General features: G+C 52.7%; 4 protein-coding genes and 1 pseudogene across 6 annotated transcripts in view; 4 read left to right on the top strand and 1 right to left on the bottom strand.

Moving 5' to 3' along the window:
• PADI3 (peptidyl arginine deiminase 3) overlaps positions 1-30,618 on the top strand; it is a 30,852-nt gene extending 234 nt beyond the window's left edge. The window contains exons 2-16 of the mRNA XM_035019666.1: positions 7,924-8,104; positions 10,438-10,510; positions 11,682-11,743; positions 12,716-12,833; positions 13,605-13,730; positions 15,873-16,051; positions 16,247-16,350; positions 16,455-16,566; positions 18,229-18,336; positions 19,517-19,668; positions 21,051-21,195; positions 21,305-21,407; positions 23,945-24,024; positions 26,536-26,661; positions 28,152-30,618. Coding sequence (XP_034875557.1) covers positions 7,924-8,104; positions 10,438-10,510; positions 11,682-11,743; positions 12,716-12,833; positions 13,605-13,730; positions 15,873-16,051; positions 16,247-16,350; positions 16,455-16,566; positions 18,229-18,336; positions 19,517-19,668; positions 21,051-21,195; positions 21,305-21,407; positions 23,945-24,024; positions 26,536-26,661; positions 28,152-28,385 — 1,903 coding nt within the window. The 3' untranslated portion in view covers positions 28,386-30,618. The remainder of the gene's footprint in view (positions 1-7,923; positions 8,105-10,437; positions 10,511-11,681; positions 11,744-12,715; positions 12,834-13,604; positions 13,731-15,872; positions 16,052-16,246; positions 16,351-16,454; positions 16,567-18,228; positions 18,337-19,516; positions 19,669-21,050; positions 21,196-21,304; positions 21,408-23,944; positions 24,025-26,535; positions 26,662-28,151) is intronic.
• Positions 30,619-46,106: 15,488 nt separating this feature from the next.
• Positions 46,107-47,196, top strand: LOC118019951 (annotated as a pseudogene).
• Positions 47,197-53,124: 5,928 nt separating this feature from the next.
• PADI4 (peptidyl arginine deiminase 4) lies at positions 53,125-94,017 on the top strand. Of its 3 annotated transcripts, none has more exons than XM_035019664.1 (16): positions 53,125-53,285; positions 71,358-71,538; positions 73,693-73,759; positions 75,287-75,354; positions 76,753-76,870; positions 78,346-78,468; positions 79,875-80,053; positions 80,199-80,302; positions 81,232-81,343; positions 82,540-82,647; positions 88,209-88,354; positions 89,421-89,562; positions 89,787-89,889; positions 90,748-90,815; positions 91,456-91,596; positions 93,521-94,017. In XM_035019664.1, exons 1-16 carry the CDS (start codon positions 53,194-53,196, stop codon positions 93,752-93,754), a joined length of 1,986 nt encoding a protein of 661 aa, XP_034875555.1. In that variant the 5' UTR covers positions 53,125-53,193; the 3' UTR covers positions 93,755-94,017. The 3 variants fall into 3 exon arrangements, with proteins under 3 accessions (XP_034875555.1, XP_034875554.1, XP_034875556.1); XM_035019663.1 differs by having other exon boundaries at positions 88,209-88,363; XM_035019665.1 differs by lacking the exons at positions 73,693-73,759; positions 75,287-75,354 and having other exon boundaries at positions 88,209-88,363.
• Positions 94,018-99,757: 5,740 nt separating this feature from the next.
• PADI6 (peptidyl arginine deiminase 6) lies at positions 99,758-118,455 on the top strand. The gene is made up of 16 exons (XM_035019661.1): positions 99,758-99,867; positions 100,641-100,824; positions 102,545-102,617; positions 105,025-105,092; positions 105,545-105,656; positions 106,442-106,567; positions 109,496-109,674; positions 109,928-110,031; positions 112,245-112,356; positions 113,590-113,697; positions 113,908-114,062; positions 114,604-114,760; positions 114,867-114,990; positions 116,083-116,153; positions 117,008-117,169; positions 117,992-118,455. Exons 1-16 carry the CDS (start codon positions 99,776-99,778, stop codon positions 118,235-118,237), a joined length of 2,073 nt encoding a protein of 690 aa, XP_034875552.1. The 5' UTR covers positions 99,758-99,775; the 3' UTR covers positions 118,238-118,455.
• A 1,215-nt stretch (positions 118,456-119,670) lies between these two features.
• On the bottom strand, positions 119,671-138,521 carry RCC2 (regulator of chromosome condensation 2). The gene is made up of 12 exons (XM_035019019.1): positions 138,459-138,521; positions 138,247-138,340; positions 134,772-134,915; positions 131,968-132,099; positions 131,474-131,562; positions 130,107-130,221; positions 127,981-128,147; positions 125,743-125,923; positions 125,387-125,492; positions 124,441-124,513; positions 122,785-122,862; positions 119,671-122,072 (listed from the first exon to the last, which is right to left on the bottom strand). The coding sequence occupies exons 1-12, from the start codon at positions 138,519-138,521 to the stop codon at positions 121,968-121,970; spliced, it is 1,347 nt and encodes a 448-aa protein (XP_034874910.1). The 3' UTR covers positions 119,671-121,967.
• Positions 138,522-139,693: the final 1,172 nt, after the last annotated feature.

The following is a 139,693-nucleotide window of genomic DNA, read 5'->3' as shown; positions in this document are numbered from 1 at the left end:
CTCTGGTCCAGGGCCTTCGAGGGTGCTGGTGTCATGGGGGCTTGGGCACACTGGAGGACCCTGCAGGCTGGGTACACAAGAATAGAAAGAGGTGTGTACCCCCAGCCCTGGTCCCCAGCTTATGAACTCTGCGAAGAGCATCAATCATTTCTTTAGAAATCATTTATGTTTATGTAGCACTTCCTATGTGCCAGACACTGTTCTAAGAACAGCGTGGCAAGCTTCTTGAATTTAATCCTTGAACTTTAACGCTCCAATTTAACCTTCACAACAACCTATGAGCTAAGTTTGTTGTCAGCTTCATCTCATTTGATGGATGAGGAAACTGGCACAGAGAGGGCAAGCCATTTGCTCAGGTCACACAGTAACTAAGTGTCAATGCCAGGATTCAAACCCATTCATGGTCAAGGGTCTTTTTTTGTTTTTTTTTTAAAGATTTTTTATTTATTTATTTGACAGAGAGACACAGTGAGAGAGGAAACACAAGCAGGGGGAGTGGGAGAGGGAGAAGCAGGCTTCCCGTGGAGCAGGGATCCCGATGTGGGGCTCGATCCCCGGATCCTGGGATCATGACCTGAGCTGAAGGCAGACGCTTAACGACTGAGCCACCCAGGCGCCCCATGGTCAAGGGTCTTATGCTTTTAGTTGTCTGCCCCTTAAAGAGGAAGGATTCGGTTTCCTCCCGCCATTCAGAGCCCACGTGATATGGCCCTATTGTGTGCCATGACCATATCCTTAAAGCCAGTGGCTGGAGGTAAGGCCCCACCTTCTCTCTCTCTCCCAGGAAGAAAAGGAGAGTTTAGGCAGGGTTTTAGGAACTGGGCTCTGGGAACCACTGGGGAGCTGGCTAATTAGCTTTTTGGGGAGTCTCCAGGGGACCCAGCTCCAAGGCTGAGCTGAGGATACAGGTAGTCAGGGGACAGGGACAAGAGAAGGCAGAACTGTGTCACCATTCCCTCGTCACCCTCGTCACTGGTCTCCCACCCTCTCCTCAGACCGGGTTTCAAAACCTCAGCACTACTGATGATAATTCCCCGTTGCGGAGGTTGTGCACTGCGAGATGCTGAGCAGAGCCTTGGCTTCTACTCACCAGATGCCTGTGGCACACACCCACTTGTGACAGCCAAAAATGTCTCCAGACATTGCCAAACGTGCCCTGTGGGGGGAAAAAATCAATCCCAGTTGAGGACCAGTATCCCAGACTAAGACTTTAAAAACTGGAGTGAACTTAGTCGGAAGCAGAGATGGGGTTGGTCCCAGAGCATTAGATAAGAAGAGGTGAGGGGCTGGTCATGGGAGGGAACCAAGTCTGGAGCAGGCCTAGCCCAGCTAGGCACTGGTAGCTAAAGCCTGGTTGACGGTGGGTGGGCAGTGAGAAGTAGGAAGGAGATTTGGAGGAGGGGGCACGGAGGCTGTGCCAGGAGGAGTGACAAGGGAGGAAGGTGTCCATGCTGCCTGGCGCCACCCCCTCCTTCAGTGCTGTGTGCCCATGGCCGTGACTCACCTGCGTCAGCTGCCTCATGCCCGTCGGGCAGATGTGCTTCCAGTTTGACCTGCCCCAGGAAACTCAGGGCCGGGTCCTCCCCTGCAGAGCTTCCTTAGAGGATGGAGGACAAGCTGGGGCCACCAGAGGCAAAGGCAGCAGTGTCTTGGGGTTATGTGAATGGATGTGCCATGTTGGGGTTCGCAGAGGAGGCTGTTGGGGGGACAGGCACAGGGTGCAGAGCAGAGCCTCAGGCACCCTCAAATGAAGGATTCTTGGGCCTCTATGACCGGACCACCTTGGGGAAGGGGGGGGCTGCTAGTTCATCCGTTCACACGTTCATCAAGTATTTCTTTGGGGTCTAGTGTGGACTGGGCATGGGGACACAATGGTGAACAGGGACGCCTGGTCCCCACTCTCTGAGAATCCTGTCCCTTCAGAGTTCTATCAGAGGCTGGACTACCTCACCTTTTGTGGAAGGATTCCTGTCTTGCGAGGGGAAAGGGACCGGGTTAGCTCTATGGTCCCTTCCAGCTTGGAGATGTCGTGACTCCGCAATCCTAGGTGCTCACGCTGTGGGCCAACAAGGGAAAGGAGAATGAATGTGTTGGCTCAGTCCTGGCGCCGTGACTTAGCTGCCGTCAGACTTCGGGAAAGTCATTTAACTTCTTGAAGTCTGTTCCTTCACCTGTAGGATGGACACAGCCCTATCAGCAATGATACTTAGAGACTGCTCCATAGCAGGTGCCGCCCGAAACCTTGATGTTTAGTAACTAATTCTCACAATTCTATGATGGGGGGGGGAACTATCATCATCCCCATTTATAGATGAGAAAACGGAGGAACAGAGAGGTTGAGTAGCTTGCCCCATGTCACACAGCCCATGAGGAGCGGCGGAGCCAAGCTGCAACCCAAACACTTTGACCTTCACTTCAGGGGACCCTGAGGAGGATTGAATGAGATTGTGTGTGTGTAGAGCACATAGGCCATACCTGGCATGTGGCGGACATTCCATCATGGTAACTGCCACCACCACCACCACCACCACCATCATCATCATCATCATCATCATTTTAAGGCTCTGTCCTGGCCCTTTGGACAGCCTCAAGTGTCCCCAAACCTGCCATCCACAAGATGGGCACAACCTCTGAACCCCACTGGGAGAAGGAGGCGATGAGAACAGAGAAATTAACATAAGCTGAGCAGTCGGGACAGGTTTTCTGGGGGAAGGACACCAACCAGACCACTGGGGCACTGTCTGTGGCGATGGACTAAACCCTGTCTTCTTGCCTTCCGTTGAGTTGGAGACAGCCCTGACTTGGTAAGGGGGCTTTGCTTTCCTGAGCAGGGGTTTGTAGGGGGAAAGGGTAGGAAGGGAGACACATGGGTGTGCTGAGCCACACCCTAGGGATGGATGCGCAGCCAGGGTTGAAAACCACTGCCCTAGTTGGACAGGCCAACAACTCCTGTCACCTCTTGCTCAGTGGCGGCAGGTCAATGGAGTGAAAAGGCAGAGGGCACCTGGGGGCTAGGATCCCTGAGTTTTAGTCCTAGCTCTGCCGTCCTTTTCTATCTCGTCTTGAGCCATTTTCTGCTCCTTCCTGGGCCTCAGTTTCCCCTCATGTGGCCTGAAGAGGCTGGCATAGACCAGCGGGTTGCAGGGCTCTCTGCCTGCCTCCACCAGCTTGTGCCATGTATGTTGACCTGCCTGGGCAGACAGGGCCCTGGGAGGCTGATGCATCGTCAACTCTCCTAATGATCTGGGCTTTAGGAAAAGGGTTCATGGGGCCACCGTTTCTCAGGGGCAGAAAGAATGTGAGACTGAGGAGGGACAGTGATCTTCTGAGCCTGGTGATGGTGAGGCCAGAGGACTTGGGATCTGGGGACCTCGATGGACAGGGAGGGGCAGCCGGTACTGCCACCCAGAGCCTGAGCTGTCTGGGCCTTGGTCTGCTCTGTCCTCGTGGGCCACGTGGGTGGGGACCATGGTGGTCATCTTGTCAACCTGTCTGTTTTCAGCCACAAAGGGCTTTCCCATCAGTTTTTCGGCTCTGGAATGTCTGGTTTCGTTTTCCCAGAGGCCAAGGCCCTGAGCCCATGAAAGGAGAGGATGGGTTTGGGTTTGCAGGGGAGCAGGGGACAGAGCCGGCTCTGAGTCCCAGCTCTGTCACTGGCCAGCTGTGTGACTCTGGGCAAATCACCTGTCATCTCTGGGCCTGCTCCCTCATCTGTACAGCAGAGATAACAGGACCGACACTGTGTAGCTGTGGGGATACTTTGTCACCATTGTCACTGTCATCATCCTCACCATTGAAGGGGTGACACAGAGCATAAAGGAAGACCTGACTTGTGTTGATTCCTAGGAGAGGCTTGGCTCACCCTGAGTCCTTCCCACGCTGCCTGGGGAGACAGCCCACCCTTAGCCATGGCTCTCAGACGTCACTGGGCATCAGTGTGGCTTGAAGGACAGGTTCCGGGGACCCTGCCGGCAGCACAGCTCGATCTGGACTCTGCATTTTCAATCAGCAGGTCTGAGGTTGGCCACCGTGAGGGCGCCTACCTGTCCTGGTTTGCCCAAGACCTGCTGGGTTTTTAGCACTGGAAGTCCTATACCCCAGGACACACCCCGTCTCCGGCAAAACAGAACTGTTGGTCACCGTAGCATGCTTTACGCCCCTTCATCATCTAGGCTGGTAGGGCCTCCAGAGCAGCTGGGCCCCCAGGCTGGCCAGAGCTGCTCAGTGTGGAGAAGGGCCTCGGACTGTCCCATGCATGGACAGCCTCAGTGGGGGAAAGCCCAAAGTCCCCAGGGCTGGGGCATGGTCTAGAGCAGCATGCTGGCAGCTCAGAGTGGCCTGGCTGGAGGAAACTTTGAACTCTGAGCCTCTGGCTTCTTCCCCTGCTCTCCACAGGATGGGAAATCCAGACCCTCCTGTACCTGATGCAGGCTCTTCTCCCAGCAGCCACCTTTTGATCTTCCTCACAGCTTCCCTGATGGGGCATGAGCACTGGACCGGGAGTCTGGAGCCCTACCTTCTAGTCCCTTCTCTTCTGGGCCTCAGTTTCCCTGGAGTGAAGTGAGGCATGGGTTCAGGTGCCTCTAACTTTCACTCATCTGCAACGTTTACACACACTGTCTCCTTTAATCTTCTCCACTTTATAAGCAGAGACACAGAGGCAGAGGGAGGCCAAGTGTCTCTCTCAAGGTCACACACCTAGTGGGTGGTAGGGCTGGGATTTGAACCCAGCCTGCCGGGGCCCAGCACCCACAGGCTTAACCCCCTCACCTCAGCTCCAAGGTGTTGCCCCTCCTGATTAAGAACCTTCGCTGGCTCCCCATCACAGCCTGAGTTTACCCTTGACCTCCTAAGGCTCCCCTATGAAAATGCCTTCCCCTCGGACGTGTCTCCTTGTCCTTGGTTCCCCTGCCTCCCTCCAGGAAGCTGCCCCCAGCCCCCTCAGCCCATCCTCTCAACCTGCCCCCGTCTGCCCATTTCCTGCTTCCTAATTTACTTGAAGAACCCCCTTCCCCCATCTTGGTTGGGTGGTTTTCCAAGCCTTTCCCATTATTACATCTGAGCCTTACAATTGCCCATGAGGTTGACCAGGTGAGTGTCATCATTCCACTTTGTAGGGAGGCTAGGTGATTTATTCACTGTCACCTGTCTAATGTGCGACCCAACCCAGTCTAGAACCTGACTCTTGACTCTGGTCCTGGCACCACTGAGATCTTGGCTTCTTCCCCCCGGGCCTGAAGGGATCTTCATCAGAGATCCCTGGCGCCCCAAACAGGGAGATGCAAGGGAACTGGGCTGAGATACCCCAAACGCAGGGGCTGGGGCTGGGGCTGGGGAGCTGGGTGGGGTTCCATACCGGGAGGACCATCAAGTTGCTCACCTCCAGCTCGTGGGCACCCGGGATCCAAGCAGCAACTTGGGGTTGGGGGGAGTTTCATGAGAAGTTTATAAACTTCCTGGGGAGCTGGAGGCCAGATAACTCAGGGAGTGGGGCTGAGGGTGCTCCCTGGGGTGGAGGGGGGCTCTTCATACCCAGTCGATTTCCATGTGTCTTTCTGGCTCTCCATCTCTCTGGGTTTTTCTATATCTCTTTGTCTCTCTCTGTCTCTTTCTTTTTTTTTTAAAGATTTTACTTATTTATTTGACAGAGAGCGATACAGCAAGCGAGGGAACACAAGCGGGGGGAGAGGGAGAGGGAGAAGCAGGCCTCCCGCCGAGCAGGGAGCCCGATGCGGGGCTCGATCCCAGGACCCTGGGATCATGACCTGAGCCGAAGGCAGACGCTTAACGACTGAGCCACCCAGGCGCCCCATGTCTCTGTCTTTCTCTGTCACTGGGCCCGCATACCTCTCTGTCCAGGTTCTTTATGTCCCATGATGGGCTGGCCCACACACCCAGAGCACAACAGGACAGAGGGCACCACCAGCCCTGGAAATTACAGGTTTTGGGAATAGGGTTGCCAGATAAAATCCAGGATGCCTAGTTAAATTTGAAATCCAGATAAACAATTAATATATATATATATATATATTTTTAGTGTAAGCATGTCCCAAATATCACATGGGACATCCTTAGACTAAAATAATTATTTGTTGTTTATCTGAAGTCCGAGTCCAACTAGGTGTTCTCTATTTTTGTTTGCTAAATCTAGCAGCCCTGCTTGGGAGGAGAAGCAGGTGGGTGGCCCATCCCTGCTGGTGAGGACGCCTGGGAGGGCCACGCCCAGGACTGGGACCCGCCTAATGATGTGGCGCTTGGGTTTGGCTTATTTCTTTATTTATAAAAAAAAAGCCACTTTGAGAAGTATCAGAACCCTGCCGGTGGAGGAGTGAAGAGGGTATATTGAAGGAGGTCTGCTCTCCTCCAAGTGGAGCAGGGAAAGGAAAAGGGCTGGGAGTCGAATTGCCTGCTGTGCAACCTTGGGGAAGTCTCTTGCCCATCCTGAGCCTCTGTTTCCCCATGTGTAAGTGGGAGTAATAATCCCCTCCTCCCAGGGCCACAGGGAGGATGAAATGAATGCTGGTTGGAAGGGCTTAGCCAGGCCTGCCCTGGTGAGCGTGCAGGGGATGGGGACCTGGGGGGCTCTGATTATTGTGATTACTCTTGGGGAGGTGGTAGGTGAGAATATGGACTCAGGAACCAGAAGGCCTGGGTTGGGATCCCAGTCCTGCCACTTACTAGCTCCGTGACCTTGGACAGTTTAATTAATCTCAGTTTCCCCATCTGTAAAAAGGGAGACAATGTAGTCTGCGTCTCCTAGGTTTATTGAGAGGGTTACATGATGTAATAGGACCTAAGAACTGCACACAGGACTGGCATATAGCAAAAGCTCGACAAATGTCAGCTCCTGTTATCCCCCAGGCACACGTGTGTGCTGCTTCCTCCAGGAAGCCTTCTGGTCCCTCTGGCTCACAGTGGCTTCTCCCTACATGGGATTCCACTGACCACTGACTTCCTGACCGTAAGTCCCATCGGGCTGCCCTGGGCAGGGCTGTTTTTAACTCCCTGGTGGGATGGAAGGTTCTGGGGCAGTGGAGAGAGCAGTGGGGTGTATCTGCCTCAGTCTGGCAATGCTTCTGGGCACAGTGGGCACCCTGGGCACCCCACAGACAATCAGAGGTGTGAACAGACTGACTTCAAACATGACTCCCAGACTAACCGGAGGGGATGGGGAAACGCAGTCCCAGGGCTGAATGACATAGGCTTTTTCACCGTCTAAATAATGCACGGTTGTTTGACTGAATCTGGCCCAGTTTCCCAGGTGACACTGCAGTGCCACAGAGAAGCATGGGCTCTGTGTCACATGCCGTGTGACCTCGGGCTTGATACTTGATCTCTCTGAGCCTCAGTTTCTCACCTTTGCGATGGAGATGATACATACCACTTGCTTTGCAGACTGATAAGAATAAAAGGAGCTGGGAAATACAAGGCGCCTGGCACATAGTAGGCCCTCCACAATATTTACTACCCCTCCCTAGGGAAGACCCCAAGAACATCTCGCCCGCTAAAGAAGGATGCCCTGGGACTTTGAGGGGAGACTGCTCTTCTTAAAGCCACGCTCAGAACTGCAGTGGGGTCCATTTGCAGGCTGATGTCCACTGAGCTCCTTGTGCCCAGCTCGGCACCGGGGGGTTATAAAGCACTCAACTGGGTCCTAACTTGCAAAGAGCTTGCAGTTTTGTGGGGAGTTAAAATAACTCAAAAGGGAAGTGTTAATAAACACAGAACCTTGGAATGTGAGACTGTGTATGCATTTGGGTAGGGTCCAGGCTTCACTCCCAGGAGCTTGCTGTTGGGGATCTGAGAGGCTTGGGGTGGTCAGGGAAGGCTTCCTGGAGGAAGCAAGAGTTTGAGCCAAAGCTCAAGCATCTGAACAAGTATTGCCCCCCTCTAGCACTTCCCATGGCTTCTTGTCCTTCCCAGATCGGTACCTGAGGGCACAGAGATGTTCGAGGTCTATGGGACCCCTGGCGTGGACATCTACATCTCTCCTAGTGTGGAGAGGGGCCGGGAGCGCGCGGACACCAGGCGGTGGCACTTTGATACGGGGTTGGAGATCATCGTGGTCATGAACTCTCCCAGCAACGACCTCAATGACAGTCATGTGAGCAGGTCCCCTGGTCTGGGCGGGGCGGGGGGGGGGGGGCTTGTGGGGCAGTGATCTAACTCCACAAGGTCCGGCACCCTCTATTTACCCAGATGGCAGGGTAGCATGTTGGGTAAGTACCCGCTCCCGGAACCGGCCAGCCCTGCAACTTACAGACATAAACTGTGTGTCTGCTGGCAAATCACATCAGCCCTCTGGGCCTCGGTTTCCCCATCTGTAAAATGCGGGTGATCACAGCACCTTTCCTCTTGGTGTTGGTGTGGGGTGGAACATGAGCCAACATTTGCTGCTTTTCTTGTTTCCCAAGACCCCAGTGAAGGGAGGTGTCCCCACTTTTCTGCAGGCTGAGGGTTGATTAAGTGATCTCTGCCACTCCGAATGGACAGAAAGCAGAGATGGGGGGATGCCAGTGCCTGGGAGACCCCCTTGTACTGGGTGCCTCACCTCCTAATCCACTCTCTCCCTGACCCCCTTCCCTTCTCAGAGGCACGTAACTCCCCCTCCTCACCTCTCTGCTCATTCAGCCACCAAGGGTGAGTTTAACAAGCCCCAGCTGTAGGCAGGGTTCTGACCTTAGAGCAAGGGGGCATTACAAGAGGGCGAAATGGGGTGGCCCTGGAGCTTGGCCCAGGTGATGCCCCCTTAAAGGGGTGAGGGGAAGCAGGCCTTGTCGTATGGGCAGGTTCCCGCTTCATGCCAGGAGCAGTGTTGTAGGAAACTGACCTTTTAAGGACCACCGATCATACGCCACGCCCTGGGCAGCCATGACCTCATACAGCCCTCGCAACAGCTCAGAGAGGCGGGGTCTGATCCCCATTCCATAGGTGGGGCCACCAAGGTTCAGAGTAACTGTGTCCAGGCCACAGAGCCAATGAGTTAGAGAGCTAGAATTCTACACAGACCGGGCTGACACCTGGGCGGCAGTTTCCCTTCATCACCCCCTCGTCTTTTCCCATCCGTGTGTCTGAGATGAGCCCCTCCACTGAGCTCTGTGACGCAGGTGGACAGGTAAATGAACTCATTTTACAGAGAAGGAAACTGAGAACGAGAAGGGGGGTGGCTTACCCGAAGTCACCCCATCTAGTGAGTAGCAGAGTCGGTAAGGTTCAGGACAGAGTCCCCGGGACAGGGCAAGAGGACCAGCCAGCGAGTAAGGGACCCCTCCTGGGTGCCCTGCCAAGTCAGGGCTGTGTGGATGCCAAAGACCAGAGGGATTGAGGAGGGTCGGGGTGTCTGCCCTTCCCCCACCTTTGGCCTAGATCCGGGTAACTGTATGCCTGAGGCCAGCATCATTGCTCAGGCTTGACAGTTGGGTGTCAGTGATTGCAGGATATAGGGGCTCCCAGCACTGAGGAGTGAATGGCCTCTATAAGATCCTGAGCCTTCTGGCAGAGCTGAGGGACCCCCATCAAGAGGGAACATGTAAGGGGAGGGCCGTGGGCCAAAGGGGCTTTGATCCATGGGCCTTGAACTGTATTCTCATCAGTCACAGTCAGCCCAGCCTTTAACAGCTACTGGGGCTTGCTGTAGCCAAGGACAGCGCTGAGCATGTCACCCGCCTTCCTTCTTTGATGGTCACAGCCTACAATCAACCCTTTGGGGTAGGGACTATTATTATCCCTCTATAGCAGGGGATATTGAGGCCCGGAGAGGACAAGTGACTCTTCCCAGGATAGTCACAAGTGGTAGATCCGGAACAGGACCCCAGAGCAGCACCAGCTCTGCCCTCTGTTAGCAATAGCCAGCGTGTCTGGGGCCCTGCCCATGGGGTCAGTCTTGTACATGCATTGTTTCTAAGCAGCACTAAAATCCTCTGTGGGCCATAGGGTTTTGTATGTTTTCTGTTCTGCAGATGAGGAAACCAGATCAGGTCAGAAAGGTGAGGGACCTTGGCCAAGGTCACAGAACCCAGAGGTGCTGGCCTCAAGTCCAGGCCTGGCTGAATCCCACAGATAAGAGAAGGTCCCTAAACCCTGCCCCGTCAAGTGGCAAAGCTCTGTGGCCAAGAGACCTTTTTTAACAAGTGGCAAAGCAGAGATCCAAAGGGGAGCAGGGGTTTGTCCAAATCACATGGTAATCATTGGCAGCCCTGGGACCCAAGTCTCTAGGGAATCCCTCACAAATTGTTCCCATTTTACAGATGGGCCAAGCAGGGCATGGAAAAATAAATGGCACAGAGACTAATGGAGGAGCTGGGTTGGTAAACTCAATTGCAGTGAACAGAGATTCCTGAGACCCTTTCTCTTTCCTGCCAGATCCCCCAAGACCTGTCCTTTGGGGTGGGGGCTGTTGGCTTCAGCTGGCTTGACTCTGGCCCCATTTCTCTACAGGTGCAGATTTCCTACCACTCCAGCCATGAGCCCCTGCCCCTGGCCTATGCGGTGCTCTACCTCACCTGTGTTGGTAAGTTGGGGGTCATGCTAGGGCTTGGGCCAAGGGTGGGGGGTGGTTGGGAATGACAAGGAACAAGAGTCTTTTTATAAACATCAATTCATTTTATTTTAAAAATTAAAATAAGCGTACATTTAAAAAATTCAAGTGGTATAAAGGAGTATATATATTGAAAAGTAAACCTCCCTTTCTCCCAACCGAAGACTTCCAGTTCCCCAAGCCTAGCATTCTTCTAGAGATCTACTATGCTTGTGCAGGTGGACACAGGAATACCTGTATACTCCCCTTTTGTAAGCGAAAGGGAGACATACTCTAGGCCTGGAACTGGACCTTGCTTTTTCCACCTTAAGTTTTTTGTGCCAATTGTCCACAAATTGTATATAAATTCCATGCACTATAACTCAGATTGATTAGTACATTAAAGGAAAAGGTAGATAACATGAATTAACAGATGGGGAATTTCAACAGAGAGCTGAAAACTATAAGGTGTCAAATGGAAATGCTAGAACTAAAAATCATGGTAACAGGTAAAAAAAAAATGTTCTTAGTGGGTTGTCTTGGTAGACTTGACACAGCTAGAGAGAGGATCAGTGAACTTGAAGATAGGGCAATGATAAATTCAACTGTATTAAATTTTAGAACTTTTATACAACAGAGGACAAGTAAAAGGTCAAACTATGGGGCCGCCTGGCTGGCTCAGTCCACAGAGCAAATGAATCTTGATCTCAGGGTCATGAGTTCAAGCCCCACATTGGGCACAGAGCTTACTTTAAACAAAAAGGGAAGAAAAAGTCAAAATATGAACTGGGAGAAGAAATTTGCAATGTATATGGCTGACTCGGTACATAAAGGTTATGGAGAACTCCAATCAATAGGAAAAAAAGACAAACTAACGGAAATAGGCAAAAAATATGAACAAGCAATTCACAGAAGAGAAAGCCCCAGTGATCAGAACCTAAATGGAAAGATGCTTAACTCAGCATTGCCAAGGATGTGGAACTGGGGAGCTCCTTGATGGTGGGTGGGAGTTTGCATGGGTACAAACACCTGCAGAGCACTTAGCAAGAAAGTTGAAGATGCTCTGTCTGTAGAAGGCATTGTTAGAGGCAAAATGTACATTGTTGGACTTGTGCTGGACTCCTGGGAACCCCATAATGACTTACTCTCTATCCTCCCCTTGCAGACATTGCTCTGGATTGTGACCTGAACTGTGAGGGCAGGCAGAATAGCAGCTTTGTGGACAAGGTAGGGCGATTCAACCTGGGCCCAGAAAGGGGCATGGAGTTTGGAGTTGACCTAGGCTGGGTTAAGAGGGGCAAAGACATTACAGGAATGCCCCTGCCTCCTAGCTGCTGCTGAGGTCAGGAGAGCCAAATGGGAGCCCGGCATGGCTGGGGATCTTCTTTCACCAGGAGAAAAATTATTACCAAGAATTATCAAATATATACATCCCCAGGCCTGGGCTAGGCCTTGCTTTGTGGGGAAAAGTCCTTCTGGAATTTCAGTCTAGGTCAGGGGTCAGGAAACTTTTTCTGTAAAAGTGAGATAGTAAATATTTTAGGCATTGCAAAGTGTTTCTGTTGCAACTATTCAATTCTGCCATTGTAGTGTGAAAGAGCTATGGTCAATACAATGGATGTGACTATTCCAATAAAACTTTATTTACAAAAACAGGCAGTGGGCCAGAAGTGGCCCCTGGCCCTGGTGTGCCAACCTTCTGATCTAGGTGAAAGGGGAACTCTACCAAGTATGAGACTTTTAAAGAACTTTGGGCTGAACTGTGGTGGCACTGAACGCATTGGGAGTTCAGAGCAGAAGGTCAAGATGGGCTGCATGAGCAAGGAAGACTTCCTTTGAAGTCCACTTGAGCTAGGTTCTAAAGCAATGCAAGAGGGAAGGCATTCCAGGTGGAGGGAAGAGTGGGAGACAAGGCCTGGAGCTGGGAATGGATCTATAATCAGGAAGTTGCCCATTGAGAAATAGGACATTGGCTGGAGACTCATTGCAGTTGGCCATGAGAGACCTCGGTGTAGTTTCGACTTGCTGGTGTGGGCAATCGGGAGCCACTGCAGTATCTGGTGCAGGAAGTGCTTCCGTGAGAGTGGACTTGTCCTCACAGGGAGGGCGAAGAGGAAGAGACGGGGTCAGGAGGCTGGCCTGGGGGGGGGCACAGGACGGGTCCGAGCCCCATCACCAGCTATGCTTTGCCATTGGCAGCGGGATTGGGTCTGGGGGCCTGGCGGGTATGGAGCCATCCTGCTGGTGAACTGCGATAGGGATGATCTGAACTGCAATGACCAGGACAACCGTGACCGGCATGTGCACTGCCTGCAAGGTGAGGGGGTGCCCAGGGTCACCACTCAGCCACCCTGCAGGTAGCATTGAAGGGAGCATCGGGGGCCAAAGTTCCAGCTCCTGGACACACTTTGATGTTGCTCAAAACCTGCCTCAGGCTGGCAGCTAACCCCTCCCAGCCTGTCTGTGGAAGATCCAAAGCTTCCTATCTGCACCCCAGATCCAGCCTCCCACCAGGCACCCGTGACTCATTTCAGGACGCCCCATGTTCTAAGTCAGTCCCACACTGCATGCAACAGCCCCGTGAGGGAGGCCGCAGTAATATCCCGGGGTGCGGGCCGGGGGCTTTATGCGTGGGTGGGCACAGCTGCTCCGAAAGGGGGCACATCTGTCCCTCGTTTCAGATTGGGGAGCGCTGAGGCTCAGGGAGGGAGGGGCCTGCCCGATGTCAACAGAGAGTGACGCTTGCCCTGAGAGCAGACTCTCCCCAGCACGCCGCCCGGGCGGCCCCACACTTCTCACCTGTCCCCAGGCACGGGGCTGGCTGCTCTGTATTTCCCATTGCTCTGGGCAGGTGAGGGAGTGGAGGCGGGAGAGGGTATGACGTATTCACATGGCACACGCTTACGGACGTCCTTATGCTTTGCTCTTGACGGTTTCCAGTGTTTTCACAGGGTGGGCAGAGCTGGGGCTCAGAGACCCGGGTCTTGGCGCCCTCTGCCCTTGGAGAGGGGGGTGGTGTGGTGGGCAGGAGGAGAAGACGCGGAGTGTCGCGGGCCCCCTGAGCTGCCACCCCTGCCTGGCTCCACAGACCTGGAAGACATGTCTGTCATGGTCCTGAAGACCCAAGGCCCCGCCGCCCTCTTTGATGACCACAAACTTATCCTCCACACTTCCAGCTATGACGCCAAGTGGGCACGGGTCTTCCACGCCTGTGGTGAGTTCATGCTCATCCCCTCCCCCTGCTCCCACTGCTGGGAGGCCTCAGTTTCCCCATCTTGGGCCGGAGGGCAGGCTCTGCTCTGGCTTCCAGCCTGCCTGGAGGGTCAGAGGAAGCAGGGTCAGCTGGGGGAACTCTGAAACAGGCGGGCTGGCATCCCCGCACAGCCATGACCCAAGGCTGTTTGATTGGATGAATTAAAATATATCTAGGGGCGCCTGGGTGGCTCCGTCAGTTAAGCGGCTGCCTTCAGCTCAGGTCGTTTTCTCAGGGTCCTGGAATTGATCTCCGTGTCAGGCTCCCTGCTCAGCGGGGAGTCTGCTTCTTCCTCTCCCTCTACCCCTCCCCCTGCTCGTGCTCTCTCTCTCTCAAATAAATAAAATCTTTAAACAATATATTTAAAAATATATTTTAAGAATGTTCAGAAATTCTTATTATCAAAACTTTCAAACACACACAAAAGTAGAGAGAATAGTGACAAACCCCTGTATGCCAGGCACTCAGATTCAACAATGACCACTGTTTTGCTTCTCTTGCTTCATCTGTTGTTTGTTCAAGTATTGTAAAACCACTCCCAGACATGGGGCTTAGTGCCCCTGCAGAATTCAGCGTGCATCACCCCCCAAAACCACGGACTATTGCTCCACAGAACCATAGTATGAGCAAGGACATAAAATCCCCTTTTTTTTTTCAAGATGTTATTTATTTATTTGACAGAGGGAGACACAGCGAGAGAGGGAACACAAGCAGGGGGAGTGGGAGAGGGAGAAGCAGGCTTCCCACCCAGCAGGGAGCCCAATATGGGGCTCGATCCCAGGACCCCAGAATCGTGACCTGAGCAGATGCTTAACAGACTGAGCCACCCAGGCGCCCCTAACATAAAATCCCTTTTAAAGATACAAATGGGGCGCCTGGGTGGCTCAGTTGGTTAAGCGACTGCCTTCGGCTCAGGTCATGATCCTGGAGTCCCTGGATCGAGTCCCGCATCGGGCTCCCCGCTCGGCGGGGAGCCTGCTTCTGCCTCTGACCCTCCCCCCTCTCATGTGCTCTCTCTCTCTCATTCTCTCTGTCTCAAATAAATAAATAAAAAAAATCTTAAAGATACAAATGCACATAAGTGATAAAATGCTCATTTTAAAAAAGCTCAAACAAGGGGCATCTGGGTGGCACAGTGGATTGGGCATCTGACTCTTGGTTTCAGCTCAGGTCGTGATCTCAGGGTCCTGAGATCGAGCCCCACATTGGGCTCCACGCTCAGCAGGGAGTTTGCTTGGGATTCTCTCTCTCCCTCTGCTCTCTGCCCCACCCCCACTCACACGTGCCCTCTCTCTAAAATAAATCTTTTAAAAACATTAAAAAAAAAAAAAGATCAAACAACATAGAAGTATATAAGGTAAAAAATGAGAGTTCCCCCTCCCTACCCCTAAACCTGACTCTTTAAAATGAGTTCACTGTTAACGATTTGCTACGGGTCCTTCCCGACTTTTCTCTGGATGCATTAAATGTGCATGCACGTGTGTGTGCACATATCCTGCTTTCCAAACACTTTCTTCTGTTGAATGATACCTGACATTCCTTCCTGTATTTATGCAGCTCTGCCTCATTCTCTTCCACCGCGGTGTGGTATCCCAAAGCACGGGTGTGCTGTAACTTATCCACTCCCCTGAGCATGCAGCTGTTTGCAGTGCTCTGGTCTGATCACAGTATAGCTTCCTTGAGGGCAGGGGCATTACTCACGGCTGCATCCTGAGCCTAGAACCAGGCCTCCCAGGTGCAGAGCAGGTGCTCAGTAAATACTTGTTCAATGAATGAACAGCCAGTGAACACCCTCGTACGTGTATTCGCAGCAAAGACATCTAGAAGCGGGATTGCTCATTAGGAGTAGACCTTACTTTGTGAGATGCTGCCGAGTTGTCCCCAGCAGGTCTGAACAGCCATCTTAGAAAGGAAGGGCCTTTCCCCTGGCCTTGCCCACACTGGGCATCAAGCATCTTCTCTCCTTCGCTGGTGGGAGGGCAGAGGCTAGGGCTGCCTGTCTGTCTTGAGGGGTTTCGGTGAGGTTGGCCCAGCTCCTCCTGCACCCTCATGCTCTGCGGGCCCACTTGGGGGTCACAGCCGTCCCGTCCCATCCCCTCCCAGGTCCTGAAGACTCATGCAAGTCCTACAGGCACGTGCTGGGCCAGGACAAGGTGTCCTACGAGGTGCCCCGCTTCCATGGGGACGAGGAACGCTTCTTTGTGGAGGGTCTCTCGTTCCCTGATGCCAGCTTCACGGGGCTCGTCTCCTTCCATGTCACCCTGCTGGACGACTCCAACGAGGTGAGGGGTGGCCGGGGCAAAGAGGGTAAGAGAGGGCTCCCTCCCTGGGAGAGAGGGGCACCACCAGCGTGGAGGACCCCAGACCTTTCGACCACCCCGCTGCTGCCCTTCTAGAAACGAGATGTCAGCGGGCTCAGCCGGGCCTCTGGACTCCAAGGCCAGTGCTCTTGTCCTTCTGCCCATCTTCCCCTGTAGGATTTCTCTGAGTCCCCAATCTTCACCGACACCGTGGTGTTTCGTGTGGCACCCTGGATTATGACGCCCAGCACCCTACCGCCCCTGGAGGTATACGTGTGCCGGTGAGTGTGGGAGGGGGGGCATGGGTGTCCTTCAGACCCTGGTGGCCCCTCTGGTCTCCACACCTGGCTCTGTTCTGAGCCACACTCCCTGGGCTTGTCCACAGTGTGAGGAACAACACATATTTTGTGGATGCCGTGGCGGAGCTGGCCACGAAGGCCGGCTGCAAGCTGACCATCTGCCCGCAGAATGAGAACCGCAATGACCGCTGGATCCAGGTACCATGGCCGCTGGGCAGCATCCAGCCAGGACGGCATCTTGGAGGGAGAGGCTGGTCCATCCTGACCCAGGGCAGGGAGGGGAGGTTGCTGTGAATATCTAGAAGGACCTGGGGGCTGTGACTGTCCTTCCCAGCACACTCTTTTTTCTCAGTCTAGACCTAGAGCTCCCTCCCTCTCTCCAGAACTTTCTAGAGACACAGGCACACACTGACACTGGATTTAACCCACATTCACCCACCTGGGCTAGGCATGGGGCTGGCCCCGAAGGGAATGGCCGAGGTATGGGACACACTCTGCCCTCAGCAGCCTGGCCCTGTGGTTCCCCACGGAAGGCAACTTTGTCCTCCAAGGGACATTTGGCAGTATCTGGAGAAAGGTTTGGCTGTCACCCCGAGGCTGGTGGTGCTACTGGCTTCTAGTGGGGATGCTGCTAAGCGTCCTATAATGAATGCACAGGGTGGCCCCACAGCAAAGAATTAGCTGGCCCCAAGTGTCATGTGTGCCAAGGCTGAGAAACACCGGTGTGGTGAATTATTGCAACAGCCCCCCTCACCCCGCTCCTGCAGTTGAAGATGTAGTAGGGCTACCAGCAACGTGCCAGCAGGGTTTGGAGGAGGGTGGCATCGCCTCTGTCTGGGGGATGAATAAAGACCTCCAGGAGGAAGGGCATCGGGGCAGGACCAAGTAGGCGATGTGCTCGCAGGGGGCCCATGCCCAGGGCCACAGAGATGATAAGGGCCATGCTGGGGCTCAGTGGATGGTGGGCCTCACAGAGGACCAGCATGTGCAAAGGCCCTGAGAGGGGAGGCATGAGAAAGCTCGCCTTGGGCTCTTGTTGGCCACGGCCAAGGTTCCGTGAAGGAGCTGAAGTGGGAGACCGTGCATGCCAAGCTGAGAAGCTTTCATGGCTGGCGGTTCATCCGATGAAGCAGATGTTCGGGGCAGGACCCTGGAGCAAGATGGGCTGGGTGAGGATCCTGGCGGTGCCACTGACTAGCTCTGTGTCCTTGGACGAACAATTAGACCTCTCTGTTTCTCACTTTCCTCATCTGTAACGTAGGTAATCATAGTGCCTCTGCATGACTGTGTGTGTGTGATGAGGGTTCATGGAGTTACTATTTATAAAGGGCTGAGAGCAGGGCCAGGCACATAACAGTGAGCTTCTCATTGGGTATAGAGTTCATCGGTGCTGGGCACTCTTTGCCTCCAGGACCAGAGGGATCAGGATTGAGCTGGGCTAAATGTTGAGAGATCTGAGGAGGCAAACCTATACCTCCTTTGGTCACCTCAGCCCTGTCCATGACCACATGTGGAGGCCAGAGGTGCTGGCTAATGTCCAGTGACTTGTTTGTCCAACTCAGGCCACCCTGTGCCCCTCTCTGTGGCCACTTTGCCCTGATCTGGCATGGGGACCCACCCAGGGTCACGTCCATGTTCTCGTTCATTCCCCACCTGTCTTGCTGTGTGACCTTAGGCAAGAGCGCCCCCTCTCTGAGCCTCCAGCCCCTCCTCCAGCCAGCAAGCATCATGAACCCCTGCCTTCTTCACCCCAAAGGGCAAAGCAGGCCTGAGACAAAGAACCCCCAAGAACAGTCTTGCCCAAAGCGCTCAGTGACAAACAAGTGTTGATTTTCCACAGGCTGTCTCTCTCATTCGCAGGACGAGATGGAGCTGGGCTATGTTCAGGCCCCACACAAGACCTTCCCGGTGGTCTTTGACTCCCCCCGGAATGGGGAACTGCAGGATTTCCCTTACAAAAGAATCCTGGTGAGTGGTCCGGGCCACAGGCTGCAGCCTGACTCTGAGGGCCAAGGAACGTTTCCTGAAGCCCCACCAGGGTGTAGAGTCTAGGGCGCAGCACGGGGACCATGTTCTAGGGACAGGAGTGACCAGATAGAACATGGGAGATGCCTAGTTACATTTGAATTTCAGATCGGCAATGAGGAACTGTTTGGTATAAGTATGTTCCAAGCCTTGCACGGGACACAGTTATACTAAAAATATATTTGTGGTTTATCTGAAATTCAAAGTTAACTATGCATCCTGTATTTTTATTTTCTAAATTTGGCAGCCCTAGGTAAGGGTGATTTTGGGGGCGGGGCAGTGCCGCTGTTAAGAACACAGGCTTTGGAATCAGAACCACCCGGCTGTTATTCAGATGCTGTGTGACCTGGCCTGAGTCACCTGCCCTCTCTGAGCCTCAGTTTCTTCATCAGCAAAAATGATATCATAGCCCTGGCCTCACAAGTGTTTGTGAGGCTTCTCTGTACTGGGCAGAGGGAGCCCACAGCACTGTTAGCTGAGGTTAATATTGGTAATAAGGAATACTGTGAAGATGGTGGTTGGGGACCTCCTAGAAGAGAGAGGGGAGACTCCCTTGGTACTGTAGAGACCGTGAGGCCCTTCCAACCACCGCCCCCCGCCCCCCACCAGAGGTGGTAGGAGCTCTCACCTGGGCCTCAATGTTGATTGAGTTCCTTTTAAGAGATGGCCCTGGGGAGCTCTCCCCTTTTTCAGGGTGGAAAGACTGAGGCTCCATCCTCAGTCCCTTGGTCCCCAGGAACAGGCTACTCTAGAACAGCCAGATACTTGCCCTTGGGCTGCACTTGGCAGGAAGGCTGTTCGGAGGGTAAGGGGTGGGGGCCATAGCCTCGGGCTCCATGTCTAATGGGGAGTATAGGCAACCAGGGCCCTTTCCACTGTCTCCCTGTGACCATGGAGCTCTAATGTGGCAGCAGGGCCAGAGTGCCTGTGTATTTCCCTACTTTGGCCTCTATGCATGCGTGAAATATTGAATAGGTCATATCCCTGTCTTTGACTCAGTATTTCCATCTGAAGAATGGGCAGCCACTCCTGCCCCATCCTTAAGGAACTCAGAGCCCAGCAAGTTGGTTCAAGTTCTTTCTGGTGACCCCCACCCCTAGCCTGACTCAGTTTCCCTTGCCAGGGTCCAGATTTCGGCTATGTGACTCGGGAACCACAAGACAGCTCTGTGAGTGGCCTGGACTCCTTTGGGAACCTGGAGGTCAGCCCCCCAGTGGTGGCCAATGGGAAAGAGTACCCCTTGGGGAGGATCCTCATCGGGGGCAACCTGCCTGGGTGAGAAAGGAGCAGGGAGAGGTGTTCCTGGGGTGGAAGGTGGTGATGGTGGCTGGGGTGGTGGTGGTGAGGGACAATTCCACTCCTGGGAGAGAACCAGTGAGGAGTGATAAATTCCTAGTTCTAGATGGGGTGAGGGGAGGCAGTGCGCTGATCACCAGACACTGTCCATGCTTACCTTGATGAGTTTGAGAAGGCCAAAGTCAGCAGAGACCTAAGAGATCAATCATTCAGTCCCGCCTTTCCATTTCACAAGTGAGCCCAGAGAGGGTGAGTGACCTGGTACAGGTCACACAGAATGCAAAATCGTGACTAAGGTCTTCTGATTCCAAAAAGAAATGATATTGCTAATAACATACTATTAATTAATAGTTCTAGAGGAAAAAGCTTCAAGTCTCAACAGCCCTAGAGCAATTACATTTCAAGAGCTTGTTCTTACTATGATGTAAATGACTACTATGAAATGTTTTCTTGACAACAGGAGAAGGAAGGTATAGGACATGAAAAATGAGATGTCATAACACACACACACGCACACACACGCACGCACACACACACAATAACAGATTATTTGTTCAACATGTGACACGAGATACTGATGCAAAAGAAAAGGAATTATATAGTTATGGTTTTATGCTGTGGAATAGACCAAGACTTTGAGCCAACCAAATTCAACAAAGCAGTTAGGACAGACTTGCAGTCAAAAAACAGGTGAATCAAGGGGCTTTGGAGGGAGCTAACTGCCCTCAACACGCGATCCCACAGAAAGAGGAAGTTCAAGGCGCCTGGGTGGCTCAGTCAGTTAAGCGTCTGACTCTTGATCTCAGCTCAGGTCTTGATCCCAGGGTCCCAAGTTCAAGCCCTACGTTGGGCTCCATGCTGGGTATGGATCCTACTTAAAGAAAGAGGAAGTTTGGGTCACGCCATTAGATACTATGCAGAAGGCCAAAGAAGAATGGGGCTTGAGTTCATGAGCATAAAATGCTGGGGCTGTGCGGCCCCTTGGGGGTGATCTTGTCCACCTCTCTCCCCACTGATGTACAGAAGGTGAGGCCACAGGAAGAGAGACACAAGTTAAACTCCAAGAAGAGCCGCCTGGCCCCAGGGATGGAATAGGGTGGTGAATCAGTCTCTTGGAGAATGTGAGGATGGGTCCGAGGGCAGCTCTGAGCATTTGCCTGGATGGCAAGACCTGGGGGTCACTGACCAGGTGGGATTGAGCTGTCCTGCATCTGCTCAAGAGCTCAGCGTGAGCAGAATTTAAAAGACACAGTGCATGTTTTTTTGTTGTTTAAAAAAATCAGATACTGCAGAAATCTTGAACTCTTGTTATTCCATTTCTGCATGGACTTTTTTAAGCTAAGAAATTCTTTTAACCCCAGGTCCAGCGGCCGCCGGGTCACCCAGGTGGTGCGGGACTTCCTCTATGCGCAGAGGGTGCAGCCCCCCGTGGAGCTCTTTGTGGACTGGCTGGCCGTGGGCCACGTGGATGAGTTTCTGAGCTTCGTCCCTGCCCCCGATGGGAAGGTAAGGACAGCGGTGACATGCCTGTCCCCGGGGTCTGGGTCAGAGGATGAGCTCCAGGGGGGCCGTGCTGGGGCCAGGGAGCTCAGGCGGGTCTGCCCTCTCCACACAGGGCTTCCGGATGCTCCTGGCCAGCCCTAGCGCCTGCTTCAAGCTCTTCCAGGCAAAGCAGAAGTGGGGCCATGGCAGTGCCCTCCTGTTCAAAGGGGTTGTTGGTGGGTACCCCCGCTGTGTCCCTCACCCCAGCTTTCCTGCCCCCTCCCCTAAAGCAGGATGCATGATGGCTTGAGAGAGGGATCATGAAGTCTATATAGCAGGGTGGTCCCCCCAAACTCAAGAGCCTCACTGCCGCTGCACGCCTTGCCCCACCAGCCCCCACTGCCCACCAGTGGCTGGGGCAGAGACGTGGCGAGCTGCATGGGCCCGTGACCAGTATCCTCAGACAGGGCCCTCACCTCAGGAAGTTTAATGCTCTGCTATCACCGTCTTGAAATTCTTAACCATTTGTGCTTCGTGAGTGAATCCTCTTGCTGCCTCCCGGGGATGAGATCCCCTGTACACCCCTCATTCCCTGGGGCCTCAGCCATGGGCAGTGGGGGCTGGCGGGGCCTCCTTTCTCTGCCCCCCCCCAGGCAGTGATTGTGGCAGCAGGAGCCTGGACGTGGGGAGGCCTGTGTACCTCTCAGCATCTCGGGGGGGGGCACCTGGCATTAACTGTCCTTGTCCTGGACTGGCGGTGGGCGGCTCACAAGGGGTGAGCCTCTCGCCCACCCCCGATCCAAGCAGCTAGCACCCCGCTGTGTGGAGGCCGCAGTACCCGGAGGAGTCGGCCTGTTTGCCATGGGCTCGGGATGGCGGGCCTGGGGGAAGGGGAGACGTCTGGCTCGACGTGGGTCCCGCGGCTCGTGGGCTGGGACGCCTGGCAGCCGGTGGGCTGTGCGCACGCGTCAAGTTTCAGCTGGGGCTCCCAGCGCTGCGGGGGTCTGTGCTCACTATGCCGGTGTCCCATGACCGAGGGAGCATGACATCAAATAGCAAGTAAAAAACCAACAGGACAGGGCAAACAGGACAGGGCAGGAGAGAGACCATGGAGGAAAGAACAAACCTTACATTTTAGTACCTTTAGTGATACTTTTTGTTTCCCGCTCTTTGAACAAAGAGTCCCACATTCTCATTTTGCTTGGAAGGTATTCTGAGAGCCATTGTGCCTGGAGCTGGGGGGGGCGGTGCGGGGCAAGCTTGCTGGAATGGCTCCCTTCCCGTCCCCACCAAGACTGTGAATCCGAGAGGTCTGGTCCTCTCTGACAGGGACCCTGGTGCTCTCAGGCCAAAAACCTTTGGCTGCTGGGATCGCAGCTTTTCTTGGCCTCACGGGAGGTAAATAATGTCCTGGACCAAACCTCCAAGGGAAAAGCTTCTGCAGAACTCAGAAGTTCTGAAGTAGAACTTTGCAGTCCCTTTCTCCCCATTTACGATCCTCACCCCCTTCCTGGCACCACCCTGGAGCCCCAGCTGTAAGGTGTAAGAAATACAGTCTTCCCAACCCCCTTGCTCCCGTAAGGACTGTGGCTAAACGCCCTCTGGGTCCAGAGCAAACCTGAAAAAGCCTCAAATACAGATGTTATGTACCAGGTGGAAGGAAAGCCATTGTCACCTTTCCTGGAAGGACCACACTGACAGTGAATAAGACCCAGGAACAGGCTGAGTGGGTTTTCTCGCCGCCCAGCTGGGAAGGAGAATGTGGGAATCACAGCTGTCAGGCCACAAGCAGCCACGTGTGTGGGGAGGCCAGCATATCTCACTAGTGACACGGTGTGCCAGGCCCCACTTACTCTCCTCTTCCCTACGTACCCAAGAACACGGGGAAGTCGGGCGAGTCACTGGCCCAGAGGGCTCAGCAAGAACACGATGGAGCTGGAACTAGACCCCAGCTGGCTGACCCCAGCTGGGGCGGAGGGGATGACGAGCCTGCAGATGGGCACGTGAGTCCAGGGAGCCCTGTCTTACCCCTTGGTCAATGTTTGCAGCCCTTTGTGAACACTGGGCTTGGGTTTGAATCACAAGCCCCCTGTTTCCCAGCTGTAAGGTCCTAGGTGAATCTTTTTGCCTCCCTGAGCCTGAATGTGCCCGTCCGTAAAATAGGGTGAGAATGCACACCTTGTGGGGTTATAGGGAGGTTAAATGAGGTGTTGAATGGGGAGAACCGAACTCAGGGCCTGCCCCTGGCAAGAGCTCGCCGGCAGCTGTGAGGACTATGAGCCTAACCTCCCTTTCCCGGTCCAGCCCATCGGAAACAGGCCTCCAGGGAGCCCCTTGGCCATGCAGTCCCCTCGTGGAGGGCAGGGACAGGATCCAGTGGTGTCCATCAGGGCTGATGGACGGGTGGGTGACCCAGCCCCATTACCACCGCTAGCTGGAAAGAAGAGGGATCAGCAGCCAGTGTCCTAGAAGGGGCAGATGCTTCCAGTGAAAAGCATCACCCCACTTCCAATGCACTCAAATAGAGGTCTAAGGTGTGTGGTGCTCAGCCACCCGTCCGTCCCTCCCCTCCCACCCCCAGGCTTGCGCCATGGCCAGGCCGAGCTCTGCTGGGTGGTGCCTACGCCATGTCTAGAAAGGCCAGAGAGCTACTGACTCACAAGACCAGTAGCTGTGAACTTGACCTCTGCCTGGCTGCCTCCCAGAGCCGGTGGTGACCCTCACCTCTGGTGTCGTTCCTGCCCCTCCTCTAACGTCTCTCTCTCCCTCACAGGGGATAAGCCAGTCAACACTGTCTCCATCAACCAGGTCCTCTCCAACGTAAACCTCATCAGTTACAATAAGTTCGTGCAGGTACAGGCCATGGGCTGTGAGGGGAAGGTGGGCATGGCTGGGGACGGCGATGGGGACGGAGTCTGAGGCTCGGGGTCCGTGAAAGCCCAGGCTGGAACTGGCCCAGACAGAGAGGCTCCAACCCCTCCTCTGATCCAGGAGAAATGAGGGGTAAGCCGTGTGCGTGTGAGGAGGACACACATCCAGGCAGAGGGAAGAGCACAGACGATGGCCCTGAGGTAGAATGAAGGGGCATGGGATATTTGAGGACGAGCCAGGGGGTTCTGGGGAGGTGAGGGGAGGCTGGGCCATCAAGTGATGGAGGGCATTGCAAGGACTTTGACACTGGAGGCCACTAGGGGAGGTGGGCAGAGGGGGGACCCGATCTGATTTATTCTCTGAAAGGATCGCTCTGCGGCTGTGTTGAGAATATATCAATATTTCATAGCAGGGGGTGGGGGTAGTGACATTAGGCCCCGGCAAGAAACACGTGGGACCTCAAGCTGGATAACTGGAATAGTTTAATCGAGGGAATATTTACAAAGGCGCAGGCAGGATCTGAGGAAATCAACAGGGGGCTGTGCAGTAAGGTTAGGGAGAGGGGAGTCGTTACCACCCCTAGACCTGACATGTTACTGGAGGGGACATGTTACTGGAACCTGGACAGGTCACCATGGAAAGAGGGCTTGGAGACAGGAGCTGTGACCTTCCTGGCCAGCCCACAGTAACTTGGCAGTGAAGGAGCTATAGGAATAAATACCCAAACTGCACTCTGCTACCCCCCCCACCTCCTGGCAGTGCCCCATTGGCTGCACCTGGCCAGAAGTCAGTGGGCACAGGAGCCCCCGATTCCCAAGGACCAGGCTCCCAAGGCACAGAGCAGAGGAGGAGGTATACGGAGGGTCCAGAAGGGCAAACAGAATACCCAGCATGCTGTCATCTAAGAAGTAAATGCCAAGACAGAGTTAAACATGAAGGGATCCTATTAGGGACAGTGCCTGGGAACCAAGGACAAGGAGACACGTCCGAGGGGAAGGCATTTTCACAGGGGAGCCTTAGGAGGTCAAGAGTAAACTCAGGCTGTGATGGGGAGCCAGCGAAGGTTCTTGATCAGGAGGGGCAACACCTTGGAGCTGAGGTGAGGGGATTAAGCCTGTGGGTGCTGGGCCCCGGCAGGCTGGGTTCAAATCCCAGCCCTACCACCCACTAGGTGTGTGACCTTGAGAGAGACACTTGGCCTCCCTCTGCCTCTGTGTCTCCGTCTATAAAGTGGAGAACATTAAAGGAGTCAGTGTGTGTAAATGCTCCAGACGAGTGAAAGTTAGAGGCACCTGAACCCATGCCTCACTTCACTCCAGGGAAACTGAGGTCCAGAAGAGAAGGGACTAGAAGGTAGGGCTCCAGACTCCCAGTCCAGTGCTCACACCCCATCAGGGAAGCTGTGAGGAAGAGGAAGGGAGCTGGAGGAAACTGGGAGAGCGGACCCTCAGTGGGCGAGAGGGAAGGAAGGCTGAGGGAAGCATCCCATACCACCATGCAGTCTCAGACAGGTTCAGCAAGGCTGTGGGAGATTCCGCAAGCCAAAGATGGCCATAGGTCTGCCTTAGTATCCTTGTTGCACTCACCGTTGGCTCTTAGCAATTGGTGGGAGGTGTGGCCCTGGGATTTCAGAACCAGAGCCAGGCAGCAAGGCCCTTGGTCGAGTCTATCCCCATAGCTGGAGGTCCGCGAGGAATGTGATGCTGGCTGCCACAGGGCATGGAAGCAGAAGAAGCAAGGAGACTGGTTAGGAAGTTGTCAACCAGGCTGGGGCGTGGGTGGGCAGGGGATGGTTGTCCACCAGGTGGGAGCAGTGGAGGTGGTGGGAAGAAATTCAGACTGGGGATATGTTTTAGAGGTAGAGCCCACGGCACTTGCTGAAGATGGGTGTGAAGTGAGAGGGAAGGAGGCAGGGGCCCCACAGCAAGGCTTTAGGCTCGAGCAGCTAGCTGCGTTCATAGAGCTGAAGGACCCTGGCGGGGCGGGGAGGGGGGGCGCGTGTAGAAACGAAGAGTTTGTCTTTGGACATGTTATATCTGATGTGCCAATTAGCCATCCAGGTGAAGAGGCAAAGTGGTGGTTGTATGTGCAAATCTGAGATCAGGAAAGAGGGTGGGTCTACAAAGCAGTTGGGAAATAGAAATGTGGGAGTTGTCTGTGTGTAGATGGTGTTTTAAACCATGAGACTGAAGGAGAGCCCCCTAAGGCGTGAAGGATGTGAAGAAGGGAAGAGGGCGAAAGATGGAACATTCTGGAACACTCACAAAAACAGAATGTTGTGGAACACTCTGGAACTAGCCCAGTTAGTGGTATAGGACTGTGAGAGGTGGGACCCAGAACAGGTGTGTTTTGACAAAGGGACACAGAGGTAAGGTTTGTGTGGAGAGTTGGCCCATGGGCAGTTGGGCAGCCTGTCTCCTTAACTAGACATGACCTCCTGGATCCCCCCAAAATCCACCGGAAAGGTCTCTCCAACTCAACCCACCCCCCTAGAGCTGCATCGACTGGAACCGGGAGGTGCTGAAGCGGGAGCTGGGCTTGACTGAGCAGGACATCATCGACATCCCCCAGCTCTTCAAGACTGAGAGGAGAAAGGCGGTGGCCTTCTTCCCTGACTTGGTGAGGCCACCTTTCGTGACTTAAATCTGTTTCATCAAATTAGGCTCCAAGCTTTTGCTCCCTAGCAGGGCAAGACGTTTGGTCACTGCCATGTTTGGGATTGTGGTGGCTGGTGGGGGTGGCAGAGAGAATCAGGGGTCCCATGATGGCCAGCAGATGGGCTTCTAGTTGGCTGACTGTCCTGGTCACTACAGAAGGCTCATTGGCCAAGTCCCTTACTCAAGGGCCATCAGGGAAGGGCCCTTCCCTTCCCCCAGGGACCCACTTGATATTTGTGGAGTGAAGCAATGACCACATAAGGTCATGTGTGCATAGCACGCAGTATCAGCTGGGAGCTCAGACACCCCTTGTGCTCCCTCTGTCCCAGCTCATAGCTGTTCACCCATCCCCCATATATTCAGGGTACACTGTCAGAGAAACGATTAAGGCTGCTCCCTGCTTTCAAGGAGTTTCCACTCTAATCTAGTGGGAGGGAAACTCTCTTCACCTCCCTTAGGGTGTGTCCCACTCAAGGGTCTCTTTCGTATAATAAAGTCATGTGCTAGTTGAGAGGTGGGACAAAGCACTTCCAGCCTGAGAGGTAGGCCTGGAGATCCACGAAGGCTTCGTGGAAGAGGTGGCCTTTGGTTGAGGCCTGAGGGCTTTGCCTCCGGAACATCTGGACTGCTGGGGCCCCATCTCATGGGTTCTGATTCAGCAGGTGGTGCAGAGGCTGCTCTCGGAGGACTACACTTTGAGTAGCACTACTGTAGATGACCCAACTCTCCTCCCCACCCTTCCCCTCCTCCAGCCCTTCTTCACCTCCACCCCGCAGAGGAACTCAACTCGCCCCTCATCAGAGCCTTACAGGGGGCCTGTCCACACCCACCATTGCTTCATCCCCCCATTTCCCATCCCCTGTCTGGCTAACCTTTTGTCCTCCTTGATTTCCCCATTTGCAAAACTCGATTTCCTTCCTGCATTTTAAGGCGGATCTGCAGTTATGTAAGTGCCTCCAGTGTTTGCAGAAAACAGGGCCACCCCAGCCGGCTTTAGCCCGAGCAGGAGGTTTAATGCAGCATAGCCCCCCACACATACAGACACAGGCAGAGATCCACTGGACCGGCCCACTCTGTCAACTTCCAATACCGCAGGGAGAGAGAATCTGCTTGGTCCAGCTTGGGTCAGATGTCTGCGCTGGTCCAATCAACTACAGCCTAGGAAGTTGGGATTCTGCCGCACAAACATGGCAGCCACCAGAGTCCGCCCATAAGGAGGGTGTCACCAGAGAAATTAGCTGTCCCTAGGAGCTCTGTGGTTGCTCCCATGGGATGGCACAGCTGGCTAGAGTCTCACCAGCCCAGGTGCCTCTCCCCCTGCGTGCAAGTATGAGGAGCTGTTTTCGGGGCTGCCCGCAAGACGGACGCAGGTCCTGCCAGGTGTGGTGCAGGTGTTGAGGCGGACCTGATGATGAAGTGCTGCCCCTGAGCTGGGACCCCGCTTCTTTGCAGGTGAACATGCTGGTGCTGGGGAAGCACCTGGGCATCCCCAAGCCCTTCGGACCCATCATCGATGGCCAGTGCTGCCTGGAGGAGAAGGTGCGGTCCCTGCTGGAGCCGCTGGGCCTCCACTGCACCTTCATCGACGACTTCACGCCGTACCACACGCTGCACGGGGAGGTGCACTGCGGCACCAACGTGCGCCGGCAGCCCTTCTCCTTCAAGTGGTGGCACATGGTGCCCTGAGCCGGTCCCCCTCATCCTCTCCCCCTGGGGTGGGGCATGGGCCGGTCCTGAACAAGAAGCATCAAGAGACCCCAAGGTTCCAGATAGCACATTGAGGGGGACTGTCTCTCTCAGAAGCCTTTTCCCTAGAAGTGTTCATATCTCACTTGCAACCCATTTGGTTCTCAGACTTGATTCTTGTTGGCCTCCCAAGAAGAAAGACCTCACTTCTTGTGGCCTCTCATGAGGATCAACATGACCCATGGGGATTCCTCCAAACTCCCCCCTTCCCACCCCCAAATCCTCTGTTTGGGATTGAATTTACTTTGGGGTCTAGAAACAACCATGTGTCTCATCTGCCATCTTGGCCTGTGTGTCCTAATGGAGGAAGGACCCACAATTCTGCTTGGGTCTGATTGCCTCTCACTCTGCAGGGGAACAGCCTTAAAGTCAGATCCCTCTACCCAGGAGAGAGTCTACACACAGCTTCCCCCAGAGGAAAGGAGGTGTGGTCCATGTAGATCAAGGTTGGATCATCAGCCTACCTGCCAAGCTTCTGACCAGATGCTAAACTCTCTACCCTACCCAGTGCCCAGCATGAACTTTCACATAGTTGGTCCTTTCTAGATGTGTGTTGAAGGAATGACTGTTGGCCCTTAGCCTTATAAATGCCCCGTCATCTGACATTCAGAAATCTGGCTTTGTCCAAAAACCTCCAGGAATTTCCTAGAGATGAAAGTATGTGGGGAATTCTTGGATTTGGGGAAGCCTATGGGTGCAAGGGTGAAAGATGTCCTTCATAATGCATAGGATGCTTCCTTGGCCCCAGACCTCTCTCTGCAGGAGGGGAGAATCAGTCCTAGACTTTCTGTTGCCCTCTGGTCAACATTTTCATGTCCTGCCATGCCTCAGGAGAGGGGGCCCAGAGGGGCAGATCCACCGAGACAGCTCACAGTGGGCCAGCTCTGGGAATGAACTGCTCTGAGTGCCAGGGGAGGGGGCGAGGGGTGGGAGGTTTCCTCCAGATGTGTGCCAGTTACATATGTGTTCTGTATGGGTCCAGCTGGGTTTCTATCACTGGCTAATAAATCTACAGCAACACGAATGGTTTGGGTCTAATTTTGGCCCTGCTTTGGGATTAGAACATGATAGAACAGAGGAGAGGTTTGCAGCTGAGGCATGTGAAGAATTGGGGGCAGACAGGCCCAAATGTTGGTAAGATGGTGAGGTTGTGTTGACCACAGGGTGAGTTAGGGCTGCCGTGGACCATTGCGGCAATACAGCCCACATACATGCAAGCCTGGGGGTCAAGGGCCAGGCCGCCAGGGCCAAGTGAGTGCAGCAGGGCCAGGGTCTGGGCTGTGGCCGGAAGGTTGTATCATGAGTGTGGCAATGGGGGAAGCTAAAGTGTGTGGAGCATGGGGCGCTGTGTACCCTTCTCAGCATCCTCCTTCCTGCCCATGGGAGGCCAAGGCCACCCCATAAAAGGCCAGATGGGCTTGCTTCGGAGCCTCAGGAAATCACGCCCCCTGCTCGGAATCCTTCCAACCCCCCACCAAGGTGTAAAACAGAAACACACTCAGGCTGGTCCCAGGACTGGGTTGCTTCTGGGTGGTTAAAGCAGGTGCGACAGCCTCTCCCCCAAGCCCCCTCTTGACCACGATTTACTTAGATTCTCCGGACCAGACTCCCAATGCCCCTACGTGGCCAGATTTTATCAGAATAAGCCCACCTCCAAGGGAAGCTGGTCCAAATAATGATGCTGAGAAGATCCTTTTTTTTTTTTTTTAAATCCTATTTTTTAAAAGGGTTTGCAGTGGGGCTTATGACTTTCTAGAAGCCAAGTGCTGAAAACCAAGAGAACTGGGATGAGTTTGCAAGCAGGCTTTTCTCTCCAACCACCCCGCCCGATGGCTTCCGGCTGGTCCCAACAGAAAGCCCTGGAAACTTGTCGCTTCTCCAGTTTGCCTCCTGTGCCTTAGGCTGGTGTGGGTGGCACCACTGAACACCCCCAGGAACCTGACCCCCATGCAGAGAGGAAGCAAAAGAAGCTCTCATTTGGGCCACCTACCATGGCGCTCGCCTGTCCACACAGGGAAGGATAGAGCCGGCGTAGTTGTTCCTCACCACTGCTGTCCCGAACGACCCAGACTGTAGTGGCTTAAAACAACACGAGTTTGGGGCGCCTGGGTGGCTCAGTTGGTTAAGCGACTGCCTTCGGCTCAGGTCATGATCCTGGAGTCCCTGGATCGAGTCCCGCATTGGGCTCCCTGCTCAGCGGGGAGTCTGCTTCTCCCTCTGACCCTCCCCCCTCTCATGTGCTCTCTCTCTCTCTCATTCTCTCTGTCAAATAAATAAATAAAATCTTAAAAAAAAAAACCCACGAGTTTATCTTACAGTCTGGAGATCTGAAGTCTGAAATGGGTCTCACTAGGCTAATGTCAAGGTGTCAGAAGAGCTGTGTTTCTTCTGAAGGCTTTAGGGGAGAATCTGTCCTCTTGCCTTTCCAGCTTCTAGAGGCCACCCGCATTTCTTGGCCAGCAACCTCCTCTTCCTCCATCTCCAGAGCCAGCAATGGGGCATCTCCAGCTATTTCTCTGACTCCTCTGCCTGCCTCTTCCCCTTAGAAGGACCCTTGTGATTACACTGGGCCCACCTGGATAAGCCAGGCTAACTGGCCATCTCTGGGTCAGCTGTTCATAACCTCAATTCCACCTGCAACCTTGATTCCCCTTGTTCACGTGAGATAACATATTCGCAGGTTCTGGGGATTAGGATGCAGACATCTTTGCGGGGCGGAGGGAGCATTATTCTGCCTACCGTGGCCAGCCGGGCTTCCCGACTGGGCTTCCTGGTCTCCACGAGCTGGAGCACACGTGTCCCCTCTGAAATCCAGCTCGGCTCCTTGATGAGTATCAGGGGGTCAGCAGGAGAAAGATGCCATCGGTGGACCCTCTCTCCAGGACTGGTATTTAGTCCCGGACCCCTGGTGACATGAGGCTGAAACCTGGGATCTCATGAGTTCAGGCTGGTGGCTCTTAAGAGCATTGGGGGTTTCTTCATCAAACCTGAGGCCCAGGGCTGCATTGGGTGCTCCCTTCCAGGGCCTGGTTCTCTCTTAGACCCCCAGGAGGACCAGGATGAGGGCTAGGTTCTCGTGGGGGAAGCCCCCCTCGCCCACAACACACTGAGGTTTCTCTGACGCAGAGGTCAGCCTTGACCCTGGGAAGGTTAGGATGGGTGTCCTAAGGGAGGCTGGAGGTGGCTGCTAGGTTGGGCCAGCTATTTATACCCCAGCGAAAGCTTTTCCAGCACCCTTGTGTATTCTTCATCCATTCCAAATCTATTCAACGAGCATCTGCTGTTTGCCGGGGAAAATCTCTAACCTCAGTTTATATCTAGGGAGGTAGCAAGTAAAGAGACCAGATCAGTAGAAACTGTGACGAGTGCCATGAAGCAGGGCATAAGGAGCAGGGACTAGGGGTGGGGCCTGCTTTAGCCGGGTGACAGACTCCGCCCAGCAGCAGGGATATTTGGGCTGAGACTGAAGAATCTCACGGATGGGCCAGCGAGGGGACAGGCTTCCAGGCAAGGGCGCAGGAGGAAGCCCGGAGGTAGGGGAGCATCTGTGGCATAATGGGATGAAAAGAAGACCAGGACGGGCTAGGGGTGTGGAGTGGGGTGAGTGAGGAGGAGGCCGCTTTTCCCAGAGCCCTACCATGCCCACCTCGGAACACACTGCTCCTTCCCCTTCCCCTCTCCCCTTCTATAGGGTTTGACTTGGGGGCGGGCAGGACGGGGTAGAGTGTCCACACACCCCAGCCTGCGGGCAAAGCAGCGCGCTACAGTGGAAAGGCCACATGCCTTGGAGACGGACGATCCGATGCTGAACTGGTACTTCTCAGCTCTGAACCTCTCTGGGTCTGTTTTCTCCTCTGTGAAGTGGGCGTAATAATTGTGCCCACCTCATAGAGTTTACACGTGGTTTCCGTGAGAAGTGCCCGGCACGTACTAAGTGCTCAGTGAACATTGCCTGTTGTTGTATAACCTCCCCAGGCTCTCCTCAGGCCCCTGCTGTGTGGAGAGCCCCTCATTCCTGCATTCTGCTAGGGGCGAAGTCTCCACGCTGGGAGGGTCTGCTGGATGTTGGGATGTTGCACAGAGCTGCGCGGTGATTCTGGTGAGCAGCTAGGGTAGAGCATCAGTGACCCAGGCTGTATCGCCTTCCTAAGCCTCGCTGCCCCTCCCCTCCTGCCTGGCACTCCTGTCCACTGCCTAGAATCAGCAAGTTCGGGGGGCCTGGGATCCCACACCGCTCAGGGGGTGGTGGCACCTCCAACAACCAGACGGTTGCTGCTACATTCAAGTTTTCTTGTAGGGCCAGGGGTTCTTAGAGCACACACAAGATTTCCCGGGAGAGTCATTAAAAATGCAGATGTCTGGGCACCCCCACCCATCTGGCCAGGCCTCTTGAGCCAAATCCCTGGGCCTATAGCTATCTGGATGTTGTAAGTCTTCCCAGATGGTTCTGATGGTTCTCATGGTTCTGGGTTAAAATTCCAACTATTTCCTGTTCATCACGGCAAAACATCTGGACACAGCGTGAACATTTATCAAGAGGGTGTCTTTGAGTTCTGGTGTGGTCCACACCTTGCACGATTATACTGTCATTTAACAAGAATGAATGGGAACGATCCCAACTGACTCAGAGGGATTTCTCTAAGGCACTGAGTGGGAGCTGGCTGTGTGTGTTCTAGAACCTGGTCCAAGGCCTCCAGGTGCGCATGGAGTGAGCGAGCTACCATGGAGGGTGCTGGGATAGAAGGGAGGGCCCCACCTCTGCCACAGGGATGAGCTTGGCTGTGGCTCTGAGGCGGGGGGAAACCCTCTTAGCTGAGTGTGACGTGATTTGGTCTACATTCTTTGAGAATGCTCTAGATGGGGAAGGGATTTTGGGGTAAGAAACACGGTGGGGGAGGGCGCCTGGGTGGCTCAGTCGGTTAAGCGTCTGCCTTTGGCTCAGGTCATGATCCCAGGGTCCCACAATCGAGCCCCACATCTGGCTCCCTGCTCGGCGGGAAGCCTGCTTCTCCCTCTCCCACTCCCCCTGCTTGTGTTCCCTCTCTCGCTGTGTTCTCTGTCTCTCTCTGTCAAATAAATAAATAAATTCTTTAAAAAAAAAGAAAAGAAAAGAAACATGGTGGGGGAGCAAAGACACAGGTCGGAAGGCTGCTCGCTGTCAGCCAACCAACTGCGCTCGGTTCACTGTGTGAAACCAGAAGCAACGAGATTGCTGATGGGCAAGGCTGGGGGACTGGAGAGAGGCAGGTCACGAGTGACTGCAGATTTCCAGGCTTGTCTCCTTAACGATCTACTACGCAGTAGACCATGGGTACAACGGAGTCTTTATAATGTTTCTGTAGGATTTAAAGCATTGGTTATGAAATGAAAGCCCGTGTAGTCAGCACAGAACTTTTTTCTTTTTCTTTTTTTTTTTTTTTAAGATTTTATTTATTTATTTGACAGAGACAGAGATAGCGAGAGCAGGAACACAAGCAGGGGGAGGGGGAGAGGGAGAAGCAGGCTTCCCGCTGAGCAGGGAGCCCGATGCGGGGCTCGATCCCAGGACCCTGGGATCATGACCTGAGCCGAAGGCAGACGCTTAACGACTGAGCCACCCAGGCGCCCCAGAACTTTTTTCTAAAAAGAGAGCAGTCCAAACCCCTCTGCAGTCCTGTGGGGTGATCGGTCCCACCCCTCTCCCGCACCCAGGGCTTCTCACTGACCTGAACCTTGGGTTTATCATCACTTCCCCCTCTTTGTAATCGTACCACATACAGCAGCACCTCGGGACTGCCTCCTGGTTAGCGCTGCCTGTTTTTAGAGTTTATAGCACGCGACCATAGTCCCGGCATGATTCTGTGACTTGCCCTTTTCGTCCAGCACCGCGTTGGCGAGATTCGCTCAGGCTGCACGTCCCCAGCATCCGTTCCTTTCCACGGCTGTGTAGGATTCCGTTTTGTGGATGGAACTGATGTTTTCCTGTCAGTGGGTGTTGGGCGCTTTCCGTGCTTGGCTGTCACAAACAATGGTGCTGTCACCATCCCTGCAGATGTCTCATGAGTCCCTCTAGAACATAAATCTAGAAGGTTTGTAGCCTCATTAACTGGGGGAATGGTGATGCGTGGAGAAGAAAGGGGAAGGACCAGTCTGGGGGCAAGTATGCGTTCGGGGAGGCCAGCAGCTCTAACATGTGTAAGGGCTCAGGCACAGCACCTGCTTATTTCTTCTCGTGCCGACAGTCTAAGGTGTGCAGGTGTGTGTGTGTGTTGGGGTGGACTGGGGAGATCTGCTCCACACAGACACTCAGGGACCCAGGCTGATGGAGGCTCTGCCGTCTGGCCCCTGTGGTTTCCAGGGTCACCCTGGACATTGGCCTTGAGCGAGCAGAAAAGAGAATAGAGAGGCAGGAGAAACGACATCAGGGACCCACATCACCGTGGGAACACAGGACCTGCCTGGGGGTGCAAGGGACTCTGGGAACACGGTCCTTGCTGGGGCAGCTGCCTGTCAAGTCGTGACCACATGATGGACGAGGGAAAAGGAATTCCTTGCTGCCCGCTAGCTCCTCAGAGCCAGGGGAGAAAGAGAGCAGTGTGGGAGAAAAATCTCTCAGCAAAGAGACCTCCCAGGTCCCAGCAGTGAGTTTGCAGGTCCTTCCTCCCATCCCCCCGGGGCCCAGCCGAGCCACGGCTCCGGACTTCGCCTGCGGATGGAGGGCACAGTAAGTGGCTTCCCAGACAAAGATTAGTGAGTCAAGCGTTCCTTCAGTGCAAGCAGGCAGAAGCCCTGCGCTGAGGACCTGGTGACAGATGAAGGTGTGTGGGGCAGTGCGTCTTTCTGTCCTTCCTGCTTCCCTCTTTGTTGCAGTAACTGGTGTGCCCACCCGGATGGGGGCTGAGGTTTCCTTGTCAACCTCTCCCAGCCCATCGCTCAGCCCCCTGGGAGTTCTGCGGATGGACACTTTCCTTGAACCTGTTAGGTGTTTACTGAGCACGTACTATGTACCCAGGCATAGTTAAGAGCAGGGGCTGGGGAGCCAGGCTGCCAGGGTGGGCTTCCTGGCGTGGCCACTGCTAGCTCTGTGACCTTGTGCAAGTGACTTAACCTCTCTGGACCTGACTTTCCTCATGGGTAGGATGGGGGTAGTCCTAGCACCTATCTCAGCTGGTGTCCTGAGCAGTGTAAGAGATTGTCTAAAGTGCTCAGCCAAGTGCCTAGCCCTCAGTAAATGGCAGCTCTGTGATGGGGAGCCATAACTTGGAATAACTTAAAAGACAGATGTGGTTTGGCTCTAAAGCCTTGATTTTTCTGCACTGCCACCTAAGGAGTCTCTTACCTACCTTTTCCTAATAATAAGCATTTTTTTTAAGGTTACAGCTGGACACTTAAGAAGTCTGGCTACAGCAAAGCTTTGATGAACACGGCAGATCCAAGTACCCTCTGCCCACTGGGAGGTAGGTGGGCTGGGGTGTCTCCCGTTTGCCCACCACGATATGTCAGTAGCCGCCCCCTGATGACCTAAGGCTGAATAAGCAGGGGGCAAGTTTTCATGAGGCTCGGGGCAGAGGGGGGCTGGCTCCCTGTTCCTCCAAGTGCACCGCCCCCGCCTGGGCACCGGACCAGGGCCTCCTGCTTCTCAGCATTTTCTTGTTACGTTGGTGGGAAGGATTTGAGATGGTTTCTGATGCATATTGGGGCAGGAGTCACCCTTGGAGCTCCTAGAAAGGAATGCAGACTCGAAAAATCCAGGGTGAGTGGTGTTGGTGTGAGTGCTCAACAGGTGTGTGTGTGTGTGTGTGTGTGTGTGTGTGTGATCACCCAGCAGATGAAAAGAAAGCACTGTTAAGCCAACTCTCTGAACCAATGCTATCTTTGAAGAGTTTAAGACCAGCATTAAAGTTCACTCCATAGTTTCGGTTTTGAACTCTCCTTGGGTCTTTATATATCTCAGCATCCTGAGAAACTGCATCTCAACATTAATTATCTTAACCTGAAACATCTCAATCACTGAAATTATAGCTGCCCCAGGGACTTCCCAGGGCTCTGGCAAGCAGGGACCTGAGCAGGGCTGGATGGGGCATGATTCAGAAATGAGTTTTTATGTGAGTAACACTACCCAAGAGGGTGCTCATTCATGATAGTTACTTCTTTTTTTTTTTTTTCTCTTGACGGGAATTATTCCTCAAGGGATTTGAGACCATTTATCATATGGAAACAGCAACCTGATAATTAAAAAATAGAGGAAAAATAGAGACACCAAAGCTGGAAGATTTTAAGAAATAAAGGCCACAGGAAAGGATGAACAAACATATGATGGTGGGGACCAAGCTCGTGAGCATGGTTAAGCTCAGAATTAGGATCTGAGCTTCCCAGCAGCCCATGCAAGAAGGGAAGCAGAACCAGCCATCTCCTTCTCATTATCAGGAGGAAGGCAGCATGCCAAAGGATCCCCCCCCCCCCAACACGTGGGTCTTTATAAGAGGACATGGAGCGGTCAATGCCCTCAACCCCTGCAGCAGCAGACCTGATGAGAGATCTCCTAAGTCTGAGCCTCCGTTTCTCATCTGTAAAATGCAAACGATGCTTATCTTCCAGGATTGTCTGAGGACCAGAGCCGTGCCTGGCAGACTGTGAGCACCCTGCCAATGTTCATTTTTTTGCTTTCCATTCTCCACCCCCTGCAGGATTCGTGTCTTATTCATCCTCCTGACAGTGGCTACTTAATCCTCGCCCCTGTTTTATATGGGCACGATCATCCCTGCTGTGTGTCCAGCTCAGTGGCAGGTTCTGAAGGAGCAGGTGTGGTCCCCACCTTCTCGAAGCTCGCAAATTAGTAGTGAAGCAAGGCAGACGGACAATGCAGCATGACGTAAATACAATGATCTGGGCAGAATAATAACGCCTGCATTTTAGCACTTTTTTTTTTTTTTTAAGATTTTATTTGTTTATTCATGAGAGACAGAGAGAAAGAGAGAGAAGCAGAGGGAGAAGCAGGCTCCCAAGGAGCAGGGAGCCCGATGCGGGACTCGATCCCAGGACTCTGGGACCATGACCTGAGCCGAAGGCAGACGCTTAACCGTCTGAGCCACCCAGGCGCCCGCATTTTAGCACTTAATCTGTACTTGACAAGGACAGCAAGAAAAAAGACACCTGTCGATGAAGCCACGAATTCGTAAATACAAAAATTATAAGCAAAACCTTAGCAAATGAAATTCAAAAAGGATACACTATCAGATCAAATGAAATGGATCCCAGGAATGCTGAGTTTCACCTTAGAAAATCAATTCGGTAGAGTAATAAATCAGAAACAATTTACACAATGATCTCACTAAATTGGGAAAGAACAGCTGATAAAATTTCCGTGTATGACTTTAAAATAAAACTTAAGCTAAGCATCAAAAGGAGCTCCTTTAACCCAACAAAGAAATAGCTACAACTGCGCTTCTCACGGTGTGGTCCCCAGAGCAGCATTTTGTCCAAAATAAAGCCCTCAGGCCCCTCCCAGACCTGCTGAATCTGAAACTCTGGGGTCAGGGTGTGGAGGGGGGCAGCAGGCTGCATTTTAATGAGCTCTCTGGGTAACCCCAGTGCCGCTGGACTTCGAGAACCACTGGTCTATGGGAAACCCAAAGCAACAATTACACTTAATGAGGGGATGCTGAAACTACTCTCGCAGGATCAGAGGGTCAGGGCAAGATAAGAGCACTATTGTCAATACCTCTATTCAGACTTGAACCGAAATTTCTTGCAGTAGAGTAAAACAAGAGAAAGAAATGCCAGTTTTAAGGACTGGAAAGGAATGATTATATACACAGAAAATCCAAAAGAATCTACAAGCCATAAGAACTGATACGAGGGTTCAGCAAGGCTATTGCTATAAAACCAATGCACAGAGATAAATTGTATTTCTATATGCCAAAGGTAAATAGAAAATTTAAAAGTTAAATATCCCAGTTATAATAGCAATTAAAAAAGTAAAAAATAAAACAAAAGCCAAAAAAAAAAAAAAAAACCCATCCAAATCTAACCAAAGATGTGCAAAAACCTCTATGGGGTATGCTACACGACAAAACTATAAACATTGGAGAAGGTCTGAATGAATGCAGAGAGATGCCATGTTCATGGATGGAAAGCTCCATATGGTACTCTGGGGCATCTGGGTGGCTCAGTCGGTTAGGCGTCTGCCTTTGGCTCAGGTTGTGATCCCAGGGTTCTGGGATCGAGTCCTGTATCAGTCTCCCTGCTCAGCGGGGAGCCTGCTTCTCTATCCCTCTGCCGCTCCCCCTGCTTGTGCGCTCTCGCTCTCTCTCTCTCAAATAAATAAATAAAATCTTAAAAAAAAAGTTGTTACTTCTCCCCGAGATCTATAAATTAATGCAAACCCAGTCATAACCATTGCAGGTTGTGTGTGTGTGTATGTGTGTGTGTATGGAACGTAAAGGCTGATTCTAAAATTTATATAGAAGTGCAGAGAGCCAAGTGAGTCATTAAGCTAAGTGAGTCATTAAGATGACAAGATGAGAGAATGTGCTCTCCCAGGTATTAAGACCCATTATGAAGCTATAGTCATGTAGGCGATATAGAATTCATGCAGAGATAGACAAATAGTCCAACTACCCAGATCAGAGGGTCAGACATTTTATTATCACATGGTAGGAGTTGCTTATAAACCCCACGTTCTGGTCTGTCACCATTTACATGTATTACAGATCTATTTTCTCCCAGTTTGTGGTTTATTTTTTTATTCACTTACTCTGTCTTTCCATAAGTAGAAGTTCTTCATTTTAATATAATCATTCCTTTCTTTTATCATTTTGCTCTTTGTGGACCACTATCTAGAATATATAAAGAAGTCCTACCATTCAATAAAAATAAGAAACAGAGAAACAATCCCACGGGAAAAAAAAAGATAAAACGATGAGTAAGCCCTTCACAAAACAGAAAACACACATCTCCAATAAAGAGCTGGAAAGATATTCAGCCTCATTCGTAGTGGGGGAAACTCAGAAGCAAACCGCGATGATAGGCTATTACACGCTCACCAGATAGGCCAAAATAAATAAATACGTAAAGGGCAACTCTTAGCAAGGATGCAGAACAATTGGAACACTCACAAATTGCTGATGGGGATGAAATTGGCACAACCACTTGGAAAAACAGTTGGTTCCTACCCAGCGAATTAAAAATGCCGCACCCTCTGCCAGAAATTCAATGCCATATTCACTCCGAGGAATATGCCTGCAGAAACTCTTACACTGTGCCCGAGAGACATGAATATTCATGGTAGCAGGAGTTAGATTATCCCCAGACTGCAAACAATGCCCGTCACCAGTGGGACGGATAACTACACCGTTGGACATTCATACGATGGAATATTGGAAAGCAACAAAGAAGAGCCAATTTAGGGCTCACACGGCCACGTGGATGCATTTCACAAACACGGCCTTGAGTGAAGGAAGCCGTCACAAAGGAATGATGTGTGATTCCGTTGACCCCAGATCCAACCAGACAGAACTAACCAACACAATAAAAACCATAAAGAAAAGCAAAGGAATGATGACTGAAAATTTTGTCCAATTGTTAGTTCAGGGCTGTGAGGGGAATGTAGTGAGGGAGGGGTCCCCAAATAGCTTCAAAGATACTGAAGACTTTCTATTTCTTTTTTTTTTTTTTTTAAAGATTTTATTTATTTATTTGAGAGAGAGAGAATGAGAGACAGAGAGCATGAGAGGGAGGAAGGTCAGAGGGAGAAGCAGACTCCCTGCTGAGCAGGGAGCCCGATGTGGGACTCCATCCCGGGACTCCAGGATCATGACCTGAGCCGAAGGCAGTCGCTTAACCAGCTGAGCCACCCAGGCGCCCCGAAGACTTTCTATTTCTTAAGTCGTTTTCCACGGCGTTCACTTTATTATTCCTTAAAATGATTGTGTGTGTATGCACTCCTCCATATGTGTAATAAGTTACACAATTCGAGGTCATGCCGGCAGATAGAAAGGCAATCACAGAACGCATGCACGAGTGGGTCTAGTTCAGCAGTGCAGCTCCCACTGGCCGGGAGAAGAGCAGATCCTCGCCTCCAGCAGGCAGATAGCAGAGGATTTGCCACCCCTTGAAGAGGGCCCCCGGGGGTGGCTGCCAGGGAGCCAACTGCTCTGGAGTCCCGAAGGTCAGAGAAGTGGAGGGCGCCTGCACCCTGGTGACAGGACCACAATGCCATCACTGCGCCGCCCACCTCCGGAAGAGTCCCTGAGTGTATGTGGGTGGAGGGCAGCCGTGTCAGGAAAGCCTTGACTATCTCCTGGTGGGGGCAGGTGGGTGGGCATGGGGGAAAGAGGAAGGACGAGTCACAGGTGGTGGAGGTCTTAAATCAGGGTCCCCAGGTGGGCCCCAGGGGTCCACGAACCCATCAAACTATATGCAACGTGTTCTATGTGCATTTTTCGGGGAGGATGTGTCCCCAGCTGGCTCCCTGTGGCAGATGCTGTCAGTGCCCCGCCCCCCCGCCCCCGCCATCCCGTCCCTCTTCAATTCATGGAGACCTGGCCTCCAGTTACCAGCACTGGCACCAGAATGCCTGAGGCCTTCTCTGCCCACCAGAGCCTGCTGACCAGAGGCCAGGGTATTGATGCGCCAGGAGCAGCCCTCAGCCAGTAAGTGATGGGAACAGGTGTGTAAATGTCCCAGCCCCCCTGCTGGCTGGGGTGGGCTAGCTTTGGGGCATGGGCCCCACACTTCCCAGCGCTCCCCAGTGGCTTAAGCTCTATCAGCCTCAAGTGGTAACCATGGTAAGCAGCTCACTAACGCACCTTCACTGGCTCCCCTTCCTTGTCTCACTTTCCCATTCCATCCTAGTGTATCCTGCACCTTCCAGGTAAACGACTTGTACTCAAATCCTTGTCCCAGAATATACATATTCTGAGAAAGAGAGAGAGAGATCTCTTCTTGGCTCACGTTCCTTGAAGGCAAGGACCCTTCTACCTTCTGTGTCCCTGATACCCGGCACAGCGCCTGGCTCAGAGGGGTGTTCAGCAGATGTCTGTTGAATAAATGGAAATCAGAAGACCGGAGAGGCTGAGAGCTTTTATTCCCCCTACAATTGGCCAGTAAAGCCTTGTTAGATTAAGGCTGTGCAACCACCTTGATCTGGATTCAAATCCCGACTTTTCTTACGACCAGTTGTGTGATCTTGCTCTAGTCATTCAAGTTCTTTGAGCCTCAATTTCCTTGCCTGCAAATTCCCTTCCTTGTGGGGTTGCCCCGAGGATCACGTGAGGTGGTGCATGTCAGTGGCTTAGCCTGGAGTCTGCCCAGAGCTCGGTCCCCTTTCATCTATGTTGGTGGCTGCGGACAGCAGGACTGTAACATTCTTTGCACTAAGGTGCTTAAGGAAGCTCTATGTTGGGATAGAGCTGGTCTTGTATTTTTAATTTCAGTGACCACATGTTCATATTAAAATACAAGTGATTTTTATGTATTGTCTTGTATTCTGTGACCTTGCTGAACTCATTTATTAGTTCTAGGAGGTCTTTTGGGTAGATTCCTTGGAATTTTCTACGTAGATAATTATGGCATCTGCAATTAGAGGCCGTGTCATTCCCTCCTTCCTGGTTTGTTGAACCTCCCAGAAAACTCCAGGCCTGGGTTCCTTAAGACCTGGGAAGAGGGCCTGGCACACGGTGAGTGCTCAATAAATTGAACAGAGAGATGATGCACAAATAGTGTGTTGTAGCCTCCCAAGGCCCTGAGCAGCGAGAAACAGGCCGAGAGCACTAAAATATGAGGACGAGGACATGTGACAACCCCATGCCTAACCATCCTCCATTATGGCTCCTGGGCCCTGGACTTGATCGGACTGAGAGGCATGCCCCAGGGCCCTTGAGGGGCAGCTGAAGATGCCTGCGCCACCCTCCTTAGTGAGGAGGGACGCCTCAGAGGTCCGGAGCACTGGGAAGAAGAGCACCAGAAGAGCTGGCCACCAAGCAGTCAGGCCCTGCCAAGACCTCTGCAACAGAGGCACTGAGCCCCAGCTTTTGGCTTCCTGGTTGGGTGTGAATATACAAATTCTGGAGAAGATATCACCCAAGCCTGAGAAGAATGTGAGGTGTCGGTGTTACTTTATACTGGTGCTAGGTTCAAGTTTATATGGCAATGTTATTTTAAGGTAGCTCCAGGTTCAACCTCCAAGTCCCTGCTGGAGAGATGCAATCATGGTCTAACCAGAAGAAAGCAAAGCAATGAATCCGTGAGGACACAAGTTACCTGCAGGGCTCAGGCTCCCAGCTCATTCCTTCCCTAATGTCTCTCCTGATCAGAATTGCTCAACAGCATCAGCAACTAGATGGCAAACATCTGATACTTCTTTTTTTTTTTTTTTAAAGATTTTATTTATTTATTTGACAGAGAGAGACACAGTGAGAGAGGGAACACAAGCAGGGGGAGTGGGAGAGGGAGAAGCAGGCTCCCTGCTGAGCAGGGAGCCCGATGCGGGGCTCGATCCCAGGACCCTGGGATCATGACCTGAACCGAAGGCAGACGCTAAATCGACTGAGCCACCCAGGCGCCCCACATCTGGTACTTCTATCAGCCTCATTAGGAACTAAATAAACACAAAATACCACCACCAGGATAGCAGAAACAAAATCCCCCGAAGAGATTGTTGGGAAGGCGAACGAAGTGAGCAATAAATTGCTTATACAGATATGATTGCTTATAGAGATTGTATAATTGCTTATACAGATATGATTTGATCACACAATCCTTTGGAAAGCAGTTTCAAGTATTAGGAATTCTACCTCTAGGAAAATAAACAAGGAAGTAATCCTGCTCAAAGACAAACGCTCATTCAGGATTCATACTAGCAAAAAATGAGACTCATGCTTGGTCAAAATGTGAAAGCATTTGGGAATGGGTAAGAAAGTTGTGGTACCTCCATTTGATGCCATGTAGGAAACCTAAAAGGATTTTATGGTCATGTGACAAATATCTCTTGTATTATGTGAAAAAAAATCTGGCTACCAAAGGAAGTGATCTGTGAAATGGCAAAATCAATAAATGGGGGTGATCATTGTAATCATTGCCCATGGAAAAGGATTAAACCAGGCACGATTTGCTTTGTATATATCTTTTACAATTTAAATATATGAACGAAAGAAGAAAAAAATCAGATATATACGTACAGGACAGAAAGTTGTCTGAGACCTATAAAGTGAAAAAAGGGTGCTTGACTGTGTTGTGTTTTTCCTGGTAATTCTGATTCCAAGATGCATGGGCAGAAGTGTTTGGACTTCTATTCTCGGAGGCTGGCATTGTGATGATCTTGCTCTCCTCTGCGCAGTGGGTGTCCTCCCCCAGCATTGATTATTGGTGAAGCAATTCTAAACACAGTTCTTCTGAAACTACCAATAATTAGGGTACCTAACACTATTACATACAATGTTTGAGCACCGCAGTAATTCCATGAAATAGACATGATTTTGCAAAAGTCTCACAACCTCAGGAGGTAGGTCCTACTGTTATCCCCACTTGGCAGATAAGGTAGCCAAGATGCCCAGTGTTCTGCTCGACAAAAACCAATGTAGGGGTGCCTGGTTGGCTCAGTTGGTTAAGCATCTGCCTTCGGCTCAGGTCATGATCCCAGGGTCCTGGGATTGAGCCCCGCATTGGGCTCCCTGCTCAGCAGGAAGCCTGCTTCTCCCGCTCCCCCTCCCCCTGCTTGTGTTCCCTCTCTCGCTGTCTCTCTGTCTGTCAAATAAATAAATAAAATCTTAAAAAAACAACAACAATGTAATCCACCATGTAATAGGCTAAAGAAGAAAAATCATACCCTTGTATCAATGGAAGCCAAAAGAGCATTTGAAAAAGTCCAGTAGGCATTCATGATTAAAACTCTGCAAATTAGAGATAGAGGAGCACTTCCTCAACCTGATAAAAAGCATCTACAAAAAAAATCTACAGTTAACAATATACTTAATAGTGAAAGACTGAATGATTTCCTCACAAGATTGAGACCAAGACAAGGATGACCATTCTCACCACTGTTATCTAACCTAGCACTGGAAGTTCTAGCCAGTGTGATAAAGCAAGGAAAGAAATAAAAGACGTACAAACCAGGAAGGAGGGAATGAAACGGCCTCTAATTGCAGATGCCATAATTATCTACGTAGAAAATTCCAAGGAATCTACCCAAAAGACCTCCTAGAACTAATAAATGAGTTCAGCAAGGTCACAGAATACAAGACAATACATAAAAATCACTTGTATTTTAATATGAACATGTGGTTACTGAAATTAAAAATACAAGACCAGGGGCACCTGGGTGGCTCAGCCGGTTAAGCAACCAATTCTTGGTTTTGGCTCAGGTCATGATCTCAGGGTTGTGAGATCGAGCCCCACATTGGGCTCTGTACTCAGTGGGGAGTCTGCTTAAGATTCTCTCTCTCTCCTTCTGCCCCTCCCCGCCACATGTGTGCACTCTCTCTAAAATAAATAAATAAAACTTAAAAATAAATAAAAATACAAGACCATCTACAGTTCCTCCACTAAAATGAAACACTTAGGTAGAAATTTAACAAAACATGTACAAGACTTGGAATGTATGCTGGAAACTCTAAATATGTGGGGAGCGCTGTGTTCATGGATTGGAAAACGCAGCATAGTGAGGTGTCAATCCTCTGCAAACTGCTATCCAGGTTTTAATGCAGTAACTGACAGAATCCCAGCAAGATTTTCTGCAGATACAGGCAAGATTATTCTAAAATTATGTGGAAAGACAAAGAAACTGTCATAGCTAAAATGCTTTTGAGAAAGAATAAAGTGGGAGCAATTAGTCCACCCAGTTTCAAGATACAACCACAGTAATCAAGTCTGCGCTTGGTTGGGGATAGACACAGATCAATAGAATAGACAAGAGAACCCAGAACCAGCCCACAAAAGTATGGCCAACTGATTTTTAAAAAAATTTTTATTTATTTATTTGACAGAGAAAGAAAGAGGGAGAGAGAGGGCACAAGCAGGGGGAACAACAGGCAAGAGGGAGAGGGAGAAGCAAGCTCCCCACAGAGCATGGAGCAATGCGGGGCTCAATCCCAGGACCCCAGGACCATGACCCAAGCTGAAGACAGACACTTAACCGACTGAGCCACCCAGGTGCCCCATGGCCAACTGATTTTTTGACGAAGTTGCAAAGGCAATTCAATAGAAGGAAAGTCTTTTCAACAAATGGTTGATGGAGCAAAGGATGTATCTTAAACAGTTTTTGATTAAAAAATACATAGCAGTGGTGATAGTGGACATCCCTGTCGCGTTCCTGACCTTAGGGGGGACCGTGAGAGACGATGGACTCTGAAAAAGAAACTGAGGGTTCTAGAGGGGAGGGGGGTGGGAAGAGGGGTTGGCCTGGTGATGGGTATTCAAGAGGGCACGTTCTGCATGGAGCACTGGGTGTTCTACACAAACAATGAATCATGGAACACTACCCAGCCCTTGGTGGCCTCCGGTAGGAGGACCGTGAGGGTCTCGGGCCTCTCCCCTCCCGTGCTTGGGGTCTCGGCGCCTTCCCCAGCCGGACCCCGCGCCTCGCGACCACCTGGGTCAGAGCCACTCCGGGCGCAGGCCGGACGATGCCCAAAAGCTGCTGCTACTGCTGCCCCCGCTCTCCGCATCCTCGACCCTCCGTGCCCCGCCGCCTGCCCGACCATGAACACCACCCGCACCGGCTACCGAGTCTTCTCGGCCAACTCCAGGCCGCCTGCACCGAGCTGGCCAAGCGCATCACCGAGCGTCTTGGTGCTGAACTGGGGAAATCTGTGGTCTATCAAGAGACCAATGGAGAAACAAGAGTTGAAATAAAAGAGTCTGTTCGTGGCCAAGATATTTTCATTATACAGACAATACCCAGAGATGTGAATACAGCTACTGATCATGGCCTACGCACTGAAGACTGCCTTTGCCAGGAACATTATCGGAGTCATCCTTTTCTTCCCCTGCAGCAAGCAGAGCAAGATGAGGAAGAGGGGTTCCATTGTGTGCAAGCTCCTGGCATCCATGCTGGCGAAAGCAGGTTTAACTCACATTATCACTATGGATCTTCATCAAAAGGAAATGCAAGGCTTTTTCAGCTTTCCCGTGGACAACCTTAGAGCCTCACCTTTCCTGCTTCAGTATATCCAGGAAGAAATTCCGAATTACAGGAATGCAGTCATTGTGGCTAAGTCTCCTGATGCTGCCAAAAGGGCCCAGTCATACGCTGAGAGACTCCATCTGGGGTTAGCTGTGATCCACGGAGAAGCCCAGTGTGCAGAGCTGGACGTGGATGGCGGTCGCCATTCTCCCCCAATGGTCAAAAATGCTACTGTCCACCCGGGTCTGGAGTTGCCGTTGATGATGGCCAAAGAGAAGCCACCGATAACCGTAGTCGGAGATGTTGGCGGGCGCATCGCAATCATAGTGGATGACATTATTGATGGTGTGGAAAGTTTTGTTGCTGCTGCGGAGATCCTCAAAGGGAGAGTGCTTACAAGATCTACGTCATGGCCACTCACGGCATCCTGTCTGCTGAGGCCCCCCCGCCGCCTGATCGAGGAGTCCTCCATTGATGAGGTGGTGGTGACGAACACTGTCCCTCACGAGGTGCAGAAGCTGCAGTGTCCCAAGATAAAGACTGTGGATATCGGTCTGATTCTTTCTGAAGCAATTCGGAGAATCCACAATGGGGAGTCCATGGCGTACCTTTTCCGAAACATCACTGTGGATGACTAGCTGTCACCATTGCCTTGACCGTGGAACTCCTGAGAAAAAAGTGTGAGGAGGAACTTATGTACAGTGTTTCCTCTCAAGGGAGGCCTGGAAATAGCCTGAAGTCAGATAGTCTGTCTCTATCAGAGACAGGTAGGTAGGTAGGCATTAAGTTGGGTAGGTAGGAGGCATTAAGTAAGATAGTCAAGGGGAAGACAGAGCTGATAGATAAATGGCCTTAAATATCTGCCATCGCCATCCTGTTCCTTAAACAAAAGTTACAGATGCTTTCCTGAAAAGAATCCCCAAATTTTGTTGATACTGAAAAGGGGTTAAAGGCAGATAGTCTTAGCTCTGTAACATTTGGGTATTTCTACCTCAGGGAAATGTGTGTCAACGTTGAACTTGGTTAGGGAAGCTGAGTGCCCTCATACTGTTTCCATTCTAGTTGTCCTCTCCCCCGTCAGCCTCACGTAAGTCTTTGTAGGAAACCCTCTTTTTCTTTGAGAAGCTGCTGTGCCTACAGCCATGAACAACAAAGCCTTTGTGGCATTACCCCGGCGAGGAGGTCAGATTAGAGAGTACACCCTATCTCTGGATACCTGCGTTGCTTTTCAATGGCAAATAAAAGAATTTGTTGTCTTGCAAAAAACAAACAAACAAACAAACAAAAAACTAATGATGTAATGTATGGTGACTAACATAACAATAAAAAAATTTTTAAAAAGGTTGATAAAGTAAAAAAAAATATATAAAAAAAATATACAGGGTGCCTGGGTGGCTCAGTCGGTTGGGCGACTGCCTTCGGCTCAGGTCATGATCCTGGAGTCCCGGGATCGAGTCCCGCATCGGGCTCCCTGCTCGGCGGGGAGTCTGCTTCTCCCTCTGACCCTCCCCCCTCTCATGTGCTCTCTCTCTCTCATTCTCTCTGTCTCAAATAAATAAATAAATAAATAAATAAATAAATAAATAAAATCTTAAAAAAAAATATACAGTATTTCTCGTGCACCTTCTCTGCACCAGATACTACTTCAAGTACTAGGCGCGTAGACATGAATACAAAGGAAAGTCCCTGTTTTTGGGGTGCTGACATTCTCATGGTCCCCAAGAGAAATTCTGGTGCTGGAGAAGGAATGTGGGCACCTGGGATCAAAGACAGAGTAGAAGCCAGCTCCAGAAAAGGAATGCAGATGCCCTGACCTTCATCTGGCTGGGTCCCCTTCCTTTCCTCAAAGATGGCATCGTGGAAGTTAGCAGGCTATCCATGCGGACAGACCTGCATCCCACCTCCCGTCTCTGCCCCCTGGCATAATGCTCACCCATCGATGACTAGTGGGTGTCCTCCCTTCACCAGGCTGCTGTGGGGTCCGCCTGAATGGGCACAGTAAAAATGGTGCAGGGTGGGGCCTGGCATCTGTCAGTCATGATGTTACCCTGCGTGCCCATGAATCTTTCCAGAGCTTACAAGGGTTCTGTGAAGAAAAGCAGAGAGGTGCTGGGCCAGACAGAGATGGGGGAGCAGAGAGAGGGTGCAAGGACCCCTCCACCCCCACCACTACCTGCATGGTATACTCAGACAAACACCTTAGTGGGGGGAAAGATTTGCCAGTTTCTCCCAATCTGGATGATCTAGACATACTCCCAATTTTCTGCTTGAAGTTATGGAGAAGTTGGGGGTTCTTTGTGCTGGAAGGGGTTTCAGAACCCATCGGCCAAGTGACCTGAACAGGAGGCAGCTGCGTGGCAGGCAGAGTGGGACAAGGGACAAAGTTATATCCAAGTGTCACCACTTCTGGTCTGCATAACCTTGGGCAAGTTATGTAAGCCTTCCAAGACTCGATTTCCTCATCTGGAAAGTGGGGAGAGCGTAAGTCAGACATTAAAGTCTATGCAAGGATCAGTGTCAGTGGCCTGGCGTGGGCAAGGACTGCACCAGAGAGCAGAGCACATTAGGGAAAGCTGGGTTTGAAACCTGTTCAGGAGCCAGGTGACCTTGAACACGGGGCTCCACTCCTCTTTAGAAACGAGATTGTAAGTCCTGCCCACTGGGTTATCTTGATAACTGGAAATAATATAGCCAAGGACCTGGTGACAAGTTTGGCCCGTAGCGGATGCATAATAGACCGTGGTCTCTGTTATCACCCTGGGTCCTTGTAAATCTATTTTAAATAAAGCCTAACCTAGCCTCTAAGAGAGTGCCAGACTCTTAGGAGGCATTTGATAAGTATTTGTTGAGTGAAGAGCTACATAAATGAACTCTATCTGTAAGCGAACGGCACTGAAGGAATGGCTCAGCCATCCACTCCAAACACAGTGCAACACTACACCCAGTCCCGGGGGCTCAGGGAGAGGCCCTGATGCCAGTGCCTCCTCCCAAAATGATGTCATCACAATCTCCTGGAGGAAGGGCATATATCCAGGCCAGTTGCTGGGGCCCAGGTGCCAGAGGGCATTGGGCAACCCCAACACAGCCTTGCTTCCTCCACTGAGCAGCCCCACCAGTGATTCTGCTTTTCTGCGGGGAGAGGGGCCCCTTCCTGTGGCGTTTCTGGCCTAGGCTTTGAGCCAGCTGCCCTCATGTACCAGACAGTTTGCTTCCCAAACTTCCCAAGGTCAATGCCTTCCATGAGGTAACAACCAGGCTGGGTTCTGAGGGATCCTTGCAGGAAGTTGTCTCAGGGGCCCTGCCCTGGGTCCAGTGCTGGGCTGGGTGCCAGAAAACAACACTCTGGTCTTCTTCAGCCACAGTGTTTAGTGAGCACCTACTAGGAGTCAGGAGCTTTTCTAGGCACCGGAGGTGCAACTGAAACCTAGAGAAGCCCTGCCCTCATGGTTGATTCGGGGACAGACATTTAAACACACACACATAATGATAAGCTGTCACAAATTTCAGGAAAAAAACAAAATGCCCTGTAAGGGAATAAAGAGGAGCAAAGATCAACCCATGAAGTTCCTGCAAAATAGCCACAGCCATGGACACAATTTGTTGTTTTTTTTTAATATTTTATTTATTTGTTTGAGAGAGCGAGAGAGAGAGGGCAGGCGGAGGGGTAGAGGGAGAGGGAGGAAGAATCCCAAGCAGACCCTGCGCTGAGCATGGAGCCCAACGCGGGGCTCGATCCCACGACGCTGAGATCATGACCTGAGCTGAAACCAAGAGTCAGATGCCTAACTGACTGATTCACCCAGGTGCCCAGACATGGAGGCAATTTATGCATCGAAACGTGGTTTATATACCAGAAATCTGCAAACAGCCTCTGCGTCCAACAGTGCTGCGGACTGAATCGTGGCTCCCCCCAAATTCCTAAGTTGAAGCCCTAACCCCCCAACGTGGTTTTTGGAGAGGGGGTCACGGTAGGTAATCCGTTGTGAGGGTGGGCTTCCCTAAAGAGACACCAGAGAACTAGCTCTGTCCATGTCTCTCTCTCCTCTCTCCCCCTGTCATGCCAGAGCACAGCAAGAAGACAGCCATCTGCAAGCCAGGAGGAGGGTCCCCCCCAGAACACCACCGCGCTGGCACTATGATCCAGGACTCCCAGCCTCCAGAACTGTGAGAAAATACATTTCTGTTGTTTAAGCCCCCAGCCTAGGCTGTTTTGTGATGCAGCCGAACTCTGACGGGGAGCAGCAGGGCAGTGATGCACCTGGAGCTGCTGGGGCGGGCGGTGCCCGTGCTCCCTGCAGGTCTGTCTGCCCTCAGCCCCCCTGCCAATTGCAGAGCCTTTCGTCCCTGCCCTGCCACGCCAGAGCCCGTGAGTCTGCAAAAAGGCTTTGCTTCCGGAGGACGGCTGCTTTCCCTGTGTGCGGGCGTGCAGGCGTGGGTGTTTGACGAGGCGTCACCCTGTGAAATAGCAAACAGCAGGAATGCACCTCTCTTGCGTCCCTTCCTGCAGGTGGCTCCTCTCGGTCTCGGGTGGAGGATCCCGGGGCTTCTCCTTTGTCTGTCCACGCTCATTCCCCAGAGAAGCTCTAGATGTTGACATCCCACAGATTTATCATTCCCAGCCTGATCCTCTCAAACCCCAGAATCATGTGTCCAACCAACAGCCTACAGGGCGTCCCCACACAGACTCGAATAGACAGCTCACACTCGGCATGGCCAGGACCAAACTCCTGATAGCCATACCGCCTGCAGCCATTCCCCGCCCCCCCAGTCCTCCCTCTCAGTTGGTGCCAGCTCCGTTCCTCCAGGGGCTCAGGCCTCCCTGGACCTTGGAGAACTCCTTGATTCCTCGCTTTTGCTGATGCCCCCTATCCGGCCCACCTGCAAATCCTATTGGCTGTACTGTCAGGGTATGTCCAGAACCTAACTGCTTCTCCCCTCCTCCACGGCCAGCACCGTGCCCTGTGCCCCATCTCCTACCACCTGCCGGAGGGCAGCAACCTCCTCACTGGTCTCCCCGCGGTTGATTCTCCCGCAGCAACCAGACAGATCAGACTGTGGGCCTCCTCTGCTCAAAATATCCCCATGTCTCCCCATGTCACTTGGGGTAGATGCCAAAGTCCTCACAACTCCTGCAAGGCCTTTTGTGACCCGCGCCCCCACCTCCTAGCACTGCCCTCCCTCCCTCCTCCTCCTCCACTGCCTTCCAGCCCCTCCCCAGGCATGTCCCTGCCTCAGGGCCTTTGCATCTTCTCCCCCAAATATCCACATTGTCACCTCCCTCTAGTCTGCTCAGATGTCCCCTCCTCGGACCACCCTATTTGAAATGGCAATCCACCCCTTGCCATGCCCTATTGTTTCACTTTTCCACAATGCTAACATACTATGTAATTCCTTATTATATTTATTGCCTATTGGCTATCTCTTTCTAGTAACAAAGCTCTGTGAAGGCAGGATATTTGTCTTTGTTCACTTTGTATCCTCGGTGCCCCGAAAAGGACCTAGCAAACAGTAGGCAATCAAGAAATATTTGTGGATTTAATAAAACTACTTTAGGTTTGTTCTCTCTGCGGCTTATTCATAGCCAATGCAAACCCCCAAATGCTGAAGAAAAACGGGGGAAAAAGGAAAGATAGAAAATCACCCCAGGAGACCTTATGCTTGGGGTAGAGCCCGGCCCCTGCGGCTGACTTGCTGTGTGACAGGGGGCATGCCACAGCCCTCTCTGTGCCTTAGTCTCCTGTGCCCAGGATGACCGGATCTGGTGGTGAGGGCCTTCTCAAGTCTGGCAGTGGACAGCCCCCTCCCCCAGCTTCCATCCGAAGCTCAAACTAGTCCTAATCCTGTGACCACCTGGAGAAAGTGGGTTTGTTAAGACCTGCTGTGTGGACGTGCTGGAGCGTCAGGTGGCCACATCATCTGCTGGCACAGAAGATGGGCTCCGAGCCTCAAGAAGGAGGTCTGGGGCCCGGATGCCAAATCTACCCATTGTGGAGCCTTGTGAGTATTACTTGGCTTCTCTGTGCCTCAGTTTCTTCTGTAACATGGGAATCATAGTGACTGTGACCTCAGACAGCTGCCGCGAGGACCAGGTGGGGGAATAATGATAGCGTTTACCCCACAAGCCTGCCTCAGTGGGTCAGTCCACATGAGGGGCAGAGAGAGCTACCTGATGCACAGAAGGTGAGCTGTCACATGGGTGGCCCAGCCTGGGGAGACCCGTCCCAAGCCAGCTTGGTCCTCGAGTGTGTAGCTCAGGGGTGACCCCTAGCTACAATCTCCCGAGCTCCCTGCATTTCTTGCCTCTTCCTCTCTGATACCCATGTTGGATGGACCCAGGTGTTCACGGCCCCAGGTGCGCAGGGGGCTGTGACATGAGGACCCAGACCTGCACCCCCAGGCTTCCTGAGCCCCTGGCCCTTCCCAGGAGACTGACAGAGCCAGCCTGCCGTGACTCTGGCATTGACACTCACGAGGGTCGGAGGGGCAGCTCCTGGGCTGGGAGAGTGGAGAGAGTACCCGCCCCGGGAGCTGAGTGGGGAGGGGCTAAGCGGCCTGTAAACCACAGGTGCTGACTCATGGCTCTGCTGGGCCGTATAAAGGAACCAGCCAAGGGAATTCCTGCAACTGGAGGGACAGGCTGGCGGGACTATGGCCCAGGGCGCAGTGATCCATGTGACCCCGGGGCAGTCCATCTATGCCGTGTGTGTGCTGGGCACCGAGACTCCGCTGGATGTCTACGGGTGAGCAGGGACATTCTGGGGGCGGGGGACAGGCCCACTGACGACACAGGACATGTGGTTGGCTCAGGCTTCGGGCTGCAGCCTCTGTAGCCGTTGCCCGGGGAGAAGCTGGAGGGGTTAGACCTGAGTGGTCCTGGGATGAGCCTGGACTCAAGGCGAGGGTTCCCCAGGGCCTCACCACAGATGAATTATCACAGGGCAGACAGGACCCTCTCCTTTCAGCATTGAGGCAATGGAGCTCAGAGAGGGTGTGTGACTTGCCCGAGGTCACACAGCAGGTGTGCCCTGGAAGGAAGGCTAGGCCCTAGACTTCATGACCCACACCTGGTTGCTGATGCAGTTTGTTATCTCCCCACCTCTCAGCCAAGCCTCCCTCCACGGGTGCGTAATAACCCACGTGTGATGGGACAGGCTCTGGCGTGGGAGAGGCTGACGTGGGAAACCTGTCCCTGCTGTTGGCCATCTGGGGGGCCTTGGCCAACTGAGCCTCAGGTCCCTCATCTGTGAAATGGGGTAATACCCGCTCCATAGGGTGGTTGGAGGGATTAAACGTGAAAGACCATGGAAGTATGTAATTACTTAGCACATAGCTGGACATATTGCTGGTGGTTATTCATCCATCCGTCCATCCATCCACCCAACAAATACCAACTGAACACCTACTATGTGCTGAGCCTGCACCAGGCTCTGGTTACACAAAATGGTCTAGCGACGTTCGGCAAGTGGACATGGTTAGTGTCATTGTCATCAGTAATAGTAGTGGCCCCCGGCTTCCTTCCTCCCAGGCTGGACATCTGTGGTCCTAGTATGGTGCCCACACGAGTGTCTGGGACATTTCTTTCAAAGTGTCACTGGCTGTCGGACCCTGGGCCATGGTAGAGTGGCAGTAAAAGTCTGGGGTGGGGGGCCGTCTGGAGCTGTGGAAGGGAGGCAGGAGACAGAGAGGTCGAGGGATGAAGGAGAGAGACGGGCCGATGTCATCTGAAGCCACCTGACTCTTCTGAGAGTGAGCTCCTCCTTCAGTGAGACATTCCACGCGCCGCCCACTTCCCACGACAACGGCTGATGTTTCCACCCCACTGCCTACACATAACTCATTCATCAGCCTTATGAGGCAGGCAGGGCTCTTCTTCCCATTTTACAGAAGGGATAGCTGAGGCTCTGCGAGGTCCAGTAAGCCCCAGAAGCCACCACGGCTCGTAGGTGAGGGAGCCAGGATTCAAACGCAGGCAGCCTGGCTCTGGGACCCCGCCCCCGTGCTTCCTACCTGCTCTTAACAGCCCCCCGGCCTGCACTGTCATCCCACCTCCTGTGCAGCCACCAGCCTGACTGTGGCCTGAATTCTCTTGCGGAAACACGGATGGGGTTGGCACCACCTCCTCCACAGCGCTGCTCCCCTGACCTCCTCCCAGCACACACGTGTTCCACACCCCTGCCCCAGCCATGCCCTCTGCCACTGGGCTCAGAGCCCCCAGGAGTACAAAGGGCCATAGACACAGGAGCAGACCCAGGGGGGTGGGCACCACGTCCAGAGCTGCCCTTACAAACGCTGCTTGTGATTTTCATCCTGCATTTGGAAAGTTCTTTTCCTGTAATGGGAAGCACATTGATTATATTCAGACAGAATCCCACTGACTTGAGATGAATATTGAAACCCATCGAGGGCTTTCTGTGATGCTTGTGGCTGGAGTCAGGGAGGTATCATGTCCCCGGCTACTGTGTGCCAGGTCCTCCTGTGATTTCTCATGAACATCGTGCCCATTTTAGAGATGAGTAAACTGAGGTTTCAGGGTCATGCAAATTCAAGGTGACAAAGCCAGGAAATTCAAACCCAGGACTGTCTGACCCCAAACTCACTCGCTTCCCTAGCACCCATGGCCTCTTGAGTGCTGTGGCGCTGGCCTCTCTGGGCACTGCTGCCTGGTTGGTGGAGCTCACACAGCTTCCAGAGGGCTTGGAAGGCCTGGAATGGGTGTGGGGGTCCGGAAGTTGCCAACCACGGAAGACGGCGGGCGTTCTGATGCTGCAGTCAGGGGGTTTGCCCTCTTCCTCCCAGTGTCTCCTTCTCAGCAGATGGCCACTCAGTGTGAAAGCAGGGAGCATGGGCAAGTCTCTGAGCCTCAGTTTACCCATTTGTAAAATGGGAACATTAACATGCACGCTGCTGGGGTGTGGTGAGGCTTAAACCACACATGGCCAGCTGAGTGTCCGCAGAGCAGTCCCCCTTCCCGTAAGGATTGTGTGAGCCACTGAATGTGAGAGTTGCAGACGCTAGGTGCTATCCAGCCTGGGACCGTTGGGAAGGAAATGCTGAATTCAGGAGTTGGAGGGATGCGGTCACTTGTCTGGGGCTCAAGCTCTCAGTGCTGCCTCTGCAGAAATTACAGGAAGATCAGCTCCGGATTGTCTTATAACAGCACGCATGGTTGCTCCCCCCATTCACAGTGAAAACCCCCTTCTGTTTATGAAAGTCCCTTGTTTAGGGACCTGAGAGGGCCTGGAAAACAGCCAAAGGAAAGAACATACATTCCAGGTCCAATCCCAGTGGTGCCACTTCCCAGCTGGGCCTCACTGCTCTGAGCCTCAGTTTCCCCCTCTGGCAGAGAGGGTGGTTATCAAGCCCTGGCAGGTGGCAGACCCGCTGGTCTGCACCCTTCTCCCCGCCCCTGGTGAGAAGCCATGTGGGGCCGAGCGAGCTGAGTGAACAGGCCACAGGCCAGGCGCTGTGGCTGCCCCCACCTTGGTCCCCAGTCTCAGTCTTCCCATTGTTGATTGGGTCCCTTCTTCATTTTCCTGCTGTACTAAACACACAGCGTGTCCCTCTCTTGTCCCCTCCTCCTGCCATGGCACCTGGGCGGCTGGGGAGGCCTGGCTTCTCACCTCGGCTTTGTGGGCATGAACTTGAACAGCTGTGCACAGACTTTGGCAGAGAAACAAGGGCGTTTCCTACATTTCGGTCTGTCCAGGTCAGTGTGTAACCCGCAGAAAGGCCCCTGGTTCCAGTGCGGCGCCCCTCAGCCAGGAACTCCTGTCGGGCACAGGCTGAGTGCCCCGTCACTACTGAGTGGCCCCCAAACCTCACAACAACCTAGGAAGCGAGGAAACCTCATTTCCATGAGACCAGGCTTCCCTCATGACCCAAGTCATGTAGCCTGTCCGGAGTGGCCCAAGCTGGTCCACCACTCTCCAGCCCTCGGAGACGGCCTGCTGCACCCCCCGTCCCCTGTCCCCCGGGCTGGCCTGGGACTTCCCGTGGGGCACCCCTGCTGGCCTGCAGGCAAGTGTCTGAGCACAGGCTGCTCTGGGGGCTGGAGCCAGAGGCCCGAGCCATGGTTGGTATACCTGGCTGGCTGGTATAGACAGATAGGGCCCCTGCGCTGGGCTGTGCGGTGCAGTGGGAGGGGTAGTTCAAGGACTCTGTCCACACTGACCCTGGCTATCTCCCCAATCCAGAGAGTCAGCGCACCAAGGCCCAGGTCAGTGTCCCCCTAGGGAATGACAACCCAGCCATCCTGCTCCTGGCCCCCATTGTAGGTGGACCAGGCTGGGAGCACGTGGTAAAGCCAGTGCCTACACCGAGGGGTGGGGACAGGCAGGGACACCCATTAGTGGAGTTCAGTAGATGTGGATTGGTGTCCTTGTCAAGGAAGACTTGGGGGAGTCCGCAATGGGACCCCAGATCCTCTGGCTGAGGAAATCACCCTCCTCCTAGCCAGGAGCCCCTGGGACCCCAGAGCTTGCCCCCACCCCCACCACCCGTTCCCCCAGCTGAAGGTCTGGCACACAGCGTGGCCACGCAACCTGGGGCAGGTGTAGGGGTGCCATGAGGGGCTCAGTGTGCCTGCAGTGTGGGGAGAATGTAGGGGTGGGGCTGGTGTATGAAGGGCGCTGGCACCATGCCGACCGACCCTTCTCTGACAGAGCAGAGAAGTGCAATGCCTAAAGCTGAGCTTGGAGGTGTCTTCAGCCCTCTGCCTCAGTTCCCTCACCTGTGAAATGGAGAGAAGCTCAGCACCTACCTGGCATGTTGATGGTGAAAACTGAATGAGCCGATGTATGGAAAGAATGTGTACAGGGCCTGGAGCAGTGTGAATGCCCTATAAATGCCCGCCATTCCTGAAGGCTAAGAACTTGAGCTTGACTTTGTGTGGATGGCATGAGGGCCTGAGCTGGGGATGGGGGTGGGGTGGGTGTGGGTGTGGCACCACATGAAAGGAAATTGGGAACAGAGACTAGGAGAGTGTTGGTTTCATCTACTTCTTGGTTCTTCAAAAATGACTTAAAAAATTTGTCTCCTGAAAAAAAATAATCAAAATGTAATATGGGGGCACTAACTGCTAGGATAAATGAGGCAGAAGAGAGAATCAGTGATATAGAAGACCAAATGATGGAAAATAAAGAAGCTGAGAAAAAGAGAGATAAACAACTACTGGATCACGAGGGCAGAATTCGAGAGATAAGCGATACCATAAGACGAAACAACATTAGAATAATTGGGATCCCAGAAGAAGAAGAAAGAGAGAGAGGGGCAGAAAGTATAATGGAGCAAATTATAGCAGAGAACTTCCCTAAATTGGGGAAGGAAACAGGCATCAAAATCCAGGAAGCACAGAGAACCCCTCTCAAAATCAATAAAAATAGGTCAACACCCCGACATCTAATAGTAAAACTTACGAGTCTCATAGACAAAGAGAAAATCCTGAAAGCAGCTCGGGAGAAGAGATATGTAACCTACAATGGTAGGAACATTAGATTGGCAACAGACCTATCCACAGAGACCTGGCAGGCCAGAAAGGACTGGCAGGATATATTCAGAGCATTAAATGAGAAAAATATGCAGCCAAGAATACTATATCCAGCTAGGCTGTCATTGAAAATTGAAGGAGAGATAAAAAGCTTCCAGGACAAACAAAAACTAAAGGAATTTGCAAACACAAAACCCAGCCCTACAAGAAATCTTGAAAGGGGTCCTCTAAGCAAAGAGAGACCCTAAAAGCAACATAGACCAGAAAGGAACACAGACGATATACAGTAACAGTCACCTTACAGGCAATACAATGGCACTAAATTCCTATCTTTCAATAGTTACCCTGAATGTAAATGGGCTAAATGCCCCAATCAAAAGACACAGGCTATCAGATTGGATTAAAAAACAAGACCCATCGATATGCTGTCTGCAAGAGACTCATTTTAGAACCAAAGACACCCCCAGATTGAAAGTGAGGGGGTGGAAAACCATTTACCATGCTAATGGACACCAAAAGAAAGCTGGGGTGGCAATCCTTATATCAGACAAATTAGATTTTAAACCAAAGACTGTAATAAGAGATGAGGAAGGACACTATATCCTACTTAAAGGGTCTATCCAACAAGAAGATCTAACAATTGTAAATATCTATGCCCCTAACATGGGAGCAGCCAATTATATAAGGCAATTAATAACAAAAGCAAAGAAACACATCGACAACAATACAATAGTAGTGGGGGACTTTAACACCCCCCTCACTGAAATGGACAGATCGTCTAAGCAAAAGATCAACAAGGAAATAAAGACTTTAAATGACACACTGGACCAAATGGACTTCACAGACACATTCAGAACATTCCATCCCAAAGCAACAGAATACACATTCTTCTCTAGTGCCCATGGAACATTCTCCAGAATAGATCACATCCTAGGTCATAAATCAGGTCTTAACCGGTACCAAAAGACTGGGATCATTCCCTGCCTATTTTCAGACCACAATGCTTTGAAACTAGAACTCAATCACAAGAGGAAAGTCGGAAAGAACTCAAATACATGGAGGCTAAAGAGCATCCTACTGAAGAATGAATGGGTCAACCAGGAAATTAAAGAAGAATTTAAAAAATTCATGGGAACCAATGAAAATGAAAACACAACTATTCAAAATCTTTGGGATGCAGCAAAGGCAGTCCTAAGAGGAAAATATATAGCAATACAAGCCTTTCTCAAGAAACAAGAAAGGTCTCAAGTACACAATCTAACCCTAAACCTAAAGGAGCTGGAGAAAGAACAGCAAATAAAGCCTAAACCCAGCAGGAGAAGAGAAATAATAAAGATCAGAGCAGAAATCAATGAAATAGAAACCAAAAGAACAGTAGAACAGATCAATGAAACTAGGAGCTGGTTCTTTGAAAGAATTAACAAGATTGATAAACCCCTGGCCAGACTTATCAAAAAGAAAAGAGAAATGACCCAAATCAACAAAATCATGAATGAAAGAGGAGAGATCACAACCAACACCAAAGAAACACAAACAATTATAAGAACATATTATGAGCAACTCTATGCCAGCAAATTAGATAACCTGGAAGAAATGGATGCATTCCTAGAGATGTATCAACTACCAAAACTGAACCAGGAAGAAATAGAAAACCTGCACAGACCTATAAACACTAAGGAAATTGAAGCAGTCATCAAAAATCTCCCAAAAAACAAAAGCCCAGGGCCAGATGGCTTCCCAGGGGAATTCTACCAAACATTTCAAGAAGAATTAATACCTATTCTTCTGAAACTGTTCCAAAAAATAGAAATGGAAGGAAAACTTCCAAACTCATTTTATGAGGCCAGCATTACCTTGATCCCAAAACCAAAGACCCCATCAAAAAGGAGAATTACAGACCAATATCCTGATGAACATGGATGCAAAAATTCTCACCAAAATACTAGCCAATAGGATCCAACAGTACCTTAAAAGGATTATTCACCACGACTAAGTGGGATTTATCCCTGGGCTGCAAGGTCGGTTCAACATCCGCAAATCAATCAACGTGATACAATACATTAACAAAAGAAAGAACAAGAATTATATGATCCTCTCAATAGATGCAGAAAAAGCATTTGACAAAGTACAGCATCCTTTCTTGATCAAAACTCTTCAGAGTATAGGCATAGAGGGTACATACCTCAATATCATAAAAGCCATCTATGAAAAACCTACAGCGAGTATCATTCTCAATGAGGAAAAACTGAGAGCTTTCCCCCTAAGGTCAGGAACGCGGCAGGGATGTCCACTATCACCACTGCTATTCAACATAGTATTGGAAGTCCTAGCCACAGCAATCAGACAACAAAAAGAAATAAAAGGCATCCAAATCGGCAAAGAAGAAGTCAAACTCTCACTCTTTGCAGATGATATGATACTTTATGTGGAAAACCCCAAAGACTCCACCTCAAAACAGCTAGAACTCATACAGGAATTCAGTAAAGTGGCAGGATATAAAATCAATGCACAGAAGTCAGTGGCATTCCTATACACCAACAACAAGACAGAAGAAAGAGAAATTAAGGAGTCGATCCCATTTACAATGGCACCCAAAACCATAAGATACCTAGGAATAAATCTAACCAAAGAGGCAAAGGATCTGTACTCAGAAAACTATAAAATACTCATGAAAGAAATTGAGGAAGACACAAAGAAATGGAAAAACTTTCCATGCTCATGGATTGGAAGAACAAATATTGTGAAGATGTCAATGCTACCTAGAGCAATCTACACATTCAATGCAATCCCCATCAAAATACCATCCACTTTTTTCAAAGAAATGGAACAAATAATCCTAAAATTTGTATGGAACCAGAAAAGACCCCGCATAGCCAGAGGAATGTTGAAAAAGAAAAGCAAAGCTGGCAGCATCACAATTCCAGACTTCTATCTCTATTACAAAGCTGTCATCATCAAGACAGTATGGTACTGGCACAAAAACAGGCACATAGATCAATAGAACAGAATAGAGAGCCCAGAAATGGACCCTCAACTCTATGGTCAACTAATCTTTGACAAAGCAGGAAAGAATGTCCAATGGAAAAAAGACAGTCTCTTCAGCAAATGGTGTTGGGAAAATTGGATAGCCACATGCAGAAGAATGAAACTGGACCATTTCCTTACACCACACACAAAAATAGACTCCAAATGTTTGAAAGACCTCAATGTGAGACGGGAGTCCATCAAAATCCTAAAGGAGAACACAGGCAGCAACCTCTTTGACCTCAGCCGAAGCAACTTCTTCCTAGAAACATTGCCAAAGGCAAGGGAAGCAAGGGCAAAAATGAACTATTGGGACTTCATCAAGATAAAAAGCTTTTGCAAAGCAAAGGAAACAGTCAACAAAACCAAAAGACAACTGACAGAATGGGAGAAGATATTTGCAAATGACATATCAGATAAAGGGCTGGTATCCAAAATCTATAAAGAACTCATCAAACTCAACACCCAAAGAACAAAGAATCCAATCAAGAAATGGGCAGAAGACATGAACAGACATTTTCCTAAAGAAGACATCCAAATGGCCAACAGACACATGAAAAAGTGCTCAATATCTCTCGGCATCAGGGAAATCCAAATCAAAACCTCAATGAGATACCACCTCACACCAGTCAGAATGGCTAAAATTAACAAGTCAGGAAACGACAGATGTTGGCGGGGATGTGGAGAGAAGGGAACCCTCCTACACTGTTGGTGGGAATGCAAGCTGGTGCAGCCACTCTGGAAAACAGTATGGAGGTTCCTCAAAAAGCTGAAAATAGAGCTACCATATGATCCAGCAATTGCACTACTGGGTATTTACCCCAAAGATACAAAAGTAGGGATCCGAAAGGGTACGTGCACCCCGATGTTTATAGCAGCAATGTCCACAATAGCCAAACTGTGGAAAGAGCCAAGATGTCCATCGACAGATGAATGGATAAAGAAGATGTGGTGTATATATACACAATGGAATATTATGCAGCCATCAAAAGGAATGAGATCTTGCCATTTGCAACAATGTGGATGGAACTGGAGGGTATTATGTTGAGAGAAATAAGTCAAACAGAGAAAGACATGTATCATATGACCTCACTGATATGAGGAATTCTTAATCGCAGGAAACAAACTGAAGGTTGCTGGAGTGGGGGATGGGGTGGAAGGGATGGGGTGACTGGGTGATAGACACTGGGGAGGGTATGTGCTCTGGTAAGTGCTGTGAATTGTGCAAGACTGTTGAATCTCAGATCTGTACCTCTGAAACAAATAATGCCATATATGTTAAGAAAAAAAAAAAGAAGAAGAAGAAGAAGGTAGCAGGAGGGGAAGAATGAAGGGGGGGAAATCGGAGGGGTAGACGAACCATGAGAGACGATGGACTCTGAAAAACAAACTGAGGGTTCTAGAGGGGAGGGGGGTGGGAGGATGGGTTAGCCTGGTGATGGGTATTGAGGAGGGCACATTCAGCATGGAGCACAGGGTGTTATGCACAAACAATGAATCATGGAACACTACATCTAAAACTAATGATGTAATGTATGGGGATTAACATAAGAATAAAAAAATTTTTAAAAAATGAAAAAAAAATAATCAAAATGTCCATCAATGATTGTCCCTAAGTGGTAAGATTCCATTCTTTTCTAGGCAATTTTTCTTTCCTTCCTTCCTTCCTTCCTTTCTTCCTTCCTTCCTTCCTTCCTTCCTTCCTTCCTTCCTTCCTTCCTTCCTTCCTTCCCTCCCTCCCTCCCTCCCCTCCTTCCCTCCTTCCCTCCTACCTTCCTCCCTATCTGCCTCTTTCCTCCTGTCTTCCTTGTTAGTCCTATATTAGCTATTGATCACTGTGGGACAAATTGCCCCCAAACCCGGCGGCTTGAAACAGTAGTGGTTATTATCTTACCGTTTCTGTGGGGCAGGACTCCTGTGTGGCTTAGCTGGGTCCTCTGCCTTGGGTCTCAGTGGCTGTGGTCAAGATGCCAGCGCAGCTGTAGTCATGTTGAGGCTTGGCTGAGGCAGGCTCCGCTTCCAAGCTTACCCATGTCATTGTCCGCAGCTTACTCCATCAAGATGAGGAAGCCAAGGAGAGGGGAGACAGAGAGAGAGAGAGAAAGAGACAGAGAGAGAGAGAGAGAGAGAGAGAGAGAGAGAGAAGACGTCTTTTGTAACCTTATCATAGAATGGACAGCTCATTCCTTTAGCCATTTCCCATTGGCTAGAAGGCCGTCACAAGGCCCTTCCCACCTTCCTGAGGAGGGATTTACACGAGGGCATGAGCACCAGAGGTGGGGATTGTTGGGGGCCATCTTTGAAGTCTGCCTATCACAGACTTTTCCAGTGTTTTCCTAATTCTCTATAAGGAATACATGTAGCTTTTGATACAGAGATTAAGAACTTTATGGCAAAAATAAAAATAGAAAACACAACCATAACACTCGTGTCTTTGCGACCTTGGGGAGCAAGCTCTGCCTCTCCAGGGAGCCTCCGTTGTGGTTTGAATCTGCTACAAAGCCCTAGTCCCCCCACGATTTGTGGGTCACTCACTGTTGCAGAAAGGACTGCGCTGAACGTTCCCGGACATGTCTCCTGGCGGACATGTGCCAGGGATACTCTGGGGTGTCTGCCTTGCGGTGGATTGCTGGGTTTGGAGTGGGCCGATGTCTGACTTTGTAAGAGAACACCAAGTTGTTTTACAGAGTGGTAAACTTCACACTCCCATGAGCAGTGTTAGAGTTGCCTTTGAATTGTATTGTCCACAGTGTTATTTTTCACCAATCCAGCCGGTGTATGCCCCTGTTCCACTCTAGCCTGGATATTTTCATTTTCTTACTTATGAGTGAGATAGAGTGCCTCTTCACATGTTTATTATCCTTTTCTGTTGCAAGCTCTCTGAATGTCTGTTCATATCTTTGGCTATTTTTTTCTATTGAGTTATCTTTTTCATATAAAAATAAAAAAAAATTTATTTGTATGACAGAGAGAGACACAGTGAGAGCAGGAACACAAGCAGGGGGAGTAGGAGAGGGAGAAGCAGGCCTCCCGCCGAGCAGGGAGCCCGATGCGGGACTCGATCCCAGGACCCTGAGATCATGACCTGAGCCGAAGGCAGACGCTTAATGACTGAGCCACCCAGGCGCCCACAAATAAAATATTTTTTAAAAAGGCATAATCCAGAAAAGAAAAGAAAGAATTGATAAGTTGGACTTTATTAAAATTTAAAAGTTCTGCTCTAAAAAGGACTGTGAAGTGAATAAAAAAAGACAAACCACAGACTAAGAAAAATATTTACAAAAGATACATCTGATAAAAGATTGTTATCCAAAACATACAAAGAACAACAACAAACAACCTAGTTGAAAAATGGGCTAAAAATCTTTTTTTTAATTTTTATTTATTTATTTATTTATTTATTTATTTATTTATTTACTTACTTACTTACTTACTTGACAGAGATAGTGAGAGCAGGAACACAAGCAGGGGGAGTGGGAGAAGGAGAAGCAGGCTTCCCACTAAGCAGGGAGCCCGATGCGGGGCTCGATCCCAGGACCCCGGGATCATGACTTGAGCCAAAGGCAGACGCTTAACGACTGAGCCACCCAGGCACCCCTGGGCTAAAAATCTTAACAGACACCTCACCAAAGAAGGTACACAGATGGCAGGTAGGCCTCCACATGATATGTCATCCCGGCAATGCAAATTAAAACAACCATGAGATGCCACTTCACACCTATTAGAATGGCCAAAATCCAGAACACTGAGAGCACCAAATGCTGGAGAGGATGTGGGAGAACAGGAACTCTCATTTCCTCGCTGGTGATGATGCAAAATGGTACAGGCACTTTGGAAGATAGTTTGGTGGTTTCCTACAAAACTAAACATACTCTTCCCATATGGTTCAGCATTCCTACTCCTTGGTATTTACCCAAAGAGGTTGAAAACTTATGTCCACACAAAATTTGCCCACCGATGTTTATAGCATCTTTGTTCATAATTGCCAAAACTTGGAAGCAACCAAGAAGTCTTTCAGTACGTGAATGGATAAAGAAACTGTGGTCCATCCAGACAATGGAATATTATTCAATGCTAAAAAGAAATGAGCTATCAATGTTTATAGCATCTTTGTTCATAATTGCCAAAACTTGGAAGCAACCAAGAAGTCTTTCAGTACGTGAATAGATAAAGAAACTGTGGTCCATCCAGACAATGGAATATTATTCAATGCTAAAAAGAAATGAGCTATCAAGCCATGAAAAGACATGGAGGAACTCAAAGTGCATATTACTAAGAAAGAAGCCGATTTGAAAAGGCTACATACTGTATGATCCTGACTGCATGACATTCTGGAAAAGAAAACTACGGCAACAGTAAAAGATCAGTGGTTGCCAGAGGTTGGGGGAAGGAGGGATAAATAGGCAGAGCACAGAGGATTTTTTTTTAATAATTTTTTTTATTATGTTATGTTAGTCACCATACAGTACATCATTAGTTTTAGATGAAGTGTTCCATGATTCATTGTTTGTGTATAACACCCAGTGCTCCATGCAATACGTGCCCTCCTTAATACCCATCCCCTCCCCCCCTCCCCTCTAAAACCCTCAGTTTGATTCCCAGAGGCTATAGTCTCTCATGGTTCGTCTCCCCCTCTGATTTCCCCCTCCTTCATTTTTCCCTTCCTTCTCCTAATATCCTCCATGCTATTCCTTACGTTCCCCATAAATAAGTGAAACCATATGATAATTGTCTTTCTCTGTTTGACTTATTTCACTTAGCATAATCTCCTCCAGTTCCATCCATGTTGATGCAAATGTTGGGTATTCGTCCTTTCTGATGGCTGAGTAATATTCCATTGCATATATGGACCACATCTTCTTTATCCATTCATCTGTTGAAGGGCGTCTCGGCTCTTTCCACAGTTTGGCTATTGTGGACATTGCTGCTATGAACATTGGGGTGCATATGGTCCTTCTTTTCACTGCATCTGTGTTTTTGGGCAAATACCCAGTAGTGCAATTGCTGGGTCATAGGGTAGCTCTATTTTTAATTTTCTGAGGCACCGCCACACTGTTTTCCAAAGTGGCTGTACCAATTTGCATTCCCACCAACAGTGTAAGAGGGTTCCCCTTTCTCCACAACCTCTCCAACATTTGTCGTTTCTTGTCTTGTGAATTTTTGCCATTCTAACTGGTGTAAGGTGGTATCTCAATGTGGTTTTGATTTGAATTTCCCTGATGGCTAATGATGTTGAACATCTTTAAATGTGTCGGTTAGCCATTTGTATGTGTTCTTTGGAGAAGAGTCTGTTCATGTCGTCTGCCCATTTTTTTGATGTGATTATTTGTTTTTTGGGTTGAGTTTGAGAAGTTCTTTATAGATCTTGGATACCAGCCCTTTATCTGTAGTGTCATTTGCAAATATTTTCTCCCATTCTGTGGGTTGTCTCTTCGTTTTGTTGACTGTTTCCTTTGCTGTGTCAAGCTTTTTATCTTGATGAAGTCCCAAAAGTTCATTTTCGCTTTTGTTTCCCTTGGCTTTGGAGATGTGTTTTGAAAGAAGTTGCTGTGGCCAATGTCAAAAAGGTTACTGCCTATGTTCTCCTCTAGGATTTTGAAGGATACTTTATCCAGCAAGGCTGTCATTCAGAATGGATAGAGAGACAAGGAGCTTCCAAGACCAGCAGAAACTGAAAGAATGTGTGACCACCAAGCTGGCCCTGCAAGAAATATTAAGGGGGGTGGTTCTATAAAAGGAGAAAGACCCCAAGAGTGATATAGATCAGAAATTTACAGAGACAATCTATAGAAACAAGGACTTCACAGGCAACATGATGACAATAAAATCCTGTCTTTCAATAACACTCTCAACGTGAATGGCCTAAATGCTCCCATGAAATGGCACAGGGTTGCAGATTGGATAAAAAGACATGACCCATCCATATGCTGTCTACAAGAGACTCATTTTGAACCTACAGATACATCCAGACTGAAAGTGAAAGGATGGAGAACTATTTTTCATGCCAACAGACCTCAAAAGAAAGCTGGGGTAGCAATTCTCATATCAGACAAATTAGATTTTAAGCTAAAGACTGTAGGTAGAGATACAGAAGGACACTATATCATTCTTTTTTTTTTTTCTTTAAGATTCCATTTATTTGAGAGAGAGAGAGAATGAGAGAGAGCATGAGAGGGGAGAGGTCAGAGGGAGAAGCAGACTCCCCGCTAAGCAGGGAGCCCGATGTGGGACTCGATCCCGGGACTCCAGGATCACGACCTGAGCCGAAGGCAGTTGCTTAACCAACTGAGCCACCCAGCTGCCCCAGGACACTATATCATTCCTAAAGGGTCTATCCAACGAGAGGATCTAACAATTGTAAATATCTATGCCCCCAACATGGGAGCAGCCAACTACATATGCCAACTGTTAACCAAAATAAAGAGACATATTGATAATAATACACTAATAGTAGGAGACCTCAACACTCCACTCTCAGCAATAGACAGATCATCTAAGCAGAAAATCAACAAAGAAACAAGAGCTTTGAATGACACACTGGACCAGATGGACCTCATAGCTATATACAGAACATTCTACCCTAAAACAACAGAATGCTGTTTCTTCTTGAACGCACATGGAACTTTCTCCAGGATAGACCACATACTGGGTCACAAATCAGGTCTCAACCGATACCAAAAGATTGAGATTATTCCCTGCATATTCTCAGACCATAATGCTTTGAAAGTGGAACTCAATCACAAGCACAGAGAATTTTTAGGGCGATGACACTACTCTGTATGATACCATAATGGTGGATACATGTCGTTATGCATACATTTGTTTAAATTCATAGAATGTACAACACCAAGAGTGAAATGTAAACTGTGGAGTTTGGGTGATTATGATGTATCGATGTAAGCCTATCAATTTTAATGAATGTACCACTCCAGTGGCTGATGCTGATAATGGGGGAGGCTGTGCATGGGGGTGGGGGGCAGGAGATGTATGGGAAATCTTTGTACATTCCTCTCAATTTTGCTGTGAACCTAAAACTTCTCTAAAAAGTAAAATCTATTTAAAAAAAAATTCAAATTTTTGCCTTTCATTTTTAAGTCTTAAATCCACCTGGAGCTTGTTTTTGTATATGGTATGAGGATGGGATCAATTTAATTATTTATCTAATTTAACTATTTTCCATATGAGCAAGCAATTGTCCTGGCACCATTTGTTACATAATCTTCCCTTTGCCCGGTTATCTACAAGATCACTTCTGTCACAGGTCAAGGAGAATCTCTCTTAAGTTACATCTGTCATTTGTCCCTGCCTGAGCCATTATAGCACCATCCATGGCTTCCTGGTAACTCATACCTGGTAGAGCAAGTCCCTTACCTTTTGCTTCTTTTCCTTAAGGAGTACTTTAACTGTCTCAGTCCCTTGGTTTTCCATGTCAATCTTGGAATCAACTTGTCAAGTTCCATGATATGCTCTGGAATTCCATTGAATATATCAATTCATTTGGAGGGAATTCATACATTAATGATAATAAGCCTTCCTCACCATGTTTGTGGTATTTCTATTAATTTGGGTCTTCTCTAATGCTTTCAATAGGTTTGGTTTTCTCCATAAAATCCTTACATATCTTTTGTTAGATTTATCCTAGGTACTTTACAGTATTTTTTCCTAATGTAAATTATATCTGCTTGTAAAAATTATTTTTCTAACTATTTACTGCTGGTGTACAGAAATGCAACTAGTTTTTGCCTTTCCACCTTACTACCTATCCTATTGAATTCTTAGTATTTCTTTTAAATTTAAGGTTTAAAATTTTGGGGGGGAGTTTGCAGATAATCATGCTGTGGGGTTTTTGTTACCTTTTATCAACTATCTACAAAATAATCTGCTTTTCCTGCAGTGATTTTTTTTTCATTTTTTAATTTTTGTTCCCTTGATCAATCTTGCCAGAGGTTTACCAGTTGTATTAGTCTGTTTTGGCTTTGTTGATTTACTTGTTTTATATTTCAGAGATTTCTACCATCTTTATTTTTTTTATTTTGGGAGATTACATTATATTTGATTTTTCTGTTTTTCCTTATATACTTATTTTTTAGCTTTTCTCTTCTTTTTAAAGATTGAGGCATTTAAGGCACAAAGCAACATCTTTAGCTCCCCCAAAAGTTTTGAAATGTAGTATTTTAACTATTGCTCAGTCTTAAGTATTATTATTTAATTTCCATTAATTGTCCATTGACTTGTAAGTTATCTAGAAGTCTGGTTTTAAAATTTCCAAATGTATGGGGCTTAAAAATGGACTTTATGTTAGTGACTCCTAACTGAGTTACATTCTGATCAAAGACTGTGCTACCTACAGTGTATGTGACCTATCCTTTAATATTTGTTGCGACTTGCTTTGATGGCTAACTATGTGATCAATGTTTTTTTTTTTTAATTTTAAAGATTTTATTTATTTATCTGAGAGAGAGAATGAGATAGAGAGAGCATGAGAGTGGGGAGGGTCAGAGGGAGAAGCAGACTCCCCGCCGAGCAGGGAGCCCAATGCGGGACTCGATTCCGGGACTCCAGGATCATGAACGGAGCCGAAGGCAGTCGCTTAACCAACTGAGCCACCCAGGCGCCCGTGATCAATGTTTTTTACTGATCCATGTGCACTTTGCTTGGGAAATTGTATATTCACTAGTTGTGGAGCAAGGAATTCTACATATGTGTACCAAATCAAGCTTATTAATTGTGTCACTAATTTTTTGTCTGCTTAATCTATTGTTTATTGAGAAAGAAGACTTGAAGTCTTCAACTATGATGACAGGTTTGTCAAATTCTCCCTATAGTTCTATCAGTTTTGCCTTATATGTATATTGGGGCTATGTTATTAGGTGCCTACAAGTTTAGAATATCTTCTGGGTGAATTGAACCTTAAATTATTAGGTTGTGATCCTCTCTATTGCTAATAGTGTGTTTTTTATCTAAAAATTAATTTTGTCTGATATTAATATACCCACCCCAGCCCTCTTTTGGTCAGTATTGGTTTAGTGTATGTTTTTCCTTTCCTGTAAATTTCATCTTTTCTGGATCTTTATATATATATTTTTAAGATTTTATTTATTTATTTGAGAGAGAGAGAATGAGAGACAGAGAGCACGAGAGGGAAGAGGGTCAGAGGGAGAAGCAGACCCCCCGCTGAGAAGGGAGCCTGATGTGGGACTCGATCCAGGGACTCCAGGGTCACGACCTGAGCCAAAGGCAGTCGCTTAACCAACTGAGCCACCCAGGCGCCCCTGGATCTTTATATTTTAGGTGTGCCTCTTATAAATATCATATAGATGAGTTTTGTTTCTTTATCTGAGTCAAAATTCTCTTTTAACTAGTAGCATTGATACACTGACATTTATTTTGATTATACATATATTTGGACTTGTTTTTACCTTTTTGGTATTTTTATTTGTACAATTTTTTCTTGGGGCACCTAGGTGGCTCAGTCAGTTAAGCATCTGTCTTCGGCTCAGGTCATGATCTTGGGGTCCTGGGTCAAGCACCGCGTTGGGCTCCCTGCTTAGCAGGGAGTCTGCTTCTCCTTCTCCCTCTACCCACCCCATCACTCGTGCTCTCTCTCTCTCACTCTCTCAGATAAATAAATAAAATCTTTTAAAAAATATACAATTTTGTGGGGTACACAATTCTAAGTTAAGTTATTTTTTTCAAAATACTTTGAAGATGTTATTCAACTGTCTTCTGGATTTCATTGTTGCTATTGGGAAACCTGCTTTCAATCTAATAGTAATTCCTTCATAGGTGATCTGACTCTTCTTTCTGGATACCTTTAATATCTCCTTTTTGTTTTTGGTGTTCCTCAATTTAACCTCCATGGTGTATATGTGTGTGTGCATGCACACACAGAGAAGGGAGTCCTTGGAGATCTCCCTTACGTCTCATGATCTTAGCAGTTCTCTAAAAAGTATATTTTAATCACAATCTAGTTGTTTTGTAAGAGGAAAGTCCTTCGGAGTACTGGTATGTTATATTCCAGAAGCAGAAGTCTGTGTGATTGTTTATATATGCACAATCCTCTGTGTGCACATCCCCCTGCAATTCTCCTAGTCAAAGTGTAAACCCTTCAGGTCAGGAGATTTTAATTTTTGTTTCTCACTATCTCCCGACAACCTCTCAGTACTTACTCCCATGGTCAGGGTCGACTGGCTGCCCTGTGGGGTTTACACTTGTTGGGGGAAAGGGAAGAATGCTGGGAGAGCAGTGGTGGGCCAGGCCTCCCTCACGGTGCACTCTGTCCTCTCCACTGTCTCTTCCACAGCTCTGCCCCCACGGGCTACACGTCCTTCAGCATCAATGCCTCCCCAGGAGTGGTTGTGGATGTTGCCCATAGCCCTACAGCCAAGAAGAATCCCACAGGTTCCTCCAAGTGGTCCCTGGACCCTAGCCTGGAGGTGAGCCTGAGGATGAAAGCTGTGAGCAGTGGCACAGGTGACCAGAAGGTGAGTGTGGCAGCCATGGGGTGCGATGTGTGGGAGGAGGTCAGCAGGTGGCAGCAGGTCAGCTGCTCAGTCCGTCCTGCACTGATCCCCAGCCCTAGTAGAGTTTCCTTCTCTCTGGATACTATAGAGACTGTTCCAGCCATAGGCATCCTCACAGACAATACAGGGATGCCAGGGGTTTAGGGAAGCCGGGTGTTTACTAAACTCATCCATTCAGCAAATGTTTAGTATTCACCTCCTACATGCCAGGCAGTGCCAGGCACTGGAGACACAGAAAGGAACCTGTGGGGGCAGAGCTGTGGAAGAGACAGTGGGGAGGACAGGTGAGGCTGCAGCCTGCATGGGGCTTACATCCTATGGGTAAAATACAGGTAAGCCATTATGAGTGGTGGCGAGTGCTATGAGGCCACAGCCAGGCAGCCCTGGGAAGCTCTGGTCCATGCCCTTTCCCTGTGGCTGCTGGACAAATGACCAGAAACTACTGGCTTAAATCAACAGAAAGGTATTATCTCAGGAGGACAGAAGTCCAAAATCAGCAGCACTCCTTCTGGAGGCTCTAGGGAGAACCAGTTCTTTGCCTCCTTCAGCTTCCTAGACCAGCGACCGTGTCACTCCAATCTCTGCCTCCGTGGTCTCGTTGCCCCTCCTCAGGCTGTCAAATCTCCCTCTGCCTCACTCTTATAAGGACACAAGTCACTGGATTTAAGGCCTCCCTGGATAATCCATAATGATCTCATCTCAAGACCCATAACTACATCTGCAAAGACCTTTTTTTCAAATAAGGTCACAGTCACAGGTTTCAGGCATTCAGATATGGACATATATTTTGGGGGACCACCACTCAACCCATTGCATCCCCTCCAACTGTAGATAAGCTCAACAGGAGCCTCTGGGGTTCCCCACAGAGATCTGAGCCAATGAGCACTCGTTTCCAGTAGGACAGGCCATTCGGTTTTCCCCTTGGGACAGAGACTTCTTGCTTACTATAGGAGCATAGAGCTTAGCCATCAAAGTAGGTTGGTGAGGGTGCAATCAGGGAAAACTTCCTGGAAGAAGCGGCAAGCCGAAGGATGGTAGGAATGACCCACCTAAGAGAGGGAAAGTGGAGTGAGAACTCTACATGGGGTATGTGGCCTGTGTGCACAATCCAGATGAGGAGATGGTCAGGCATGTATTGGGGAAACTGAGGAAGATATGTATGGCAAGGAGAGAAGGTGAAGAGGGAACTGGAAGAGAGAGGGAACCAGTATTAGAGTTTGGCACCAGGGACCTCATTTTCTGAAGGCAACAGTAAGCCAGTAAAAACCTGTCATCCAGGGAGTAACAAGTCTGCATTTGTCTTAGAAAGACCCCACTGGCTGCAGTGTCCTGAGTAGATTGGATCTAGGCAGTCACCTAGAGGCTGATGCCATGTTCTAGATATGAGGTGATGGTGGCTGTGACATTTCCCTGGGTCTCCACTATCTACAGGACTCAGACACCTCAGTCCATCCCCTTAGCAGTGTCTCTTCTTCTGGTGGCAGTTCTTTGGTTTTGCATTGGGAAACTCCCCTCTGCCATTTTGCTTAAAAGTGTCCATCCTGATGCTCTGCCTTCCTCTGGCCAGGGTGGGCCAGTCAGATCCACTCTTCCTGGATTTTGAACCCTGGGCAGTGGGGGGTTGGTGTTTCTTGACCTCGACCTGCCCTGAAGAGACCAGCTCCCATCCAAAGCTTCCGCTCCCCAGATCCTCAGAGGGCTTGGGCTCCAGCCTTTCCAAGGTCTGGTTCTTCAGGTCCTCTCCACCCCTTCTGCTTGCCAGAGCCAGTTTCTGTGGCTTACAGCCAGTGCCCTCCCTCTAATGCCCCCTCCTCCACGTCTCCAGCTGCAGAGCTCCTACTCCTCCCTCAAAGTGTATCTCCCTGATACCACCCAGGCTGGCTCAGCCCTTCCATTTCTGGGCTCCCACAGAACCCTTGTCTAAGTATCATAGGCATTTGAGTACTTTGCTCCCCCCCCCATGCCCACCAGTTGGGGTGCTTTTATAGGCTGGCCCCACTTCTTGCTCATCCTTGTCTCCTCAGCATCTCACCCTGAACTGGCACAGAGCAGCAGTCCAGATAGTATTTGTTGAATGACTAAGAGAAGACCTTCGTGGTTTCCTCTGTCCTTTAGGTTCAGATTTCATATTATGGACCCAAGACCAACCCCGTCCAAGCCCTGCTCTATGTCACCGGTGTTGGTAAGTGATGACCAGGACCTTGGGATGCCACTGCCCCTCTCCACACACACAACACACCCTTGCAAGGTGTCTCTCTCCAGGAGAAACTACACTCTGGAGCTTACTTTAGACTGAGCAGAGAAAAGGGACAATTTCTAGCTAGTCATACATCTGGTGGTTCATAAATATTCCCTCCCCAGTCAGTGAACCATAAAGTAATTCAACTGGGGAGAGACAGAGGGCATTTACAGGGAGTTCACTTACATCTTAATATTTTCTCGACATACGAAGTGGTACGTGGATTTTCCACATATGAGTCTCTATAACTTTTTGGCACTTCAAATATTTATATTTAAAAGAAAAGTAGATGATGACACTGTCTTATACAATAATATATAGACTGATGTTCCCGAAATGCCATGACTTACATCCCATCTTCACTGTTTTGCCATATCAATGATCTGCCTAGACTCATATTTATTTAACATTCTTCTTTAAATAAAGTAATTTTCTAACTTGACCTCATATTGAACAGTAATATTATATGATTATCATTACCATTGAAATGCATTAAATATCAGAACAGCGTGTGAAAACTTCAGGTTCCATTTCATTAATGAATTTCATTCGTTAATACACATTTATTTCATTAGTGCACATTTACATAATGGGAATAATATAGCACTAATTCTATACCAGGCACTGCACTAAGACTTTACATTTAAACCTTACAACAAATCCCATGAAATTGGTACGGTTATATCCCATTTTACAGATAAGGAAACTGAGGCACAAGAGGTAGACAGATTTGCCTAAGTTCATGCAGCTGGTTAGTGAAGGAGCCGGGAATCCAGAGCACTAAACTCTATGCTGCTCTGGCACGACGTGTGTCTAAAAGGTCATCCAGGTTGGTCTCCCACTGTGAGCTCACAAGGTCACTACCTATGATGTGGGCACACGGATCTATGTCACTGGAAAGACTGTGATCACGTGTTCTGATGAGGGTGGGAAGGATTTAGAAACAGACATATGCTTTCTCAGCCTTGACATCTGGGTAGAGTAGACAAATCACTGCCATGATTTGTCCCCACTGCAGCCATAATGCATATTAGGAAGAGCCAGGTGGGGTAGGAGTAACCACGGTGTCCCCCACCCCAAGGTCACTGGAGTTGGGGCCAGAGGCCTTTGAGCCTGGCTAGGTGTCCTGGCAGGAGTTTTGCTTAAGTTTTGCTTAAGCATCCCATTGGGGTGGCCAGGAAATCTTTCTGAACCCCTGAAGGCCAGACGTATAGAGACTGGTTGGCATCACAGCTGCGTCAAGGCCCCCCCCAACCCCCTGCAAAGGAGAATGGGTGTAGTCAGAGGCTCCAGTTCTGGCTGAGTTGCAGTCCAACATCTTCTTTGGGGACACGGGGGTGTCTTTGAATTTGTGTCTCCTCGGAAGGGGGGGGAGAGAAGCCATGGGGCAGACAGTCTCCTGGGGACCACCCTGAGTGCCTTGACCTTGTACCTTCACCAACCCTCTCCTCTTACTCGGTGGGATTGCAGAAATCTCCTTGAGCACGGACATCGCCCGCACTGGCAAAGTGAAGCCCGCTGGAGCCAAGAAGGGCCAGGTGCGCTCAAGCCTCTTGACACTCCAGGAGCTCTCTCTCTCTGCTGGGTTCTCCTCTGGCGCCCCCTGGTAGTCATGGCATGAACGGCCGCCCGTCCCTCCAGGACGAACAAGGCAAAGGAGAAAACTAAAATCACCCTTACCATTTGGATTTGTATATTTCCCATCTCTTTTGCAAAACTAGATTTTCACCGGTTGTGAGTTTAGAGAATGTGTTGTGCAAATTAGAAACTACAGAGTCATCTGGTTAATGCACAGCAGAGAAAAAATTTGCAGGCCGTTCTTAACTCTGGCAGGAAAAAAAAAAAAAAATCCCCCCCACCCCAGGGTTTCCAGGCTGGTGGGAGAGATTCCCACGGTGCTGCCCACAGGGAGCGAAGAACAGAGAAAAGGCAAACTGGCAGGGGGCAGAAGAGGGAAGGAGCCACCTGGGGGCAGGGAAAGTCTGTTGCTCAGAGACAGTGGTGTATGCAGAGGTGGGGCATGCAGGTAGTCTTAACTGGGTCTGTGGATAAACCCCAGGGTGTTCCTGAAATCCCAAAGCCACCTGCACAGTTTAATGCTGGTGTGCACTTTAGGAGGATATGCCCTGTGAAAAGATGAAGATCCCTCTGTGGGTCAGCCAAAAGTAGAGGGAGGAATTACAACTCTGGGAGTGGAATCCGTCTTTCTGTCCCACCCAGAATGCTGTCATTCCTGGGGGCCAACGCTGTCCTGCAAACAGAAGATGTCATTTGCTATTAAATCCCTACCGGGAGGGGCTGCTTAATTTGCTTTAATCTTTGGACAGACAGCAACTGGCTGCTAAGAATAGTACCCACACTTTGGCGGATGAGTAATTAAGAGTTCACATGAGAGTAACAATTTAGATTAGAATCTTGACATAAATATTTAGCTCAGCCGGTTTGCCAATCTGACAGTTTTTTTAAACCTGTTAAAATCAATTTTACTGTCATGGGGTCCTTTTTTGAAGTGGATGAACTGCATTTTTGGTGAATGTGTTTAGGATTTTTTTTTTTAAAGACTTTATTTATTTATTAGACAGAGAGAGAGAACACAGCGAGAGAGGGAACACAAGCAGGGGGAGTGGGAGAGGGAGAAGCAGACTCCCCGCTGAACAGGGAGCCCGATGTGGGACTCGATCCTGGGGCTCGAGGATCATGACCTGAGCCGAAGGCAGGCGCTTAAACGACTGAGCCACTCAGGCGCCCCTGTTTAGGATTTTTGGAGCAGGCAAACAACCCCCTCCTGGTACTAAAGAATTCGCTGATGTGGGAGCGAGATGTGTAAACCACACAAGGCTATCGAGGTGCTGGGGGAAGGTGGATATGCTTCCCCAAGAGTTGGAGGGACATACGCAGGTTTCTGAACACGCCCCGTCTCTGCTGGGTGTCCACAGAGGACCTGGACCTGGGGCCCCCACGGGCAGGGCGCCATCCTGCTGGTGAACTGTGACAGAGATAATCCCAAATCTTCCACTGGAGACTGCAAGGATGCTGAAGTGCTTGACAGCAAAGGTAAGGACCCCCACCCCCCAGCCTCCCTGCTGCCCAGAGAGCTAATGAATATAGAGCTTTGTCTTTTTGTAAAGCCCTTTTGTCTATGCAGCCTGAGCTTAGTAACAGCCCTCAGAGATGGGGGTTATTGGAAGCATGTTCTTGTTAGCTTATCTGTTGCATAAGAAGAATGGACAAGGTCCCGAGAGGGTAAGTGACTCAGCCAAGGTCACACAGCAGCCAGAGAAGAGCTGGGACCAGGGCTGAGTCTCCCAATGCCTCCTCCGGTCCCCATGCTCCAGTCCACAGTCCAACCTAAATTTCTGCTCTTGGGTTAAACCTGGGACCCGAAATAATTTAAAATGAAAGCCGGGCTACTGCCCCAAAGTCCTGTCAGAGCAGCCCCGAGCACCTGCCACATGCTGGACGCTGTTCTGACCACTTCAGAATTATTAACTCATTTGGTCCTTCAGTACAAGGCTTGGAAGTACGTACTGTCCTCAGCCCCATTTTACAGATGGGGAAACTGAGGCACGGGGAAGCTAAGCAATTTGCTTAAGGTCACACAGCCAGTAAGTCACGGGCTCAGGATTTGGACCCAGGCATCCCGACACCGCGGTGGGTTTGGGGGCACAAGGATGGTGGTGGGCGCAGGGTCTTTGATGGCACCCCTCTGAGGTGTGGCTGGGATGGAAGAGGGCGCTGGGGGCGGGAGGTTGGCCAGCCACGGCAGCAGCTCGGGCCTTCCCAGGGAGTTGCTAGGACAGCATAGAAATGGATGCATTTTGAAGTTGCATGCAATTGCCTCCGCCTGATGCCAAGGGGCAGCCTCTGTGCGGTGCGCGGCCCAGAGTAATAATCAAAATAGCCAGTACCCTTCGTGGGCGCGCCCAGGATGCCGTCTGCTCAGTACGCACTTCATACACATGCCCTCACTTGTCCCTCTGCCTGGGCACTACTTTTAGCTCTGTTTACTGACAAGGAAGAAGAGGCACGGAGAGCTGAAAAAGCTCCCAGGCTCCCACAGATCCAGGGCTCGAACCCACCGCCTCCAATTCCCTTCACCTGGGGACTAATGCCCAGTGGGGACCACCGTCCAGCTTCGCTCTCCCCCGCCTTTGTTGGCCATTATTTGGGTTGGTTCACTTCCCACTCAGGCCCAGGGGAGAAACCCATCCACTCATCATTCTACAAATAGTTACCAAGCCACCTGCCATGCACCAGTCCTTGTTCTAGGTGCTTCTAGATGCTTCTAGGCTCCAGGGGCTGGGGACAGAGCAATAAACAAGACAGTCATGGCCCCTGCTTCACTGAGCTTGCCTCCTAAGCTCATTCTCTTGGGAGAGGGCCAAAAACGTAATTAGCTTTAATTCCGAAATGAAAATCATTATTTAAATCCTGATAAGAACATGACGAAAATAAAACCAGGCGATAGGGTCGGGGGTGGGGGGGGTCTGAGGGGAGTGGTGAGAGAGGAGAGAGTCTTCTCGTTCCAGACCTGCAGGACATGTCCCTGGTGACCCTGTACACCAATACTCCCAGGGACTTCACCAAGCACCAGCTGCTCCTCCACGTGGCCAAATCGGAGATGGACAAAGTCAGGGTGTTTCGAGCCAGCCGTGAGTCGCCCTGGGCCCTCACCTTGGGGTCCCCTTCCCGCCCCAGCACAGCCCCTTCGCATACCCCTTCGGCAAATAATTCCTGAGCCCCAGTTCTGTAGCACGTTCTAAGAACCAGGGATAGAGCAGTGAGCAAGATGGACACCCTGCCGCTCCCTTCTAGAAAGGGCACACAGACGAAATGCCAACAAGCAAGAAGCTGATGTCTGGTGCTGGTGAGCACCACGGAGGAAATAGCCTCCCTCCCAAGGACTGCTGTGACTGTGTTTGTCTCTTCCTCTCTGCCACACACACACACACACACGACTCTTGTTTACAGAGGTTGTTGAATCCAAGCTGACTGTGTGTGTTATGTAATAGTGTGTTCTCCAGCACCCTGCTCATCAAAGACAGCATTAACTTCTCAGCAGCTCACAAGCAACGAACAGAACAAAGCCCCTCGTGTCACTTTCCTCTTGGGGGATTGAGAGAGACCATGTATAAAATAATTAAGTAAAACCTCTAGTGTGTCTGATGGCATTAAATGCTATGCAGAAGAATGAAACAGGGAAGGGGGTGTGGAGGAGGGGTAGAGTCTGGGGTGTGAGGAGAAGGGGTTGGGGAAAGCTGCCCCCATAAGGTGTCATTTGAGCAAAAGGCGGTGGGGAACAGCCACGCAGACACCCAGGGGAATGGCATTCCGGGCGGAGGGAACCTCAAGTGCAAAGGCCCTGAGGTGCAATCGTGCCTGTGGGCTTGAGGGAGGCAGGCGGGGAGGCCAGTGTGGCTGGAGTGCAGGATACCAGCATTAAGGTGGTGGATGAGGGTGGAGAAGAAAGGGGATGTCGGCATGGACGTGGGGGAAGCCATCTGAGGGCTTTGTGCAGAGGCACGACTTGATCTGACTTACTTCCGTTCTAGATCAAAGTGATTGAACTGACAGTGATTTAGTGACAAACCAACTCTTTGCCCCTGCTGAGGCATCACCTCCTCCAGGAAGCCTTTCCTGGCCCTCCGGGGTTCTCTCCATCACAGCACTCATTACCATTGTGATTTTGACTGTCTCTGCTCCTCCTCCCTCACCCAGGAGGCTGTGTACTCCGTGGGGACCGGGACAGTGACTACCTCCCTGGTCTCCCCAGGTGTCAGTTGAGAGCAGGTGCTCAGGAATGAATGAATGAATGAATGAATGAATGAACCATAATGTGTACTGGACTTGTATGTATATGATTGGGAATGGCTCAGGCACCACCCCATCACTCTATCCCTGGACCCCCAGCCAGGGGGTGATGTCCCACCTGACGCTTTAGTTTCTTTCTCCTACGGGGGGCTCATTTAGCTGTGACATGTCATCCTGAGAGTGGTGGCCCTGGGAAGGTATCACAGCACTGGGGAGACGAAGACCTGAGCCCCCTTCTCTCCACTAGGGGGCAAACAGGTCTCCAGGTACAGGCCAGTCCTGGGGCCACAGCAGCCCAGTCACCCCCTGGAGCTCCCGGGCGGCCAGCACAGCGTGGACTTCTACGTGGAGGGCCTCGCTTTCCCAGACGTCAACTTCCCGGGGCTCATTTCCCTCACCATCTCCCTGCTGGACCCGTCCAACCCGGTAGGCCAAGACGGCAGCCCAAGGGGAGACCCGAGCTACTGGGCCTCGGCCCAGCTCGAGGGTCGGGGTGCAGAGCCCAGTCGGGAAGCGGTATGTGTCAGGCCCCGGCTGCCGTGACAGCCCTGGGTTCACCCATGCCTCACAGGAGCTCCCTGCCACCCTGCTTTTCCAAGACAGCGTGGTCTTCCGTGTGGCCCCCTGGATCATGACCCCCAACACTCAGCCCCCGGAGGAGGTGTACGTGTGCAGGTGAGGGCCCTGGGGTGTCAGGGGGTGGGGCATAGATGCACCAGGAAGGGCCCTGGGTTCTGGCCACAGGGCACCCCCTCAAATATCTGCTGTGTAAATGGGGAAAAATGACCCCTACTGCAACATGCCGAGGGCTCCTGGCCAGTTTGGAATAAAAAGGCAGGGAAATTCCTGTTGCTATTGTTTTGTCCTCACTCTCTTGCCCTAATATGCAGGCGGAGGGCGGCTTTCTCTCCTGAAGGCCCATAGCGTTTGCTAGACGTGGCAGATGAAAACCCTCAGTCCACGAGCCAGCCTGCCAGGGCTCAGTGGGTGGCCTGTGGACCTTCGGCACCAGAAACCACTTCAAATGCATGTTTCTGGCCAACCTCAGAACTGGGGGGTCTGGGGTCTGGGGAAGGGGCCCATCTGCCTTTTAACAATCTGCCCTGGGGAGCCTTGGCATCCACCTTGCCATCTGAGAGCACCTGTTGAGTATGCTGGGGTCTCAGGGACACCCTCCCCTCTTCTCTTGTGGCTGCTTCCAGGCAGAAGGGGTGAGGGGTGACCTGGTGGTTGCCTGGAGGTCAGGACGGAGGCTGAAAGCCAGCGAGTCCTGGGTTCAAATCCCGGTGCTGTCTCCCCACATGGCATGACCTTGAGTGTTGACCTCTTCATTGTGGCTTCTCCTGGATGGAAGGGCAACCAGCTAGTCCCCTCATGGGTTGTTGCAAGAGTTCAGTGAGATGTTTGCTAAGGGCAGAGAGACAGGATGAGCCGGGCATCTCCATCCAGGCCACAAGCATCTCCTGAGCAGCCACTTGCCCTTCCCCCACTCCGTCCAGGCCTGAGCTTTTGCTTCACCCCTAGGGACCCTGCAGGGGTCCCTGGCCAAGGCCACTGTCCACTGAATCCAGAGCACTAAGGGGCTTCTTTTCTGCTCTTTCTAGGGTGCTTGAAAATGCAGACTTCCTGAAGTCAGTGACAGCTCTGGCCAGGGAAGCCAAGTGCAAGCTGACCATCCCCTCCAAGGAGCAGAGCAAGGATGACCGGTGGATGCAGGTATGTGGCCCTGTGGGGCAGGGGTGAGACACACCGGGTGGATCTTCCTGAGGGTCAGGGGACACTGGAGGCCCCAGGCTCCTAGGGCTGGGCCTAGAGGCCTGCTGGCCACCCTTCCTCAGATGGGCAGGAAGTGAGGAGCCTCTGAGGGTCTGGGCATGTGGGGGCTCAGGCAAGTGATTAAAGCGACGTGTAAGGCCAGCCCCTCCCTGCCTGCCATGGTCACCAAGATGAAAGCCACCTCCCTGCCTGAAAACTCTCAGGTGACCTCCAGAAATGACGCAAAGCTCAAGGGGTTGGCGCCCGACCAGTCCCTCCTGTGGCCCTCCCTCCAAGCCAACCCTCCTGGGCTCAGCCACCACACCAGGCCACACCCCTGCTCCATCCAGCACTTTCCATGGTTCCCACCTCCTCCCCCTCAGCCTGCTTCCAGGGCCCCCACCCCCAACCTGGCTGCCCCGCACCTTTTGCAAGCCAGCTGTCCACCCTGTATCACTGTTCTGTTTCTGCGCCAGGCTCCCTCATCATGCCATGAGCTCCCTGAGAGCAGAAACTGAGTCTCACTCAGCTCAGCACCCAGCACCCGGCATGGGGCAGTGGCTGCCGACTGGACCTCGTGAGCCTCCTCACCACTTGCTTGCTTTCTCGGGCTCTTTGCCCTTCCATGCCATTCGCCCTGCTCCCAGCACCTCTGTGCCTCTGCTCATGCTGTTCCTTCTCTCCGCTGTCCTCCCCGGTCCCATCGCCAACACCCAGGTCCCGCTTGTACAATCCCAGCTCGAAAGCTTCCCCTTCAAAAATCTTCTGCCCCTTTGGCGAAGCTGGGTCTGACCTGCCCCCCCTTCTCTGCCAGTACCAACACCATCAGGAGCCTCTCCTTCCCGGCCCATCACCTCCTCACTCTGGGTTCTAGGTGACCAGCTCCCCGAGGACAGGGCCTGAGGCTCACTCACCGAGTCCCCAGCAACCGCAGCACCCAGCTCCAGCACTCACCAGGAGTGGGGGTGAGCCCATTTATGCACACACAGAATAATAAGCTCTGCTTCCTCAGAGTCCCTCCTCTGGGGTCGAACACTGCACAGGAATTTGCCCTTGACCACAGCGGGAGAGTGAATGGTCCACGCCCCCCTCCCTGCGCTGGGTGTCACGACCTGGACAGCAAGCCCATCAGCCCTCCTTCCCCTCGCTCTGCACAGGACGAGATGGAGATCGGCTACATCCAAGCCCCGCACAAGACCCTGCCTGTGGTCTTTGACTCTCCAAGGAACAGGGGCCTGAAGGATTTCCCCGTCAAATACATGCTGGTAGGTGCTGGTGGGGCCTGCGACTGCTGAGATACCCCCCGCTCGAGGCCTCCTTCCTCATCACCCGCGGCTGAGCACCCCGGCTCCGTAGTAGGTGCGCTTCCTGCTGGGGCAGCAGTCACTCGGGTGGGCTGCAGTATTTCTGTCATTACTGAGATGAGATCTGGCTCTCCCTTTCCCGGAGCTCTTTCCAGCCATGAGCTCAGCCTGTTCCCTACCAAGGACATCAGATCAGGCTGCGGCATCCTTGTCCCACTGAAGATGCTCTTGCTGCAAGGTGTGGGTGGGACCAGGACTGGAACCTTCCCCAATATCCGGCTGGAGGCTCTGTCTTTGGTGGGGGGGCTTTGTGGCAGGTCCATCTGGGATATGGGGTGGGTTTGGGGATCAGAGTGGTCATTGCCTAGATGTGACTCTGCATGTGTTTGGGGGCAGGGGTGGGGGTGACATGTTGGTGAATCATGCTGGACTAGCCTGGCAGGTTCGCGTAAACTCAGCACAGAATTATAATCCTAGGAATAGTTATATTTATTGAGCATGCATTCTGTGTCAGACACGATGCCAAATTCTTTACAAGCACTGACTCATTTAATTTGTCCAGCAACCTTTAATCTAGATGCTATCACTAGGCCCATTTTATAGATTAAGAAACTGAGGCTCAGAGAGGGGCAGCCACTTTTCCAAGGTCACACGAAAGGGGAGGAGAAGCTGACACTGAAACTAGGTGGGTCTGGCCCGGCGAGCTCTGTGCCCAGCATGCCACCAAGCGCGCACCCCAGGCGCAGGGAGCCCCTGAGTCCAGGCGCTGGGGAAGTGCAGAGGAAAGAGTGTGGGGCGTGGGGTGCAAGGTTTGCTCCAAAGAAAGGCTTTCCAGGGAGCACCCTGCGCCCCAGGGAAAGGGAGGCGGCCCTGCCCACACAGGAGGCTTTGAAAGGAAATCTGAGTTCAACTCAGCAACTTGTCCAAGTCTCGCTCACTCTCCTGAGCTGAGTGGTGCCAACGCAGAGATTTTGTAGGGTCCACCGTGTCTCTCCGCCCGGAATCAGGGTAATCCTGTTTCAGGACCCCCGCTGGCCTGCTGGGACCGTGGTCCCTCCCACTGGTTGCAGCCCTGCTCTGCGCAGAGGCCCGTCCCCCTTTCCACATGCCAAGTGTGACAGAGGCCAGATTCTCTGATGTCACCAGCCACATCTCCAGAGTCCTGCCAGGCAGACAGATGCCTCAGCACAGGGGTCCTCCCCTCTCCCACACCCAGCCTGGGACGAGGGGCTGCGATGTGTTCATAGGCAAGCACGGCTGTGGTTTTCTGAGTCACATCACTCAGGAAGAGAATTGGGCTAAAAGTCAAACTTGTCACCAGACAACGTCCCCATCGGCTTTTCCAAAGTCATCATCATGGGCCACTTTCCCTGTCCCTCACCCAGCTCCAACCCCGCGGGTCTCCTTCCTGTTCTTCAAATGTGCCCAACTGCTCCTCACCTCATAGCCTTTGCATATGCTGTTCCCTCTGCCTCCAGTGCCCTTCCCGCTTCACATGGCTGACTGTCCCAGCCTTCAGGTCTCCGCTGCAGTGCTCTCCTCAGTGAGACCATCCCTGATGCTGAAGGACACCCCGCCTCAGCCCCTGGCATTCTCGGCTACAGCACCTCATTGGTTTTTTCGGGAGTGTTCTGTTCTGTTATAAATCACTGATTTCTTATTTCCCTTTTGTTGTTTCCCTGCTAGACCGTCAGCACCAGCAGGGCAGGGTCTGAGGCCGTGGTGCCCATCACTGCTCACAGGTCGCTTAGCACCCAGCTTGACGCTCACTGGGTATTCTTCCCGTAAGACAATGTCAGTAAGCGTTATACCACCTTTAAGTGGAAAACCAGCGGTACTTATCATAAATAGAAGGCAACCGTGAAGGTAAACAGAATTAAAACAAAATAATGCTATTAAAGCCAGCTCGATACGAATGAGTGCAAGAGCTGAGCCAAGGTTTGCTCTCCGGTTAGTGAAGTGGGAGATCAGCAGTTTTCAAGAATGGATTTGCACACTCTGGGTCTTCGGTGAACAGAGACTGGAGGAGAGCAAACAGGGTGACACGTGTCTAAGTCTGTGCCGGAAGCTGCATCAGGTAGCACGTGGGAGCATCCCCTGCGCCTCCCACTCCTGGGGGGCCACTTCTGCAAGGGGGGCACCTTCATTTGCCTTCAGAAATCCAAGCCTGCAGCCTGTGGAACTGAGCCGCTTTCGTGGCAACGGTCAAGGCAATGACTTATATGGATTTTTCATTCATTCATCCACTATTCTTTGAGCCCGTTCTCTGTGCCCAGCCTTGCTCCAAGCACTTGGAATGTGTCGGTGAGCAATGCCAAGGATCCCGCCCCCACAGAGGTGACATTCTAGCCCAGAAAGACAGACCATAAACAGTAAGTACAGTGGATAAATAAATTATATTGTATATTGGAGAGTGGAATCCAGGGCTATAGGAAGAAAAAAACAGAATCAAGGGGCTCCCAGGTGCCAGAGTGGTGGGGGGATTACATTGCAAATTTAAATAGGATGGTCAGGGTAGGCCTGACCTTTTTGAGGTGACCTCTTTGAGAAGTGGACACTGGAGCAAAAACTCCAAAGAGGTGAAAGAGTTGGCTGTGTGGATGTCTGGGTGAAGAGTATTCTAGGCAGAAGAAACAGTCAGTGCAAAGGCCCTGAAGCAGCAGCAAGCCTGGCAAGTTCAGTGAAGAGTGAGGAGCCCAGAAGGGGTGGAGCAGAGCTAGCAAGAGGAAGGGTGGGATCTCTGTGCCTCATCTACTGAGAAGGAACGCCATTCTCAGCGATCAGACTGTCGACGTTCCAGAAAATGTCATCACTCTGAAGGGATGTGCTGTTATTGCAAAGGGCTCTAGGGAGCCCTGCGGAGGGACTTCAATCACATCAGTGTAGAAGTCAGTCTCCTTGGAAGGAAGAAGAGGCTCTAAGTGGACAAATGGGCACTGGAACGAACTGGCTGCCGTTCGCCCTATCTGTACTATCTGGAGTTTCGTACAGAACGTGGCCAAGGGCGTGTCCCCGGGTTTCCGTTACAAGATGAGGTCTGGGTACACTCACTTCCCCATCAACGTCATTGTTCAGGAGAATGGTTCTTTTGTTGAAACCCAAAATTTCCTGGGTGAAAAATGTGTCTGCAGGGTTCAGATGAAGCCAGGTGTTGCTCGTTCAGTATCTCAAGCCCAGAAAGATGAGTTAATTCTTTTTTTTTTTTTTTAAAGATTTTTTTATTTATTTATTCATGAGAGACAGAGAGAGAGAGAAGCAGAGGGAGAAGCAGGCTCCCAAGGAGCAGGGAGCCCGATGCGGGACTCGATCCCAGGACTCTGGGATCATGACCTGAGCCGAAGGCAGACGCTTAACCGTCTGAGCCACCCAGGCGCCCCAAGATGAGTTAATTCTTGAAGGAAATGACATTGAACTTGTATCAAACTCAGCTGCTTTGATTCAGCAAGCCACAAGAGTTAAAAATAAGGATATCAGAAAATCTGGGGAGGTATCTATGTTTCTGAAAAAGGAACGGCTCAGCAGGCTGATGAGTAAGATCATACGTTGTCCAGCTACAGAAACAGCAAGATGCCGGATGATTTTTCAGACCTATTTGTGATATTTGAAAGATGCAATAAAAGCTGTATTGATTTGGAGGAGGGGGAAATGAAGGAAGGGTGGAAGGAGAGACTGTCAGAGAGGTGATGGGGACTGAGTGGGGGGCAGGTCCTGTGGGCCACTGCAAGGCTATTTGTTTAAACTCTGGGAAAATGGGGATTGTTGCAGGGTCTTAAATAGTGGAGGATTATGACCTGATGAGTGTTATAAAAGGGAAGCTCTGGCCCCTTGTTGAGAATGGACGACGGGGGGCGGGGGCAGGCGGTGTGGAGGTGGGGGCAGGCACAGTCACTGGTGAGAGGCGATGGGGGCGCAGACCTGGGGAGCAGGGTTGGGCGCGGGAAGTGGCCACATTCTGGACATGCTTTGAGGGCCGAGCCAACAGGATTCCCTGACCTCTATGAGAGCGAGGGAAGCCAAAGGTGACAGCAGGCTTTGACATTTGTGAGCAGTGGCCACCATTCCCTGAGCTGGGGAGGACTGTGGGAGGGACAGGGGATGAGGGTAGAGGGGTCAGCAGTTCCATTTGGGGCAAGTGTGAGCTATTTGGTGGACATCCGAGTGGGAAGTCAAGCGAGCGGTGGATGCCCATCTGGGGCTGGTGGGGAAGTGCAGACAGGAGATAGATATGTGGGGTTGTCGGCACATGGTCAGTGTTCGGTGAGACTAGGTGACAGCACCAGGAGGAAGAGAATTATAGAGAATAAAAGACTAGGGACAAGGCTGGGGGCACCCCATCCCATGCACAGGAGACTGAGGGGCAGGACCCAAGAGCCTGCAGTGTCAGGAAGGCCAAGCGCAGAGAGTGTGCAGAGGACATGGGTGTGACCAGCAGACTCCCCCAGTGCTGAAGGGCACTGCCCTTTGGGCTCAGCTTGTGGTCATGAAGTTTCCAGGGCACAGTGGGCATGGGAGTCAGGCTGGCATGGGTGTTAGAGAGGAAGGGAGAAGAGGGGTTGGGAACGACCTACCTTTTGTAGAAAGCTAGGGCTAGTGCAGTAGACAAAATGGTGGTGCTCAAACACAGCCTTGTGCTAATCCCTGGGACCCGATGCTTTCTTATGGCAAAAGGAGTTGGCAGATGTGATTAAGTCAGGGACCCTGAGATGGGGAGGTGCCCCTGAGTTATCTGGCAGGCTCTCTACCATCATGGTGCTCCTTGGAAGAGGGAGGACGGAGTGGGAGAAGGCATGTGATGGTGGAAACACAGGACATAGCGATACACCTTGAAGACGAGAGAAGAGACCACCAGCCACGCAGCCACTAGGAGCTGAAAGAACAAGGAAACAGACTCAGAGGCTCCTGAAGGAACCAGCGCCCCCACACCCTGATGTTAGCCCCGTGAGACTGCTTTCAGACTTCTGACCTCCAGAGCCAAAAGAGAATACATGTGTGTTGTTTTAAGCCCCTACTGGATGTGTTCCAGCAGCCATAGGAAATGCATAGAGGGGATGAGATGTGTCACCCACCCATTCTTCCCACGAAGATCCAAGCGGGGATGTCATAGCCACTGGGTGAAGCCAGTTCCAGCCCAGTCAGGAAGCAGCACGGTGTGGTCCTAGAGGGCTTGCTGGAGAGACAGCTCAGATCCCTCCACCAGCAGGCTGTGGGGCCGAAGAAGCCACCCACTGCTCTGACCATCCTTCTTCTCTGCAGAATGAGGACAAAAATGATATTTTATAGATTCGTTGTTACACCTGAGTTAAGGTTTACAAAGCAGTGGGCATGCATGACGCACTCAGCAAGCGCTCAACCCTTTTCTTACCCCCTGAGTCAGCGCTCCTTCGGCATCCCCCAGATCATATCAGCGTCTGCTCTGTACCAGCTCGGACCACTACCAAATCCTGCCTGTGGCTTGGCCCCCACCCTGTCCCCACGCAGGGGCCATGTTCTTTAATACTTGGCCCATGTCTCTCCCATCTCAGGGTCCAGATTTTGGCTATGTGACTCGAGGACCTGAAACAGGAGAGGTTACTACCTTCGACTCCTTTGGAAACCTGGAAGTGAGCCCCCCGGTCACGGTCAGGAGGAAGAAATACCCTCTGGGCAGGATCCTCATTGGGAGCAGCAGGTACCCCAGGTGAGGAGGGCAGGGACGGGAGGGGGAAGGGGAGACCCAGGGATGCCAAGGAAAAGCAGAGGCCGCAATGGAAGCCTCCCCTACTTGCTCCCAGCCCAAGGGCCTCAATAAACTTTAGGGACTTGGAGAGGAATCAAGTGCAGAGTGACAAATACAGCTTAGGAGCCCAGTAGACCCAAGCTCAAATTCCAGCTCAGCCATTTATACCCTTTTCCTTCAGTGAATATTTACTGAGCACCTACTGTGTGCCAGGCGCTAGGCAGGTGCTGGGAAGGAAGGCAGCCATGAGTGTGACAGACAAGGCCTTGCCGCTATCCTAGTGGGGGGAACACAAAGGTAAACAAATAAGATAATTTCAAATAGCAAAGAAAACAAAAAAGAGAGGGGCAGAGGAGGAATGGGAATGTTAGGGTGACTAAGGAGGGCCTTGCTGAGAAGACAGCTCTTGAGCTAAGGCCCGATGACAATAAGGACATGGCTGTGGGGAGATCTGAGACAGAGGGTTCCTGGCAGATGAAAGAGCATGTGCAAAGGCCCTGTGGCAGGACTGAACTGGGTGTGTTCAAGAAGGCCAGAGTGGCTGGAACAGACTGAGTGAGAGAGAGCAAAGGGCTAGATCAGGAAGACCCTTGGAGACCAGGGCAAAGAGAAAACTGAAGCCCATAGAGGTGAAGGAATGTCCCAAGGCTACAATCCGACAAGGGATTACCCACTCAGGTTGGACCGGCTCTCCACATCTCTGTGGATAATATGGGCAAGCCCCATGTTTACCCACAACACCAGCATCTGGGCTGAGTCAATGGGCAGTGCTTTCTGAAGCTAAGTTCTGGTCTTTTTCACTGTACTGACTTGGTGCCTCAGTTTCCCCCCCAAAAAAACTAGAATGGCAAATTGTAAATTCCTCCAATGTCCGAGGATAGAATAAAGGTATCCAGGCTTCTGAATCCCTTCCGTAGCTGAAGGAGAACCTCTACCCCTTTGCCAAGCCTCCATTCCTTTAGAGGCCCTCCTGTTGCCCCTCGCTCCCCGTAACGCTTCCTTTATCCTGTGTTGTCAGTGCTGAGAGCCAGGAGATGCACCAGGCCGTGCAGGACTTCCTCAGTGCCCAACAGGTGCAGGCCCCAGTGACGCTCTACTCCGACTGGCTGTTTGTGGGTCACGTGGACGAGTTCCTGAGCTTTGTCCCAGCACACAAGAAGGTGCAGTCTGGGGGCGCTGCCTGAAGGAGGCCACACGCCTGCTCCCTGGGCTCCCAAGCATTGCTCAGCACTCTGCTTGGTAGGCCCGGCCTTATATGCCTGACCAGCTTTCCCTCAACCCCAGGAGGGGGCATGAAGGAGATTGGCCAGCCTGGGTCCACACCCACATTTCTGGGAGCCCCAGGGGCAAAGCTGACCTCTGACCCCAGTGTTTCTGCCTCTAGGGCTTCAGGCTGCTCCTGGCCAGCCCCAGGTCCTGCTACAGATTGTTTGAGGAGCAGCTGAAGGAGGGCCATGGGAAGGCTGTGCTATTTGAAGGCGTTAAGAGTAAGTTGGCTCTGCCTTGTTCTTCCATCCAGGGTCCTTTCTCTGCCTTCACGTAGTCTCCTATCACCAGATGGGGGTATTCGGGCAATGGCTACCTTCTGAGCACCTACTGTGCACCAGGCATTGTGCTGAGCACTGGGGATGCTGTGTGAACAGGGCAGAGTAGCTCCCCGCTGTCACTGTCGGGGCTCACGGTCCTGGGGAAGTGAGTCAAATAAACAACAATGGCACAAGCGCTTTGGGAATATTTGGGAGGAGTCCAAGGGAGGCTTCCTGGAGGAGGCAAAGACCAAGCAGGAGCAGGAGGAATGAGCAGGAGTTCGCCCAATGGGGCAGTGGGTTGAGGGGAAGAATGATATCTCAGACAGAGGGAACAGTGAATGCAAAGGCACAGAGACAGGAGAAAGCGAAATGTGTTTGAGGACCTGAAGAACGTTCAGTCTGGCTCAAATGCTGAACGAACGAACGAACGAATGAATGAATGAATGAATGAAATTTCCCCGTCTGGCTGGAGCACAGAAGGAAATCTTAAAGTCCGCAGACATGGGCTGGGTCAGAGGTTGGTAAGTCTCCATGGCTGAGAATTTTTATCTAATATCAGGCAACGGTTAGACTTCTGTTTGCCTTTGGAGATAATTTAAGGGAGTGAGAGAAACACTTTTAAGGAGAACTTACACTGATGAAATATTTTATTAAAGGCATCTGCCTCCTGGTTGCTCACAACGAACCTGTGAGCTAGAAATTATAACTGCACCCATTTTCTAGATGGGAAAACTGAGTCCCCACTGTGTCTACTGGGAAGAGGGAAATCGACCTCTGAATTCATCTGCATTCTTTTTTCTTTTTTCTCCATGACAGAAAAAAACCAGAAAATAAAGGACATTCTGTCAGACAAGAAACTGAGAGAACATAACTCATACGTGGAGGTATTAGCTGGGGTGCCGGGCAGACTGAACCACCCACCCCCCGCCTTCCCTTCCCTTGGAGGCTCAAGGCAGAGCCTCCCACCGGCTGCGTGTTGGCTTGGTGGCGAATGGCTTTGGGATTTGGGTAAATGTGTGTGGGACAGACAGACAGACTTCAGTCACCACTGTGGGAACACACGTGAGTGATGCGTGGAAAAGAAAGGAAGGAAGTCGAGAAAGCTGGAGCCACAGCAAGACAGGTGAAACTCTCAGAGACAGAGCGACCGGCAGGAGAGAGGCCAAGGGCTAGAGAGACACAGAGTGGCTGGAAAGACAGGGACACACAGGCAGAAGCCAGAGGCAGAGGGACTGAGCAGAGCAGAGCGAGGGAAGAAGGGAAGGAAAAGAGGTGTGCGTCACTGCCTTCCTGACCCTGTCCCTGGTCCTTCCCTTGGCCAGGCCTCAGCCCCAGACCGCCCTCCCCCACCGTGGTCCCCACCCCCTCCTCGCGGCGGCCCTGCTGTGCCCTGTCACCCCCACCCCGGCCCTCCACCCTCTCATTGGCCCCCCCAACCCCGGCTCTCCACCCTCTCATTGGCCCCCTCCACCCCTGCCCGAGTTGGCCCGGCCATGCCCACTGCCCCCCACCTCCCCACCCCAGAAATGCATCAACTGGAACCGGGAGGTGCTGAAGCGGGAGCTGGGCCTGACCGAGCGGGACATCATTGACATCCCCCAGCTCTTCGAGCTCCAGGAGGATGTCACGGGGATCCTCAAGGCCAAAGCCTATTTTCCAAACATGGTGAGGAGGTGGTCTTTGGGGTCGGCCCGCCTTTGCTAATGGCCTTAAGTCAGGGACGCTGGGCGCGGATCCGGGGGGCTTGGCTGTCTGCTTGGGGTCCGCGTGGCTCACAGGGCGGCTCTGGGCATCTCACAGCCGCCCTGGGAACCCGAGACTCTCACCCGCTCCCACTTCGCAGATGAGGCACAGAGAGGTCAGGTCTCTGGCGCAAGAGCACATAGCTGGTAAAATGGGATTTCGAGCTAGGGTTCCCAGCCGGGGGTCTGGCTGCAGAGCCCATGCCCTCACCACGTGGCACTGCCCCCTGAGGGCTTCCCTGTGTAGGGTGCCGCGGGTGTGCGGCGGACGGAACAAGCAGCCAACACCGGCATGTTCACCTGCAAAGAAGCGGGGTCCCAACCCCAAACGCGGGGTCGCGTTTGGAAGGGATCGAGGTGGGGCACCATTTCGGACGGGGTGGTCCGGGAAGGCTGCTTCGAGGGCGTGAGGCTAGCCCTGCCCAGGCTGGGTGGCTTCTCTCCTCTGAAGGGTGGACTTGACGGGGAGCCCGCCTTTGTCGAGAACTTTCAACTGTGCCGCCCCCCTCCCCGCCAAGCACCATCTCAAAGCCATCTATTGTATTTTTACCATCCCTGTGCCCTGACTCTGTAGCTCCAAAGGATACCCGAGGGCCAGGCAGAAACCTCAGCGGGTGCTGCTGGGGCCCCTCAGCCGCCCTCTCCTGCTGGGGCTGGAGGTCACATTCAGGGAGGAGCCCGAGCCCCTGGCACAGAGGACGCCAGACTGGTTTCCCCAGGTCACTGGGGTTCCAAGCCTGTGCCTCAAAGCCAGTGGTTTGGGTTTGTTCTGTTTTGGGCATCAAGGTACCGCAGAAGATTTTATTGAGAAGAAGAGGTTCTGTGGTTAAAACAAGGCAGGAGGGGGCACCTTGACTAAAATTCCTTGGCGCCAAGCGTTTTGTTTCTCCATGTCAGCCCAGCCGGGTTTCCTAGGCAGGAAAGAAGCCTGATGCTGGCGGCCAGGGGATGAGGCATCACGAGTGAAGTCATCAGCTCCGCTCTGTGCCTTGGCTGCTGGAGGCTCTGGAAGGAGCCTGAGCATGAGCTGTCACTCACCCCAGGAGCCCGCGGTGGGAGGCGGGGGCGTGGGCGTGGAGCGGGCAGAGAAATTCAGGGTGCAAGACACTCAGCAGGGGCTGTGTCTGGACCACAACAGAGAATGAGAGGCCCTTCCCTGACTCCTGAGCCCTGGAGACTGACCCTGCACCCGTTCCTGCGCATGACGTCTAATCGTCACAGTAACAGAAACCCATCTGGGCTCATGTTGCTGATGAGGCTCAGAGAGGTGAAGTGACTTGCCTAAGGTCACACAGCTACTGAGTAGCAGGGCTGGGATTCAAACCCATGTTGGCCTAGAGCCAGAATCCTCCTCCTTTCACCTCCCAGTATAAGAGAGAGAACAGTCGTTTCCATAAATGATAATACACGGAGAGTGCTACCGAGAAGGTAATCATGTATTCACCCAGTCATGGGATATTTACGAAGTGCTGGCTACGGGCCAGGCCCCGGGCTGGCAGCTGTGGGGGGAGCAGAGAGGAGGAGCACTAACTAACAGAGTCCGGGGACTCATGGGCGGCTTTGCAGAGGGGGTGCCACCTGAACTGAGCCTTGAGTAATAGAGAGTTTGCCAGAAGGTGGCAGGTTCGGGAAGGAGAGAACATGGGCCCTGGAGTCTGACAGATTTGGGGCTGAGGCCCAGGCCAGCAGGGTGGCCAGAAGTAGCCGACTTTACCTTTCTGGGCCTCTGTTTCCCCATCTGTGAAGCGGGGCTGCTGTTTTGGAAGGTCAGAAGGAAAAGTGGACCCACGGGCAGTGAGGCAGGCTGCACGCCTTTGGCCCTGGGCTGGGACCCCGCTTCTTTGCAGGTGAACATGCTGGTGCTGGGGAAGCACCTGGGCATCCCCAAGCCCTTCGGACCCATCATCGATGGCCAGTGCTGCCTGGAGGAGAAGGTGCGGTCCCTGCTGGAGCCGCTGGGCCTCCACTGCACCTTCATCGACGACTTCACGCCGTACCACACGCTGCACGGGGAGGTGCACTGCGGCACCAACGTGCGCCGGCAGCCCTTCTCCTTCAAGTGGTGGCACATGGTGCCCTGAGCCGGTCCCCCGCCCTCCCCACCCCGTGTCCTTTCCCTTCGGAAGCTCCTGGCCAGAGGCTCTGGTCCCCTGCAGTGTGGCACAGCAGGAGCTCTGGGGGACAGATCGTCTCCCTGGGCGTGGCCACCCTCCCGGCAGCGTCTTGCTCCCCTCCGCCGTGCCCTGGAGCCCTGGGCACCCCCTCTGAAGATCCCAAGATAGTCCTGGCCTTGCAAACTTGTTTCCGCTGTGAGATGCTGCAATAAAGTTTGATAATCTCTTTGTAAGGGAGGTCAAGCTCTCATTGCTCTTTGCGCGTTCACTCATGGTCATGGTCAGGCTGAATGTTGCAAATTCGAAGTTGAAGGTCAGTGCTACTCTGTGTGGCTTTTTCTCCCAGGTCTATACTTGGTCTATGAAGTCTTCTGTGATCTGAGCCCAGCTGATTCTAAGCTCCCATGGAGCCTTTGGTGGGGCAGCGGGGGGTGGGGGGGAGGCTGAGCCCCGAGGATGCGGCACATCCCTCCTCTAAGCTGCATTGAAGTCAGCTCCCCAGCAGCCAGCCGGCTGAACATCCTGAGGCATACGGATGCCCGTCTGATGACTCGCTGTCACGTGTATGTGTGACAGACACACCTCCGCTGTGTGTTTCCTGATAAAGAAACTTATAGGAAGCACACTGGATGCCGAGCACATCGGCAGGAAGAGCGCCAGGGACAGTCATGTCAGCCTCAGACTTCTCGGGAGACCCCAAAGGGATGTGTACGAAGTTCCGAGGGCAAAGGTGGGGCCAGGAATTGCATTCCTGCTCGTGCTGTCCTTTGAGAAAAAGGTAGCAGACGGCCAGTGCTAGAACCCGAGGGGGCGTGAGCGTGAGGATTTGACTGTCGTGTGAGATCCATACAGACGCCAGCGAATTCTCTGTGTCCCTCGCATTTGTCATTCCCATTCTAAGACCGTGAAGGGGCTTGTTTGATGCTGTCCCCAGGTGCCAGGTGTGGTACAGAGCAGGAGCGGGGGGGGGGGGGTTGTGGAATGAAGTCACCTGTCTCCCTCTGTGTCCTTCGTGTACGTTTTCTTTCATGGCCCTGACGTAGGGATTTAGGTTCCTCTGTAGAAAATAAAACCTGATGCCTCCAGATTTTGAAAATGAAGGCCAGATCTTGGCTCCATAGGGTCTGTGATGCTCACTAAACACCCAGAGATACTGTTTTCATGTGGTTACGGAGAATAGACGATGGTGGAAAAGGTGGACATCCAAAGCTCCTACCCTCACACCACAGTAGAGAGGATCCAAAAACCCTGGGTCAAACCGTGCTTCTCCGAAGCGAGTCAGCTGCTTCCCCTCCAAAACTGCTGGGGCAAAGGATGCACGAGTGGTTTTTGTGGACCAGGAAGGGGACAGTGCACAGCGGGGCGTTGGCGTGAGGTTGTCCCCAGACCTGACCCATACGGCAGCCTGGAGCAGCGACCCGCCTCAGCAGACAAAAGCCAAAGGTTTTGCCAGATTGCAGGAGCTGCAGAAGGACTGAGGGACAAGCTGGTGATTGGAGCAGGCTTGGCATCAAGACAGACCCAGGGGAGCCTCCCCCAGTCACTCATGGGGCGCGGGAGCCTCTGTGAAGGACCAGGGAAGCCCAAGCGAGAGAAAGCACCTGCTGTAAGTCCTGCCAGCCCCGCAGAGCACAGAGCCATCCTAGGACAGTGCCTGGGAAGCGAGAACTTTCCTGCTGCCTCCCCTCCCCTCCCCAGCGGTCACAGGTTACTTGCCTGAGGCTGCCGTATGTAACATGTTACCATAAACTGGGTGTCTTTTATTTTTTTTTTTTAATATTTTACTTATTTATTTGACAGAGAGAGAGCGAGAGAGGGAACACAAGCAGGGGGAGTGGGAGAGGGAGAAGCAGGCTTCCTGCCAAGCAGGGAGCCCGATGCAGGGCTCGATCCCAGGACCCCGGGATCATGACCTGAGCCGAAGGCAGATGCTTAACGACTGAGCCACCCAGGCGCCCCACAAACTGAGTGTCTTAAAACAACCGAAATTTATTCTCTCTGTTCTGGAGGCCAGAAGTCCGAAATCAGTTTCAGGGGGGGCTACAATCAAGGGGCGGGCAGGGCTGTGTCCCCTCCGGCGGCTCTGGGAGGAGTCCGTTCCTCATCTCTTCCAGCTCCTGGTGGCCGCCGGCATGCCTCCAGGACCCGCTGTGGTCACCTTGCCTTCTTTTCTGTGTGTGGCGAATCTCCCTCTGCTTCTCTTATAAAGACACTCGTCACTGCTTCTAGGGTCCACTCAGAAAAGCCGGGATAATCTCCCCATCTCAAAGAGTCGCGGTCACCTGTGCAAAGACTTCCTGTGGGAGATGACACAGGTTCCAGGATTGGGACCTGACATTTTTGGGGGGCCGTTAGTCCACCTCCCACAGTTAAGAACCACTGTGTCCAGCTGCGGCAGGCAGAGAGAATCCCTGCACCCCTTTTCCACAGCTTGAAGCGTTGCACCTGCATTAAACCTTAATGGGAAAGGGACAAGAGTTAACTTTCTAAAAACTGAGATATAGGGGCACCTGGGTGGCGCAGTCGGTTGAGTGCCAACTCTTAGTTTCGGCTCAGGTTGTGGTCTTGGGGTCATGAGATCGGACCCTGCGTCAGGCTCAGTGCGGAGTCTGCTTGGGACTCTCTCTCCCTCTACCCCTCCCCCTGCTCTCTCTTTAAAATAAATAATCTTTTTAAAAAAATTTTTTAAAAGAGGGCGCCTGGGTGGCTCAGTTGGTTAAGCAACTGCCTTTGGCTCAGGTCATGATCCTGGAGTTCCAGGATCGAGTCCCGCATTGGGCTCCCTGCTCGGCAGGGAATCTGCTTCTCCCTCTGACCCTCCCCCCTCTTATGTGCTCTCTCTCATTCTCTGTCTCTCAAATAAATAAATAAAATTTTTTTTTAAAGATTTTATTTATTTGTCTGAGAGAGAGAGCACAAGTAGGGGGAGAAGCAGAGTCCCCGCTGAGCAAGGAGCGCAATGCGGGGCTCGATCCCAGACCTGAGCCAAAGGCAGTCGCTTAACGGACTGAGCCACCCAGGCGTCCCATAAAATAAATAATCTTTAAATGAATCTTTAAATCAATCCATCAGTAAAGACTGAGATATAATGGACACATAACACTGTATAAGGTTAAGTTGCACAGTGTTGAGCTGATACACTTGAATACGGTAATGGGATAGCATGCCACATCATTAACATTTCTTTTGTCGGGGGGGCAGATACAGTTTTATAAAACCAAGTTGGAGGTTTTCTTTTGTGTGGAGTTTGACTTTTGAACCTCTGAATTGAAATTGTCTGGTAACTGTTTCATGTCTGCTTCCCAGAAACAGATTTGGAGGGGGAGAGGTGCCCGCAGGTGGTGGGTGGGAACCCGGAGGCGGTGGATAGGGAACCACATTGGGGAGGGAGTGTGGTGGGGGGGCAACGGGAGACAATGTGCAGGGATGTGGGGGCTACAAAGGTTTTGGGTAACCCATGGGATGCCCTGCTGCTGGGATAGGCCCTTGGAGTTGTCCTGAATTAAGACAAGCAACCTGCCCTTTCCCCCCGCCACACTGGAGGAAACTGCCCCCAAGGAAGGGACACAGCCGTGGGAACTGGCAGTGTGGACAGTTCCAGGAGGGGGGCCGGCAGCAGCTGGGGGATAAGTGCCTGTGTCCTGAAAGGGGTCACGTGGCATACCATAGCAACCTCCACCGTGACCTAAATTGACCACGGGACCTGGTTACCTGAGTGATGAAGGAAATTTCCTGAGGAGCCGAGGGGGACAGTCTACACTGAGCAAGCATGCAGGGAGCTGTGGGAGTCTAGGAAAACTTGCCTCGTGGTCACAGAGCCCTTGGTTTGGTTGGAGAGCCCGATGGAAGCCCACTGGGGTATCTTTTTGAGGGGTATGGGGGTCATGTAGTCATTTGCACCCCAAGAATTTATTGAGCATCTACTCTGTCCAGGACTCTTTTGTGGGTGCTGGGGATTCAGTGGTGAATAGGAAGCGCCCTGGAGAGGAGCAAGGCCCACTCTAGATCCCTCCAAGTCCCTTCCATGCCCAGAGGGGTCTCCAGGTTGAGAGTGCTCCTCCCCGACAGCGCTGAGAACCCTGCACAAGGCAGGGCTGTCTGAGGTCAAGGGGGACAGAGGTCCCAGACGGTTTGGCTCCAGAAGCCAGAGCCCAACCCTCAGCAGCCCCTCCCCAGTCCGACCATCCCCTCCCTCCAGCCCACCTCTGGTGGTGTGGGTGGGAGCCTACACGGGCTGAGCGCCTCCTGCCTGCTTAATATTTGCCCCTTTCAGCCCAAACAGAAGGGGCTTTCGGGTCTTCCTGGCCAACCCGCTGTGTCCAAGAGCCCCCTAAGTAAAGCCACCCCTGACAGTTATGTTGCATGCTTAACGCTTCCAAGGAAGGATAGTTCTACTTTTAGTCCCGAATTTAACAAGCCTGGCTGACCGAGCCGAGTTCACTCAGGACCCAATTTATGTACCCTGCACTGTTACACACTGGTTACACATCACCACGTTGTGTGTCAGGGCCAAAGACTGAAAACAAATGTGTCGACCTATCACGGTGCCGCTCTGCTGGGAGGACCGTGCGGCCATAAAAAAGGATAAGGATGCTTTTCACAAGCTGCCAGGACGAACTTCTCTCCAAGCTGTACTAGGAAATGCAAACAGCAAGAAATGGATACTACGTAGCATATGCTGCCACTTACATAAAACTAAGAAGGAGGGGAGGATATGCATACATGTTTGCTTGGTTGTGCGATACATTTATATGGAAAGACACAGAAGAAACGGATACCACCGACCGCCTCCAGAAGGAACTGGGTGGGTGAGAGAGCAGGAGGGACACTGTCGCAAGCCCCTTTTGAACTTGGGACCATGCGAACGTAGTACCTGTTCAAGAATAACCATAAACCCTCACTTTATTTATTTATTTATTTTTAAAGATTTTATTTATTTATTTGAGAGAGAGAGAATGAGAGAGAGCACATGAGAGGGGGGAGGGTCAGAGGGAGAAGCAGACTCCCCGCCGAGCAGGGAGCCCGATGCGGGACTCGATCCCGGGACTCCAGGATCATGACCTGAGCCGAAGGCAGACGCTTAACGACTGAGCCACCCAGGCGCCCTAAACCCTCACTTTAAACCATAACATGAACACTGCTTTAAAATTAGCTGGTGAGTCCCCTGGGCTGGAGCTGTTCTCATTTCTTTGCCTAGTGAGCTCAGGGACGATGGGAAGCAGCTGGTGAACTGGGCTCACCAGGGGCTCCTCGGTTCATTCATCCCACCAACACTTGCCATGCCCCCTCTGGGAGCTGATGCCACCACTCTGGACAAGGAGTGCCCCCCAATCACCTGAGGATGGGACTCAGGTTCCTGGACCACACCCCAGACCTGCCAGGCCCAGGAGTCTATAACGGTACCAAGCCTCCTGATCCTTTTTGCAACCATCACGCATTGAGGACCATGGTCCAGCACTTTGCCCGGCTCACCTCAGCAATTTTCTGGAAGCACTGAGGCCCCAGTGCCTGGCAATGCTGCCGCACGCTGCCCTCCTGACCACCACCCCACATACCCCCTGCAGATAGGTGCTCCTGACAGCACCTTCCAGCCGAGTCCGTCCTACGGTGTCATGGCCAGGTTGCCCAGCGCCCCCGGCACCAGCTCCCCAGAGCCCCTCTTGCTCCCAGCTGAAGGCCAGAGACCTAAGCAGCCAGCCTCAGATGCCCTGGATCTGCGGGAACCAGCTGCCTGATAGATTAGTGACCACGGGGCTCGGACCCCACCTGCTCCTCCGCACCACCCCCTTACCCCCACCCCAGCAAATCTCAGTGGAGAAAATCAGCCACACCTGGGCAGCTGCTGAAGCCTCCTTAACAAGGGGCTGGGCTGGGGAGGCCCTGAGCCCATAAGAGGGGAGGGCGCAGGTGAGCCCTGGCATTATTTGAGGTTGCTGTGCTGAGTCAGGGTCATTGGGTCTGAGGGTAGTCAGCTCGGAGGGCTGCGCTATGTCTTTCCAGAGCATCATTCACCTGTCCCTGGACAGCCCCATCCATGTCCTGTGTGTGCTGGGCACGGAAATCTGCTTGGATCTCCATGGGTGAGGAGCTGGGGGCTCTGCCGGGGCTGGCTGGGGGGCGGGGCCGGGCAGGGAGGCTGGCGCCTGGTTCCTGTACTGGGGTTGGCCCTAGGTTATGTGGGGGCCGGGGGTCACCTCCCTTCTCTGCATCTTTGGCTCCTGCCCCATCCCCTCATCTAAGGGCCCCCGGTCCTGACCCTGTAGGATTCTGACCTAAGTCCTGCCTCTGCCCTGCGTGGGCTAAGGAACCCTAGACGAACAAGTGCCTTGCCGATCCTGTCCTCTTACCGGTGAAATGGGGGCGAGGCTGACTCTCTAGGAGGCCATGAGGATTAAGGGAGGGGGGCTCCTGTAAAATGGAGCCTTAGTGGGGGGGGGAGGAGGGCTGACTTGCTCCTGAGGCCGGTCTTCCCCAGGGTCACCGCACGGACCTCCCGAGGCCCAGGTCCTGTCTCTCCCCCTACGGGGATCCTTTCTGGCTCAGACAAATGGCTCCTCCCTCCATGGGCTTACAAATAAGGTGTAGCGTTGGTAACTTCTGGAGCTTTGGCGGGAGGGTAGGCTCTGGACTAGAGCTAGCAGGGGAAGGACACGGGGTCCTTGGAGTGGGGGAAGGTAGGAGTGAGGCTGAAGTTGTGTGAGGACCACAAACCTGCCCTGACCAGCCGGCCTCTGCCTCAACACCCTAAGGAGAGCCGCGGTCAGGGCCCATCCCCCACCAAGCCGGCTGCCCTGTGGGCCGAGAACGGGAGACTCTTGTGCCCTAAAGTCTGTCTCCTCGTCGGGCCGACCAGGTGTGCCCCGGAGAAGTGCAAATCGTTCACGGTCAGTGGCTCTCCTGGGGTCTTGGTGGATATCCCCAACACGGTCCCAGCAGTGAGCGGGGAGGAGGCCGCCCCGACCCGGTGGCCTCTGTCGCATCCCATAGACGTGCTGGTGAAGATGACCTCCCCCAGCTCCGCCATCGACAGTGACAAGGTAAGCCTGGGGGCTCCCTCCCGAAAGATGGTGTTTCCTGGGCCCCTAGTCTGTGAAACATGCAGGTGTTTTGCCTAATGTTCAGTGCTCGCACCGAAACTGTGAGGGCTGTGCTCCATGGCCCCAGGACACAAAGAAGCAGGCAGGGAGGGAGGGAGTGATCAGCAGAGCCAGGATTCAAGCTCCAGCACATCTGTCTCCTCCCTGGGCTCCTGACCACGACTCCGGCCTAGCTTCCCAACAAGCTGCTTTTCAAGTCTGGCTCAAAGGTCTTAGCAGCAAAACTCAGATGGGCTTTTTGACCAAGGCTGGTCTTTGGGGGTGTGAGGATCTTAAGGAAACTGAAGAGCTAATGTGTAGTAAGTGCATATGCTGTGTACTGGGTATCTGGAGTTCTGGTTCAAGAGGTCGGCCTGACCCCCATCTTACATACGAAGAAACTGAGGCACGGAATGACCTCTAGACTCAACCTGAATGACATGACTAGAGTGGGAGAGATCTAGGATTTGAGCCCAAGGCCGTGTTCTTTCCCCTGGGCAAGCTGTCTCCCCTAATGGGGCCCTGGTGGTGGCGGGGAGGGTGACCTCCTTGGAAAGCCGGCTCCTGAGTTTGGCGTTGGTGGTGGTTCTGTGGTCACAGCTGATGGCTCATATGGGGCGATTGGAACCACCAGGGACTCTGTAACACTCAGCGCCCAGACCACACCTCCTGCCAATTAAGTCAGCCTCCCGGGTGGGCCCCTGGCTTCTGTGGCTCAGCTCTCCAGCCGACTCCAACATGAAGTGGGGGTGAGAACACGGAGGCCCGTTCAGGACTAGGGCACTCGGTCGGCAGAACTTGCTGGAATAGTCTGCCGGTGATTGGCAGGTGACAGATGGGTAGAACACACCCCATGCTGCGCTCTGCCCAGGGCGGGCACCTCCCTTGGAGGCAGGTAGAACACTTAATCGCTGCCTAGCTCACAGGGAAGATTCGCAGCTGTGATGCATCCTGGCTGAGCCCAGAGACCTGAGAAGCATGCTCTGCCTGCGGCTCAGCCTCCAGCACGGTCAGGAGTGGTCCACTGAGGGAGACACTGGGCCTTGGAGGACAGAAGTTTCCATTTAGGAAGAGGTGGTGGGTCACATGCATGAGAACATGGCCGCAGCTGCTGGCTAGTTCTCTGGTTTGTGATGAAGGCTTTGTGGTCCAGGCCAAGTGGCTGAAGGGCAGGTCTTTGTCTAACGTATGGAGGCCCTCTGGAAGCAGATTTGGTGCACGACCCAGGAAAGACTGCGTTCTGATTCCAGGCCCCGCCCCAGCTGTCCTACTTGCTTTTGAGTGAGCAGTTGAACCACTGGGAGCCTCTGCTTCCCCACTGCCCATCTCTGGGGCAACAGGTGGGATCCCAGGAATGCAGGGGAAGAGTAGGGGGGATGTGTAGCCCAGTCTAAATCTTGACCTCTGAGCCAGACAGCCTGGATCTTAAAGCTCGTGCCACCCCTTTCCGGTTGAATGTAGGGCAAGTGCCTTGATCTCTCTCTGCCCTTAGGGTAGAGCCCACCTGGGAGGGTTGTAGTCAGGCCGCCCCGTGGAGGACCCTGCCCCAGCTCACAGTCAGACATCAGAAGCTCAGAAGCTGTAACGTGAGGCCAATGGCTGGACATGGGTACTTAGCCCAAGGCCCTGTTCCTGCCCGCCTGCCCTCCACTCCCATGGGTGCTGGCTGCTATCTCTACAGGTTTTGGTCTCGTACTATCTGCCTGACGAGGACGTCCCTGTGGCCACGGCTGTGCTCCGCCTCACGGGTATTGGTGAGTGTGCTCGTACCCCGGGGGGGGGGGGGGGCTCTGTAGCAGCAAGAGGAGCCGAGGGGCTCTCCCTGTAATCTACCTCCTGGGTCCTGGATGGACTCCCCCCAACATGCCCATTCACGGTCCCTTCTCTGCCGCCCTCACTCACTGCTGGCCTCGTTCCCTGAGAGCGGGCGTGGGAACTTCCCTGAGCTCCCGTTGTCCTACCCACCTACCCTCAGCCCCACCTGCATTCTGCCACCTGTTATAACTGGTGTGTGTCTGGTGCAAAGTTAACCTTCTCGCATTCGATCCTTTCCCCTCTCACTCATTCAGAAACTTCCTTCAGCAATTTACTGATGTAGGAAGCCACTACCCCTCCCCGCCAACTCCTTTTCTGGATCATTCCAGAACAAGTGGGAACCTCTACTCCTTTAATAGGAGCACGTTATGCTGCCTAGTCTCTTAAGGAACAAGAAACAACCTCTGCTCTCTGAAACCTGCTTCTGGATCGTCTTCGAGCCCTACTCCCCTAACTCTACACCCTCCGTTTCTCTTCCCTTTCTCTGGTACCGTCTCAAGCCAGACCCCACCAGGAGCACTGCCCTTATGGAGGTCCCTAAGCCCACTGGTCCTCGGTCTTCCCCTGCCTTGACCTGGCAGCAATGTTTGATACAACTGCTCACCCTTTCTGGACCCATTTTACCTGAAACCTTTCAGGGACCCTGCACCCAGTTTTCCTTCTACCTAGCCGGCTGTTCCTTCTTGGGTCCCTTTGCTGGATCCTTCATCCCACCCCCCCCACCACCCAGCTTCAAGCTCAGGCAGTGGGCCTGTGGCTCTGCAGATAGAGGACTCATCCAAACTCTTCCAGCCAGGCGTCTCCCGCAAACTTGGGTATCTGCTAACCCAGTGTGATTTCTTGGGTGTCTAACCAACATTTCAATCTTTAATATAACCCAAATGGAACGGGTTCTACTTCCGGGGAAGATGGTGGCAGAGTAGGAGGACCCGGATTGGTTTTCTTTTCCTCCAGCGCCTACCTTCCTGATGGTCTGCCCATTGTCATGGACCGTGGTCCACCCTTCTAGCTGGTCAGGCCTAAATGCTGGGTGTCCCTCTTCCCTCTCCCTCCACCCATGTCAATCCATAGGTCTTGTTGCTGTTTCCTCAAAGTTGGCTGGAATCCAGCTACAAGCCACGTTGATGCTCTCAGCTGGTCCGAGCCACCATCCTCTTACCTGGGTCACTGCACAGGTTCCCTGGGTGTGTGTATGTGTGTGTGTGTGTGTGTCCCTGCTCTGTCCTTACTGTTCCACCGTCCACTCCTGACCTGGCTCCCAGAGCAGTATGTCTTTAGAAGGATATCTGGTAACGTCTCCTCGGATTAGAGCCTTCCAATGCTTCTGCATACTTGGATTAAAGCTGGCGTCCCTTTTACCCACAAAACCTACATGAGCTCATCTATCTCTGCCCTGTGGCCTGTTTCTCTTCTCCATGCTCATTCTGCTCTGGGCACGCTGGCCTCTGGACCCTTGACCTTGCCACCCTGCACTTCCTGTTCTAATTACTTTTACCCCAAATATTAACATTGATCCCTTTTCTGCCTCCTTCCAGCCTCTGTTCATATTTCAATTCTTTAGAACACTCCTCTGATCGTCTAAAACTGAAACAACCCCCCCACCCCCTTCCTTGTTTTCCACGGCACTTTTACCATCAGAAACAATATGCATTTTGCTTATTTCTTGACCCCCTCGCCACTGTTGAATGTGGTGTGTGTGCTCTGACACTCTCCTCCCTAAGACTGAAGAAGACCGGGCCTGTCTAGCACACTGCCGGAGCCCTGGGACCTAGAACTGTACCTGGTTCGTAGCAGGGATCTGGTCCCTGAGCATCCGTGCAGGGGCAAAGTACACGCAGCGACTGTGGTCTGTTCTTCCGGCCATGGCATTCCAGTTGGGACGGAGCACATCAGGAGACAAGCTCTATGAACAAAAATGAAACCAGGGCAGAGCCGCGTGGTAGTCAGTGTGTGGTGGGGAGGAGTGGAAGGTGGAGTGTAGAGACTGTAAGAAGAGCCTCTGAGGATACTCGGCAGTGCCCGGATCCTTCAGCTCTAAGAGGCTTGGGATTGCTGTGGATTGAGCCCTTCCTGAGTCTTAGAGCTTAGAGATGGCATTCGGACCCCAGTGGACTTGGTTTGTGAACCCCCAGGGGGTTGGGGGAGACATGCGGATACTTGGTCCTCTCCAGACTTGCTCAGAGAAGCAGTCTGCCTTGGAGGAACTTTCTTCTAAGCTGACAGCATGCCTGAAAGGCTGGGCATCCCTGATCCCTGATCCCAGCTTTGGGCACCGCTAGGGTTACCTGGCGCTTCGAGGCTCCGTCCAGCAGGTCTGGGTGGCGGAAACTTTCCCTCTTGTTTCAGTGGTCTCCCTGGATGTGGACATCTACCGCAGTGGGCAGGTCGAGATGACGAGTGACAAGCAGGCTAAGGTGAGGCTGCCTGGGGAAGGGCGCGGGCCCAAAGACTGGCTTACATGGTGTCTTTGAAGTCCAACAGCTCCGATACAATCAGAACTGATGAAGTCTGTGTCTAGCTCTTTCAAAAAAACGAAAATGTCTGGTGACACTAGGTCCCCATCCTTGCCTGGTTGTTCGGTCAACCAGAAGAGGCTCCCTGCGTGGGACGGGTCTCCTCCCGTTTGCCTCCATCCCTGCTGCCCCAGCACTGAAACCAGGCAGAGAGCTGTGACCGGCAGCCAGCTTTTTCCCTGCCTCTCCACCCACTGCCCTGACGTTGCCTGCTTCTTCTAAGTGCTTGAGTTCCCCAAGAGGTCCCTGTCACCCTGGAGAAAGCTTCGGCTCTGCTCCTGATGCGGGGTAGCATCTGGAAAGCAGGATTTCCCTGGCTTCTTCCTGAGTCAACATTCCTGTCGTCTTTGCAGAAAAACTGGGTCTGGGGTCCCAGTGGTTGGGGTGCCATCCTGCTGGTGAACTGCAGCCCTGCTGACAAGGTCCAGATTGTAGACAAGACCACGAAGGTGTTCTTTCCAGAAGGTAAGGACTGGCCACTGTCCTGGGACTGTGGCCGCTTTTCTCCCCGGGGTCTACCGCTCCCTGGGGCTTTGCTGTCACACCCCTCAGCGAACATGGATTCCAGGCTGAGGTGTCCCCGCTCTGAGCCTAAAGTCTCTTGTCAGAGGCTTGAAGCTTGTAACTAGGAAGAGGCCACACAGCTCCGTGGGAGCAGTGTGGGTCCTGGTGTCAGGTAACAAACTTATATCCTACCTATGGACTTGAGTGTGTTAACTTCCCTGGTCTTGTTTTGCCATCTGTAAAATGGGGATGATCTAGCTGGCTTCACAAAGTAGTTGAGAAGGCTAAACATGAGGGAGTTGCGAAGATCTTCCTAAAAGCCCTCTTGTGACCTGGGCCAGGAACCCCGACTGTCTTAGGCAAGAGCAGTCTTGGATCTGGTCCTCACTTGTGGTTGGGACCAAGGTTCTGGGTCTTAGCAGTATAAAGGGATGCCCTGGTTCACACTGGAGGGGGACCCTCTCTGGGCGGACCGTGCCAGGCCCTGTTCTCAGTGTTTGTAGGGGTTGTGCATTCTCCCCAGCTGTATGGGGTGAGTGCCGTCCTAACTCCTAGCAGACCCCAGGGATGGCAAGTTGCCTGTGGCCATGTGGGGAAGCAGGCCGCACAGACCTGTTGCAGGGCTGGGCCAGAACAGGAGGCAGAGGGTCCCCAGGGCCCCAATATAGGAGCCCCACCCCTGGCCCTACCGCTCCTCGGTGCTGGCCTTCGGAGGCCCCCGAACCTTTACCTTGTCTTTTGCCCAGAAATAAAGAGTCTGTCTCAGATGACCCTGAATGTTCAAGGGCCCGGCTGCGCTTTAAAGAAATACCGGCTGGTTCTCTACACCTCGGAGGAAGAGGCAGAGAAGGCCAGAGTCTACCGGCCCCAAAGTGAGTTTCTTGCACCAACTCCAGCTTCGCTTACTCTTCCAACGCATCGGGGGGCACTGTGGCCACGTGTCGTTCCCAGCAGGGACCCTGTTGGAGGCCTGCTGGGACCTGGGGCTGCAGGTGGGGGCCTGGTGGGGCCACGCTTGTGTCCCTGGGACACTCTGGCTGCCACCTCCACAGACTGAGCCTGCACATGTGGGTGAGTCTCTGTACTTCCAACCACTTCTCCAGTAGGGATGACGGCAGTGCCTGTCCTGTAGGGTTTTCATGGCTGGGAGAGACGCGCACTGGCTGAAGCCATGGCCTTACACAGACAAGCTAAGCTCTTCTCCCAATTACCCCTGCCAGAAGGGGCCGTCTTCACTCCTCTACAAGGCCCCACTAGATCGAGTTTCCAGAACTCGGAAGCCAAGGGGCGGCGTGGCAGCTGTGCGAGCTTGTGCATCCCAGGCGCCACACCACACCCGCCCATCTGTAGCCCTACCAACCTGGAAGGCAGGTGCACGTTCCTGTTCTATAGATAAAGGCGCAAGGGCTGCTGGTTTAGAAAGTGGAGGTAGACGTGTCCAGCAAAATGTCCTTGAATGAACAAGTTTTCCATGTAAACTGGCTTAGTATTCTGTGCCTCTAAATTCTTTAAATCGAGGTTGAACGTTGTTTCTGGAGAAATGTGCCATGCTCCCTTCTCTTAAAACCCAAGTTCAGCTTCAGCTGGGCGACTAGGGAAGGCTCTGCTGTAGATTGACCATCTCCCAGTCTCCAGCACTGGAGAGCATGCCTCGGCTGCTTCCCTCACCTGCGCTCAGGGGCCCTCGCTCAGTCTTCTGCTCCGTCTCTTCTGCAGACCACAGCTGAACTTGGAAGTGATGTGGGACCACCCACGAGAGGCAGCCCAGGTTGGTTGTATGTGGTCCTTCCACATGTGGGCTGGGAGTGAGCCTTAGACCCATGGGTCTAAGCCTGGTTCAGCCACAGGGATGCTCTAGCCCAGTGTGGCCCGTTGGGTGCCAATAATGGAGGCAGTGACTTGTATAGCTTGCTAAAGATGTTGTAGCTCATCACCCATATCAAACTGTTGGGTTTTCCACTCAAAAACGAAACAAAAAACTTAGGGGGTGCCTGGCTGGCTCCATCAGAAGAGCATAGGACTCTTGATCTCAGGATCTTGAGTTAGAGCCCCATGTTGGATGTAGAGATTACATAAAAATAAAATTTAAGTAGGCTCCACGCCCAGTGTGGAGCCCAATGTGAGGCCCGAGCACATGACCCAGAGATCATGAGCTGAGATCAAGAGTTGGATGCTTAACAGGTTGAGCCACCCAGATGCCCCTTAAAAATTAAAGCCAAGAATACAGTGCCTGGCTGGTTTAGCCTGTAGAGCATGTGATTCTTGACTGTGGGGTTGAGTTCAAGTCACACGTTGAGGGTAGAATTTATTTTTTATAAGTTAAAAAAAATTTTTAAAGGGCGGGGACACACAGTGCATTGTGTTTTCACAAGCCCTCCAGGTGATTCTGAAGCAGGCTAAAGTTTGAGAACATTGTTCTGTAAGATATAGCAAAGGAGTCTGAGGGGAGATTTCCAGAGAAATAGAAAGCCAGAGGAAGTTCTAGAAACAAAGGAAAGTGAGGGCCATGATCGGCCGTGGCAGATGCTGTTGCTAGGCTAATCAAATCTGTGATAACGTCTCGGTTTTCAAAATGCCGGTCATTCATGAATTTGGTAAGAATGCGGGGCTGGAAGCGAAGTGGGCAGACTGTGGACGTGCATGTGGGAGGACTCTGCCGTAAAGGGAACCGTGTGGAGGTGGTGACTGGGGGGCTGGAAGGGAGGGGGAGTGACTGGAGATGGACAAACACGGCACATCTATGCAGGGGGCATGATCAGGCAGAGGTGAGGGAGCTAGGGAGGAGAACATGCCCCTCGGAGGACCCGAGAAGCAGAAGCGCTAAGTAGGACGGCAGTGTGACAATAGTGTTCCTGAGTGGTGGTGAGGTTTGGTCTGCTCCTAAAGTGGGGTCTTTCAGCATGTGGTTCCTCTGGCTGCTTGGGTACCAGAGCGCACTGCAGAGGATGCGGTGCCTAGATGGTTCGGGGCCTTGGTGGCCTTGGTGGCCCAGGGAAACCTAGACCGGGATCTCCTAGACTTAGCATCCTTCTAGAGGCTCTAAGTAGGAGTAGCTGCCATTAGGGCAGGGCGGCCACACCGGGAATGGGTCGGAAGGACAAGGAGAGTGGCAGGAAGGTCAGGTGGGGAAGCTTGGTGGCCTCGAGTCAGGACGATCTCTGCAAATGGAGAGCAAACAGATCCAGGATTGAATTAACTAGAGACAACTGCAGGGTGTGGTCAACTTCTTTCCTGTGCATGGTTTTCTATTTCACAACCCATGAAACCCAAACATGCTAGGCTCTGAACAGCCGATAGGAACTTTCCTGAGCTTCTCAGGAAATGATCCGAGGCCTACCCTGGCCGACAGACCATTCCCACGGACCCCTCCCTAGTGCTTACTCGAGCAGGGTCTGGTTTTTCAGATAAGGCTGCCAAGCCCAACTTTGCAGCTTCTCACCTTTGAGGCTTTTGAGGATTTCTTCCCCAAAGCTGGTCCAAGGGTAGAACCACCTGCCTCAGGCCTTCACCCTGGACCGAGAGCCTTGAAGGCCGGCATCTTCATCCAAGCCCTGGCCCTTGATGTGGGATAGGTCTTTGAACAGCATTCGTGAGCTCTGGCCCTTGTTCGGGAACAAATGCTAATTGTCCCCTAAGCCCTAAGCATCAGAAATGCGGGGACAGAAAAGCCAGCTTGGGTCCTGCTCTGCTGGAGCTCCGAACCTGGCTTCTGTCGGGAGGAACGAGCCGGAACCCCCACTGTCCGATGTGGAGACGGCACCGGGCCACGTCAGCAGCTGGCCCATCCCTTCTGTCCTCAGGAGACAGCTCAAGCACCTTTGAGGTGCTGCTGGGGCCTGGCCAGCATACCTATACGTTCGCCCCCCTTGAGAACCACCTGAAGGAAACCTTCTATGTCGAAGCCATGGAGTTCCCATCTGCCGACTTCTCAGGCCTCATCTCCTACTCTGTCTCCCTGGTGGAAGAATCGCAAGACCCGGTATGTCCCCTCAGGTAGACCAGCAGCCCCGGGGCCAGGGGCCATGTGGGGAGGAAGCCTCTCTCATGCGGCACAGGGACGGCGGCGGGTGGGCGGGGGGAGACCAGGCTTGCTGCGGGTAGGGTTAGGGTCTCGTGCCTGGCAGAGGATGGGGAGGGCCCAGAGGTGGGCAGGGCTGAACAGCTGGAGGCCTGTGGCTGGGGGAAGGGGACACGGAAGCAGCTTGCTGATGGGACCCTGTGTGACGTTGCAGTCAATTCCAGAGACCCTGGTGTACAAGGACATGGTAGTGTTCCGGGTGGCCCCTTGCATTTTTACTCCCAGCACCCAGATGCCTCTAGAGGTCTACCTGTGCAGGTAAGAGACCCTCGGGCTGCCTGCGCCAGGTCCTTCCTGGTATTCTGTCCGTCCGCAGGGCTGGAGGGGGTGGGTTGAGATCACTAGACTTCTCCCCATGCAGAGTGAGCTTCTGTTGCCTGAACTGTCTAGCCCTATCCCCAAGATAGTCCTTGCTTGGAGTCCTGTCTAAACCTGTACAGTGCTGGGGACGGAGCAGTGAATGTGACCGTCCCCCTCCTGCTCTCATGGGGAGGTGGACGACAGCATGGCTCCAGGTAGTGGCCAGTGCTGGAAAGCAGGGTGAAGGATGGAAAGGTAAGGATAGGCACGTGCGCCAGGGACAGCAGGGAGGCCCAGAGAGCCAGGAATGAGCCGGCAGGAGCAGGAGGAGGATGGCAGGACCAAGGCAGTGGGGCCTCGGGGGCTGTAACAGACCCAGATGCAGTGGTTTGAAGTCCATGTTCTCCCCCTTAGATGGCCACAGGTAGGAGGGTTGCGTTGTTCGGTCACAGAGGGGCCCTGACTCCTCTGTCTTGTGCTAATGCCTTTCCCTGGGGTGGCATCTCCATCTTTGCGACAGAGGCTTGGCCCAGGCATGTTCACGCCCCAGGAAAGAGGAGGAGTCCAAGCCGGGCAGAGCGGTCATGAGTCCCTGCTGAGGTCTAGAAGTCTCCTGAACCACTTCTCATGTGCTCATGGCCTGCAGACGGTCACTCTCAGCTGCAGGGAAGCCAGGTGGCCACATACCTATGGAGAAGGGCACAAAGGACCCTGGCTGGTAAAACCTGTGGGAAGCCATTGAGGGTCCCATCTGTACAAGCACTCCGGCCACCTGGAAAACCAGGGGCACAAGCAGAAGGCAGGACCCGGCTTAGCTACTGCAATTGTGTAAACCTGACATAGCAGTGGTGCAGGCCAGGGGGTGGGAGCACAGACGTTAGATCCAGGGGTGTGCTGAAGGCAGACCTCCCCCCCCCCTCCCCTGACCCAGGGGAGCTGATGCATGGGCTAAAGGAGACAAGACTGTCCCCTGGGTTTGGGGTCCCCAGGAAGGTGAATGGTGGTGCCGTTGCTGACTTGGTAGAGTATTGCTTTGGCCCTGGTGACTTAAAGCTGGGGACACCCACTGGGTCTCTAGACTTCTGGGGCTCAATGGACAGTTGGGAAGCTCAAGACGAGTCTGGGTGCCCCTGGCAGGTGGAGGATGTTCAAAGCCACAGGCCTAGCCACGCTCATCTGAGGACTAGTGCACATAGGGAAGGTAGCTGAGCAGTGAGCTGTGGGGTGATTTAACACAACCAAGAAGGGAGAGGAGGTTCGATTAAAAACCAGGAGAGTGGAGACCCATAGGTTAAGGGAGAGGGAGGCCAGGTGAGGGGCCAGCTGTGTGAAACCCCAAGAGGAGAACGAGATGCCCATTGGGTTTGGCAAGATGGAGGCCACTCACTGTGTGGCAAGAAATCCTGCCTGGTGGCTTTGGAAGCATGGAAAGATGAATGAGAAGGGAGTACGTTGCAAAACTCCAAAGAAATAGGAAGCGAGAAGGGGGTATGGGGCCAAGGGGAGGCTGTTTTTTAAGGTGGGAAGCTGAGAATGCTGCTGATGGAATGATCTAGCAGAGCAGGAAGAATCTGAGAGGAAGGGAAAGGCAGCTCCAGGAACCAAGCTGGTAGGACGTGTCCATAGGTCCCCATAGATAGGTACGGGGACTGCTCATCTGCGGCTCCAGGGGGGAGAGCAGAGCATGGGGATGAGGGACTTGATAGGAGGATGGCTGTCTGGTGCTAAGGACCAGTTCCGGTTGTCCCCAGGGGCTTTTCTCCAACTATTTCCAGTAGCTTGAGTTCTAGGGAAGAAGAAATGTGGAACTGGGCTAACCAGGGTTGGGGTTCTGCCAAGCGAGTCAGCCCAAGCACAGGGGCGAGGGGAGAACTAAAGCCGAGTGAGGAGAAAGGCCAAGAACGGGGAAGATGGGGATGACAGCAGCTGAGGACCAGAGGTCCCAGCGAGGGGGGAGCTAGAGCCAGAGGTGGAGGTGTAGGAACCGGCTGCCAGATGGAGATCTTGGAGGTAGTGCAAGAAGGGGACAGCAGTTCTGCTTACCTTGGGGCCAGGGGCATGATCTCTCCTCACCAGGAGGAGGTGCCCCCTGTCCCTGGAAGAGTAAGGCCATGACCAGGGTGGAAGGACCCTTGAAGGGCTCCCCAGAGTTGGCTTCTCTCCCATGGCAGAGAGCTGCAGGTCCAGGGTTTTGTGAACACAGTGATGGAGCTGAGCGAGAAGAGTAACAGCCAGGTGGCATCTGTCTACGAGGACCCCAACCGCATGGGCAGGTGGCTCCAGGTAACCCCCCACCTGGGGAAAACCCACCTGTTGGGGGAGGGGCTGGGAGACTGCAGGTGGTGCATCTGACCAGCTCCACGTGTCCGCTCAACCTGCCCAGCAAAGCTCAGACTAACTAGAGGTGAATGGCTCGCCCAAATCCTAGCCACTAAGGGATAGCTTAGAGTCCAACTTCTTCCCGTTCCGGACTGTGTGTGTTCGAGACCACAGAACGCCCAGGTGCTAACAGGTCTGGCACTTTTGCCTCCTGGCTGTTGGGGCAGGGCTCCCCCTCCAGCGTCCAGCTGGACCTGGCAGAGCCCTGAAGTCTCGTGCTCTCCTCTCCACAAGTAGCTGAGTGAGGACCATACACTGGCCACCATCTAAGTACTAGAGCTACAGGACAATGGGACGGATCATGCTCCTACTCCAGCAAGGACAGGGGCTCTCCGTGCTGTGAAAGCAAGATGCCGTAGTGAGTCTCTAGCCCAAACGAGGCCGTTGTGGGTGGTCAGGAAAAGCTTCAAATTCAGGAAACCGAGCTGGCCGTACAAAGATTGGGGGGTAGGTGCTACATTAGACATTAGAGCTCTTTGGGTAGAGGCACAGCTGATGTGAAGATCCTAATGTGGGGGTTTACTTGGAGGATCTGAAGAACAGAAGGGCTGGTATGGCCAGATCAGAGCAGAAAAGCCAGAGGGAGGAAAGAGCCAGATCGAATATTAGGGATCTTTTAAGCCAAGGTAAGGAATAGAAACGAGTTTACAATGAGGTGGGATGACATTGAAAGGTGTGAAGTGAGAGTTAAATGTTCTGATTTAGGTTTTAAAAAGCCCCCTCTGGCTGAGAACTAGAGAACCGGCCTTAGGAAGGGGCAAGAATCAAAGCGCACTGGCTGCAGGGGGGTGGGTAATTTGGGCAAGAGCACGGTGGCTTCGCCCGAATGGTGCCAGAGAGAAGTCCAAGGCTTGTTCGCGGATGGGGTGCGGAAGGGAAGAGAAGGAAGAGAAGCTAGGTGACCCAGGTTTGAAACGTGATGCATGGGAGAACGGGTCTGGAAAAGCCCCAAAGAAGGGGATGCCTGAGCTGAGTTTCAGGGGCCAAGCAGGAGTGGGCAGAAGGGGGTCCTGTTGCCTGCCCCCCCACCCCGGAGGTGGCCTGTGTGCAGGGAGCATTGTGACTGGCAAGCTGGACACGGGCAGGAAAGCAGCCGATGGCGCAAGGTGACTCAACTCCTTTTCCTGTCCCCTCCAGGATGAGATGGCCTTCTGTTACACCCAGGCTCCCCATAAGACGCTTTCCTTGGTCCTCGACACCCCCCGGGTCCTCACGCTGGACGACTTCCCCATGAAATACTCCCTGGTGTGGGGCTCGGTTTGGCTGATCTAAACCCCGTCCAACCTGTCAGGCATGGCGCCTGCCCAGAAGGGACGGAGTGCCAAGGGGGAGGGGGCCTGAGTGGCTCTGGGGGCAGGGGGTGTGGGAATCTACCTGAGAGTCTGGATCAGGGGTAAGACTGGGGCTTAAAGCCCATCCTTCCTAACAGCCCTGCCCCACTGGGTCTCCTTCCAGAGCCCAGGGGTTGGCTATATGATCCGAGGCACCAAGGACCACAGGATGGCCAGCATGGACTCTATTGGGAACCTGATGGTGTCTCCACCTGTCAAGGTGGAAGGGAAAGAGTACCCCCTAGGCAGGATCCTCATTGGCAGCTGCTTTTACCCCAGGTGAGGCAAGAGGCCAGGTGGTGGCCAGCTCTTAAAACTGAGGGGACCTAGTAAATCACTGGGTCCCACCTGACTCCCACACGACTCAGCAGGTTATCTGCCCTGGACCTTTCTTTAAACTGCCCAGAAAGGATTTTTGAGTCTTTGATTGTCGTAGGAGACTACAGGTAGAAAAAGCAGACGAACTGTTCATGCTTCGGAGTGGTGATTCCTGGGTTCAGATTGGAAGGATGCTAAATTTGGCTGGCCTAGGGACCAGCAGGAGCTTATCTCTACAAGGTGTGTGGACTTCTTGGTGGCCGTTAATCTAAATCCAAGAGCTACTCGTGTCCCAGGGTTCAGAGCTGGTCTAGCTAGAATCCCTTGGCTCGGTCCGGAGTTGGGCCAGAGGATTCTTAGCCACCCCATCCTTTATGGACCCCGGTCCCTTGAGTTCAGTGGTTAGAGCAGTCAGTTAGCTGAAGGGAGCCTGACACTGAACAGGTGGTGGCCCACCTGCATCATGTTGGCTCAAGGGCTGTTGATTCTGTCTTACCCTTAGCAAGGAGGGCCGAGACATGGGTAAGGCCCTCCGGGACTTCCTCTACGCCCAGCGAGTCCAGGCCCCGGTGGAGCTCTTCTCGGACTGGCTGATGGTCGGCCATGTGGATGAGTTCATGTGCTTCATCCCCACGCAGGACAAGAGCGAGGGTGACAAGGTCAGTGGGGGTAGGGGTGCAGGCTGGAGAGGGAGGGGTCTCCCCCCTTGTAAAGCCCCTTGGAAGCTTCTGGAGGGGAAGCTAGCATCTGACCCTAGTTTCCCAGGGCTTCCGGCTGCTCCTGGCCAGCCCCAGCTCCTGCTACAGACTGTTCGAGGAGAAACAGAAGGAGGGCTACGGAGACCTGACTCTGTTTGCAGAGGTCCGGGAGGACCAGCTCCTTTCCAACGGTGAGCAAAGCCCCTGGCACTGAAACAGAAGCAGAAGCCAGTTCCTCCTTTCCCAGATGCCCTCTCTAGAGGGCCGGTCTCCCTTTGTGCTTCCTGCTGCGCAGAGTGCCAGGCAAGCAGGAAAGCCTAACGCGTAGCACATGAGAACCTCTTCTGTTTCGGGGCTATTCTGGTGATGCTAGGGCCGCCCGGGCCAGTCAGCCAGAAGTTCTGGGGGGTGGCGGAGGGGGGCGGCCAAGTGTATGGGAAGGGGACTCCGTGGGGGGATGAGGAGGCAAAACCAGGTGCTACCAACACTCATGTCTACCTACTCGGGGAACGTGGAGTCGAGTATCTGAGCTTTTGGACTTCAGGGGTCCCCTGGGTACCTTGTGGAAAACCTACGTGGACAGGCGGAGATCATGTGGCTGGGGCACAGTCATTCTGTCTGAAAGTCCGTGGGAACCCAGGGAGGGGCTGCTGGGAAGCTCTCTAGACCCCATGCTCCTCCAAGGGCGGCTTCAGGGTCATCCGGAGGCTTGTCAGAAACACGCAATTTCAGCCCCACACTGGACCTGGTGAATCCACCTTTGGGGTGGGGCCCAGGAATCACATGGGTTCTAGAAACACTTCTAGAAAGTGACATTTACTGAGCACGAGCCGCTCAGTATCACACCCCACACACCGAAGACTGTGTTACCTCAGCTGGGGCCTGAGCAGGCCATCCCTGTCCTAAAGACAAAGCAACTGAGGAACGCAGTTAAATAGCCTAGTCAAGGTCTCAGGTAGGAGGTGACTGGGTGGTTTGGGTCACATGATGCACAGAGCTGCCCAGGGGAGAGGGGAGTGGGGGCTGGAGTCACCTGCTAACCTGTTCCAGGCTGTCTCCCCTCCTACCAGGGCCAGAGAGGCTGGGGGGCAGCAATAGTCCTCCCTGAGCTTTAATGACCTTGATGTCAGTCCCCAGGGGTGACAGGTGACCTAGGTAGGTCTCTGGAGACGGCCAGGTCACCTGTCAGAGTCACCGGGGTAACAATACACCCAGTTGGCCCGGCCCTGGGAGGAACTGCTCCCTGGTCTTACATCCTGCCCGCCCTCTCCTTCCGTCTACAGGGAGGGAGGCCAACACCATCAATCAACTTCTGGCTGATGAAAACATGAGGAAGCAGAACAACTATGTAGAGGTAGGGCCCAAGGGGTGAGAGACCTTCTCCAAAAAGTGGGGGGAGGCATGGACAATTTAGACAAGGTCCTCATTGAGCAACTACTTAGCCCAAGCATCATGAAAGATATTATCTTGATTACCTTGATCACCCCCTGAAGCATAGGAGGATAGGGAGGCTTAGCGCCCAGGTGTGAACTAAGCCAAGGAGTAGGGGGAACTGGGTTTGATTCCCAAGTCTGACCCACAAAGACATGCTCTGGGCCACACAAGTTGCCTAGTGTCTGACCAGGAAATTGAGGACACCCCCCCCAACTCCCCTAAGAAGCTCCAAGTTCTGGAGATTTGGACCAGGGTCGTCTCCATGCTTCCTGAAGTGGCCCATGAGCTGTGTTCTGGGCCACCCAGCACCTCCAGCCTCGTTGTGAATCACTGGCTAGGAGTTCCCAGAAGAGCTTATCCAACTTCCAGTGGGGAACAGAAGTCTGGAAAAGAGCAAGGGCCTGTCCAAGGTCACAGCACAAACCACTCTGCCCCCTGGGACCTTACGGCTCCTAGCCTAAGGAAGGAAGCAGGCTGCCCACAGAGGACTTCCTCTTGCCCTGGCCTGGCCTGGCCCAGCTCCCCCACGCTGGCCAGGACTGAGGGCCAAACGACCGCCCCCACCCCCATGCTGCCCCGCACCGACCAGGTGTGGGATCCCGGCCTTTCCTCCGAGCCCTACGCCCACCACCCCCCGCAGCCCCCAAAGGGAACTGTGTGCCCTCTGTCGGAGGGCGGGCCGGCCATGAAAGGCTGCCCGCACACGGTGTGGGATGAAGACCGTGGCCATTCAGGCCATGACCCTGGGTCTCCCGGCCCCTTCCTGCCCCACAGAAGTGCATCAACCTGAACCGTGACATCCTGAAGAAGGAGCTGGGCCTGGTGGAGAGGGACATCATTGACATCCCGCAGCTCTTCTGCTTGGAGCAGCTGACTAACGTGCCCTCCAACGAGCAGATGGCGAAATTGTTCGCGAGGCCGTACTTCCCGGACCTGGTGAGGCATGCAGGGGCTGGGCTGGGCGGGGGCATGTTCTGCGAACTCCGGCTGGTCTCCTGACCTCCCTGCTGCGGGACTAGAGGCTCAGGCCCAGCAGACAGCGGTGCCTGAGGAAGGGAGGTGTGGAAGCTCTTCTCTCCCTCGGTTAGGGAACACCGCTTCAGGGAGCAGACCAGCAGGTCCCAGGCTGGGTGACTGGCCAAGCAGTGACCATGGGCCAGGCCCTGGGCTCATCCCCAACCCTGAGGGAGCGATGCTACATGCCCACCTCACAGACGGGGGCACTGCTTACCCTCTTCTGAATCCCAGGGACACAGGCCCTGCATTCATCAGTCACACGTGGCTAGCTTTTAATTCTAGAAGACCAGGGGGCCCCCTGGCACGACATGGCCCTGGGAGCAGGGGTGGGTAGCAGTGGGGGAAGTGTGTTTGAGGAAGAGAGGCTGGAGTTGAGAAAGGAGAAATGGACCGAAGTCAACCGACAGAGCTTGGGGGGAGGGCATCCCAGGAGAGGCACCCAGATTAGGAAACTTCCTGTCCAGAACAAGAGAAGCGCCGTAGAGAAAGGAACCAAGGAGGTCTGCAGAGCCAGACCGTGGCCCGACCGGGATTTAGGTTTTGCTGAAACCTGTCAGGGCCACGGGAAGTTTCAGCAAAAGTGAGTTGGATTTTGCGGAGGTTGACTGGTCATGTCTGCAGGGACACAGCCTCAAGAAAGCTGCCCTGTGCTTGCTGCGTGTGGTTGAGCCTGACCACCAAGGGGGCTTTCTTCCGTGGCTCTGACCCCTACCTCAGCTTTGCCCATCCTGTCTCTGACAGCTGCAGATGATCGTGATGGACAAGAATCTGGGCATCCCCAAGCCTTTTGGGCCCCAGATCAAGGGCATCTGCTGCCTGGAAGAAAAGATCTGCCAGTTGTTAGAGCCCCTGGGCTTCCAGTGCACTTTCATCGATGACTTCGACTGCTACCTGACTGAAATCGGGGACTCCTGTGCCTGTGCCAACATCCGCCGGGTACCCTTTGCCTTCAAATGGTGGAGGATGGTGCCCGAGCCCCAGGCCTAGCCCCGCCCCAGCGGGAACGGCCCCTTAATCACCATTCCACAGCATCCCAATGCCCTGCCTGTCCGGAGAGCAATACACCCCTCCTCCCCCCGGCCACCCTCATCCCTCAGTATCTGGAGGGGGTGGCCGACGCTGCCAGCTCAAACCCCCTTGGAAAACAGTCTTCACGGAGAAGTGGTTACTAAGTATCCATTAAAGTTCTAGGTGTTCTGAATGCATCTTGGTAGTTGTCTTGTTTTGAGGATGGGGATGACAGCTAAGGATGGAAAGTTGAGCCCCTGGGATTCCTGTGGTCAGGCTGCCCCACCTGGGCAGGGAAGGGGGCAGGGACAAGGCTGGATTCAGATTACTTCCATTTTTCTCTAGTTCAAGCCCTTCTGGCAGGCTGGGTCTACACACTTGAGCACAGTGACGGCCTCCAGGCTCGGGGAAGGAAGAGGCATTGCCCCTTGTGGGTAGCTGGCATCTCTGGGGTCAGAGGCACAAGATACAGTGGGGGCAGGCCTGGGGGGGTTACCTTTGTTAACCTCAAGTGTCCTGGAGAGAAGAAATGCCCATCCTGGGACCCAAAGCTGCCTCTTTCCACCTGTCCCCCAACCCCTGGGTGGATAGCATGAAGACCCTTTTTAGGTAAGTGCTTCTGAGGTCTAACCACCCAGAGGCTCCGCCCCTCCTCCTGCTGATGGGCAATGCCACTGGGGTGGGGGAGGGGGGCAAAGACAGGGAGGGGAGGGGAGGCTGGTCTGAGGACCGAGTGCAGCCAGCAGCTGGGAGGCTCCACAGTGGCGGCTGTTGGGTGCTCTGAGTGCAGGTGGCCGGGGCCCGGGGAAGAGCTCAGCCGAGTTAGCCGGGAGCAGCAGCCTGGGAACAAAGGGGGTCAACCTGGACACAGCAAAGTGTCTGGGGCTTCAGAGCACCTGACTGGCTCCTCGGTGCCCCCTGGTGGGCAGTTGGCTGTACAGCGGCAGGCGGCGGGCCCTGGCCTGGAGCACCTCTGTGACCGGGGCTTACGTGGCAGATGACAGACAGGAGAGGAGGGCTCGGGTTCCCCTTGGAAGCCGGGGCGGGGGAAGGGTGGGGAATGAGGACAGACGTTTCTGGGCACATGGACCTACCCCTATTCCAGTGCTTTTCCATGCCTGAGCGTTTGCCCTCAGAGCCCCAATGGGGCAAACCCAAACCCCCTTTTTGAGTTGGGCCAGTGAAGGAGGACACCTCCCTGAGGGTCACATGTTTCCGGGAAGAGGTGGGAGCTCCACTCACCTTCAGCCCCAGGTTTAAGCCTAGAAACTGAACCAAGCTCCCCTGAAGCCCATCTTTCTCAGGGGAGCCTCGGTGTGGGGGGTGCCTGCGGGAGCGGAGAAAAACGGAGTTGCTCCGCGTTCTTAACGACTGATGCTGGTTCTACTGAAAAAGAAGCACAAAAGCCAAAACAGAGTAAACAATGATGTCGTTTATTTAAAATGTTTACTCCAAGAAATATATATATAAAAAAAAAATAAGACAATTACAGCACTAAACCAGGCACCTTCGACCAAATCACAACCTCTTCTTGGGTTCTCTCCCCTTTGCCCTGAACCCCCTCTTCCAGGGACTCCTGCCAGAGCTAGAAGGCGGATCAGATGCCCTGGGGGTCGGCGCAAAGTCCTCTCTCAGCCCAGCCCAGCCTGGGCCAGGGCTACTCTTTCTCTTGGAGTGCAGGACCACCCCCTAATTCCTTGTCATGAAGGATTTTTTTCCCCGTTAGGAAGTTCATTTTAAAATTCTAAGCCAAAAGGAGTGATTGTGGCAGAGAAGAGGGCCGTCTTCACTCGAAGTTCCGTGCCTAGGCTGCTCCAGTCCCTGGCAAGGGGCCCGAAAGTAGGCTGGTGGCGGGTTTCACACTAGTCCCCTGGAAGATCGGAGCCCTGCCTGCCCTGGGGCGGCTCCCGCAGAGGGGACCCCGGGGCAGCGGTGCGGGTCCAAGGGGCACATGCGCCGAAGCCCCATTCCAGGAGAAAGACTTGTGTCTGGGAAAACAGGTGGGTGCCCTGCACGGAAGTGAGAGCCCGAGATGGTGGCTTTGGGGGTGATTTGGACAAATTAGGTTAGTTTAGCAGAAGCTTCTCCCCTGGACTACGGACTGACAGGACAGCAAAGATGAGCGTGAAGTCAGACTAAACCTTAGGAAGACGCGGGCCGCTCTCCTCGCGCAAGGCCTTGGGACTGGCCAGGACAGATCCTGTCAAATGCCCTGGAAAGGCTGAAGCTGCCGTAAGGCGTGACGGGGGACGGGCAGGGAAAAAAGCGACGACGACTAGATCATTTTTGGCATTTTAACATCGAGACAATGACAGGTGGTAACAACAGCAAAGCAAAGAATTAAAAAAAAAGACCCATATTCAACTTTCCCATCCACCCAAGTGTCACACTGAAGTTCTATCCCCATCTCCCCCAGAAGCACCACGGAACTAAAAAATCTATTTTAAAGCACCCAAACCAGTCCAGACCCTCTCGAAACCAAGAGCCCCAGCCAGAGCTGTCGCCTCTCCTGGGTCCAAGTGAGCGGAGGGGTCCGGGAAAGGCACCTCGTAACTCACGCAGAGCAGCGCAACGCCGGTGACGAGCTCGGGCAGAGGGCACGTGGCGGGAAGCGGGGTGGCAGTCACAGGTCTGCGCCGACACGCGGGGAAGGGGGACTTCTTCAGGAATCCCAACTCTTTGGTACCACAGCCAAGCAAGGCGACCAGAGAGCTGGGTTATAGTAGAACAGGACCCCGCATCTCAGAGCCAGGGTCTGTTCCAGCAGGATCCGGCGGGGGCAGGGACAGAAGCACAGAGGTGATAAAGGCTGGTACGTAAAGGGCTGATCCTTGCAAGGACTCCAGAATGCACTTTTTTTTTTTTAAACTGCTGGCTGATCAATCTCTAATGGCGAGGGCTGGCCACGTCAGAGGAACCTTAGAGTCGAACCAGACACATTGTCCCCACGTCTGCCCACCCCCCCAGGTCCCCACTGGGTCCACAATCACCTGATTTTCATTTGGACTTCTTTTACAGCTAAAGTAGATAAAAATGGCTAAACACAGACCCCAGAGCCCCCACCAGGGGGGAAACGGCAGATTCTATTAATGTTGCAGCCAAAAGGCGGTGGGGTTTACAAGCAGCCAAGGAGAGAAAGAGAACGCCAGCCTCAGCTGGTCTACAGGAACAAGCGGGAAAGAAAGTGACCCAGATGCTTCCGAAGCAGGCGGGCGTGATTTTGGATGGAGATCCACCACCAGGACGGTCTCTGTCCAGCCGCTGCAGGTTCCCGGAAGGGACATTTCTTCCTGCGTCAACGGGGACTCCTCTCCCAGGGAGCCCCCACTCGGATCACAATGCTAGTTACAACTGGAAAAGGGTGTTCTGAGAAGTGTATTTAAGAGCAGGAAAAAAAGAAAAACAACTTGAAGGGAAAAAAAAAAACACCTAGGTTGCTCAAAGTTTCTGCCTCTTGTAGGAATGGTAAGTCAACTATGAGCAAATATTTTAATTAAACATTAAGAGGAAAAAAAAATCACTTTGGAACGCATACAGAAAAGGTAGTTGACGTTGAATCACTTATAAAACGGAACCTCAGGGAGTCTAACAAAAATGCACCTTCGGTCAACTTCTGCTTTCTTAAATTCCTCGTTTGACGTCCCGTCCCAGTGCACGTGGAACTGACAGCTGCCGCGGGAGGGGTGGAGCTGCGGGGGCTCCGGGAGAATCAGAGGGTCCGGGGGTTGTACTCTGGCAGTTTCTTGATCTTCTCTTTCTCCGTCTCGCTTTCATCTCGAGCTATTACCAGGGAGTGCGCGTAGCCCATGGCCACCTGGGGGAACAGATCAGCGCTGGATGGGCCAGGGTCCGTCCTGGACAGTGGAGCGGACAGCGGGCCACCAGGCACTGGGGATGGGACCGCCTCCACGCCCTTTGCCCCATGGCACTAGTGTCCACGTGACCCGTTACTGACGCCCTGCCAACCAAAGCCTTCCAGGCTGCCACGAAGCAGGGGTTCAACGCTGTCAGCAGAGACCGGAAGGGACGTGGGGATCCTGCTCCCTGTTCCCTCTGCCTCTCTGGACCACGATCCTGCCTTGTGTGCGGGCACATGCCCCATCTGTGTGTTGGCAGACAGGAGTGGGCAGGGTGGTTGGCTGAACAGAGAAGCAGGAGCCTCACCCCTGCCATCTGCCCCGCTGACCTAACAGTACATAGTCTCAGCTGAAGGTACAAAGCAGACGTGAGTGGTACCCTTGTCCCCAGAACAAATCCACCGTGGCTGGACTGCGGCCAGTGTCATTCAGGGTGAGAACAGCTACGGAGCCTGGCCGGCTTGCCCCGTGCCTCTTCCTACCGATGCCCATTCCCCACCAAACCTCTAGCGCGTGATGCGGCAGAAAAGCCACTCAGGGAGACGAGACCAGCCTCAAACAGGCTCACGCGCCCAGGAGCAGGGCAAGTCAGGTGTGGTTTGGCACAGCCTTTCTTCGCTCTGCTACCGGCCCCTTTAGCTTCTCGCTGGCCCGGAGGCCCCCGCTCACCTGCTCTGTGAAAATGCCATCCAGCGTCTTCACCTCCTGAGCTGCGGTGGAGGACTTGGGCTTGTGGTCCCCGTAGCCCTGGCGAAGCGAACAGAGACACAGAGCTGGGGTCGCTGCGGTAGTCCAGATACGGGAACCATGGCGACATCTGTGGGGACCCCGGTGTCCGGGAGCCAGAGCCAGCGATGGCTGGCATGGTGACAGAGCCCCGCCATGCCTGACACCATGGCTGGCTTCGTGAGCAACACCTACCCGCAGAAGTGCTGCCAACAGGGGACTGATTCTCAACCCGAGGAAGAACCTGACGCTGAACTGTCACCCGTGCAGGTCTGTGTGGTAACGGGCACCTTTTGGGGGTGGTCACCAGGGAGACACCATCATCACGAAAAACACCAGCTGTCCCCACACTCCCCCTGCAGGCTGGACACTGAACAGCCCCCATCCCCCCCAGACCCCAGGACGCCAGAGCCAACGGGCTCTGCTCTAAGACTGCTCCCAGGGAGTCACGCAGACCGAGTGGGGATGGGGGCTTCCGGGGCCAGCAGAGCCCTCCGTTCCCAGCTCCATCTGCCGCCAGATGCCTCCTCACACCTTCCCGTTCAGTGAGTGCTTCCTCCCAGACGCCCTGCTGTCTCCTCCTCACCCCGAGATGCCGCCCCAAAGTCCCCCTTGTTCCCCTCTGGTTTCTAAATTTGGTATTTGGAGTCCCTCTCTGATAGGCCCTAGAAACACCTGGCCCTCTCTGAGAAGAATCCATAAAAACCGGGCCAGGCTCAGTCTCCTGAGTTCGGGGCTGCCTCTGAGAGGCCGGAGCGTCTGCTGCCAGAGGGCCCCCGTGGAGCCCCGAAGTCTGCACAGAACACCGAAGACAAGGCCACCAAGTCCCGGAGATGGCTCAAGGGACCAAGAAGCCCCCCCCCTTCCCTCCTCTCCATCGCCCCTCAGCTCCCACCCACGAGCGAGGCGGGAAGGGAAACAGACCGTCTTCCCCACAGGAAATAACAAAGAGGCTGAGGATCAAATCGCAACTAAACGGGCAGACCGCCAGCCGAGCTCCGCAGCCAAGCTGTTCTCGATGAAGAAATGAAAAGTTAAAGACTCATCAGGCACCAGAACTGAAGAATCAGACAGTTGGTTGGGAAAGGCCAAGTATGGGTGAGAAATCGAGGGCCATCGGTTCTCATCAGTCAGGCAACGGAGATTAAAAGCAGGCAACAGAGACTTTGACTTACTTAGGAAAAATGAGGGAATAATGTCCCCAAGTGACCCGAGAGGCTGGCCCCGTGGCGCACCGTTCTGTGGAGGAGCAGGTGAAAACCCGGGGGCCACACGGTGCCCGATGCCCCACTGCTCCGGCTGACGGGAACCCTCCCAGAGGGGAGCAGAGAAAGCACCCCCCTCCGCGTCACCGGAACACCTCCTCAACTGCGCTACAAGACCACAGGGAAACGGGATCTGAAACCGCCCTGTTCCCGTTTACAACGTGGCTGTGAAGGACTGTCGCCATGACGTGATGGGCACAGAATCCTCTCCAAGAGCCAATGTGACCCAAAGACGGCGGAGCGTCGCAGCCTTTCAGACGCCCGTCTTCAGGAGGCACAGCCGCAGAGAGCCCGGCCTGGGTCCTGCGCCCTGACACATGGGACCCCCGCTTACCAGCTCCCCGAAGGTTGGCGATGGGCCCCAGCTGATGGTGCTCTCGTCAGCGGCCACGATGATGCTGCTCTTCCTGCAAACAGGTAGGGGCTGTCACCAGTGCGGCCAGCAGCCCCGGCCCCCACAGGCGCTCCTGCAGGCTGCCGGCTCAAGAGCAGGGGGTGACCTACCAGCATTAAGATCCAGTCCATCCCATTAAAAATTCTGCGAGGCACGCATTTTGCCACTACACACACCAGGCCAACAGGCTTCTCCGAAACCCTCAATGGTGTCCCACGCAGGCCCCGAAGCAGAGCCCCGAGACAGCGCCAGGAACCAGGCCCCCAGCCCCAGACCATCCCACCAGGAAAGGAGGTCATCGAATCAGGATGGAGCACTCATTCCAAAGGGGATGGAACATGGGCAGCAAAAACTAACATAGATGGGGCTAGACATTCTGGCAGAGATGAAAGCCGGAGCCCCACTGCCGAAATACACTGTTCCTCCACCCCCCAAAGCCACCTGGCACTTGATTAACATAAACTCCTCACAAAGAAGTGCTAGAGAGCTCAACAGGTGTTCTCAAACTGAAAAGTACTGGCTTAAGGACAACTTCTTCCCAGCGTGTCAGAGTAAAATCCTACCATGATGTTCAGCTAAAATTTTAACCTGCAAGATGAGCAGAGCCCACCAAGCCTTTGAAGAACAGAAACCGTCAAGAGGGTATTCTTTCTGTGAAGGCAGGAATACAAGCCGTCATGTCCTAGGACCTACCAAGCCCTCTTGCCCCAAACAGTCCCTCCCCCTCCTGAACTCTGGTGCATCTGAGGCCCTGATGAGGGAGCGGGGGGGTGGGGGTGGGGTGGTACAATGAAGCCTCTCAAGGGAAGAGGCCCCCTGCCCTGGGTGTCCACCAGGCCCAGGAAGGGGACAGACGTCCTGCTCACCAGGCAACACGGCCACATACCCACAAGCCAGGCTCCGGATTCTCCAGCCACAGAGGTCCTGCACGGCCTTCGGGTACATGGTAGACTCGCGGGACGTGTTGGTGGCCCCCCAGAAGAACAGGCCACCTGGGGAAAGACAAGACACATTCCCACTGTGACCACACATGCCAAGAACTGAATTCTCCTCTTCAGCAACAAGAAAGGCAAGGTGCCACACACTGGGGACAAGAGAGGAACATTCTGTCTGACAGAACACCAGGGTTTCGGTCTAGGAATGCAGAAGGACTCTGTGGCTCCCCACCCACCAGAGTGCTCATCTGCCAGGGAGGTTCTGCACACCCCCCGCTCCTGAGGCCAAAGGGGGGAAGTCACTAACCCACTTCGCTGACAGCAAACGAGCAGGTGTAGCCGGCGTGGATCTGGGATGCCCCGCGCCCGGGGAAGTCGAACAGCTTCACCAGGCGAGGGACCATCTCGTCCTTCTGCTCGGCGTGGCCCAGGCGGCCATAGCCACCGAAGCCCCAGGAGAAGACACGCTTCTGAGAGTCCAGAACCAGCTGCGGGCGGAGAGAACACACAGCGTTGGGACCGGCCTCCCAATGGGAGGGGACGAGAGGAGCACTGCTCTGTTGCAGAGAACAACATGGTAAGAGGCAGAAATGCTGCAGATAAGCCGAACCTGCCCCAAGGCAGGGGAGGGCACAGGGCATTTCCTCTTTCCCCTGCTGCAGACACTACTTTCCGTCCTGCATTATTCCGTAAAGTCACAAGTCCCTCTGGTTCCTCCTCAGAAGCATGAGCTGAGTCTCCAGAGGGCAGGTCAATGCACCGGGTTCTCCCATCACAGTGTAGACGGCACTGCAGAAGGAACCAAGGGAAGGCCGGCCTGCCTGGGACTCTTTCTTAGACAACCCCCACCCCACCCCGTTCACACGGGACCTCCATCTGGTCACGGGGACTGAAAACAATTTAAAATTGATCTTCAGGGCACCCCCGTAGCTCAGGTATGCATCAGACTCTTGATCTCAGCTCCGGTCTGGATCTCAGGGTTATGAGTTCAAGCCCCACATTGGGTGTGAAGCCTACTTAAAAACAAAACAAATCAGGGTGCCTGGGTGGCTCAGTTGGTTAAGCGACCGCCTTCAGCTCAGGTCATGATCCTGGAGTCCCGGGATCGAGTCCCGCATCAGGCTCCCTGCTCAGCAGAGTCTGCTTCTCCCTCTGACCCTACCCCCTCTTGTGCTCTCTCTCAAATAAAGAAAATTTTTAAAAATTAAAATTAAAAAAAATTAAAAAAACAAAACAAAAAACCCCAAAAAACGTTTCCTTCACGGCGTCTTCAACGTTCAGCATTTGAATGGTGTGAACGTACAACCTCTTAAAACCACTTGACATGAGGCCTACACAAGATCCACCTTTGCTTCCCCAGACTGCACTGGACAGAAGAGAACCACAGACTTTAGACTCCAGGGGACCACAATCTCCTAGTCCACATCACTAAGCACCAGACAGGGAGCACTGCAGGGAAGAAGCCATGCCTGAGGTCACTCGCCAGTCAGCCAGCCACACACCAGGGGACCAGCTTGGTCTCTGGACTCCCAGCCCAGTGCTCTTTCAACAGAGAAGAGAGCCAATTTTGACTCACAGACATTCTTGGGCAAAATAACTGCAAAAAGGCAATGAAGATAAACAGACACAAATACCGGGGCGCCTGGCTGGCTCAGTCGGTGGAGGAAGCGACTCCTGGTCTCGGGGCTGTGAGTTCAAGCCCCACGTTGGGTGTGGCGATTACTTACCGATAAGATCTTATAAAAACAAAACAAAACAGCACGTACACAAAAACAGTACTGTCATCTATCCAAAGTGATTTTTTTTTTTTAAAGATTTTATTTATTTATTTGACAGAGACAGACACAGCGAGAGAGGGAACACAAGCAGGGGGAGTGGGAGAGGGAGAAGCAGGCTTCCCGCTGAGCAGAGAGCCCGATGCGGGGCTCGATCCCAGGACCCTGGGATCATGACCTGATCTGAAGGCAGACGCTTAACAGCTGAGCCACCCAGGCGCCCCAAAGTGATTTTTTTAAAAAAAGATTTTATTTATTCATTTGACAGAGAGAGCACAGCAAGGGGAGGGGGAGAAGCAGACTCCCCGCTGAGCAGGGAGCCCGACGCGGGGCTCGATCCCAGCACCCTGGGATCATGACCTGAGCTGAAGGCAGACGCTTAACGACTGAGCCACCCAGGCGCCCCTATTCCAAGTGATCTTTAAGGGAACAGCCTTCACAGGTGAAAACCATTCAACACCCTCGATATGGGGGATCATCTATGGACCTAGAAAGAGGTCTGTGGTGCTCTGTTAGACAAAAGCCAAGGCCAGAAAGACACTTACAGTAGGATTCTGACCCCCAAACGTCTGTCCTTAGCTGCATCTCCAGAAGTTAGAGACACTATTAAAGCACTATGACCCGAGACAACTGAATGGCGCAAAGCCGTGGGAGGAGGGCAGGATGTCACAGATCTCCGGGATCGGTTCCCAGATATAATACACACAACCCTTCTCCGTGGAGGTGATGCTCGGGAAGCAGAGGGAAAGCCAGAAACCCTCAGGCCTTACCGTGTGATTAGCGCCACAGGCCACATCTCGTACGACCACATTTGGGACTGGCAAAATCTGCCCGTCTTTCGTCTTCTCGATGAAGATGGCCACACGCCGGGGGACCAGCTCGCAGTCATACTCTATCCGCTGCGCCCTGGCAATGAACTTCCCGTCCGAGTTGTGTCCTGGGGCGACCAGAGCCAGGAGTCAGTGGCAGCCGTGAGCACGTGCCCCAGCCTGACCCATCGGGGCCTCGTGGGACACTTCTGTCAACCAACGTAACGCTTTCCCATCTGGGGGGCGCAACCTGATCAGTACCATGAAATCGATTTTGGGGGATGAAACCAATTATTTTTAAGAAATGAAAGGGACAGAATAGGAAACACCCGAGGATACTGTCCATAACGAGGATGTCGTTTTGTAAAAATTCTTTGTATGTGCCTCTAACTTTTGGATCAGACTGTAACACAAACCACGTTTCTGACTATGAGCCGTGGTCACAGAAGCCAGAGACCCCGGGTTCAAAGGAATGGCCTACCGAGTATGTTTGTGCCCCACTTGGTCCCTGGATGGGCCAAGAATGGACAGAAAAAGCTCAACCCACAATCCCTGGGTTTTTAGGCTTAAGTTTTTAGGACTTACCGGTAACCTAAACATATCGTTACGGGCATTAAGATACAGTTAATAGCACACGCTCGTCTTTGCCTTGCCTGACCCAGTAAAATGCGTCATGAGAGCAAGAGAGGGTGGGGGCGGGAGCGTGTGCTGGGGATACACTTCTCTAAGGTTACATTTATGTGCTCTAATTCTAAAAGGGATCTCTCCGGATTGGGACAAAGAGATTCGAAGTGGGTTTCAAAGACAGCCGAGAAGTAGGACCGATTCCGCAGATACTCGTAAAGCTGGTACCTCAAACGACCGGGCACCTGAGAGTCTGTACGAAGCGTTCTGAGTGTGTGGCACGTGGCCCCTGCTCAAGGACCAGCCACTGTCATCACTACCAAGGTCAGGGAGTTTTCCCTCCAGGAAAATCCACCTGCTCGTCCGCAAATCCGGGGCAGCCAGAGACGCAGCAGGGGAACCACACACACACTTCCGGAAGGACACGGGAAACACACTTCCGGTGTTTTGCCAGGGGTTGGGGATGGCACCAGGGCCTGTGGCCATGGAAACGGTTTCTCCAACAGTCTCTGGCAACTCCCTGGCAACCAACGTTGCATGTGCGTAAAGGGCTGCTCGTTCTTATTCACTTCTGACTTGAGGTATATTTAGTTTCACAAAGTCACTGTTCCCTGGAGTCTAAGGCCAGCGCGATGCTCCTCGTTCTATTTATACCTTCTTCCATCTGCCTGCTCTTAATGACGTGGGGACCCGGCAACCCAGATACGGGGGCCGCCGGGATCCGGAGTGGCATGCAGCTGAGACGCCAGCAGAGGGCGCCCACTCCTCACCTCCCACTCGCCAGGGGCTGGGCTATGGGAAGGCGCCAGAAGGAAAAAAACAACAACAAAAAAAACAACAAAAAAAAACACCCACTTTGGTGTCAGATGGGAAAAGAAAATGGAGACCTTGTAAAATCAGGATCGAGACGACATTTTCCACTTAAGGGAATGGCTTTCTGAGCTTTCCCTTTCTACTCAATGAGACAGATGTGAATGTGTTTCTGGAGGAGGAGGTGCGTTCTGTTCAGGGACGGAAACGAGAGGGGTCCCAGTCACAGGGAAGGGGGCTCAGGTGGACACCAGGGGTAGCCGCCCAGCCTAGGGTTCGCACAACAACCTTTACCTTGTGTGTTCTCACTTCCAATAAAGGCAAATTCTTAAATACGAAACTGAATGAAAGTGGTTTTTTTCTTACAACTTTGAAACCCTTTTACATATAAATGAATTCCCCTCCCAGAAAAAAAGAATCCTTTGTCAGACTCCAGTCCCGACTTACTCATTAAGGCCAAGCCATTGTAATGCTCCACAGCCCTGTGATTGAGGACGTGCTGTCCCAGTAAACGGGAGATCCACTTAATGGATCAAGGCTATTATCTGCGATCAATTACCCACATTTCCAACACGTGTGTGTACAGGCCCACACTGACTTCTGGTTCCAGATACGCAGTTAGATTACAGAGCTTTTAAAAAATGTTTCCATACCCAGCTGACCATATTCAGGGCACCCAAAGGAATAGAGGTTCCCTTTGCAGTCCATTATCATACTGAATTCAGCCCCACAGGCCATTTTGGTAATTGGCTGGCCGTTGTACATTATCTGAAAAGACAAGACAGTAGACTCTCAGACATTTTTTAAAAGACTGATAACAAGCCTCCCCGCCATCTGCAGGTTGGTATGAAACAATTATTACATTGCAAAAGAAACTGAACGGACCCAGGAATTGTGAGGGCCAAAGCCTAGAGTGTACATGAAGAAATACCCTTGTGACCCCCACCTTCCCAGCAGAGTCGAATCCCAAGACAGGGCACGTGGTGCGCCCAGCCTCGCATTCCCCAAAATGCCCGACACTGCGACCGGTCAGCATAGACCTCAGCAGAGCAGCCCGGGTGGGAGGGGTAAAGAAACAGAGACTAACCCACATATAACCCCCAAACCTCACCCTGCCACTATCAACTTGGAAGACAGATGCTTTCTCCCGTTCTCCTTAACCTCTGCAGAGACACTAGCCTAACTAGCCTGCACGAAGGGTGTGGACAAGAGATAAAACCTTTTGTTCAAAGTTAGGAAATAAGAAAGCCAAGCCCCCCCCCCCCCCCCCCCGGAACTCAGCATGGGCTCTGGGAACACACGTCAGACGGGACGGGGAAACTGCTATTATCACACCCAACAAGTGTGAGCCCTGGGCCCTGCCCGTCGCTCCCAGCTTCCTCTAGAAACTGTCACTTCCTCCTTCGTGCAAATGGCAGACGCAACGGGGACATTTCAAAAATCCTTCAAACCCCAGGTAAGCTCGCACACAGTCTCTTTTACAGACCAGGAAATGTGAGGCCCCGCCTTCACCCTTCAACCTAACTAATCAGAGGCTCACTAGCACGTGGCTGCCTTCCGTTAGTAGTCCCTCTTAGGTGTGATCGCCACCTCTGATGGAAGCACACGTTCCTCAGGAATAAAAGACCGCCTAACTCCTGTCTGGGTGCTACGCCCCCCGCAGGTGACGCCACACAAGGTCAGAACTCAAAAAGTATTTGCAGTGAAAGACGAATCCCATCCATCCAACATTTCTCACTTTCTTTGGAACAGAACAGGCTTAGAACAGGCTTAGAACAGGCCTCTGTAGCAAATTCTTTCAAGCAGAGAGAACTGTCCTCTGGAGGTTTTTCAACCGTGGGCACCTAGGAAGCGTGCTTTCAAGACTACAGCACGTGAATTCCACTCCAAGACTCTAGACCGTTTCCACAAGGCATCGACTGAACTACAGGGAGCAGTGCTTGGTGTCAGCCCGGAAAGTTGAGCACAAAAGCAAAGAGAGACAGAGGCCCTGGAGCCAGGAGAGGGGAGCGTGCGGCACCTGCGCGGGGCTCGGGACAGCGTCTGTCTGGTTGCCGAGGCCGAGCTGCCCCATCTTGTTCTCTCCAAATGCAAGCACGGAGCCCGTTTCTGGAAGGAAAGAACAGTATCACAGAAGGGAAAAGAACACTGAGGGTTCTAAACTCGATTTGGGATCAAAGGCTCCAAAATAATAAGACAGCTCCTTTGCCAGGAAGAGCGCAAGTGAGACCGTACGGCAGAGGGGGGGCGGGCAGCTCAGGGCAGAAGCCCTTCACGGCCAAGGCCGAATGTGCGGGGAGGCACTAGGCACAGCCTCCGGCCTCTGCCTCCTGGCCCGCCTTCCGATGCCAACAGGAGGTGGGTGAGGCCGTCAGCAGCCCCGAGAAGCACCCACCGGGGCTCTCTGGGCACCTTTCTGATCCTGACCAAGAGCCACAGAGGCAACTCCACCCGAAGCCCAGGGGGGACCGTGTGGCCTCCTGCCCGATTCAGAAGAAACCAGCCGTTCCTTACCCGTCAATGCCAGGGTGTGGTTCCGCCCACATGCCGCAGACACGATCACTTCGTGGCTCAGACCCTCAATGAGTTTGGGGGCTTCTACCCTCTTGGTGTCACCGTGTCCCAGCTGCCCCTTCTCGTTGCGACCTGCAGAACAAGAGCAAGATACAGTGGGAAGGAGAGGGTGGCCAGAGCGGCAGACACATCTGGGTCTCCCCGAAGGTGCCCTCCACATGCGACAGCCGAAGACGAGGCAGAAACAAGCCCCGGCTCTTCTGCCAATGGCCAACCTCTCGAGGCCCGCGAGTGGGGCTGGGTGACCAGGGTAGGATATACGCTGCCGTCCCCAGAGACGGCTCCGCAGGCCGCTACCACCTCCCTCACCTTCTCTGACCCGCTTTTCTGGGACAGCGGCTGGGACCTGGCCGGGAGCCCCTTCCGTGGCTCTGCTACGGAAGGGACAGAAGCGCTCGGTTTGCCCTGGTGTCCCGTGCAGGCACATGAGCTCACGGAAACTCCCAGTTCTCACTCCACCTGCCAGCCAGCCCACAATTCCCTCGCTCCCTTCCCTCCGAGGTGGATTTTAAGAGGGGAACCATTTTCGACACCTGCCCCACAGACTTGCCCTGGGCATTTTCCATGGACCATTTGGTTCATTTCTAATCATTTCTTTTTACCTGCCTTGGAAACAAGGCCCACAGAGCAGTGCCAAGCCCACCGCCTGTGGACCGCCCTGCACAGGACCCTCAGCCAGGGACAGAGGACAGGACCGCGCGGGCCACAAGCCTGTCCCAGCGGGGTCACCACGGCCTCTGGCGCCACACAGCCGTGAGGCACAGGCCTTCCGGCAAGGCCCTTGGGTTCCAGAGCAGACATGACAAGCAGGATGGGCCAAGAGGAGCCCCTACATCTCCCCTGCTTTTCAACACGGGCTTACCACAGTTCTCAAACCAAACAGCTCAGCGGGCCCCTCACAGGTCCCCCCCGCCCCGGCCAAGAGAACCACCACGCGGGGGTAACCATATTTGGGAGATTTCACAGGGCCAAAATGTCACGGCACCCAGGGGCAGGGGAGGGGAGCAGTTCACACCCTTCCCTGACAATGACCTCCGGACCTTTTGTCATGAGAAACATGGAGGGCAAAGCCACAAGAATGGGGACCAAGCAACCTGAGGGCTGGAGAAGGAAGGGAATGGCCGGCTACGAGAAAAACCATCCTCAAGCTCGCTCGGATTCCAGCCCTCTGGCAGTTTCTACCAGGAGTCGTCTAAGTTCACCGGGAAAGGCATGGTTTCTCAGCCCCTCAAGAGGCCCAAGTGGCTGACCGGTGCGGACCCCTCAAGAGTGACGTGCTGTAGCACTGAAGCTTCCAGACGTCAGACAACATCCCAGGCCGTTTCAAGCAGCTAACCGTGGCACCGGGACGTAATCCCCCCACCCTGCCACTAAGTCTGTTTGAAGGGACACAGGTCTTTGCTCGGGGGCCAGGCTGCGTGCACGGCCTTCTGCAACTCCCTGCCCACAGGGCCAGCACAGAGCACATTTTTAGAAGCACCATGTAAGTGCAATTCAGTAAAGAGATCAGAAAGAAGATATTTCAAGTTCGGAACTCAGACAGACTGCTGTGTTCAGCGCTGGCACACTAGGCAGAAGGGGTGTGCTCTGGGGGAAGGACACACCTCTGCGCCAATCGGGGAAAAGGAAAACCGTGGCAATGTCAGCATGTCATCAAGAGACTATAAAGTTTAAATTTGGGCCAGACACACTTGTTAGCTTTTTTTTTTTTTCCCCAACAGCATTACAAAATTAGCAGAGTGCAGCAAGACAACAGATGTTAATATATTTGGACTTTGGTACAGCAGCTCATGAAGTTGCAAAAAACGGTTCAAACAGACTGAAATAAAAAAGCAGTCATATGGACTAAAAGCTAGCCAAACGACCAGAAACAAAGGGCGGGGACAACTGCCAACATACCCAGCTGGAGAAAGAGTCCCGGAGCTACCAGAGGGCGTGGGGCTAAACTGAGCCTTAGTCAGTACCTGGATCAAAAATCTGGAAGGAGGAAACAGGCAGCAGTGCGTGGGACCCCATGGAGGGGACCAAGGGCAAGGACGCCACCTCCCAGGGACCCGGGCGAAGGGGTCCAGCAGCAGAAGAGCAATTCCACTCAGAAAAAAGTAAACTCAACTGTCAGGAAATCTAAGAAGAAATAGACACCAAGCAACTGAACCTGCAGACGGGTGTGATCCCTGGAACCAGAGGAACAGGATCGTAGAGACACGGTGGCCAATGCCATGACGTGGCCGGTGGCATTTAAAGTGGCAACAACAGAGGTCTTACGTCAACACTGTGCCACGAAGCAAGAAGGGGGGGGGACTGTCTGCCCAGGGGATAGCGTATCTAAAAGAGGAATTCAATTCTAGGTACCTCAAGATCACAAAAATCCAGATTCAGTCAGAACAATCAGGAAAAGGTTAAGCGTCTGCCTTTAGCTCGGGCCATGGTCCCGGGGTTCTGGGATCAACCCCATGTCGGGCTCTGTGCTTGTCCCTCTCCCTCTGCCCCTCCCCCGCTCATGCGCTCTCTAATAAAAAAAATCTTTCCTCCAAAAAAGAAGATTCAAAGAGTTCAGTGTACAAGCAAATGGCAGAAGGGTGGAGGAAGGGGAGGCACTTGCAAGGAACAGGCGAGACCAACTGGAAACTGGGGAGAAGAAATATGGCTGCAAAAAGGCCACCCTTCCAGGCAGAGAAGAAAGTCAGCCCCACGGGAGGGCTCACCCCCACAAGTCACCCTGTCCCGCCCGACCCCAGACTTACCCCAGCTCCACAGCTTCCCTTCCGTGGTGATGAGGAGGCTGTGGGCAGCGCACGAACCCGAGACCACCGTCCGCACCCGGACCCCCGACAGGCAGCCATATCTATGGGGCCCCCACAAATTCTGACCGAGATTGCGGTAGGCAGCTGCAAAGGGAAGAATGCAAATCAAACACCCACAGTGACTGGGGAGCGAAATGCACCCCAAGAAACGTCACTAGCCACAAAGGGTCCACTCTCCTACGACATAGAACCCCCGGGGTGCTGTGTCAGCCTCGCATCGGGAAGCTGCCCAAGGAGAAAATGTGCAGCAACTGAAACAAACTGACCGCTGTCACCCCACCTCTGTCTCCGGCCCCAACCCACGGGGACCTCAGACCCTTGTGCATCGGCTGCTGAGCACGCCCACATGCAAGTGGCCAAAAAGGGACGGTGCTCTCCCTCCTGCTGTGAGCCCAACCCAGGAAAGCTGGTGGTGGACCCAGCATCTCCTTCCCCATACCCCTTCTCACCTTCCCCTGCCTGCCCTCCACCCACCTCAGCCTCACCCCTACAGCCAGAGGCTCCTTTCCGAGCGGAGTCTGAGTGTCCCCATCCTCCGCAGAACCACCTACCCCCCTTGCACATCTACCAGGCCCCGTGCAGGGGGGGCCCAGTTGACACCCCTCCCCTGCCACACGGTGTCCTCCTTTCTCCGGGGTCCCACTGTAGTGGCCAGGTCATGGCCCCATGCTTTGCCATGCATTCCCTCCCACAGAATGCCCTTCCGTGTCCCCTGCTTGTTCTTCAAACCTCATGTCAAGCACTCCCTCCTCTGGGAAGCCCTCCATGCCCACATCCCTCTTTTAGCTCATGGCTCCCACACACCGGGAGGCCAATCACAGCACTCAAGCCTACTGAACTCATGTGCCTTCCAGGCCCTAGCAACCCGAGGGCCTCGCCAATGCCTGGCACCCAGGGAGCACCCAGGAACACTGGAAGGCGTGTGGGTGGGAAGAACACAGCTGCTTCCTTCAAAACTCCCTCTCCTCCCCATTCGTGGACAGGGCATGGCCAACGTTTTGCTTAATACTTCCAATTTGGGGCTCTCGAGGACAGAGACACGAGCCACGTTTCTCGGCCCGTGGGGACCATTAGGAAATGCTAGCAGCTACCACGTCAACCGTGTCACGTTAATCTGGATGTCGGAGCTGGTTATGAGGCTGCTCAGTTACCGGGCTCCAGCGGAAAAGCATCGGTGAACTCTTCGAGGCCAGTCCTGCCCTGCCGCGCCCCACCAGCAGAGGGCGCCAGGTGCGCCCTCATTCAGTTATGGGGCCGCCGCAGTCAGCACCCCCCCCCCACACACACAGCAACACCCCGGAGAGCCGCTCCACCCTGAGACACTCTGCTCTCCTGGAAGGTGGAAGACGACCCAACAATTCCCCGGAAAGAGCACACCAAACATAACGGCCTTCAGGGGTTCTGCCTAAGTCTGTTTATCACGAAGGCGAAAAGGACGGTGGCAGGACTGACCAGTGTCATCTCTGGGAAAAACGCACAGTGCCCGGGGACACCGTGGAGGGACCCGGTACCGTAGCAGACCCAGCCTGAAGTGGACCTGTCTCACAGGGGGCCGGACGCCCTGGTGTGCCGACGCCTCTTCCCTAGGGCAGCTCTAGGGATCCCGAGAGCCCGAGGGGCAGGATTTGTCCCGGCCCCCGAGGAGCCCTGTCCGAGTGATCCGAGTCAAACTCGGTGCCCGGTGGCAGTGGCGGCTCCTCGGCCAGCCTGGCGGTCGGGGGATGGAGCGCGAGCCACCGTGTCATGCTATCAACGAAGTGGGCATCACGCCGATTCCAGGGGCTTCGTGGCAGTGGGCACCCGGGGGGCTGCCCGCCGACCCCCCTCCCCCAGGGTGCGAGGAGATTGGGAAGGGCCAGGGTGGGAGGAGAACTCCTTCTCCCCTTTGGCTCGCACCAGCGGGACAAGTCCTCCCCCTTTTCCTATAGTCTCCCCGGCAAGGTCACGGAGGGCCAAAGGATACTTTAAAATACTTATGAAGAATGTTTGTTAATTATATAAGACTTCACTTGCAGGGAGATCCATCAGGACAGCAAAGGCCGCAATGGGAGAAGACAAAAAGGCAGTCTTAAAATGCGCCCAGAATGCCTTCAACCAGGGCGTGAAAGTGGATTTTCAACCAGAGGCAGTTCTCCTTCCTTCTGGGCCTCACCGGGGTGTGGGGAGCCCGGCACCCCACCCTATGTCCACAGGAGACAGCCCATACTCTGCCGCTTGCTTTCCTGCCATTTACTTCCAGGCTCCAGCCTGAGCGTGTCTGATTGTGAGCCGGCCACTCACTGGAAGAGCAGCTTGGAGACATGATGTGGCGCCCGCACGGGGCCGGCAGGGAGATGGTGGCCATCACACCCCGGGAGGGGCTTCCTGGACACCAGCCCTGGGGCAGGTGGTCCTTTCCACGACAGGAGGCAAAGGGCTCGGGCCCCCTCCAGCTCAGCCAGACCCCAGGCGCTGCTGGAAGTTCTGCTGCATTCACGGAATACGATGATCTCCTCTGCCCAGCTTGAGGCACCAGGGAGTGTCCGTGTGCAAATATTTGTTCGCTGGGCGATGTTGGAAAGTACTTTGGGAATCTTTCCAAATGAAATCAAGAAGCCATAAAATGTGGCGACAGGCCAGCTCCACTTCTCTTGGATGGGCCAGTATCCTCCTGAGGAAAGATACCGATTTTCTAAAAAGCCACTGGGAACCAAAAGCTACTTCTTGGGGCTTCTCTGCTCCCTCCACTCCACACTGCTGCTCGCTCTGTCTGACCAGTTCCTGCAACAATTTGGCAGCATGCAAACTCATGGACTCTTCTGCAATGTCTAACAAGTTGGACATGTGACAAACGTCTTGGACATTCTGACATCCCACGGGACCAGCCTCTTCATGTTCATGAAAGTAACTGATGTGAGGAGGAGGATGGGAAAAAGGTGTCCATGCTATCTGTGACTATTTGTACTTCTCCCGTTTAATCCTAAATGGAACTGGGTTTTTAAAATACGTAACTGTGAGGGGCGCCTGGGTGGCTCAGTCAGTTAAGCGTTTGACTCTTGGTTTTGGCTCAGGTCGTGATCTCACGGTTGTGGGATTGAGCCCCGTGTCCAGCTCTGCGCTCGGCATGGAGTCCGCTTCGGATTCTCTCTCCCTCTCTCTCCTGCTCTCTCTCTAATAAATAAATAAAATCTTAAAAAAAACAACAACACAGAACTGTGAAATGAGAGACTAGCACAAGACCAGGGTTTGAGTCCTGCCCTGTCCCTAGAGGGGCTGTGTGGCTTCAGGCAAGTCGCTTGGCCTCTCTGAATAATACTTCTGTCGACGCAGAGAGTACCTACCTGGTGGCTGCTCGCAGGAACCACACGGGACACCTAGCACACAGGAAACACTCGACAAACAGTAGCTTCGTAGTTTTAGAAACTGGGTCTCATACCTTGCTGTTTAGGCACTTCTTTTCGACCAATCAAGTCCCAGTTGGTTGCCCCAAAAATCAAAAGCTGCCCTTTGCACTTAGACCCTTCAAGTTTCTAGAGAGAGAGGGAAAGAGAGGAAAAAAAGGATTAGCTTGCAGTGCAGCTTCCAGCTTTGGCAGTCTGTCCCACGACAGCCAGAAACAAAAGAAAAATCATCATTCTTTATTCGTGCCTCCCCCTGCGGCTCGTACCGTGAACGGAGGCCCGAGGTGGTCACCACCTCATCAGTGTGCATAATCCCAAACCTGCCCACGGCAGCTTGTTTGAGAGGCCCAGGCTCATTTTTATCCGTCGATTTCTCTTGAAAATACCTTGTGCAAAACACTAAAAAAATCAGCTACATACGTGGCATTTCCCTCCACCCTGCAAACTGCCTTAGAGGTAACTGCAAGAAGCCAGGCGTGGCAGCGCAGGGAGTCCTAAAGCGGCCGACCTCGGGGCCAGCAGAGCCCTGCATCACCAGTGACTTTGGACTGGCCCTCTGCTGCCTGCTGTGCGCGGCACCTTTCTGGGGGGCGGGGGCGGGGGGGAACAGCATCAGAGCACCGTGTGACACGGGAGATCCCGGCTGCCGGCCCGTGAGCCAGGGAAGCAGCGGTGAGTGGGGACGGGGCAGCTCCGGGGCCGGGCCCTTGGAGGGAGAGGCCGTGTTCCCTGCCCCAGGACTCCGGAGCCCAGACGCTCAGCCTCCCCACGCAGAATGGCACTAGGACCACACACGATTGGGTGGTCGAGGGGACGCACCACTCAAAAAGGCTACTGTCCGATCTGGGGTGGCACTCTTTAGAATACTCAGCAGTGTGCTGCATTAATGAAATGTCCAAACACACTTTTAAAAGTTGACCGTCAGGCGGAGACTCGCTTCTGAACCACGCACCCAGGTCCCTGCAGGGGCCAGGGAAGGGGGACTTTCCTCTCTGCCGTCATCCTTTACCTCACCACCCCAGGTCACCGAAAAGAATGGTTTCCTTCTGTTTACAGAACTGTTCTTGGAAGGCTCGATGAAAAAAAGCGCCCCCGGCCCCGGTCATTCTAAGCTCTAGGCAGTGCCTGCCCTGGCGGGATGCTTGGCGACACGGCGTGTGCGTTTTTAAGAGGAACACATCTTCAGGGGGACGCTGCGTGACCCAGACCTGAGGCCATGGGCACCCCACAAAACAGGCTCCGTCCTGCAGGCAGCACACGAAGGGGAGCCCAACAGCTGGGGACAGAGAAGGACCTCATCACACGTAAATTATTGAGAGAACGACCTCCATCGGAGGACAGTCCCAGCCCACAGCACCCACGGGCTCGGGTTACTTGAACGGGAGCCGAGTTTCCCTCACTTATCTCCCCTTCTTTGCTTAGCGGGCAGGCCTGGCTGGAACATTCTGCAGGTCTACCACAGAGGATGAACAGCAGCCAGTG

The sequence above is a fragment of the Mirounga leonina genome, unplaced genomic scaffold, assembly GCF_011800145.1.
Source record: "Mirounga leonina isolate KUSES-001 unplaced genomic scaffold, KU_Mleo_1.0 Mir_173, whole genome shotgun sequence".
Classification (NCBI taxonomy): domain Eukaryota; kingdom Metazoa; phylum Chordata; class Mammalia; order Carnivora; family Phocidae; genus Mirounga; species Mirounga leonina.
The sequence above is the reverse complement of the archived record's forward strand: the minus strand, read 5'-3'. Positions and strand labels throughout refer to the sequence as shown.

Coding starts and splice junctions, on each gene's coding strand:
- RCC2 (XM_035019019.1), bottom strand. CDS start 138,521: ATGCACACTGATGAGGTGGTGACCACCTCGGGCCTCCGTTCACGGTAC. Junction 138,341..138,458: donor GGTACGAGCCGCAGGGGGAG/GCACGAATAAAG, acceptor CTCTCTCTCTAG/AAACTTGAAGGGTCTAAGTG. Junction 131,563..131,967: donor CCACACCCTGGCATTGACGG/GTAAGGAACGGC, acceptor CTTTCCTTCCAG/AAACGGGCTCCGTGCTTGCA.
- PADI4 (XM_035019663.1), top strand. CDS start 53,194: ATGGCCCAGGGCGCAGTGATCCATGTGACCCCGGGGCAGTCCATCTAT. Junction 76,871..78,345: donor TGAAGTGCTTGACAGCAAAG/GTAAGGACCCCC, acceptor TTCTCGTTCCAG/ACCTGCAGGACATGTCCCTG. Junction 80,303..81,231: donor GAGGAGGTGTACGTGTGCAG/GTGAGGGCCCTG, acceptor TGCTCTTTCTAG/GGTGCTTGAAAATGCAGACT.
- PADI6 (XM_035019661.1), top strand. CDS start 99,776: ATGTCTTTCCAGAGCATCATTCACCTGTCCCTGGACAGCCCCATCCAT. Junction 102,618..105,024: donor GCTCCGCCTCACGGGTATTG/GTGAGTGTGCTC, acceptor CTCTTGTTTCAG/TGGTCTCCCTGGATGTGGAC. Junction 112,357..113,589: donor GCATGGGCAGGTGGCTCCAG/GTAACCCCCCAC, acceptor TGTCCCCTCCAG/GATGAGATGGCCTTCTGTTA.